Raw genomic sequence first — 144,179 nt, 5'->3', positions numbered from 1 at the left:
CATTCTGTTTGTGCGACTGTCGTTAGAGAGTGATAATTTCAGATTGAATCGCTCTGTTTGTGTGACTGTCTGTGGAGAGTGATAATATCAGATTGTATCATTCTGTTTGTGTGACTGCCTGTGGAGTGTGATAATTTCAGATTGTATCGTTCTGTTTGTGTGACTGTCATTAAAGAGTGATAATTTCAGGTTGTATCGTTCTGTTTGTGTGACTGTCTGTGGAGAGTGATAATTTCAGATTGTATCGTTCTGTTTGTGCGACTGTCGTTAGAGATTGATAATTTCAGATTGTATCATTCTGTTTGTGCGACTGTCGTTAGAGAGTGATAATTTCAGATTGTATCATTCTGTTTGTGTGACTGCCTGTGGAGAGTGATAATTTCAGACTGTATTGTTCTGTTTGTGTGACTGTCATTAAAGAGTAATAATTTGAGATTGTATCGTTCTGTTTGTGCGACTGTCGTTAGAGAGTGATATTTTCAGATTGTGTCGTTCTGTTTGTGTGACTTTCTGCGGAGAGTGATAATTTCAGATTGTATCATTCTGTTTGTGTGACTGCCTGTGGAGAGTGATAATTTCAGACTGTATTGTTCTGTTTGTGTGACTGTCATTAAAGAGTGATAATTTGAGATTGTATCGTTCTGTTTGTGCGACTGTCGTTAGAGAGTGATATTTTCAGATTGTGTCGTTCTGTTTGTGTGACTGTCATTAAAGAGTGATAATTTGAGATTGTATCGTTCTGTTTGTGCGACTGTCGTTAGAGAGTGATATTTTCAGATTGTGTCGTTCTGTTTGTGTGACTTTCTGTGGAGAGTGATAATTTCAGATTGTATCATTCTGTTTGTGTGACTGCCTGTGGAGAGTGATAATTTCAGACTGTATTGTTCTGTTTGTGTGACTGTCATTAAAGAGTGATAATTTGAGATTGTATCGTTCTGTTTGAGCGACTGTCGTTAGAGAGTGATATTTTCAGATTGTGTCGTTCAGTTTGTGTGACTGTCATTAAAGAGTGATAATTTCAGATTGTATCATTCTGTTTGTGCGACTGTCGTTAGAGAGTGATAATTTCAGATTGTATCATTCTGTTTGTGTGACTGCCTGTGCAGAGTGATAATTTCAGACTGTATTGTTCTGTTTGTGTGACTGTCATTAAAGACTGATAATTTGAGATTGTATCGTTCTGTTTGTGTGACTGTCTGTGGAGGGTGATAATTTCAGATTGAATCACTCTGTTTGTGTGACTGTCTGTGGAGAGTGATAATTTCAGATTGTATCGTTCTGTTTGTGTGACTGTATGTGGAGAGTGATAATTTCAGGTTTTATCATTCGGTTTGTGTGACTGTCTGTGGAGAGTGATAATTTCAGATTGTATCATTCTGTTTGTGTGATACCTGTGGAGTGTGATAATTTCAGATTGTATCGTTCTGTTTGTGTGACTGTCATTAAAGAGTGATAATTTCAGGTTGTATCGTTCTGTTTGTGTGACTGTCTGTGGAGAGTGATAATTTGTGATTCTATCGTTCAGTTTGTGTGACTGTCTGTGGAGAGTGATAATTTCAGATTGTATCTTTCTGTTTGTGTGACTGTCTGTAGAGAATGATAATTTCAGATTGTATCTTTGTTAGTGTGACTGTCTCTGGAGAGTGATAATTTCAGATTGTATTGTACTGTTTCTATGACTGTCTGTGGAGAGTGATAATTTCAGACTGTATCGTTCTGTTTCTGTGACTGTCTGTGGAGCATAACAATTTCAGATTGTATCGTTCTGTTTGTGCGAATGTTAGAGAGTGATAATTTCAGATTGTATCATTCTGTTTGTGTGACTGTCTGTGGAGAGTGATAATTTGAGATTGTATCGTTCTGTTTGTGCGACTGTCGTTAGAGAGTTATAATTTCAGATTGAATCGCTCTGTTTGTGTGACTGTCTGTGGAGAGTGATAATTTCAGATTGTATCATTCTGTTTGTGTGACTGCCTGTGGAGTGTGATAATTTCAGATTGTATCGTTCTGTTTGTGTGACTGTCATTAAAGAGTGATAATTTCAGGTTGTATCGTTCTGTTTGTGTGACTGTATGTGGAGAGTGATAATTTCAGGTTTTACCATTCGGTTTGTGTGACTTTCTGTGGAGAGTGATAATTTCAGATTGTATCGTTCTGTTTGTGCGACTGTCGTTAGAGAGTGATAATTTCAGATTGTATCATTCTGTTTGTGCGACTGTCGTTAGAGAGTGATAATTTCAGATTGTATCATTCTGTTTGTGTGACTGCCTGTGGAGAGTGATAATTTCAGACTGTATTGTTCTGTTTGTGTGACTGTCATTAAAGAGTGATAATTTGAGATTGCATCGTTCTGTTTCTGCGACTGTCGTTAGAGAGTGATATTTTCAGATTGTGTCGTTCTGTTTGTGTGACTGTCTGTAGAGAATGATAATTTCAGATTGTATCTTTCTGTTAGTGTGACTGTCTCTGGAGAGTGATAATTTCAGATTGTATTGTACTGTTTGTATGACTGTCTGTGGAGAGTGATAATTTCAGACTGTATCGTTCTGTTTCTGTGACTGTCTGTGGAGCATAACAATTTCAGATTGTATCGTTCTGCTTGTGCGAATGTTAGCGAGTGATAATTTCAGATTGTATCATTCTGTTTGTGCGACTGTCGTTAGAGAGTGATAATTTCAGATTGTATCATTCTGTTTGTGTGACTGCCTGTGGAGAGTGATAATTTGTGATTCTATCGTTCTGTTTGTGCGACTGTCGTTAGAGAGTGATAATTTCAGACTGTATCATTCTGTTTGTGTGACTGCCTGTGGAGAGTGATAATTTGTGATTGTATCGTTCTGTTTGTGCGACTGTCGTTAGAGAGTGATATTTTCAGATTGTGTCGTTCTGTTTGTGTGACATTAATTAAAGAGTGATAATTTGAGATTGTATCGTTCTGTTTGTGCGACTGTCGTTAGAGAGTGATATTTTCAGATTGTGTCGTTCTGTTTGTGTGACTGTCATTAAAGAGTGATAATTTGAGATTCTATCGTTCTGTTTGTGCGACTGTCGTTAGAGTGTGATATTTTCAGATTGTGTCGTTCTGTTTGTGTGACTTTCTGTGGAGAGTGATAATTTCAGATGGTATCATTCTGTTTGTGTGACTGCCTGTGGAGAGTGATAATTTCAGACTGTATTGTTCTGTTTGTGTGACTGTCATTAAAGAGTGATAATTTGAGATTGTATCGTTCTGTTTGTGCGACTGTCGTTAGAGAGTGATAATTTCAGATTGTATCGTTCTGTTTGTGTGACTGTCATTAAAGAGTGATAATTTGAGATTCTATCGTTCTGTTTGTGCGGCTGTCGTTAGAGAGTGATAATTTCAGATTGAATCTCTCTGTTTGTGTGACTGTCTGTGGAGAGTGATAATTTCAGATTGTATCGTTCTGTTTGTGTGACTGTATGTGGAGAGTGATAATTTCAGGTTTTATCATTCGGTTTGTGTGACTTTCTGTGGAGAGTGATAATTTCAGATTGTATCGTTCTGTTTGTGCGACTGTCGTTAGAGAGTGATATTTTCAGATTGTGTCGTTCTGTTTGTGTGACTGTCATTAAAGAGTGATAATTTGAGATTGTATCGTTCTGTTTGTGCGACTGTCGTTAGAGAGTGATATTTTCAGATTGTGTCGTTCTGTTTGTGTGACTGTCATTAAAGAGTGATAATTTGAGATTCTATCGTTCTGTTTGTGCGACTGTCGTTAGAAAGTGATATTTTCAGATTGTGTCGTTCTGTTTGTGTGACTTTCTGTGGAGAGTGATAATTTCAGATTGTATCATTCTGTTTGTGTGACTGCCTGTGGAGAGTGATAATTTCAGACTGTATTGTTCTGTTTGTGTGACTGTCATTAAAGAGTGATAATTTGAGATTGTATCGTTCTGTTTGTGCGACTGTCGTTAGAGAGTGATATTTTCAGATCGTGTCGTTCTGTTTGTGTGACTTTCTGCGGAGAGTGATAATTTCAGATTGTATCGTTCAGTTTGTGTGACTGTCTGTGGGGAGAGATAATTTCAGATTGTATCGTTCTGTTTGTGCGACTGTCGTTAGAGAGTGATAATTTCAGATTGTATCATTCTGTTTGTGCGACTGTCGTTAGAGAGTGATAATTTCAGATTGTATCATTCTGTTTGTGTGACTGCCTGTGGAGAGTGATAATTTCAGACTGTATTGTTCTGTTTGTGTGACTGTCATTAAAGAGTGATAATTTGAGATTGTATCGTTCTGTTTGTGCGACTGTCGTTAGAGAGTGATATTTTCAGATTGTGTCGTTCTGTTTGTGTGACTGTCATTAAAGAGTGATAATTTGAGATTGTATCGTTCTGTTTGTGCGACTGTCGTTAGAGAGTGATATTTTCAGATTGTGTCGTTCTGTTTGTGTGACTTTCTGTGGAGAGTGATAATTTCAGATTGTATCATTCTGTTTGTGTGACTGCCTGTGGAGAGTGATAATTTCAGACTGTATTGTTCTGTTTGTGTGACTGTCATTAAAGAGTGATAATTTGAGATTGTATCGTTCTGTTTGAGCGACTGTCGTTAGAGAGTGATATTTTCAGATTGTGTCGTTTAGTTTGTGTGACTGTCATTAAAGAGTGATAATTTCAGATTGTATCATTCTGTTTGTGCGACTGTCGTTAGAGTGTGATATTTTCAGATTGTGTCGTTCTGTTTGTGTGACTGTCATTAAAGAGTGATAATTTGAGATTCTATCGTTCTGTTTGTGCGACTGTCGTTAGAGTGTGATATTTTCAGATTGTGTCGTTCTGTTTGTGTGACTTTCTGTGGAGAGTGATAATTTCAGATGGTATCATTCTGTTTGTGTGACTGCCTGTGGAGAGTGATAATTTCAGACTGTATTGTTCTGTTTGTGTGACTGTCATTAAAGAGTGATAATTTGAGATTGTATCGTTCTGTTTGTGCGACTGTCGTTAGAGAGTGATAATTTCAGATTGTATCGTTCTGTTTGTGTGACTGTCATTAAAGAGTGATAATTTGAGATTCTATCGTTCTGTTTGTGCGGCTGTCGTTAGAGAGTGATAATTTCAGATTGAATCTCTCTGTTTGTGTGACTGTCTGTGGAGAGTGATAATTTCAGATTGTATCGTTCTGTTTGTGTGACTGTATGTGGAGAGTGATAATTTCAGGTTTTATCATTCGGTTTGTGTGACTTTCTGTGGAGAGTGATAATTTCAGATTGTATCGTTCTGTTTGTGCGACTGTCGTTAGAGAGTGATATTTTCAGATTGTGTCGTTCTGTTTGTGTGACTGTCATTAAAGAGTGATAATTTGAGATTGTATCGTTCTGTTTGTGCGACTGTCGTTAGAGAGTGATATTTTCAGATTGTGTCGTTCTGTTTGTGTGACTGTCATTAAAGAGTGATAATTTGAGATTCTATCGTTCTGTTTGTGCGACTGTCGTTAGAGAGTGATATTTTCAGATTGTGTCGTTCTGTTTGTGTGACTTTCTGTGGAGAGTGATAATTTCAGATTGTATCATTCTGTTTGTGTGACTGCCTGTGGAGAGTGATAATTTCAGACTGTATTGTTCTGTTTGTGCGACTGTCATTAAAGAGTGATAATTTGAGATTGTATCGTTCTGTTTGTGCGACTGTCGTTAGAGAGTGATATTTTCAGATCGTGTCGTTCTGTTTGTGTGACTTTCTGCGGAGAGTGATAATTTCAGATTGTATCGTTCTGTTTGTGCGACTGTCGTTAGAGAGTGATAATTTCAGATTGTATCATTCTGTTTGTGCGACTGTCGTTAGAGAGTGATAATTTCAGATTGTATCATTCTGTTTGTGTGACTGCCTGTGGAGAGTGATAATTTCAGACTGTATTGTTCTGTTTGTGTGACTGTCATTAAAGAGTGATAATTTGAGATTGCATCGTTCTGTTTGTGCGACTGTCGTTAGAGAGTGATATTTTCAGATTGTGTCGTTCTGTTTGTGTGACTGTCATTAAAGAGTGATAATTTGAGATTGTATCGTTCTGTTTGTGCGACTGTCGTTAGAGAGTGATATTTTCAGATTGTGTCGTTCTGTTTGTGTGACTTTCTGTGGAGAGTGATAATTTCAGATTGTATCATTCTGTTTGTGTGACTGCCTGTGGAGAGTGATAATTTCAGACTGTATTGTTCTGTTTGTGTGACTGTCATTAAAGAGTGATAATTTGAGATTGTATCGTTCTGTTTGAGCGACTGTCGTTAGAGAGTGATATTTTCAGATTGTGTCGTTCAGTTTGTGTGACTGTCATTAAAGAGTGATAATTTCAGATTGTATCATTCTGTTTGTGCGACTGTCGTTAGAGAGTGATAATTTCAGATTGTATCATTCTGTTTGTGTGACTGCCTGTGCAGAGTGATAATTTCAGACTGTATTGTTCTGTTTGTGTGACTGTCATTAAAGACTGATAATTTGAGATTGTATCGTTCTGTTTGTGTGACTGTCTGTGGAGGGTGATAATTTCAGATTGAATCACTCTGTTTGTGTGACTGTCTGTGGAGAGTGATAATTTCAGATTGTATCGTTCTGTTTGTGTGACTGTATGTGGAGAGTGATAATTTCAGGTTTTATCATTCGGTTTGTGTGACTGTCTGTGGAGAGTGATAATTTCAGATTGTATCATTCTGTTTGTGTGATACCTGTGGAGTGTGATAATTTCAGATTGTATCGTTCTGTTTGTGTGACTGTCATTAAAGAGTGATAATTTCAGGTTGTATCGTTCTGTTTGTGTGACTGTCTGTGGAGAGTGATAATTTGTGATTCTATCGTTCAGTTTGTGTGACTGTCTGTGGAGAGTGATAATTTCAGATTGTATCTTTCTGTTTGTGTGACTGTCTGTAGAGAATGATAATTTCAGATTGTATCTTTGTTAGTGTGACTGTCTCTGGAGAGTGATAATTTCAGATTGTATTGTACTGTTTGTATGACTGTCTGTGGAGAGTGATAATTTCAGACTGTATCGTTCTGTTTCTGTGACTGTCTGTGGAGCATAACAATTTCAGATTGTATCGTTCTGTTTGTGCGAATGTTAGAGAGTGATAATTTCAGATTGTATCATTCTGTTTGTGTGACTGTCTGTGGAGAGTGATAATTTGAGATTGTATCGTTATGTTTGTGCGACTGTCGTTAGAGAGTTATAATTTCAGATTGAATCGCTCTGTTTGTGTGACTGTGGAGAGTGATAATTTCAGATTGTATCATTCTGTTTGTGTGACTGCCTGTGGAGTGTGATAATTTCAGATTGTATCGTTCTGTTTGTGTGACTGTCATTAAAGAGTGATAATTTCAGGTTGTATCGTTCTGTTTGTGTGACTGTATGTGGAGAGTGATAATTTCAGGTTTTACCATTCGGTTTGTGTGACTTTCTGTGGAGAGTGATAATTTCAGATTGTATCGTTCTGTTTGTGCGACTGTCGTTAGAGAGTGATAATTTCAGATTGTATCATTCTGTTTGTGCGACTGTCGTTAGAGAGTGATAATTTCAGATTGTATCATTCTGTTTGTGTGACTGCCTGTGGAGAGTGATAATTTCAGACTGTATTGTTCTGTTTGTGTGACTGTCATTAAAGAGTGATAATTTGAGATTGCATCGTTCTGTTTCTGCGACTGTCGTTAGAGAGTGATATTTTCAGATTGTGTCGTTCTGTTTGTGTGACTGTCTGTAGAGAATGATAATTTCAGATTGTATCTTTCTGTTAGTGTGACTGTCTCTGGAGAGTGATAATTTCAGATTGTATTGTACTGTTTGTATGACTGTCTGTGGAGAGTGATAATTTCAGACTGTATCGTTCTGTTTCTGTGACTGTCTGTGGAGCATAACAATTTCAGATTGTATCGTTCTGCTTGTGCGAATGTTAGCGAGTGATAATTTCAGATTGTATCATTCTGTTTGTGCGACTGTCGTTAGAGAGTGATAATTTCAGATTGTATCATTCTGTTTGTGTGACTGCCTGTGGAGAGTGATAATTTGTGATTCTATCGTTCTGTTTGTGCGACTGTCGTTAGAGAGTGATAATTTCAGACTGTATCATTCTGTTTGTGTGACTGCCTGTGGAGAGTGATAATTTGTGATTGTATCGTTCTGTTTGTGCGACTGTCGTTAGAGAGTGATATTTTCAGATTGTGTCGTTCTGTTTGTGTGACTGTCATTAAAGAGTGATAATTTGAGATTGTATCGTTCTGTTTGTGCGACTGTCGTTAGAGAGTGATATTTTCAGATTGTGTCGTTCTGTTTGTGTGACTGTCATTAAAGAGTGATAATTTGAGATTCTATCGTTCTGTTTGTGCGACTGTCGTTAGAGTGTGATATTTTCAGATTGTGTCGTTCTGTTTGTGTGACTTTCTGTGGAGAGTGATAATTTCAGATGGTATCATTCTGTTTGTGTGACTGCCTGTGGAGAGTGATAATTTCAGACTGTATTGTTCTGTTTGTGTGACTGTCATTAAAGAGTGATAATTTGAGATTGTATCGTTCTGTTTGTGCGACTGTCGTTAGAGAGTGATAATTTCAGATTGTATCGTTCTGTTTGTGTGACTGTCATTAAAGAGTGATAATTTGAGATTCTATCGTTCTGTTTGTGCGGCTGTCGTTAGAGAGTGATAATTTCAGATTGAATCTCTCTGTTTGTGTGACTGTCTGTGGAGAGTGATAATTTCAGATTGTATCGTTCTGTTTGTGTGACTGTATGTGGAGAGTGATAATTTCAGGTTTTATCATTCGGTTTGTGTGACTTTCTGTGGAGAGTGATAATTTCAGATTGTATCGTTCTGTTTGTGCGACTGTCGTTAGAGAGTGATATTTTCAGATTGTGTCGTTCTGTTTGTGTGACTGTCATTAAAGAGTGATAATTTGAGATTGTATCGTTCTGTTTGTGCGACTGTCGTTAGAGAGTGATATTTTCAGATTGTGTCGTTCTGTTTGTGTGACTGTCATTAAAGAGTGATAATTTGAGATTCTATCGTTCTGTTTGTGCGACTGTCGTTAGAGAGTGATATTTTCAGATTGTGTCGTTCTGTTTGTGTGACTTTCTGTGGAGAGTGATAATTTCAGATTGTATCATTCTGTTTGTGTGACTGCCTGTGGAGAGTGATAATTTCAGACTGTATTGTTCTGTTTGTGTGACTGTCATTAAAGAGTGATAATTTGAGATTGTATCGTTCTGTTTGTGCGACTGTCGTTAGAGAGTGATATTTTCAGATCGTGTCGTTCTGTTTGTGTGACTTTCTGCGGAGAGTGATAATTTCAGATTGTATCGTTCAGTTTGTGTGACTGTCTGTGGGGAGAGATAATTTCAGATTGTATCGTTCTGTTTGTGCGACTGTCGTTAGAGAGTGATAATTTCAGATTGTATCATTCTGTTTGTGCGACTGTCGTTAGAGAGTGATAATTTCAGATTGTATCATTCTGTTTGTGTGACTGCCTGTGGAGAGTGATAATTTCAGACTGTATTGTTCTGTTTGTGTGACTGTCATTAAAGAGTGATAATTTGAGATTGTATCGTTCTGTTTGTGCGACTGTCGTTAGAGAGTGATATTTTCAGATTGTGTCGTTCTGTTTGTGTGACTGTCATTAAAGAGTGATAATTTGAGATTGTATCGTTCTGTTTGTGCGACTGTCGTTAGAGAGTGATATTTTCAGATTGTGTCGTTCTGTTTGTGTGACTTTCTGTGGAGAGTGATAATTTCAGATTGTATCATTCTGTTTGTGTGACTGCCTGTGGAGAGTTATAATTTCAGACTGTATTGTTCTGTTTGTGTGACTGTCATTAAAGAGTGATAATTTGAGATTGTATCGTTCTGTTTGTGCGACTGTCGTTAGAGAGTGATATTTTCAGATTGTGTCGTTCTGTTTGTGTGACTGTCATTAAAGAGTGATAATTTGAGATTGTATCGTTCTGTTTGTGCGACTGTCGTTAGAGAGTGATATTTTCAGATTGTGTCGTTCTGTTTGTGTGACTTTCTGTGGAGAGTGATAATTTCCGATTGTATCATTCTGTTTGTGTGACTGCCTGTGGAGAGTGATAATTTCAGACTGTATTGTTCTGTTTGTGTGACTGTCATTAAAGAGTGATAATTTGAGATTGTATCGTTCTGTTTGTGCGGCTGTCGTTAGAGAGTGATATTTTCAGATTGTGTCGTTCTGTTTGTGTGTCTGTCATTAAAGAGTGATAATTTCAGATTGTATCATTCTGTTTGTGCGACTGTCGTTAGAGAGTGATAATTTCAGATTGAATCGCTCTGTTTGTGTGACTGTCTGTGGAGAGTGATAATTTCAGATTGTATCATTCTGTTTGTGTGACTGCCTGTGGAGAGTGATAATTTCAGATTGTATCGTTCTGTTTGTGTGACTGTCATTAAAGAGTGATAATTTCAGGTTGTATCGTTCTGTTTGTTTGACTGCCTGTGGAGAGTGATAATTTCAGACTGTATTATTCTGTTTGTGCGACTGTCGTTAGAGAGTGATAATTTCAGATTGAATCACTCTGTTTGTGGGACTGTCTGTGGAGAGTGATAATTTCAGATTGTATCGTTCAGTTTGTGTGACTGTCTGTGGGGAGAGATAATTTCAGATTGTATCGTTCTGTTTGTGCGACTGTCGTTAGAGAGTGATAATTTCAGATTGTATCATTCTGTTTGTGCGACTGTCGTTAGAGAGTGATAATTTCAGATTGTATCATTCTGTTTGTGTGACTGCCTGTGGAGAGTGATAATTTCAGACTGTATTGTTCTGTTTGTGTGACTGTATGTGGAGAGTGATAATTTCAGGTTTTATCATTCGGTTTGTGTGACTTTCTGTGGAGAGTGATAATTTCAGATTGTATCGTTCTGTTTGTCTGACTGTCTGTGGGGAGAGATAATTTCAGATTGTATCGTTCTGTTTGTGCGACTGTCGTTAGAGATTGATAATTTCAGATTGTATCATTCTGTTTGTGCGACTGTCGTTAGAGAGTGATAATTTCAGATTGTATCATTCTGTTTGTGTGACTGCCTGTGGAGTGTGATAATTTCAGATTGTATCGTTCTGTTTGTGTGACTGTCATTAAAGAGTGATAATTTCAGGTTGTATCGTTCTGTTTGTGTGACTGTCTGTGGAGAGTGATAATTTGTGATTCTATCGTTCGGTTTGTGTGACTGTCTGTGGGGAGAAATAATTTCAGATTGTATCGTTCTGTTTGTGCGACTGTCGTTAGAGAGTGATAATTTCAGATTGTATCGTTCTGTTTGTGCGACTGTCGTTAGAGTGTGATAATTTCAGATTGTATCATTCTGTTTGTGTGACTGCCTGTGGAGAGTGATAATTTGTGATTCTATCGTTCTGTTTGTGCGACTGTCGTTAGCGAGTGATAATTTCAGATTGTATCATTCTCTTTGTGTGACTGCCTGTGGAGAGTGATAATTTCAGACTGTATTGTTCTGTTTGTGTGACTGTCATTAAAGAGTGATAATTTCAGATTGTATCATTCTGTTTGTGCGACTGTCGTTAGAGAGTGATAATTTCAGATTGTATCATTCTGTTTGTGTGACTGCCTGTGGAGAGTGATAATTTGTGATTCTATCGTTCTGTTTGTGCGACTGTCGTTAGAGAGTGATAATTTCAGATTGTATCATTCTGTTTGTGTGACTGCCTGTGGAGAGTGATAATTTCAGACTGTATTGTTCTGTTTGTGTGACTGTCATTAAAGAGTGATAATTTGTGATTGCATCGTTCTGTTTGTGCGACTGTCGTTAGAGAGTGATATTTTCAGATTGTGTCGTTCTGTTTGTGTGACTGTCATTAAAGAGTGATAATTTGAGATTGTATCGTTCTGTTTGTGCGACTGTCGTTAGAGAGTGATATTTTCAGATTGTGTCGTTCTGTTTGTGTGACTTTCTGTGGAGAGTGATAATTTCAGATTGTATCATTCTGTTTGTGTGACTGCCTGTGGAGAGTGATAATTTCAGACTGTATTGTTCTGTTTGTGTGACTGTCATTAAAGAGTGATAATTTGAGATTGTATCGTTCTGTTTGTGCGACTGTCGTTATGAGTGATATTTTCAGATTGTGTCGTTCTGTTTGTGTGACGTTCTGCGGAGAGTGATAATTTCAGATTGTATCGTTCAGTTTGTGTGACTGTCTGTGGGGAGAGATAATTTCAGACTGTATTGTTCTGTTTGTGTGACTGTCATTAAAGAGTGATAATTTCAGATTGTATCGTTCTGTTTGTGCGACTGTCGTTAGAGAGAGATATTTTCAGATTGTGTCGTTCTGTTTGTGTGACTGTCATTAAAGAGTGATAATTTGAGATTGTATCGTTCTGTTTGTGCGACTGTCGTTAGAGAGTGATATTTTCAGATTGTGTCGTTCTGTTTGTGTGACTGTCATTAAAGAGTGATAATTTGAGATTGTATCGTTCTCTTTGTGCGACTGTCGTTAGAGAGTGATATTTTCAGATTGTGTCGTTCTGTTTGTGTGACTTTCTGTGGAGAGTGATAATTTCAGATTGTATCATTCTGTTTGTGCGACTGTCGTTAGAGAGTGATAATTTCAGATTGAATCACTCTGTTTGTGTGACTGTCTGTGGAGAGTGATAATTTCAGATTGTATCGTTCAGTTTGTGTGACTGTCTGTGGGGAGAGATAATTTCAGATTGTATCGTTCTGTTTGTGCGACTGTCGTTAGAGAGTGATAATTTCAGATTGTATCATTCTGTTTGTGCGACTGTCGTTAGAGAGTGATAATTTCAGATTGTATCATTCTGTTTGTGTGACTGCCTGTGGAGAGTGATAATTTCAGACTGTATTGTTCTGTTTGTGTGACTGTCATTAAAGAGTGATAATTTGAGATTGTATCGTTCTGTTTGTGCGACTGTCGTTAGAGAGTGATAATTTCAGATTGTATCGTTCTGTTTGTGTGACTGTATGTGGAGAGTGATAATTTCAGGTTTTATCATTCGGTTTGTGTGACTTTCTGTGGAGAGTGATAATTTCAGATTGTATCGTTCTGTTTGTCTGACTGTCTGTGGGGAGAGATAATTTCAGATTGTATCGTTCTGTTTGTGCGACTGTCGTTAGAGATTGATAATTTCAGATTGTATCATTCTGTTTGTGCTACTGTCGTTAGAGAGTGATAATTTCAGATTGTATCATTCTGTTTGTGTGACTGCCTGTGGAGAGTGATAATTTCAGACTGTATTGTTCTGTTTGTGTGACTGTCATTAAAGAGTGATAATTTGAGATTGTATCGTTCTGTTTGTGTGACTGTCTGTGGAGGGTGATAATTTCAGATTGAATCACTCTGTGTGACTGTCTGTGGAGAGTGATAATTTCAGATTGTATCGTTCTGTTTGTGTGACTGTATGTGGAGAGTGATAATTTCAGGTTTTATCATTCGGTTTGTGTGACTGCCTGTGGAGAGTGATAATTTCAGACTGTATTGTTCTGTTCGTGTGATTGTCATTAAAGAGTGATAATTTGAGATTGTATCGTTCTGTTTGTGCGACTGTCGTTAGAGAGTGATATTTTCAGATTGTGTCTTTCTGTTTGTGTGACTGTCATTAAAGAGTGATAATTTGAGATTGTATCGTTCTGTTTGTGCGTCTGTCGTTAGAGAGTGATATTTTCAGATTGTGTCGTTCTGTTTGTGTGACTTTCTGTGGAGAGTGATAATTTCAGATTGTATCATTCTGTTTGTGTGACTGCCTGTGGAGAGTTATAATTTCAGACTGTATTGTTCTGTTTGTGTGACTGTCATTAAAGAGTGATAATTTGAGATTGTATCGTTCTGTTTGTGCGACTGTCGTTAGAGAGTGATATTTTCAGATTGTGTCGTTCTGTTTGTGTGACTTTCTGCGGAGAGTGATAATTTCAGATTTTATCATTCTGTTTGTGTGACTGCCTGTGGAGAGTGATAATTTCAGACTGTGTTGTTCTGTTTGTGTGACTGTCATTAAAGAGTGATAATTTGAGATTGTATCGTTCTGTTTGTGCGACTGTCGTTAGAGAGTGATATTTTCAGATTGTGTCGTTCTTTTTGGTGACTGTCATTAAAGAGTGATAATTTCAGATTGTATCATTCTGTTTGTGCGACTGTCGTTAGAGAGTGATAATTTCAGATTGAATCGCTCTGTTTGTGTGACTGTCTGTGGAGAGTGATAATTTCAGATTGTATCATTCTGTTTGTGTGACTGCCTGTGGAGAGTGATAATTTCAGATTGTATCGTTCTGTTTGTGTGACTGTCATTAAAGAGTGATAATTTCAGGTTGTATCGTTCTGTTTGTTTGACTGCCTGTGGAGAGTGATAATTTCAGACTGTATTGTTCTGTTTGTGCGACTGTCGTTAGAGAGTGATAATTTCAGATTGAATCACTCTGTTTCTGTGACTGTCTGTGGAGAGTGATAATTTCAGATTGTATCGTTCAGTTTGTGTGACTGTCTGTGGGGAGAGATAATTTCAGATTGTATCGTTCTGTTTGTGCGACTGTCGTTAGAGAGTGATAATTTCAGATTGTATCATTCTGTTTGTGTGACTGCCTGTGGAGAGTGATAATTTGTGATTCTATCGTTCTGTTTGTGCGACTGTCATTAAAGAGTGATAATTTCAGATTGTATCATTCTGTTTGTGCGACTGTCGTTAGAGAGTGATAATTTCAGACTGTATCATTCTGTTTGTGTGACTGCCTGTGGAGAGTGATAATTTGTGATTCTATCGTTCTGTTTGTGCGACTGTCGTTAGAGAGTGATAATTTCAGATTGTATCATTCTGTTTGTGTGACTGCCTGTGGAGAGTGATAATTTCAGACTGTATTGTTCAGTTTGTGTGACTGTCATTAAAGAGTGATAATTTGTGATTGTATCGTTCTGTTTGTGCGACTGTCGTTAGAGAGTGATATTTTCAGATTGTGTCGTTCTGTTTGTGTGACTGTCATTAAAGAGTGATAATTTGAGATTGTATCGTTCTGTTTGTGCGACTGTCGTTAGAGAGTGATATTTTCAGATTGTGTCGTTCTGTTTGTGTGACTTTCTGTGGAGAGTGATAATTTCAGATTGTATCATTCTGTTTGTGTGACTGCCTGTGGAGAGTGATAATTTCAGACTGTATTGTTCTGTTTGTGTGACTGTCATTAAAGAGTGATAATTTGAGATTGTATCGTTCTGTTTGTGCGACTGTCGTTAGAGAGTGATATTTTCAGATTGTGTCGTTCTGTTTGTGTGACTTTCTGCGGAGAGTGATAATTTCAGATTGTATCGTTCAGTTTGTGTGACTGTCTGTGGGGAGAGATAATTTCAGACTGTATTGTTCTGTTTGTGTGACTGTCATTAAAGAGTGATAATTTCAGATTGTATCGTTCTGTTTGTGCGACTGTCGTTAGAGAGTGATAATTTCAGATTGTATCATTCTGTTTGTGCGACTGTCGTTAGAGAGTGATAATTTCAGATTGTATCATTCTGTTTGTGTGACTGCCTGTGGAGAGTGATAATTTCAGACTGTATTGTTCTGTTTGTGTGATTGTCATTAAAGAGTGATAATTTGAGATTGTATCGTTCTGTTTGTGCGACTGTCGTTAGAGAGTGATATTTTCAGATTGTGTCGTTCTGTTTGTGTGACTGTCATTAAAGAGTGATAATTTCAGATTGTATCATTCTGTTTGTGCGACTGTCGTTAGAGAGTGATAATTTCAGATTGTATCGTTCTGTTTGTGTGACTGTATGTGGAGAGTGATAATTTCAGGTTTTATCATTCGGTTTGTGTGACTTTCTGTGGAGAGTGATAATTTCAGATTGTATCATTCTGTTTGTCTGACTGTCTGTGGGGAGAGATAATTTCAGATTGTATCGTTCTGTTTGTGCGACTGTCGTTAGAGATTGATAATTTCAGATTGTATCGTTCTGTTTGTGCGACTGTCGTTAGAGAGTGATAATTTCAGATTGTATCATTCTGTTTGTGCGACTGTCGTTAGAGAGTGATAATTTCAGATTGTATCATTCTGTTTGTGTGACTGCCTGTGGAGAGTTATAATTTCAGACTGTATTGTTCTGTTTGTGTGACTGTCATTAAAGAGTGATAATTTGAGATTGTATCGTTCTGTTTGTGCGACTGTCGTTAGAGAGTGATATTTTCAGATTGTGTCGTTCTGTTTGTGTGACTTTCTGCGGAGAGTGATAATTTCAGATTTTATCATTCTGTTTGTGTGACTGCCTGTGGAGAGTGATAATTTCAGACTGTGTTGTTCTGTTTGTGTGACTGTCATTAAAGAGTGATAATTTGAGATTGTATCGTTCTGTTTGTGCGACTGTCGTTAGAGAGTGATATTTTCAGATTGTGTCGTTCTTTTTGGTGACTGTCATTAAAGAGTGATAATTTCAGATTGTATCATTCTGTTTGTGCGACTGTCGTTAGAGAGTGATAATTTCAGATTGAATCGCTCTGTTTGTGTGACTGTCTGTGGAGAGTGATAATTTCAGATTGTATCATTCTGTTTGTGTGACTGCCTGTGGAGAGTGATAATTTCAGATTGTATCGTTCTGTTTGTGTGACTGTCATTAAAGAGTGATAATTTCAGGTTGTATCGTTCTGTTTGTTTGACTGCCTGTGGAGAGTGATAATTTCAGACTGTATTGTTCTGTTTGTGCGACTGTCGTTAGAGAGTGATAATTTCAGATTGAATCACTCTGTTTCTGTGACTGTCTGTGGAGAGTGATAATTTCAGATTGTATCGTTCAGTTTGTGTGACTGTCTGTGGGGAGAGATAATTTCAGATTGTATCGTTCTGTTTGTGCGACTGTCGTTAGAGAGTGATAATTTCAGATTGTATCATTCTGTTTGTGTGACTGCCTGTGGAGAGTGATAATTTGTGATTCTATCGTTCTGTTTGTGCGACTGTCATTAAAGAGTGATAATTTCAGATTGTATCATTCTGTTTGTGCGACTGTCGTTAGAGAGTGATAATTTCAGACTGTATCATTCTGTTTGTGTGACTGCCTGTGGAGAGTGATAATTTCAGATTGTATCGTTCAGTTTGTGTGACTGTCTGTGGGGAGAGATAATTTCAGACTGTATTGTTCTGTTTGTGTGACTGTCATTAAAGAGTGATAATTTCAGATTGTATCGTTCTGTTTGTGCGACTGTCGTTAGAGAGTGATAATTTCAGATTGTATCATTCTGTTTGTGCGACTGTCGTTAGAGAGTGATAATTTCAGATTGTATCATTCTGTTTGTGTGACTGCCTGTGGAGAGTGATAATTTCAGACTGTATTGTTCTGTTTGTGTGATTGTCATTAAAGAGTGATAATTTGAGATTGTATCGTTCTGTTTGTGCGACTGTCGTTAGAGAGTGATATTTTCAGATTGTGTCGTTCTGTTTGTGTGACTGTCATTAAAGAGTGATAATTTCAGATTGTATCATTCTGTTTGTGCGACTGTCGTTAGAGAGTGATAATTTCAGATTGTATCGTTCTGTTTGTGTGACTGTATGTGGAGAGTGATAATTTCAGGTTTTATCATTCGGTTTGTGTGACTTTCTGTGGAGAGTGATAATTTCAGATTGTATCATTCTGTTTGTCTGACTGTCTGTGGGGAGAGATAATTTCAGATTGTATCGTTCTGTTTGTGCGACTGTCGTTAGAGATTGATAATTTCAGATTGTATCATTCTGTTTGTGCTACGGTCGTTAGAGAGTGATAATTTCAGATTGTATCATTCTGTTTGTGTGACTGCCTGTGGAGAGTGATAATTTCAGACTGTATTGTTCTGTTTGTGTGACTGTCATTAAAGAGTGATAATTTGAGATTGTATCGTTCTGTTTGTGTGACTGTCTGTGGAGGGTGATAATTTCAGATTGAATCACTCTGTGTGACTGTCTGTGGAGAGTGATAATTTCAGATTGTATCGTTCTGTTTGTGTGACTGTATGTGGAGAGTGATAATTTCAGGTTTTATCATTCGGTTTGTGTGACTGCCTGTGGAGAGTGATAATTTCAGACTGTATTGTTCTGTTTGTGTGATTGTCATTAAAGAGTGATAATTTGAGATTGTATCGTTCTGTTTGTGCGACTGTCGTTAGAGAGTGATATTTTCAGATTGTGTCGTTCTGTTTGTGTGACTTTCTGCGGAGAGTGATAATTTCAGATTGTATCATTCTGTTTGTGTGACTGCCTGTGGAGAGTGATAATTTCAGACTGTATTGTTCAGTTTGTGTGACTGTCATTAAAGAGTGATAATTTGAGATTGTATCGTTCTGTTTGTGCGACTGTCGTTAGAGAGTGATATTTTCAGATTGTGTCGTTCTGTTTGTGTGACTGTCATTAAAGAGTGATAATTTCAGATTGTATCATTCTGTTTGTGCGACTGTCGTTAGAGAGTGATAATTTCAGGTTGTATCGTTCTGTTTGTTTGACTGCCTGTGGAGAGTGATAATTTCAGACTGTATTGTTCTGTTTGTGCGACTGTCGTTAGAGAGTGATAATTTCAGATTGAATCACTCTGTTTGTGTGACTGTCTGTGGAGAGTGATAATTTCAGATTGTATCGTTCAGTTTGTGTGACTGTCTGTGGGGAGAGATAATTTCAGATTGTATCGTTCTGTTTGTGCGACTGTCGTTAGAGAGTGATAATTTCAGATTGTATCATTCTGTTTGTGTGACTGCCTGTGGAGAGTGATAATTTGTGATTCTATCGTTCTGTTTGTGCGACTGTCGTTAGAGAGTGATAATTTCAGATTGTATCATTCTGTTTGTGTGACTGCCTGTGGAGAGTGATAATTTCAGACTGTATTGTTCTGTTTGTGTGACTGTCATTAAAGAGTGATAATTTCAGGTTGTATCATTCTGTTTGTGCGACTGTCGTTAGAGAGTGATAATTTCAGATTGTATCATTCTGTTTGTGTGACTGCCTGTGGAGAGTGATAATTTGTGATTCTATCGTTCTGTTTGTGCGACTGTCGTTAGAGAGTGATAATTTCAGATTGTATCATTCTGTTTGTGTGACTGCCTGTGGAGAGTGATAATTTCAGACTGTATTGTTCTGTTTGTGTGACTGTCATTAAAGAGTGATAATTTGTGATTGTATCGTTCTGTTTGTGCGACTGTCGTTAGAGAGTGATATTTTCAGATTGTGTCGTTCTGTTTGTGTGACTGTCATTAAAGAGTGATAATTTGAGATTGTATCGTTCTGTTTGTGCGACTGTCGTTAGAGAGTGATATTTTCAGATTGTGTCGTTCTGTTTGTGTGACTTTCTGTGGAGAGTGATAATTTCAGATTGTATCATTCTGTTTGTGTGACTGCCTGTGGAGAGTGATAATTTCAGACTGTATTGTTCTGTTTGTGTGACTGTCATTAAAGAGTGATAATTTGAGATTGTATCGTTCTGTTTGTGCGACTGTCGTTAGAGAGTGATATTTTCAGATTGTGTCGTTCTGTTTGTGTGACTTTCTGCGGAGAGTGATAATTTCAGATTGTATCGTTCAGTTTGTGTGACTGTCTGTGGGGAGAGATAATTTCAGACTGTATTGTTCTGTTTGTGTGACTGTCATAAAAGAGTGATAATTTCAGATTGTATCGTTCTGTTTGTGCGACTGTCGTTAGAGAGTGATAATTTCAGATTGTATCATTCTGTTTGTGCGACTGTCGTTAGAGAGTGATAATTTCAGATTGTATCATTCTGTTTGTGTGACTGCCTGTGGAGAGTGATAATTTCAGACTGTATTGTTCTGTTTGTGTGATTGTCATTAAAGAGTGATAATTTGAGATTGTATCGTTCTGTTTGTGCGACTGTCGTTAGAGAGTGATATTTTCAGATTGTGTCGTTCTGTTTGTGTGACTGTCATTAAAGAGTGATAATTTGAGATGGTATCGTTCTGTTTGTGCGACTGTCGTTAGAGAGTGATATTTTCAGATTGTGTCGTTCTGTTTGTGTGACTGTCATTAAAGAGTGATAATATGAGATTTTATCGTTCTGTTTGTGCGACTGTCGTTAGAGAGTGATATTTTCAGATTGTGTCGTTCTGTTTGTGTGACTTTCTGTGGAGAGTGATAATTTCAGATTGTATCATTCTGTTTGTGTGACTGCCTGTGGAGAGTGATAATTTCAGACTGTATTGTTCTGTTTGTGTGACTGTCATTAAAGAGTGATAATTTGAGATTGTATCGTTCTGTTTGTGCGACTGTCGTTAGAGAGTGATATTTTCAGATTGTGTCGTTCTGTTTGTGTGACTTTCTGCGGAGAGTGATAATTTCAGATTGTATCATTCTGTTTGTGTGACTGCCTGTGGAGAGTGATAATTTCAGACTGTATTGTTCTGTTTGTGTGACTGTCATTAAAGAGTGATAATTTGAGATTGTATCGTTCTGTTTGTGCGACTGTCGTTAGAGAGTGATATTTTCAGATTGTGTCGTTCTGTTTGTGTGACTGTCATTAAAGAGTGATAATTTCAGATTGTATCATTCTGTTTGTGCGACTGTCGTTAGAGAGTGATAATTTCAGATTGAATCGCTCTGTTTGTGTGACTGTCTGTGGAGATTGATAATTTCAGATTGTATCATTCTGTTTGTGTGACTGCCTGTGGAGAGTGATAATTTCAGATTGTATCGTTCTGTTTGTGTGACTGTCATTAAAGAGTGATAATTTCAGGTTGTATCGTTCTGTTTGTTTGACTGCCGGTGGAGAGTGATAATTTCAGACTGTATTGTTCTGTTTGTGCGACTGTCGTTAGAGAGTGATAATTTCAGATTGAATCACTCTGTTTGTGTGACTGTCTGTGGAGAGTGATAATTTCAGATTGTATCGTTCAGTTTGTGTGACTGTCTGTGGGGAGAGATAATTTCAGATTGTATCGTTCTGTTTGTGCGACTGTCGTTAGAGAGTGATAATTTCAGATTGTATCATTCTGTTTGTGCGACTGTCGTTAGAGAGTGATAATTTCAGATTGTATCATTCTGTTTGTGTGACTGCCTGTGGAGAGTGATAATTTCAGACTGTATTGTTCTGTTTGTGTGACTGTCATTAAAGAGTGATAATTTGAGATTGTATCGTTCTGTTTGTGCGACTGTCGTTAGAGAGTGATAATTTCAGATTGTATCGTTCTGTTTGTGTGACTGTATGTGGAGAGTGATAATTTCAGGTTTTATCATTCGGTTTGTGTGACTTTCTGTGGAGAGTGATAATTTCAGATTGTATCGTTCTGTTTGTCTGACTGTCTGTGGGGAGAGATAATTTCAGATTGTATCGTTCTGTTTGTGCGACTGTCGTTAGAGATTGATAATTTCAGATTGTATCATTCTGTTTGTGCGACTGTCGTTAGAGAGTGATAATTTCAGATTGTATCATTCTGTTTGTGTGACTGCCTGTGGAGAGTGATAATTTCAGACTGTATTGTTCTGTTTGTGTGACTGTCATTAAAGAGTGATAATTTGAGATTGTATCGTTCTGTTTGTGTGACTGTCTGTGGAGGGTGATAATTTCAGATTGAATCACTCTGTGTGACTGTCTGTGGAGAGTGATAATTTCAGATTGTATCGTTCTGTTTGTGTGACTGTATATGGAGAGTGATAATTTCAGGTTTTATCATTCGGTTTGTGTGACTGCCTGTGGAGAGTGATAATTTCAGACTCTATTGTTCTGTTTGTGTGATTGTCATTAAAGAGTGATAATTTGAGATTGTATCGTTCTGTTTGTGCGACTGTCGTTAGAGAGTGATATTTTCAGATTGTGTCGTTCTGTTTGTGTGACTTTCTGTGGAGAGTGATAATTTCAGATTGTATCATTCTGTTTGTGTGACTGCCTGTGGAGAGTTATAATTTCAGACTGTATTGTTCTGTTTGTGTGACTGTCATTAAAGAGTGATAATTTGAGATTGTATCGTTCTGTTTGTGCGACTGTCGTTAGAGAGTGATATTTTCAGATTGTGTCGTTCAGTTTGTGTGACTGTCATTAAAGAGTGATAATTTGAGATTGTATCGTTCTGTTTGTGCGACTGTCGTTAGAGAGTGATATTTTCAGATTGTGTCGTTCTGTTTGTGTGACTTTCTGTGGAGAGTGATAATTTCAGATTGTATCATTCTGTTTGTGTGACTGCCTGTGGAGAGTGATAATTTCAGACTGTATTGTTCTGTTTGTGTGACTGTCATTAAAGAGTGATAATTTGAGATTGTATCGTTCTGTTTGTGCGACTGTCGTTAGAGAGTGATATTTTCAGATTGTGTCGTTCTGTTTGTGTGACTTTCTGCGGAGAGTGATAATTTCAGATTGTATCATTCTGTTTGTGTGACTGCCTGTGGAGAGTGATAATTTCAGACTGTATTGTTCTGTTTGTGTGACTGTCATTAAAGAGTGATAATTTGAGATTGTATCGTTCTGTTTGTGCGACTGTCGTTAGAGAGTGATATTTTCAGATTGTGTCGTTCTGTTTGTGTGACTGTCATTAAAGAGTGATAATTTCAGATTGTATCATTCTGTTTGTGCGACTGTCGTTAGAGAGTGATAATTTCAGATTGAATCGCTCTGTTTGTGTGACTGTCTGTGGAGAGTGATACTTTCAGATTGTATCATTCTGTTTGTGTGACTACCTGTGGAGAGTGATAATTTCAGATTGTATCGTTCTGTTTGTGTGACTGTCATTAAAGAGTGATAATTTCAGGTTGTATCGTTATGTTTGTTTGACTGCCTGTGGAGAGTGATAATTTCAGACTGTATTGTTCTGTTTGTGCGACTGTCGTTAGAGAGTGATAATTTCAGATTGAATCACTCTGTTTGTGTGACTGTCTGTGAAGAGTGATAATTTCAGATTGTATCGTTCAGTTTGTGTGACTGTCTGTGGGGAGAGATAATTTCAGATTGTATCGTTCTGTTTGTGCGACTGTCGTTAGAGAGTGATAATTTCAGATTGTATCATTCTGTTTGTGCGACTGTCGTTAGAGAGTGATAATTTCAGATTGTATCATTCTGTTTGTGTGACTGCCTGTGGAGAGTGATAATTTCAGACTGTATTGTTCTGTTTGTGTGACTGTCATTAAAGAGTGATAATTTGAGATTGTATCGTTCTGTTTGTGCGACTGTCGTTAGAGAGTGATAATTTCAGATTGTATCGTTCTGTTTGTGTGACTGTATGTGGAGAGTGATAATTTCAGGTTTTATCATTCGGTTTGTGTGACTTTCTGTGGAGAGTGATAATTTCAGATTGTATCGTTCTGTTTGTCTGACTGTCTGTGGGGAGAGATAATTTCAGATTGTATCGTTCTGTTTGTGCGACTGTCGTTAGAGATTGATAATTTCAGATTGTATCATTCTGTTTGTGCGACTGTCGTTAGAGAGTGATAATTTCAGATTGTATCATTCTGTTTGTGTGACTGCCTGTGGAGAGTGATAATTTCAGACTGTATTGTTCTGTTTGTGTGACTGTCATTAAAGAGTGATAATTTGAGATTGTATTGTTCTGTTTGTGTGACTGTCTGTGGAGGGTGATAATTTCAGATTGAATCACTCTGTTTGTGTGACTGTCTGTGGAGAGTGATTATTTCAGATTGTGTCGTTCTGTTTGTGTGACTGTATGTGGAGAGTGATAATTTCAGGTTTTATCATTCGGTTTGTGTGACTGTCTGTGGAGAGTGATAATTTCAGATTGTATCATTCTGTTTGTGTGACTGCCTGTGGAGTGTGATAATTTCAGATTGTATCGTTCTGTTTGTGTGACTGTCATTAAAGAGTGATAATTTCAGGTTGTATCGTTCTGTTTGTGTGACTGTCTGTGGAGAGTGATAATTTGTGATTCTATCGTTCAGTTTGTGTGACTGTCTGTGGGGAGAGATAATTTCAGATTGTATCGTTCTGTTTGTGCGACTGTCGTTAGAGAGTGATAATTTCAGATTGTATCGTTCTGTTTGTGCGACTGTCGTTAGAGAGTGATAATTTCAGATTGTATCATTCTGTTTGTGTGACTGCCTGTGGAGAGTGATAATTTGTGATTCTATCGTTCTGTTTGTGCGACTGTCGTTAGAGAGTGATAATTTCAGATTGTATCATTCTCTTTGTGTGACTGCCTGTGGAGAGTGATAATTTCAGACTGTATTGTTCTGTTTGTGTGACTGTCATTAAAGAGTGATAATTTGAGATTGTATCGTTCTGTTTGTGCGACTGTCGTTAGAGAGTGATATTTTCAGATTGTGTCGTTCTGTTTGTGTGACTGTCATTAAAGAGTGATCATTTGAGATTGTATCGTTCTGTTTGTGCGACTGTCGTTAGAGAGTGATATTTTCAGATTGTGTCGTTCTGTTTGTGTGACTTTCTGTGGAGAGTGATAATTTCAGATTCTATCATTCTGTTTTTGTGACTGCCTGTGGAGAGTGATATTTTCAGACTGTATTGTTCTGTTTGTGTGACTGTCATTAAAGAGTGATAATTTGAGATTGTATCGTTCTGTTTGTGCGACTGTCGTTAGAGAGTGATATTTTCAGATTGTGTCGTTCTGTTTGTGTGACTGTCATTAAAGAGTGATAATTTGAGATTGTATCGTTCTGTTTGTGCGACTGTCGTTAGAGAGTGATATTTTCAGATTGTGTCGTTCTGTTTGTGTGACTTTCTTGTGGAGAGTGATAACTTCAGATTGTATCATTCTGTTTGTGTGACTGTCTGTGGGGAGAGATAATTTCTGATTGTATCGTTCTGTTTGTGCGACTGTCGTTAGAGAGTGATAATTTCAGATTGTATCATTCTGTTTGTGCGACTGTCGTTAGAGAGTGATAATTTCAGATTGTATCATTCTGTTTGTGTGACTGCCTGTGGAGAGTGATAATTTCAGACTGTATTGTTCTGTTTGTGTGACTGTCATTAAAGAGTGATAATTTGAGATTGTATCGTTCTGTTTGTGTGACTGTCTGTGGAGGGTGATAATTTCAGATTGAATCACTCTGTTTGTGTGACTGTCTGTGGAGAGTGATAATTTCAGATTGTATCGTTCTGTTTGTGTGACTGTATGTGGAGAGTGATAATTTCAGGTTTTATCATTCGGTTTGTGTGACTGTCTGTGGAGAGTGATAATTTCAGATTGTATCATTCTGTTTGTGTGACTGCCTGTGGAGTGTGATAATTTCAGATTGTATCGTTCTGTTTGTGTGACTGTCATTAAAGAGTGATAATTTCAGGTTGTATCGTTCTGTTTGTGTGACTGTCTGTGGAGAGTGATAATTTGTGATTCTATCGTTCAGTTTGTGTGACTGTCTGTGGGGAGAGATAATTTCAGATTGTATCGTTCTGTTTGTGCGACTGTCGTTAGAGAGTGATAATTTCAGATTGTATCGTTCTGTTTGTGCGACTGTCGTTAGAGAGTGATAATTTCAGATTGTATCATTCTGTTTGTGTGACTGCCTGTGGAGAGTGATAATTTGTGATTCTATCGTTCTGTTTGTGCGACTGTCGTTAGAGAGTGATATTTTCAGATTGTGTCGTTCTGTTTGTGTGACTGTCATTAAAGAGTGATAATTTCAGATTGTATCATTCTGTTTGTGCGACTGTCGTTAGAGAGTGATAATTTCAGATTGAATCGCTCTGTTTGTGTTACTGTCTGTGGAGAGTGATAATTTCAGACTGTATTGTTCTGTTTGTGTGACTGTCATTAAAGAGTGATAATTTGAGATTGTATCGTTCTGTTTGTGCGACTGTCGTTAGAGAGTGATATTTTCAGATTGTGTCGTTCTGTTTGTGTGACTGTCATTAAAGAGTGATAATTTCAGATTGTATCATTCTGTTTGTGCGACTGTCGTTAGAGAGTGATAATTTCAGGTTGTATCGTTCTGTTTGTTTGACTGCCTGTGGAGAGTGATAATTTCAGACTGTATTGTTCTGTTTGTGCGACTGTCGTTAGAGAGTGATAATTTCAGATTGAATCACTCTGTTTGTGTGACTGTCTGTGGAGAGTGATAATTTCAGATTGTATCGTTCAGTTTGTGTGACTGTCTGTGGGGAGAGATAATTTCAGATTGTATCGTTCTGTTTGTGCGACTGTCGTTAGAGAGTGATAATTTCAGATTGTATCATTCTGTTTGTGTGACTGCCTGTGGAGAGTGATAATTTGTGATTCTATCGTTCTGTTTGTGCGACTGTCGTTAGAGAGTGATAATTTCAGATTGTATCATTCTGTTTGTGTGACTGCCTGTGGAGAGTGATAATTTCAGACTGTATTGTTCTGTTTGTGTGACTGTCATTAAAGAGTGATAATTTCAGGTTGTATCATTCTGTTTGTGCGACTGTCGTTAGAGAGTGATAATTTCAGATTGTATCATTCTGTTTGTGTGACTGCCTGTGGAGAGTGATAATTTGTGATTCTATCGTTCTGTTTGTGCGACTGTCGTTAGAGAGTGATAATTTCAGATTGTATCATTCTGTTTGTGTGACTGCCTGTGGAGAGTGATAATTTCAGACTGTATTGTTCTGTTTGTGTGACTGTCATTAAAGAGTGATAATTTGTGATTGTATCGTTCTGTTTGTGCGACTGTCGTTAGAGAGTGATATTTTCAGATTGTGTCGTTCTGTTTGTGTGACTGTCATTAAAGAGTGATAATTTGAGATTGTATCGTTCTGTTTGTGCGACTGTCGTTAGAGAGTGATATTTTCAGATTGTGTCGTTCTGTTTGTGTGACTTTCTGTGGAGAGTGATAATTTCAGATTGTATCATTCTGTTTGTGTGACTGCCTGTGGAGAGTGATAATTTCAGACTGTATTGTTCTGTTTGTGTGACTGTCATTAAAGAGTGATAATTTGAGATTGTATCGTTCTGTTTGTGCGACTGTCGTTAGAGAGTGATATTTTCAGATTGTGTCGTTCTGTTTGTGTGACTTTCTGCGGAGAGTGATAATTTCAGATTGTATCGTTCAGTTTGTGTGACTGTCTGTGGGGAGAGATAATTTCAGACTGTATTGTTCTGTTTGTGTGACTGTCATGAAAGAGTGATAATTTCAGATTGTATCGTTCTGTTTGTGCGACTGTCGTTAGAGAGTGATAATTTCAGATTGTATCATTCTGTTTGTGCGACTGTCGTTAGAGAGTGATAATTTCAGATTGTATCATTCTGTTTGTGTGACTGCCTGTGGAGAGTGATAATTTCAGACTGTATTGTTCTGTTTGTGTGATTGTCATTAAAGAGTGATAATTTGAGATTGTATCGTTCTGTTTGTGCGACTGTCGTTAGAGAGTGATATTTTCAGATTGTGTCGTTCTGTTTGTGTGACTGTCATTAAAGAGTGATAATTTGAGATGGTATCGTTCTGTTTGTGCGACTGTCGTTAGAGAGTGATATTTTCAGATTGTGTCGTTCTGTTTGTGTGACTGTCATTAAAGAGTGATAATATGAGATTGTATCGTTCTGTTTGTGCGACTGTCGTTAGAGAGTGATATTTTCAGATTGTGTCGTTCTGTTTGTGTGACTTTCTGTGGAGAGTGATAATTTCAGATTGTATCATTCTGTTTGTGTGACTGCCTGTGGAGAGTGATAATTTCAGACTGTATTGTTCTGTTTGTGTGACTGTCATTAAAGAGTGATAATTTGAGATTGTATCGTTCTGTTTGTGCGACTGTCGTTAGAGAGTGATATTTTCAGATTGTGTCGTTCTGTTTGTGTGACTTTCTGCGGAGAGTGATAATTTCAGATTGTATCATTCTGTTTGTGTGACTGCCTGTGGAGAGTGATAATTTCAGACTGTATTGTTCTGTTTGTGTGACTGTCATTAAAGAGTGATAATTTGAGATTGTATCGTTCTGTTTGTGCGACTGTCGTTAGAGAGTGATATTTTCAGATTGTGTCGTTCTGTTTGTGTGACTGTCATTAAAGAGTGATAATTTCAGATTGTATCATTCTGTTTGTGCGACTGTCGTTAGAGAGTGATAATTTCAGATTGAATCGCTCTGTTTGTGTGACTGTCTGTGGAGATTGATAATTTCAGATTGTATCATTCTGTTTGTGTGACTGCCTGTGGAGAGTGATAATTTCAGATTGTATCGTTCTGTTTGTGTGACTGTCATTAAAGAGTGATAATTTCAGGTTGTATCGTTCTGTTTGTTTGACTGCCGGTGGAGAGTGATAATTTCAGACTGTATTGTTCTGTTTGTGCGACTGTCGTTAGAGAGTGATAATTTCAGATTGAATCACTCTGTTTGTGTGACTGTCTGTGGAGAGTGATAATTTCAGATTGTATCGTTCAGTTTGTGTGACTGTCTGTGGGGAGAGATAATTTCAGATTGTATCGTTCTGTTTGTGCGACTGTCGTTAGAGAGTGATAATTTCAGATTGTATCATTCTGTTTGTGCGACTGTCGTTAGAGAGTGATAATTTCAGATTGTATCATTCTGTTTGTGTGACTGCCTGTGGAGAGTGATAATTTCAGACTGTATTGTTCTGTTTGTGTGACTGTCATTAAAGAGTGATAATTTGAGATTGTATCGTTCTGTTTGTGCGACTGTCGTTAGAGAGTGATAATTTCAGATTGTATCGTTCTGTTTGTGTGACTGTATGTGGAGAGTGATAATTTCAGGTTTTATCATTCGGTTTGTGTGACTTTCTGTGGAGAGTGATAATTTCAGATTGTATCGTTCTGTTTGTCTGACTGTCTGTGGGGAGAGATAATTTCAGATTGTATCGTTCTGTTTGTGCGACTGTCGTTAGAGATTGATAATTTCAGATTGTATCATTCTGTTTGTGCGACTGTCGTTAGAGAGTGATAATTTCAGATTGTATCATTCTGTTTGTGTGACTGCCTGTGGAGAGTGATAATTTCAGACTGTATTGTTCTGTTTGTGTGACTGTCATTAAAGAGTGATAATTTGAGATTGTATCGTTCTGTTTGTGTGACTGTCTGTGGAGGGTGATAATTTCAGATTGAATCACTCTGTGTGACTGTCTGTGGAGAGTGATAATTTCAGATTGTATCGTTCTGTTTGTGTGACTGTATATGGAGAGTGATAATTTCAGGTTTTATCATTCGGTTTGTGTGACTGCCTGTGGAGAGTGATAATTTCAGACTCTATTGTTCTGTTTGTGTGATTGTCATTAAAGAGTGATAATTTGAGATTGTATCGTTCTGTTTGTGCGACTGTCGTTAGAGAGTGATATTTTCAGATTGTGTCGTTCTGTTTGTGTGACTTTCTGTGGAGAGTGATAATTTCAGATTGTATCATTCTGTTTGTGTGACTGCCTGTGGAGAGTTATAATTTCAGACTGTATTGTTCTGTTTGTGTGACTGTCATTAAAGAGTGATAATTTGAGATTGTATCGTTCTGTTTGTGCGACTGTCGTTAGAGAGTGATATTTTCAGATTGTGTCGTTCAGTTTGTGTGACTGTCATTAAAGAGTGATAATTTGAGATTGTATCGTTCTGTTTGTGCGACTGTCGTTAGAGAGTGATATTTTCAGATTGTGTCGTTCTGTTTGTGTGACTTTCTGTGGAGAGTGATAATTTCAGATTGTATCATTCTGTTTGTGTGACTGCCTGTGGAGAGTGATAATTTCAGACTGTATTGTTCTGTTTGTGTGACTGTCATTAAAGAGTGATAATTTGAGATTGTATCGTTCTGTTTGTGCGACTGTCGTTAGAGAGTGATATTTTCAGATTGTGTCGTTCTGTTTGTGTGACTTTCTGCGGAGAGTGATAATTTCAGATTGTATCATTCTGTTTGTGTGACTGCCTGTGGAGAGTGATAATTTCAGACTGTATTGTTCTGTTTGTGTGACTGTCATTAAAGAGTGATAATTTGAGATTGTATCGTTCTGTTTGTGCGACTGTCGTTAGAGAGTGATATTTTCAGATTGTGTCGTTCTGTTTGTGTGACTGTCATTAAAGAGTGATAATTTCAGATTGTATCATTCTGTTTGTGCGACTGTCGTTAGAGAGTGATAATTTCAGATTGAATCGCTCTGTTTGTGTGACTGTCTGTGGAGAGTGATACTTTCAGATTGTATCATTCTGTTTGTGTGACTACCTGTGGAGAGTGATAATTTCAGATTGTATCGTTCTGTTTGTGTGACTGTCATTAAAGAGTGATAATTTCAGGTTGTATCGTTATGTTTGTTTGACTGCCTGTGGAGAGTGATAATTTCAGACTGTATTGTTCTGTTTGTGCGACTGTCGTTAGAGAGTGATAATTTCAGATTGAATCACTCTGTTTGTGTGACTGTCTGTGAAGAGTGATAATTTCAGATTGTATCGTTCAGTTTGTGTGACTGTCTGTGGGGAGAGATAATTTCAGATTGTATCGTTCTGTTTGTGCGACTGTCGTTAGAGAGTGATAATTTCAGATTGTATCATTCTGTTTGTGCGACTGTCGTTAGAGAGTGATAATTTCAGATTGTATCATTCTGTTTGTGTGACTGCCTGTGGAGAGTGATAATTTCAGACTGTATTGTTCTGTTTGTGTGACTGTCATTAAAGAGTGATAATTTGAGATTGTATCGTTCTGTTTGTGCGACTGTCGTTAGAGAGTGATAATTTCAGATTGTATCGTTCTGTTTGTGTGACTGTATGTGGAGACTGATAATTTCAGGTTTTATCATTCGGTTTGTGTGACTTTCTGTGGAGAGTGATAATTTCAGATTGTATCGTTCTGTTTGTCTGACTGTCTGTGGGGAGAGATAATTTCAGATTGTATCGTTCTGTTTGTGCGACTGTCGTTAGAGATTGATAATTTCAGATTGTATCATTCTGTTTGTGCGACTGTCGTTAGAGAGTGATAATTTCAGATTGTATCATTCTGTTTGTGTGACTGCCTGTGGAGAGTGATAATTTCAGACTGTATTGTTCTGTTTGTGTGACTGTCATTAAAGAGTGATAATTTGAGATTGTATTGTTCTGTTTGTGTGACTGTCTGTGGAGGGTGATAATTTCAGATTGAATCACTCTGTTTGTGTGACTGTCTGTGGAGAGTGATTATTTCAGATTGTGTCGTTCTGTTTGTGTGACTGTATGTGGAGAGTGATAATTTCAGGTTTTATCATTCGGTTTGTGTGACTGTCTGTGGAGAGTGATAATTTCAGATTGTATCATTCTGTTTGTGTGACTGCCTGTGGAGTGTGATAATTTCAGATTGTATCGTTCTGTTTGTGTGACTGTCATTAAAGAGTGATAATTTCAGGTTGTATCGTTCTGTTTGTGTGACTGTCTGTGGAGAGTGATAATTTGTGATTCTATCGTTCAGTTTGTGTGACTGTCTGTGGGGAGAGATAATTTCAGATTGTATCGTTCTGTTTGTGCGACTGTCGTTAGAGAGTGATAATTTCAGATTGTATCGTTCTGTTTGTGCGACTGTCGTTAGAGAGTGATAATTTCAGATTGTATCATTCTGTTTGTGTGACTGCCTGTGGAGAGTGATAATTTGTGATTCTATCGTTCTGTTTGTGCGACTGTCGTTAGAGAGTGATAATTTCAGATTGTATCATTCTCTTTGTGTGACTGCCTGTGGAGAGTGATAATTTCAGACTGTATTGTTCTGTTTGTGTGACTGTCATTAAAGAGTGATAATTTGAGATTGTATCGTTCTGTTTGTGCGACTGTCGTTAGAGAGTGATATTTTCAGATTGTGTCGTTCTGTTTGTGTGACTGTCATTAAAGAGTGATCATTTGAGATTGTATCGTTCTGTTTGTGCGACTGTCGTTAGAGAGTGATATTTTCAGATTGTGTCGTTCTGTTTGTGTGACTTTCTGTGGAGAGTGATAATTTCAGATTCTATCATTCTGTTTTTGTGACTGCCTGTGGAGAGTGATATTTTCAGACTGTATTGTTCTGTTTGTGTGACTGTCATTAAAGAGTGATAATTTGAGATTGTATCGTTCTGTTTGTGCGACTGTCGTTAGAGAGTGATATTTTCAGATTGTGTCGTTCTGTTTGTGTGACTGTCATTAAAGAGTGATAATTTGAGATTGTATCGTTCTGTTTGTGCGACTGTCGTTAGAGAGTGATATTTTCAGATTGTGTCGTTCTGTTTGTGTGACTTTCTTGTGGAGAGTGATAACTTCAGATTGTATCATTCTGTTTGTGTGACTGTCTGTGGGGAGAGATAATTTCTGATTGTATCGTTCTGTTTGTGCGACTGTCGTTAGAGAGTGATAATTTCAGATTGTATCATTCTGTTTGTGCGACTGTCGTTAGAGAGTGATAATTTCAGATTGTATCATTCTGTTTGTGTGACTGCCTGTGGAGAGTGATAATTTCAGACTGTATTGTTCTGTTTGTGTGACTGTCATTAAAGAGTGATAATTTGAGATTGTATCGTTCTGTTTGTGTGACTGTCTGTGGAGGGTGATAATTTCAGATTGAATCACTCTGTTTGTGTGACTGTCTGTGGAGAGTGATAATTTCAGATTGTATCGTTCTGTTTGTGTGACTGTATGTGGAGAGTGATAATTTCAGGTTTTATCATTCGGTTTGTGTGACTGTCTGTGGAGAGTGATAATTTCAGATTGTATCATTCTGTTTGTGTGACTGCCTGTGGAGTGTGATAATTTCAGATTGTATCGTTCTGTTTGTGTGACTGTCATTAAAGAGTGATAATTTCAGGTTGTATCGTTCTGTTTGTGTGACTGTCTGTGGAGAGTGATAATTTGTGATTCTATCGTTCAGTTTGTGTGACTGTCTGTGGGGAGAGATAATTTCAGATTGTATCGTTCTGTTTGTGCGACTGTCGTTAGAGAGTGATAATTTCAGATTGTATCGTTCTGTTTGTGCGACTGTCGTTAGAGAGTGATAATTTCAGATTGTATCATTCTGTTTGTGTGACTGCCTGTGGAGAGTGATAATTTGTGATTCTATCGTTCTGTTTGTGCGACTGTCGTTAGAGAGTGATATTTTCAGATTGTGTCGTTCTGTTTGTGTGACTGTCATTAAAGAGTGATAATTTCAGATTGTATCATTCTGTTTGTGCGACTGTCGTTAGAGAGTGATAATTTCAGATTGAATCGCTCTGTTTGTGTTACTGTCTGTGGAGAGTGATAATTTCAGACTGTATTGTTCTGTTTGTGTGACTGTCATTAAAGAGTGATAATTTGAGATTGTATCGTTCTGTTTGTGCGACTGTCGTTAGAGAGTGATATTTTCAGATTGTGTCGTTCTGTTTGTGTGACTGTCATTAAAGAGTGATAATTTCAGATTGTATCATTCTGTTTGTGCGACTGTCGTTAGAGAGTGATAATTTCAGATTGAATCGCTCCGTTTGTGTGACTGTCTGTGGAGAGTGATAATTTCAGATTGTATCATTCTGTTTGTGTGACTGCCTGTGGAGAGTGATAATTTCAGATTGTATCGTTCTGTTTGTGTGACTGTCATTAAAGAGTGATAATTTCAGGTTGTATCGTTCTGTTTGTTTGACTGCCTGTGGAGAGTGATAATTTCAGACTGTATTGTTCTGTTTGTGCGACTGTCGTTAGAGAGTGATAATTTCAGATTGTATCATTCTGTTTGTGCGACTGTCGTTAGAGAGTGATAATTTCAGATTGTATCATTCTGTTTGTGTGACTGCCTGTGGGGAGAGATAATTTCAGACTGTATTGTTCTGTTTGTGTGACTGTCATTAAAGAGTGATAATTTGAGATTGTATCGTTCTGTTTGTGCGACTGTCGTTAGAGAGTGATAATTTCAGATTGTATCGTTCTGTTTGTGTGACTGTATGTGGAGAGTGATAATTTCAGGTTTTATCATTCGGTTTGTGTGACTTTCTGTGGAGAGTGATAATTTCAGATTGTATCGTTCTGTTTGTCTGACTGTCTGTGGGGAGAGATAATTTCAGATTGTATCGTTCTGTTTGTGCGACTGTCGTTAGAGAGTGATAATTTCAGATTGTATCATTCTGTTTGTGTGACTGCCTGTGGAGAGTGATAATTTCAGACTGTATTGTTCTGTTTGTGTGACTGTCATTAAAGAGTGATAATTTGAGATTGTATCGTTCTGTTTGTGTGACTGTCTGTGGAGGGTGATAATTTCAGATTGAATCACTCTGTTTGTGTGACTGTCTGTGGAGAGTGATAATTTCAGATTGTATCGTTCTGTTTGTGTGACTGTATGTGGAGAGTGATAATTTCAGGTTTTATCATTCGGTTTGTGTGACTGTCTGTGGAGAGTGATAATTTCAGATTGTATCATTCTGTTTGTGTGACTGCCTGTGGAGTGTGATAATTTCAGATTGTATCGTTCTGTTTGTGTGACTGTCATTAAAGAGTGATAATTTCAGGTTGTATCGTTCTGTTTGTGTGACTGTCTGTGGAGAGTGATAATTTGTGATTCTATCGTTCAGTTTGTGTGACTGTCTGTGGGGAGAGATAATTTCAGATTGTATCGTTCTGTTTGTGCGACTGTCGTTAGAGAGTGATAATTTCAGATTGTATCGTTCTGTTTGTGCGACTGTCGTTAGAGAGTGATAATTTCAGATTGTATCATTCTGTTTGTGTGACTGCCTGTGGAGAGTGATAATTTGTGATTCTATCGTTCTGTTTGTGCGACTGTCGTTAGAGAGTGATATTTTCAGATTGTGTCGTTCTGTTTGTGTGACTGTCATTAAAGAGTGATAATTTCAGATTGTATCATTCTGTTTGTGCGACTGTCGTTAGAGAGTGATAATTTCAGATTGAATCGCTCTGTTTGTGTTACTGTCTGTGGAGAGTGATAATTTCAGACTGTATTGTTCTGTTTGTGTGACTGTCATTAAAGAGTGATAATTTGAGATTGTATCGTTCTGTTTGTGCGACTGTCGTTAGAGAGTGATATTTTCAGATTGTGTCGTTCTGTTTGTGTGACTGTCATTAAAGAGTGATAATTTCAGATTGTATCATTCTGTTTGTGCGACTGTCGTTAGAGAGTGATAATTTCAGATTGAATCGCTCCGTTTGTGTGACTGTCTGTGGAGAGTGATAATTTCAGATTGTATCATTCTGTTTGTGTGACTGCCTGTGGAGAGTGATAATTTCAGATTGTATCGTTCTGTTTGTGTGACTGTCATTAAAGAGTGATAATTTCAGGTTGTATCGTTCTGTTTGTTTGACTGCCTGTGGAGAGTGATAATTTCAGACTGTATTGTTCTGTTTGTGCGACTGTCGTTAGAGAGTGATAATTTCAGATTGTATCATTCTGTTTGTGCGACTGTCGTTAGAGAGTGATAATTTCAGATTGTATCATTCTGTTTGTGTGACTGCCTGTGGGGAGAGATAATTTCAGACTGTATTGTTCTGTTTGTGTGACTGTCATTAAAGAGTGATAATTTGAGATTGTATCGTTCTGTTTGTGCGACTGTCGTTAGAGAGTGATAATTTCAGATTGTATCGTTCTGTTTGTGTGACTGTATGTGGAGAGTGATAATTTCAGGTTTTATCATTCGGTTTGTGTGACTTTCTGTGGAGAGTGATAATTTCAGATTGTATCGTTCTGTTTGTCTGACTGTCTGTGGGGAGAGATAATTTCAGATTGTATCGTTCTGTTTGTGCGACTGTCGTTAGAGATTGATAATTTCAGATTGTATCATTCTGTTTGTGCGACTGTCGTTAGAGAGTGATAATTTCAGATTGTATCATTCTGTTTGTGTGACTGCCTGTGGAGAGTGATAATTTCAGACTGTATTGTTCTGTTTGTGTGACTGTCATTAAAGAGTGATAATTTGAGATTGTATCGTTCTGTTTGTGTGACTGTCTGTGGAGGGTGATAATTTCAGATTGAATCACTCTGTTTGTGTGACTGTCTGTGGAGAGTGATAATTTCAGATTGTATCGTTCTGTTTGTGTGACTGTATGTGGAGAGTGATAATTTCAGGTTTTATCATTCGGTTTGTGTGACTGTCTGTGGAGAGTGATAATTTCAGATTGTATCATTCTGTTTGTGTGACTGCCTGTGGAGTGTGATAATTTCAGATTGTATCGTTCTGTTTGTGTGACTGTCATTAAAGAGTGATAATTTCAGGTTGTATCGTTCTGTTTGTGTGACTGTCTGTGGAGAGTGATAATTTGTGATTCTATCGTTCAGTTTGTGTGACTGTCTGTGGGGAGAGATAATTTCAGATTGTATCGTTCTGTTTGTGCGACTGTCGTTAGAGAGTGATAATTTCAGATTGTATCGTTCTGTTTGTGCGACTGTCGTTAGAGAGTGATAATTTCAGATTGTATCATTCTGTTTGTGTGACTGCCTGTGGAGAGTGATAATTTGTGATTCTATCGTTCTGTTTGTGCGACTGTCGTTAGAGAGTGATAATTTCAGATTGTATCATTCTCTTTGTGTGACTGCCTGTGGAGAGTGATAATTTCAGACTGTATTGTTCTGTTTGTGTGACTGTCATTAAAGAGTGATAATTTGAGATTGTATCGTTCTGTTTGTGCGACTGTCGTTAGAGAGTGATATTTTCAGATTGTGTCGTTCTGTTTGTGTGACTGTCATTAAAGAGTGATCATTTGAGATTGTATCGTTCTGTTTGTGCGACTGTCGTTAGAGAGTGATATTTTCAGATTGTGTCGTTCTGTTTGTGTGACTTTCTGTGGAGAGTGATAATTTCAGATTGTATCATTCTGTTTTTGTGACTGCCTGTGGAGAGTGATATTTTCAGACTGTATTGTTCTGTTTGTGTGACTGTCATTAAAGAGTGATAATTTGAGATTGTATCGTTCTGTTTGTGCGACTGTCGTTAGAGAGTGATATTTTCAGATTGTGTCGTTCTGTTTGTGTGACTGTCATTAAAGAGTGATAATTTGAGATTGTATCGTTCTGTTTGTGCGACTGTCGTTAGAGAGTGATATTTTCAGATTGTGTCGTTCTGTTTGTGTGACTTTCTTGTGGAGAGTGATAATTTCAGATTGTATCATTCTGTTTGTGTGACTGTCTGTGGGGAGAGATAATTTCTGATTGTATCGTTCTGTTTGTGCGACTGTCGTTAGAGAGTGATAATTTCAGATTGTATCATTCTGTTTGTGCGACTGTCGTTAGAGAGTGATAATTTCAGATTGTACCATTCTGTTTGTGTGACTGCCTGTGGAGAGTGATAATTTGTGATTCTATCGTTCTGTTTGTGCGACTGTCGTTAGAGAGTGATAATTTCAGATTGAATCACTCTGTTTGTGTGACTGTCTGTGGAGAGTGATAATTTCAGATTGTATCGTTCAGTTTGTGTGACTGTGTGGGGAGAGATAATTTCAGATTGTATCGTTCTGTTTGTGCGACTGTCGTTAGAGAGTGATAATTTCAGATTGTATCATTCTGTTTGTGCGACTGTCGTTAGAGAGTGATAATTTCAGATTGTATCATTCTGTTTGTGTGACTGCCTGTGGAGAGTGATAATTTCAGACTGTATTGTTCTGTTTGTGTGACTGTCATTAAAGAGTGATAATTTGAGATTGTATCGTTCTGTTTGTGTGACTGTCTGTGGAGGGTGATAATTTCAGATTGAATCACTCTGTTTGTGTGACTGTCTGTGGAGAGTGATAATTTCAGATTGTATCGTTCTGTTTGTGTGACTGTATGTGGAGAGTGATAATTTCAGGTTTTATCATTCGGTTTGTGTGACTGTCTGTGGAGAGTGATAATTTCAGATTGTATCATTCTGTTTGTGTGACTGCCTGTGGAGTGTGATAATTTCAGATTGTATCGTTCTGTTTGTGTGACTGTCATTAAAGAGTGATAATTTCAGGTTGTATCGTTCTGTTTGTGTGACTGTCTGTGGAGAGTGATAATTTGTGATTCTATCGTTCAGTTTGTGTGACTGTCTGTGGGGAGAGATAATTTCAGATTGTATCGTTCTGTTTGTGCGACTGTCGTTAGAGAGTGATAATTTCAGATTGTATCGTTCTGTTTGTGCGACTGTCGTTAGAGAGTGATAATTTCAGATTGTATCATTCTGTTTGTGTGACTGCCTGTGGAGAGTGATAATTTGTGATTCTATCGTTCTGTTTGTGCGACTGTCGTTAGAGAGTGATAATTTCAGATTGTATCATTCTCTTTGTGTGACTGCCTGTGGAGAGTGATAATTTCAGACTGTATTGTTCTGTTTGTGTGACTGTCATTAAAGAGTGATAATTTGAGATTGTATCGTTCTGTTTGTGCGACTGTCGTTAGAGAGTGATATTTTCAGATTGTGTCGTTCTGTTTGTGTGACTTTCTTGTGGAGAGTGATAATTTCAGATTGTATCATTCTGTTTGTGTGACTGTCTGTGGGGAGAGATAATTTCTGATTGTATCGTTCTGTTTGTGCGACTGTCGTTAGAGAGTGATAATTTCAGATTGTATCATTCTGTTTGTGCGACTGTCGTTAGAGAGTGATAATTTCAGATTGTATCATTCTGTTTGTGTGACTGCCTGTGGAGAGTGATAATTTGTGATTCTATCGTTCTGTTTGTGCGACTGTCGTTAGAGAGTGATAATTTCAGATTGAATCACTCTGTTTGTGTGACTGTCTGTGGAGAGTGATAATTTCAGATTGTATCGTTCAGTTTGTGTGACTGTGTGGGGAGAGATAATTTCAGATTGTATCGTTCTGTTTGTGCGACTGTCGTTAGAGAGTGATAATTTCAGATTGTATCATTCTGTTTGTGCGACTGTCGTTAGAGAGTGATAATTTCAGATTGTATCATTCTGTTTGTGTGACTGCCTGTGGAGAGTGATAATTTCAGACTGTATTGTTCTGTTTGTGTGACTGTCATTAAAGAGTGATAATTTGAGATTGTATCGTTCTGTTTGTGTGACTGTCTGTGGAGGGTGATAATTTCAGATTGAATCACTCTGTTTGTGTGACTGTCTGTGGAGAGTGATAATTTCAGATTGTATCGTTCTGTTTGTGTGACTGTATGTGGAGAGTGATAATTTCAGGTTTTATCATTCGGTTTGTGTGACTGTCTGTGGAGAGTGATGATTTCAGATTGTATCATTCTGTTTGTGTGACTGCCTGTGGAGTGTGATAATTTCAGATTGTATCGTTCTGTTTGTGTGACTGTCATTAAAGAGTGATAATTTCAGGTTGTATCGTTCTGTTTGTGTGACTGTCTGTGGAGAGTGATAATTTGTGATTCTATCGTTCAGTTTGTGTGACTGTCTGTGGGGAGAGATAATTTCAGATTGTATCGTTCTGTTTGTGCGACTGTCGTTAGAGAGTGATAATTTCAGATTGTATCGTTCTGTTTGTGCGACTGTCGTTAGAGAGTGATAATTTCAGATTGTATCATTCTGTTTGTGTGACTGCCTGTGGAGAGTGATAATTTGTGATTCTATCGTTCTGTTTGTGCGACTGTCGTTAGAGAGTGATAATTTCAGATTGTATCATTCTCTTTGTGTGACTGCCTGTGGAGAGTGATAATTTCAGACTGTATTGTTCTGTTTGTGTGACTGTCATTAAAGAGTGATAATTTGAGATTGTATCGTTCTGTTTGTGCGACTGTCATTAGAGAGTGATATTTTCAGATTGTGTCGTTCTGTTTGTGTGACTGTCATTAAAGAGTGATCATTTGAGATTGTATCGTTCTGTTTGTGCGACTGTCGTTAGAGAGTGATATTTTCAGATTGTGTCGTTCTGTTTGTGTGACTTTCTGTGGAGAGTGATAATTTCAGATTGTATCATTCTGTTTGTGTGACTGTCTGTGGGGAGAGATAATTTCTGATTGTATCGTTCTGTTTGTGCGACTGTCGTTAGAGATTGATAATTTCAGATTGTATCATTCTGTTTGTGCGACTGTCGTTAGAGAGTGATAATTTCAGATTGAATCACTCTGTTTGTGTGACTGCCTGTGGAGAGTGATAATTTCAGACTGTATTGTTCTTTGTGTGACTGTCATTAAAGAGTGATAATTTGAGATTGTATCGTTCTGTTTGTGCGACTGTCGTTAGAGAGTGATATTTTCAGATTGTGTCGTTCTGTTTGTGTGACTGTCATTAAAGAGTGATCATTTGAGATTGTATCGTTCTGTTTGTGCGACTGTCGTTAGAGAGTGATATTTTCAGATTGTGTCGTTCTGTTTGTGTGACTTTCTGTGGAGAGTGATAATTTCAGATTGTATCATTCTGTTTTTGTGACTGCCTGTGGAGAGTGATATTTTCAGACTGTATTGTTCTGTTTGTGTGACTGTCATTAAAGAGTGATAATTTGAGATTGTATCGTTCTGTTTGTGCGACTGTCGTTAGAGAGTGATATTTTCAGATTGTGTCGTTCTGTTTGTGTGACTGTCATTAAAGAGTGATAATTTGAGATTGTATCGTTCTGTTTGTGCGACTGTCGTTAGAGAGTGATATTTTCAGATTGTGTCGTTCTGTTTGTGTGACTTTCTTGTGGAGAGTGATAATTTCAGATTGTATCATTCTGTTTGTGTGACTGTCTGTGGGGAGAGACAATTTCTGATTGTATCGTTCTGTTTGTGCGACTGTCGTTAGAGAGTGATAATTTCAGATTGTATCATTCTGTTTGTGCGACTGTCGTTAGAGAGTGATAATTTCAGATTGTATCATTCTGTTTGTGTGACTGCCTGTGGAGAGTGATAATTTGTGATTCTATCGTTCTGTTTGTGCGACTGTCGTTAGAGAGTGATAATTTCAGATTGAATCACTCTGTTTGTGTGACTGTCTGTGGAGAGTGATAATTTCAGATTGTATCGTTCAGTTTGTGTGACTGTGTGGGGAGAGATAATTTCAGATTGTATCGTTCTGTTTGTGCGACTGTCGTTAGAGAGTGATAATTTCAGATTGTATCATTCTGTTTGTGCGACTGTCGTTAGAGAGTGATAATTTCAGATTGTATCATTCTGTTTGTGTGACTGCCTGTGGAGAGTGATAATTTCAGACTGTATTGTTCTGTTTGTGTGACTGTCATTAAAGAGTGATAATTTGAGATTGTATCGTTCTGTTTGTGTGACTGTCTGTGGAGAGTGATAATTTCAGATTGTATCGTTCTGTTTGTGTGACTGTATGTGGAGAGTGATAATTTCAGGTTTTATCATTCGATTTGTGTGACTGTCTGTGGAGAGTGATAATTTCAGATTGTATCATTCTGTTTGTGTGACTGCCTGTGGAGTGTGATAATTTCAGATTGTATCGTTCTGTTTGTGTGACTGTCATTAAAGAGTGATAATTTCAGGTTGTATCGTTCTGTTTGTGTGACTGTCTGTGGAGAGTGATAATTTGTGATTCTATCGTTCAGTTTGTGTGACTGTCTGTGGGGAGAGATAATTTCAGATTGTATCGTTCTGTTTGTGCGACTGTCGTTAGAGAGTGATAATTTCAGATTGTATCGTTCCGTTTGTGCGACTGTCGTTAGAGAGTGATAATTTCAGATTGTATCATTCTGTTTGTGTGACTGCCTGTGGAGAGTGATAATTTGTGATTCTATCGTTCTGTTTGTGCGACTGTCGTTAGAGAGTGATAATTTCAGATTGTATCATTCTCTTTGTGTGACTGCCTGTGGAGAGTGATAATTTCAGACTGTATTGTTCTGTTTGTGTGACTGTCATTAAAGAGTGATAATTTGAGATTGTATCGTTCTGTTTGTGCGACTGTCGTTAGAGAGTGATATTTTCAGATTGTGTCGTTCTGTTTGTGTGACTGTCATTAAAGAGTGATAATTTGAGATTGTATCGTTCTGTTTGTGCGACTGTCGTTAGAGAGTGATATTTTCAGATTGTGTCGTTCTGTTTGTGTGACTTTCTTGTGGAGAGTGATAATTTCAGATTGTATCATTCTGTTTGTGTGACTGTCTGTGGGGAGAGACAATTTCTGATTGTATCGTTCTGTTTGTGCGACTGTCGTTAGAGAGTGATAATTTCAGATTGTATCATTCTGTTTGTGCGACTGTCGTTAGAGAGTGATAATTTCAGATTGTATCATTCTGTTTGTGTGACTGCCTGTGGAGAGTGATAATTTGTGATTCTATCGTTCTGTTTGTGCGACTGTCGTTAGAGAGTGATAATTTCAGATTGAATCACTCTGTTTGTGTGACTGTCTGTGGAGAGTGATAATTTCAGATTGTATCGTTCAGTTTGTGTGACTGTGTGGGGAGAGATAATTTCAGATTGTATCGTTCTGTTTGTGCGACTGTCGTTAGAGAGTGATAATTTCAGATTGTATCATTCTGTTTGTGCGACTGTCGTTAGAGAGTGATAATTTCAGATTGTATCATTCTGTTTGTGTGACTGCCTGTGGAGAGTGATAATTTCAGACTGTATTGTTCTGTTTGTGTGACTGTCATTAAAGAGTGATAATTTGAGATTGTATCGTTCTGTTTGTGTGACTGTCTGTGGAGGGTGATAATTTCAGATTGAATCACTCTGTTTGTGTGACTGTCTGTGGAGAGTGATAATTTCAGATTGTATCGTTCTGTTTGTGTGACTGTATGTGGAGAGTGATAATTTCAGGTTTTATCATTCGATTTGTGTGACTGTCTGTGGAGAGTGATAATTTCAGATTGTATCATTCTGTTTGTGTGACTGCCTGTGGAGTGTGATAATTTCAGATTGTATCGTTCTGTTTGTGTGACTGTCATTAAAGAGTGATAATTTCAGGTTGTATCGTTCTGTTTGTGTGACTGTCTGTGGAGAGTGATAATTTGTGATTCTATCGTTCAGTTTGTGTGACTGTCTGTGGGGAGAGATAATTTCAGATTGTATCGTTCTGTTTGTGCGACTGTCGTTAGAGAGTGATAATTTCAGATTGTATCGTTCTGTTTGTGCGACTGTCGTTAGAGAGTGATAATTTCAGATTGTATCATTCTGTTTGTGTGACTGCCTGTGGAGAGTGATAATTTGTGATTCTATCGTTCTGTTTGTGCGACTGTCGTTAGAGAGTGATAATTTCAGATTGTATCATTCTCTTTGTGTGACTGCCTGTGGAGAGTGATAATTTCAGACTGTATTGTTCTGTTTGTGTGACTGTCATTAAAGAGTGATAATTTGAGATTGTATCGTTCTGTTTGTGCGACTGTCGTTAGAGAGTGATATTTTCAGATTGTGTCGTTCTGTTTGTGTGACTGTCATTAAAGAGTGATCATTTGAGATTGTATCGTTCTGTTTGTGCGACTGTCGTTAGAGAGTGATATTTTCAGATTGTGTCGTTCTGTTTGTGTGACTTTCTGTGGAGAGTGATAATTTCAGATTGTATCATTCTGTTTTTGTGACTGCCTGTGGAGAGTGATATTTTCAGACTGTATTGTTCTGTTTGTGTGACTGTCATTAAAGAGTGATAATTTGAGATTGTATCGTTCTGTTTGTGCGACTGTCGTTAGAGAGTGATATTTTCAGATTGTGTCGTTCTGTTTGTGTGACTGTCATTAAAGAGTGATAATTTGAGATTGTATCGTTCTGTTTGTGCGACTGTCGTTAGAGAGTGATATTTTCAGATTGTGTCGTTCTGTTTGTGTGACTTTCTTGTGGAGAGTGATAATTTCAGATTGTATCATTCTGTTTGTGTGACTGTCTGTGGGGAGAGATAATTTCTGATTGTATCGTTCTGTTTGTGCGACTGTCGTTAGAGAGTGATAATTTCAGATTGTATCATTCTGTTTGTGCGACTGTCGTTAGAGAGTGATAATTTCAGATTGTATCGTTCTGTTTGTGTGACTGTCATTAAAGAGTGATAATTTGAGATTGTATCGTTCTGTTTGTGCGACTGTCGTTAGAGAGTGATAATTTCAGATTGAATCACTCTGTTTGTGTGACTGTCTGTGGAGAGTGATAATTTCAGATTGTATCGTTCAGTTTGTGTGACTGTGTGGGGAGAGATAATTTCAGATTGTATCGTTCTGTTTGTGCGACTGTCGTTAGAGAGTGATAATTTCAGATTGTATCATTCTGTTTGTGCGACTGTCGTTAGAGAGTGAAAATTTCAGATTGTATCATTCTGTTTGTGTGACTGCCTGTGGAGAGTGATAATTTCAGACTGTATTGTTCTGTTTGTGTGACTGTCATTAAAGAGTGATAATTTGAGATTGTATCGTTCTGTTTGTGCGACTGTCGTTAGAGAGTGATATTTTCAGATTGTATCGTTCTGTTTGTGTGACTTTCTGTGGAGAGTGATAATTTCAGATTGTATCATTCTGTTTGTGTGACTGCCTGTGGAGAGTGATAATTTCAGACTGTATTGTTCTGTTTGTGTGACTGTCATTAAAGAGTGATAATTTGAGATTGTATCGTTCTGTTTGTGCGACTGTCGTTAGAGAGTGATATTTTCAGATTGTGTCGTTCTGTTTGTGTGACTTTCTGTGGAGAGTGATAATTTCAGATTGTATCATTCTGTTTGTGTGACTGCCTGTGGAGAGTGATAATTTCAGACTGTATTGTTCTGTTTGTGTGACTGTCATTAAAGAGTGATAATTTCAGGTTGTATCGTTCTGTTTGTGTGACTGTCTGTGAAGAGTGATAATTTGTGATTCTATCGTTCAGTTTGTGTGACTGTCTGTGGGGAGAGATAATTTCAGATTGTATCGTTCTGTTTGTGTGACTGCCTGTGGAGAGTGATAATTTGTGATTCTATCGTTCAGTTTGTGTGACTGTCTGTGGGGAGAGATAATTTCAGACTGTATTGTTCTGTTTGTGTGACTGTCATTAAAGAGTGATAATTTGAGATTGTATCGTTCTGTTTGTGCGACTGTCGTTAGAGAGTGATATTTTCAGATTGTGTCGTTCTGTTTGTGCGACTGTCGTTAGAGAGTGATAATTTCAGATTGTATCATTCTGTTTGTGTGACTGCCTGTGGAGAGTGATAATTTCAGACTGTATTGTTCTGTTTGTGTGACTGTCATTAAAGAGTGATAATTTGAGATTGTATCGTTCTGTTTGTGTGACTGTCTGTGGAGGATGATAATTTCAGATTGAATCACTCTGTGTGACTGTCTGTGGAGAGTGATAATTTCAGATTGTATCGTTCTGTTTGTGTGACTGTATGTGGAGAGTGATAATTTCAGGTTTTATCATTCGGTTTGTGTGACTGTCTGTGGAGAGTGATAATTTCAGATTGTATCATTCTGTTTGTGTGACTGCCTGTGGAGTGTGATAATTTCAGATTGTATCGTTCTGATTGTGCGACTGTCGTTAGAGAGTGATAATTTCAGATTGTATCATTCTGTTAGTGCGACTGTCGTTAGAGAGTGATAATTTCAGATTGTATCATTCTGTTTGTGTGACTGCCTGTGGAGAGTGATAATTTCAGACTGTATTGTTCTGTTTGTGTGACTGTCATTAAAGAGTGATAATTTGAGATTGTATCGTTCTGTTTGTGCGACTGTCGTTAGAGAGTGATATTTTCAGATTGTGTCGTTCTGTTTGTGTGACTTTCTGTGGAGAGTGATAATTTCAGATTGTATCATTCTGTTTGTGCGACTGTCGTTAGAGAGTGATAATTTCAGATTGTATCATTCTGTTTGTGTGACTGCCTGTGGAGAGTGATAATTTGTGATTCTATCGTTCTGTTTGTGCGACTGTCGTTAGAGAGTGATAATTTCAGATTGAATCACTCTGTTTGTGTGACTGTCTGTGGAGAGTGATAATTTCAGATTGTATCGTTCAGTTTGTGTGACTGTGTGGGGAGAGATAATTTCAGATTGTATCGTTCTGATTGTGCGACTGTCGTTAGAGAGTGATAATTTCAGATTGTATCATTCTGTTTTTGCGACTGTCGTTAGAGAGTGATAATTTCAGATTGTATCATTCTGTTTGTGCGACTGTCGTTAGAGAGTGATAATTTCAGACTGTATTGTTCTGTTTGTGTGACTGTCATTAAAGAGTGATAATTTGAGATTGTATCGTTCTGTTTGTGCGACTGTCGTTAGAGAGTGATATTTTCAGATTGTGTCGTTCTGTTTGTGTGACTTTCTGTGGAGAGTGATAATTTCAGATTGTATCATTCTGTTTGTGTGACTGCCTGTCGAGAGTGATAATTTCAGACTGTATTGTTCTGTTTGTGTGACTGTCATTAAAGAGTGATAATTTGAGATTGTATCGTTCTGTTTGTGCGACTGTCGTTAGAGAGTGATATTTTCAGATTGTGTCGTTCTGTTTGTGTGACTTTCTGTGGAGAGTGATAATTTCAGATTGTATAATTCTGTTTGTGTGACTGCCTGTGGAGAGTGATAATTTCAGACTGTATTGTTCTGTTTGTGTGACTGTCATTAAAGAGTGATAATTTGAGATTGTATCGTTCTGTTTGTGCGACTGTCGTTAGAGAGTGATATTTTCAGATTGTGTCGTTCTGTTTGTGTGACTGTCATTAAAGAGTGATAATTTGAGATTGTATCGTTCTGTTAGTGCGACTGTCGTTAGAGAGTGATATTTTCAGATTGTGTCGTTCTGTTTGTGTGACTTTCTGTGGAGAGTGATAATTTCAGATTGTATCATTCTGTTTGTGTGACTGCCTGTGGAGAGTGATAATTTCAGACTGTATTGTTCTGTTTGTGTGACTGTCATTAAAGAGTGATAATTTGAGATTGTATCGTTCTGTTTGTGCGACTGTCGTTAGAGAGTGATATTTTCAGATTGTGTCGTTCTGTTTGTGTGACTTTCTTGTGGAGAGTGATAATTTCAGATTGTATCATTCTGTTTGTGTGACTGTCTGTGGGGAGAGATAATTTCTGATTGTATCGTTCTGTTTGTGCGACTGTCGTTAGAGAGTGATAATTTCAGATTGTATCATTCTGTTTGTGCGACTGTCGTTAGAGAGTGATAATTTCAGATTGTATCGTTCTGTTTGTGTGACTGTCATTAAAGAGTGATAATTTGAGATTGTATCGTTCTGTTTGTGCGACTGTCGTTAGAGAGTGATAATTTCAGATTGAATCACTCTGTTTGTGTGACTGTCTGTGGAGAGTGATAATTTCAGATTGTATCGTTCAGTTTGTGTGACTGTGTGGGGAGAGATAATTTCAGATTGTATCGTTCTGTTTGTGCGACTGTCGTTAGAGAGTGATAATTTCAGATTGTATCATTCTGTTTGTGCGACTGTCGTTAGAGAGTGAAAATTTCAGATTGTATCATTCTGTTTGTGTGACTGCCTGTGGAGAGTGATAATTTCAGACTGTATTGTTCTGTTTGTGTGACTGTCATTAAAGAGTGATAATTTGAGATTGTATCGTTCTGTTTGTGCGACTGTCGTTAGAGAGTGATATTTTCAGATTGTATCGTTCTGTTTGTGTGACTTTCTGTGGAGAGTGATAATTTCAGATTGTATCATTCTGTTTGTGTGACTGCCTGTGGGGAGTGATAATTTCAGACTGTATTGTTCTGTTTGTGTGACTGTCATTAAAGAGTGATAATTTGAGATTGTATCGTTCTGTTTGTGCGACTGTCGTTAGAGAGTGATATTTTCAGATTGTGTCGTTCTGTTTGTGTGACTTTCTGTGGAGAGTGATAATTTCAGATTGTATCATTCTGTTTGTGTGACTGCCTGTGGAGAGTGATAATTTCAGACTGTATTGTTCTGTTTGTGTGACTGTCATTAAAGAGTGATAATTTCAGGTTGTATCGTTCTGTTTGTGTGACTGTCTGTGAAGAGTGATAATTTGTGATTCTATCGTTCAGTTTGTGTGACTGTCTGTGGGGAGAGATAATTTCAGATTGTATCGTTCTGTTTGTGTGACTGCCTGTGGAGAGTGATAATTTGTGATTCTATCGTTCAGTTTGTGTGACTGTCTGTGGGGAGAGATAATTTCAGACTGTATTGTTCTGTTTGTGTGACTGTCATTAAAGAGTGATAATTTGAGATTGTATCGTTCTGTTTGTGCGACTGTCGTTAGAGAGTGATATTTTCAGATTGTGTCGTTCTGTTTGTGCGACTGTCGTTAGAGAGTGATAATTTCAGATTGTATCATTCTGTTTGTGTGACTGCCTGTGGAGAGTGATAATTTCAGACTGTATTGTTCTGTTTGTGTGACTGTCATTAAAGAGTGATAATTTGAGATTGTATCGTTCTGTTTGTGTGACTGTCTGTGGAGGATGATAATTTCAGATTGAATCACTCTGTGTGACTGTCTGTGGAGAGTGATAATTTCAGATTGTATCGTTCTGTTTGTGTGACTGTATGTGGAGAGTGATAATTTCAGGTTTTATCAATCGGTTTGTGTGACTGTCTGTGGAGAGTGATAATTTCAGATTGTATCATTCTGTTTGTGTGACTGCCTGTGGAGTGTGATAATTTCAGATTGTATCGTTCTGTTTGTGTGACTGTCATTAAAGAGTGATAATTTCAGGTTGTATCGTTCTGTTTGTGTGACTGTCTGTGGAGAGTGATAATTTGTGATTCTATCGTTCAGTTTGTGTGACTGTCTGTGGGGAGAGATAATTTCAGATTGTATCGTTCTGTTTGTGCGACTGTCGTTAGAGAGTGATAATTTCAGATTGTATCGTTCTGTTTGTGCGACTGTCGTTAGAGAGTGATAATTTCAGATTGTATCATTCTGTTTGTGTGACTGCCTGTGGAGAGTGATAATTTCAGACTGTATTGTTCTGTTTGTGTGACTGTCATTAAAGAGTGATAATTTGAGATTGTATCGTTCTGTTTGTGCGACTGTCGTTAGAGAGTGATATTTTCAGATTGTGTCGTTCTGTTTGTGTGACTGTCATTAAAGAGTGATAATTTGAGATTGTATCGTTCTGTTTGTGCGACTGTCGTTAGAGAGTGATATTTTCAGATTGTGTCGTTCTGTTTGTGTGACTTTCTTGTGGAGTGTGATAATTTCAGATTGTATCATTCTGTTTGTGTGACTGTCTGTGGGGAGAGATAATTTCAGATTGTATCGTTCTGTTTGTGCGACTGTCGTTAGAGTGTGATAATTTCAGATTGTATCATTCTGTTTGTGCGACTGTCGTTAGAGAGTGATAATTTCAGATTGTATCATTCTGTTTGTGTGACTGCCTGTGGAGAGTGATAATTTGTGATTCTATCGTTCTGTTTGTGCGACTGTCGTTAGAGAGTGATAATTTCAGATTGAATCACTCTGTTTGTGTGACTGTCTGTGGAGAGTGATAATTTCAGATTGTATCGTTCAGTTTGTGTGACTGTGTGGGGAGAGATAATTTCAGATTGTATCGTTCTGATTGTGCGACTGTCGTTAGAGAGTGATAATTTCAGATTGTATCATTCTGTTTGTGCGACTGTCGTTAGAGAGTGATAATTTCAGATTGTATCATTCTGTTTGTGTGACTGCCTGTGGAGAGTGATAATTTCAGACTGTATTGTTCTGTTTGTGTGACTGTCATTAAAGAGTGATAATTTGAGATTGTATCGTTCTGTTTGTGCGACTGTCGTTAGAGAGTGATATTTTCAGATTGTGTCGTTCTGTTTGTGTGACTTTCTGTGGAGAGTGATAATTTCAGATTGTATCATTCTGTTTGTGCGACTGTCGTTAGAGAGTGATAATTTCAGATTGTATCATTCTGTTTGTGTGACTGCCTGTGGAGAGTGATAATTTCAGACTGTATTGTTCTGTTTGTGTGACTGTCATTAAAGAGTGATAATTTGAGATTGTATCGTTCTGTTTGTGCGACTGTCGTTAGAGAGTGATATTTTCAGATTGTGTCGTTCTGTTTGTGTGACTGTCATTAAAGAGTGATAATTTGAGATTGTATCGTTCTGTTTGTGCGACTGTCGTTAGAGAGTGATATTTTCAGATTGTGTCGTTCTGTTTGTGTGACTTTCTTGTGGAGAGTGATAATTTCAGATTGTATCATTCTGTTTGTGTGACTGTCTGTGGGGAGAGACAATTTCTGATTGTATCGTTCTGTTTGTGCGACTGTCGTTAGAGAGTGATAATTTCAGATTGTATCATTCTGTTTGTGCGACTGTCGTTAGAGAGTGATAATTTCAGATTGTATCATTCTGTTTGTGTGACTGCCTGTGGAGAGTGATAATTTGTGATTCTATCGTTCTGTTTGTGCGACTGTCGTTAGAGAGTGATAATTTCAGATTGAATCACTCTGTTTGTGTGACTGTCTGTGGAGAGTGATAATTTCAGATTGTATCGTTCAGTTTGTGTGACTGTGTGGGGAGAGATAATTTCAGATTGTATCGTTCTGTTTGTGCGACTGTCGTTAGAGAGTGATAATTTCAGATTGTATCATTCTGTTTGTGCGACTGTCGTTAGAGAGTGATAATTTCAGATTGTATCATTCTGTTTGTGTGACTGCCTGTGGAGAGTGATAATTTCAGACTGTATTGTTCTGTTTGTGTGACTGTCATTAAAGAGTGATAATTTGAGATTGTATCGTTCTGTTTGTGTGACTGTCTGTGGAGGGTGATAATTTCAGATTGAATCACTCTGTTTGTGTGACTGTCTGTGGAGAGTGATAATTTCAGATTGTATCGTTCTGTTTGTGTGACTGTATGTGGAGAGTGATAATTTCAGGTTTTATCATTCGATTTGTGTGACTGTCTGTGGAGAGTGATAATTTCAGATTGTATCATTCTGTTTGTGTGACTGCCTGTGGAGTGTGATAATTTCAGATTGTATCGTTCTGTTTGTGTGACTGTCATTAAAGAGTGATAATTTCAGGTTGTATCGTTCTGTTTGTGTGACTGTCTGTGGAGAGTGATAATTTGTGATTCTATCGTTCAGTTTGTGTGACTGTCTGTGGGGAGAGATAATTTCAGATTGTATCGTTCTGTTTGTGCGACTGTCGTTAGAGAGTGATAATTTCAGATTGTATCGTTCTGTTTGTGCGACTGTCGTTAGAGAGTGATAATTTCAGATTGTATCATTCTGTTTGTGTGACTGCCTGTGGAGAGTGATAATTTGTGATTCTATCGTTCTGTTTGTGCGACTGTCGTTAGAGAGTGATAATTTCAGATTGTATCATTCTCTTTGTGTGACTGCCTGTGGAGAGTGATAATTTCAGACTGTATTGTTCTGTTTGTGTGACTGTCATTAAAGAGTGATAATTTGAGATTGTATCGTTCTGTTTGTGCGACTGTCGTTAGAGAGTGATATTTTCAGATTGTGTCGTTCTGTTTGTGTGACTGTCATTAAAGAGTGATCATTTGAGATTGTATCGTTCTGTTTGTGCGACTGTCGTTAGAGAGTGATATTTTCAGATTGTGTCGTTCTGTTTGTGTGACTTTCTGTGGAGAGTGATAATTTCAGATTGTATCATTCTGTTTTTGTGACTGCCTGTGGAGAGTGATATTTTCAGACTGTATTGTTCTGTTTGTGTGACTGTCATTAAAGAGTGATAATTTGAGATTGTATCGTTCTGTTTGTGCGACTGTCGTTAGAGAGTGATATTTTCAGATTGTGTCGTTCTGTTTGTGTGACTGTCATTAAAGAGTGATAATTTGAGATTGTATCGTTCTGTTTGTGCGACTGTCGTTAGAGAGTGATATTTTCAGATTGTGTCGTTCTGTTTGTGTGACTTTCTTGTGGAGAGTGATAATTTCAGATTGTATCATTCTGTTTGTGTGACTGTCTGTGGGGAGAGATAATTTCTGATTGTATCGTTCTGTTTGTGCGACTGTCGTTAGAGAGTGATAATTTCAGATTGTATCATTCTGTTTGTGCGACTGTCGTTAGAGAGTGATAATTTCAGATTGTATCGTTCTGTTTGTGTGACTGTCATTAAAGAGTGATAATTTGAGATTGTATCGTTCTGTTTGTGCGACTGTCGTTAGAGAGTGATAATTTCAGATTGAATCACTCTGTTTGTGTGACTGTCTGTGGAGAGTGATAATTTCAGATTGTATCGTTCAGTTTGTGTGACTGTGTGGGGAGAGATAATTTCAGATTGTATCGTTCTGTTTGTGCGACTGTCGTTAGAGAGTGATAATTTCAGATTGTATCATTCTGTTTGTGCGACTGTCGTTAGAGAGTGAAAATTTCAGATTGTATCATTCTGTTTGTGTGACTGCCTGTGGAGAGTGATAATTTCAGACTGTATTGTTCTGTTTGTGTGACTGTCATTAAAGAGTGATAATTTGAGATTGTATCGTTCTGTTTGTGCGACTGTCGTTAGAGAGTGATATTTTCAGATTGTATCGTTCTGTTTGTGTGACTTTCTGTGGAGAGTGATAATTTCAGATTGTATCATTCTGTTTGTGTGACTGCCTGTGGAGAGTGATAATTTCAGACTGTATTGTTCTGTTTGTGTGACTGTCATTAAAGAGTGATAATTTGAGATTGTATCGTTCTGTTTGTGCGACTGTCGTTAGAGAGTGATATTTTCAGATTGTGTCGTTCTGTTTGTGTGACTGTCATTAAAGAGTGATAATTTGAGATTGTATCGTTCTGTTTGTGCGACTGTCGTTAGAGAGTGATATTTTCAGATTGTGTCGTTCTGTTTGTGTGACTTTCTTGTGGAGAGTGATAATTTCAGATTGTATCATTCTGTTTGTGTGACTGTCTGTGGGGAGAGACAATTTCTGATTGTATCGTTCTGTTTGTGCGACTGTCGTTAGAGAGTGATAATTTCAGATTGTATCATTCTGTTTGTGCGACTGTCGTTAGAGAGTGATAATTTCAGATTGTATCATTCTGTTTGTGTGACTGCCTGTGGAGAGTGATAATTTGTGATTCTATCGTTCTGTTTGTGCGACTGTCGTTAGAGAGTGATAATTTCAGATTGAATCACTCTGTTTGTGTGACTGTCTGTGGAGAGTGATAATTTCAGATTGTATCGTTCAGTTTGTGTGACTGTGTGGGGAGAGATAATTTCAGATTGTATCGTTCTGTTTGTGCGACTGTCGTTAGAGAGTGATAATTTCAGATTGTATCATTCTGTTTGTGCGACTGTCGTTAGAGAGTGATAATTTCAGATTGTATCATTCTGTTTGTGTGACTGCCTGTGGAGAGTGATAATTTCAGACTGTATTGTTCTGTTTGTGTGACTGTCATTAAAGAGTGATAATTTGAGATTGTATCGTTCTGTTTGTGTGACTGTCTGTGGAGGGTGATAATTTCAGATTGAATCACTCTGTTTGTGTGACTGTCTGTGGAGAGTGATAATTTCAGATTGTATCGTTCTGTTTGTGTGACTGTATGTGGAGAGTGATAATTTCAGGTTTTATCATTCGATTTGTGTGACTGTCTGTGGAGAGTGATAATTTCAGATTGTATCATTCTGTTTGTGTGACTGCCTGTGGAGTGTGATAATTTCAGATTGTATCGTTCTGTTTGTGTGACTGTCATTAAAGAGTGATAATTTCAGGTTGTATCGTTCTGTTTGTGTGACTGTCTGTGGAGAGTGATAATTTGTGATTCTATCGTTCAGTTTGTGTGACTGTCTGTGGGGAGAGATAATTTCAGATTGTATCGTTCTGTTTGTGCGACTGTCGTTAGAGAGTGATAATTTCAGATTGTATCGTTCTGTTTGTGCGACTGTCGTTAGAGAGTGATAATTTCAGATTGTATCATTCTGTTTGTGTGACTGCCTGTGGAGAGTGATAATTTGTGATTCTATCGTTCTGTTTGTGCGACTGTCGTTAGAGAGTGATAATTTCAGATTGTATCATTCTCTTTGTGTGACTGCCTGTGGAGAGTGATAATTTCAGACTGTATTGTTCTGTTTGTGTGACTGTCATTAAAGAGTGATAATTTGAGATTGTATCGTTCTGTTTGTGCGACTGTCGTTAGAGAGTGATATTTTCAGATTGTGTCGTTCTGTTTGTGTGACTGTCATTAAAGAGTGATCATTTGAGATTGTATCGTTCTGTTTGTGCGACTGTCGTTAGAGAGTGATATTTTCAGATTGTGTCGTTCTGTTTGTGTGACTTTCTGTGGAGAGTGATAATTTCAGATTGTATCATTCTGTTTTTGTGACTGCCTGTGGAGAGTGATATTTTCAGACTGTATTGTTCTGTTTGTGTGACTGTCATTAAAGAGTGATAATTTGAGATTGTATCGTTCTGTTTGTGCGACTGTCGTTAGAGAGTGATATTTTCAGATTGTGTCGTTCTGTTTGTGTGACTGTCATTAAAGAGTGATAATTTGAGATTGTATCGTTCTGTTTGTGCGACTGTCGTTAGAGAGTGATATTTTCAGATTGTGTCGTTCTGTTTGTGTGACTTTCTTGTGGAGAGTGATAATTTCAGATTGTATCATTCTGTTTGTGTGACTGTCTGTGGGGAGAGATAATTTCTGATTGTATCGTTCTGTTTGTGCGACTGTCGTTAGAGAGTGATAATTTCAGATTGTATCATTCTGTTTGTGCGACTGTCGTTAGAGAGTGATAATTTCAGATTGTATCGTTCTGTTTGTGTGACTGTCATTAAAGAGTGATAATTTGAGATTGTATCGTTCTGTTTGTGCGACTGTCGTTAGAGAGTGATAATTTCAGATTGAATCACTCTGTTTGTGTGACTGTCTGTGGAGAGTGATAATTTCAGATTGTATCGTTCAGTTTGTGTGACTGTGTGGGGAGAGATAATTTCAGATTGTATCGTTCTGTTTGTGCGACTGTCGTTAGAGAGTGATAATTTCAGATTGTATCATTCTGTTTGTGCGACTGTCGTTAGAGAGTGAAAATTTCAGATTGTATCATTCTGTTTGTGTGACTGCCTGTGGAGAGTGATAATTTCAGACTGTATTGTTCTGTTTGTGTGACTGTCATTAAAGAGTGATAATTTGAGATTGTATCGTTCTGTTTGTGCGACTGTCGTTAGAGAGTGATATTTTCAGATTGTATCGTTCTGTTTGTGTGACTTTCTGTGGAGAGTGATAATTTCAGATTGTATCATTCTGTTTGTGTGACTGCCTGTGGAGAGTGATAATTTCAGACTGTATTGTTCTGTTTGTGTGACTGTCATTAAAGAGTGATAATTTGAGATTGTATCGTTCTGTTTGTGCGACTGTCGTTAGAGAGTGATATTTTCAGATTGTGTCGTTCTGTTTGTGTGACTTTCTGTGGAGAGTGATAATTTCAGATTGTATCATTCTGTTTGTGTGACTGCCTGTGGAGAGTGATAATTTCAGACTGTATTGTTCTGTTTGTGTGACTGTCATTAAAGAGTGATAATTTCAGGTTGTATCGTTCTGTTTGTGTGACTGTCTGTGAAGAGTGATAATTTGTGATTCTATCGTTCAGTTTGTGTGACTGTCTGTGGGGAGAGATAATTTCAGATTGTATCGTTCTGTTTGTGTGACTGCCTGTGGAGAGTGATAATTTGTGATTCTATCGTTCAGTTTGTGTGACTGTCTGTGGGGAGAGATAATTTCAGACTGTATTGTTCTGTTTGTGTGACTGTCATTAAAGAGTGATAATTTGAGATTGTATCGTTCTGTTTGTGCGACTGTCGTTAGAGAGTGATATTTTCAGATTGTGTCGTTCTGTTTGTGCGACTGTCGTTAGAGAGTGATAATTTCAGATTGTATCATTCTGTTTGTGTGACTGCCTGTGGAGAGTGATAATTTCAGACTGTATTGTTCTGTTTGTGTGACTGTCATTAAAGAGTGATAATTTGAGATTGTATCGTTCTGTTTGTGTGACTGTCTGTGGAGGATGATAATTTCAGATTGAATCACTCTGTGTGACTGTCTGTGGAGAGTGATAATTTCAGATTGTATCGTTCTGTTTGTGTGACTGTATGTGGAGAGTGATAATTTCAGGTTTTATCATTCGGTTTGTGTGACTGTCTGTGGAGAGTGATAATTTCAGATTGTATCATTCTGTTTGTGTGACTGCCTGTGGAGTGTGATAATTTCAGATTGTATCGTTCTGATTGTGCGACTGTCGTTAGAGAGTGATAATTTCAGATTGTATCATTCTGTTTGTGCGACTGTCGTTAGAGAGTGATAATTTCAGATTGTATCATTCTGTTTGTGTGACTGCCTGTGGAGAGTGATAATTTCAGACTGTATTGTTCTGTTTGTGTGACTGTCATTAAAGAGTGATAATTTGAGATTGTATCGTTCTGTTTGTGCGACTGTCGTTAGAGAGTGATATTTTCAGATTGTGTCGTTCTGTTTGTGTGACTTTCTGTGGAGAGTGATAATTTCAGATTGTATCATTCTGTTTGTGCGACTGTCGTTAGAGAGTGATAATTTCAGATTGTATCATTCTGTTTGTGTGACTGCCTGTGGAGAGTGATAATTTGTGATTCTATCGTTCTGTTTGTGCGACTGTCGTTAGAGAGTGATAATTTCAGATTGAATCACTCTGTTTGTGTGACTGTCTGTGGAGAGTGATAATTTCAGATTGTATCGTTCAGTTTGTGTGACTGTGTGGGGAGAGATAATTTCAGATTGTATCGTTCTGATTGTGCGACTGTCGTTAGAGAGTGATAATTTCAGATTGTATCATTCTGTTTTTGCGACTGTCGTTAGAGAGTGATAATTTCAGATTGTATCATTCTGTTTGTGCGACTGTCGTTAGAGAGTGATAATTTCAGACTGTATTGTTCTGTTTGTGTGACTGTCATTAAAGAGTGATAATTTGAGATTGTATCGTTCTGTTTGTGCGACTGTCGTTAGAGAGTGATATTTTCAGATTGTGTCGTTCTGTTTGTGTGACTTTCTGTGGAGAGTGATAATTTCAGATTGTATCATTCTGTTTGTGTGACTGCCTGTCGAGAGTGATAATTTCAGACTGTATTGTTCTGTTTGTGTGACTGTCATTAAAGAGTGATAATTTGAGATTGTATCGTTCTGTTTGTGCGACTGTCGTTAGAGAGTGATATTTTCAGATTGTGTCGTTCTGTTTGTGTGACTTTCTGTGGAGAGTGATAATTTCAGATTGTATAATTCTGTTTGTGTGACTGCCTGTGGAGAGTGATAATTTCAGACTGTATTGTTCTGTTTGTGTGACTGTCATTAAAGAGTGATAATTTGAGATTGTATCGTTCTGTTTGTGCGACTGTCGTTAGAGAGTGATATTTTCAGATTGTGTCGTTCTGTTTGTGTGACTGTCATTAAAGAGTGATAATTTGAGATTGTATCGTTCTGTTAGTGCGACTGTCGTTAGAGAGTGATATTTTCAGATTGTGTCGTTCTGTTTGTGTGACTTTCTGTGGAGAGTGATAATTTCAGATTGTATCATTCTGTTTGTGTGACTGCCTGTGGAGAGTGATAATTTCAGACTGTATTGTTCTGTTTGTGTGACTGTCATTAAAGAGTGATAATTTGAGATTGTATCGTTCTGTTTGTGCGACTGTCGTTAGAGAGTGATATTTTCAGATTGTGTCGTTCTGTTTGTGTGACTTTCTTGTGGAGAGTGATAATTTCAGATTGTATCATTCTGTTTGTGTGACTGTCTGTGGGGAGAGATAATTTCTGATTGTATCGTTCTGTTTGTGCGACTGTCGTTAGAGAGTGATAATTTCAGATTGTATCATTCTGTTTGTGCGACTGTCGTTAGAGAGTGATAATTTCAGATTGTATCGTTCTGTTTGTGTGACTGTCATTAAAGAGTGATAATTTGAGATTGTATCGTACTGTTTGTGCGACTGTCGTTAGAGAGTGATAATTTCAGATTGAATCACTCTGTTTGTGTGACTGTCTGTGGAGAGTGATAATTTCAGATTGTATCGTTCAGTTTGTGTGACTGTGTGGGGAGAGATAATTTCAGATTGTATCGTTCTGTTTGTGCGACTGTCGTTAGAGAGTGATAATTTCAGATTGTATCATTCTGTTTGTGCGACTGTCGTTAGAGAGTGAAAATTTCAGATTGTATCATTCTGTTTGTGTGACTGCCTGTGGAGAGTGATAATTTCAGACTGTATTGTTCTGTTTGTGTGACTGTCATTAAAGAGTGATAATTTGAGATTGTATCGTTCTGTTTGTGCGACTGTCGTTAGAGAGTGATATTTTCAGATTGTATCGTTCTGTTTGTGTGACTTTCTGTGGAGAGTGATAATTTCAGATTGTATCATTCTGTTTGTGTGACTGCCTGTGGGGAGTGATAATTTCAGACTGTATTGTTCTGTTTGTGTGACTGTCATTAAAGAGTGATAATTTGAGATTGTATCGTTCTGTTTGTGCGACTGTCGTTAGAGAGTGATATTTTCAGATTGTGTCGTTCTGTTTGTGTGACTTTCTGTGGAGAGTGATAATTTCAGATTGTATCATTCTGTTTGTGTGACTGCCTGTGGAGAGTGATAATTTCAGACTGTATTGTTCTGTTTGTGTGACTGTCATTAAAGAGTGATAATTTCAGGTTGTATCGTTCTGTTTGTGTGACTGTCTGTGAAGAGTGATAATTTGTGATTCTATCGTTCAGTTTGTGTGACTGTCTGTGGGGAGAGATAATTTCAGATTGTATCGTTCTGTTTGTGTGACTGCCTGTGGAGAGTGATAATTTGTGATTCTATCGTTCAGTTTGTGTGACTGTCTGTGGGGAGAGATAATTTCAGACTGTATTGTTCTGTTTGTGTGACTGTCATTAAAGAGTGATAATTTGAGATTGTATCGTTCTGTTTGTGCGACTGTCGTTAGAGAGTGATATTTTCAGATTGTGTCGTTCTGTTTGTGCGACTGTCGTTAGAGAGTGATAATTTCAGATTGTATCATTCTGTTTGTGTGACTGCCTGTGGAGAGTGATAATTTCAGACTGTATTGTTCTGTTTGTGTGACTGTCATTAAAGAGTGATAATTTGAGATTGTATCGTTCTGTTTGTGTGACTGTCTGTGGAGGATGATAATTTCAGATTGAATCACTCTGTGTGACTGTCTGTGGAGAGTGATAATTTCAGATTGTATCGTTCTGTTTGTGTGACTGTATGTGGAGAGTGATAATTTCAGGTTTTATCAATCGGTTTGTGTGACTGTCTGTGGAGAGTGATAATTTCAGATTGTATCATTCTGTTTGTGTGACTGCCTGTGGAGTGTGATAATTTCAGATTGTATCGTTCTGTTTGTGTGACTGTCATTAAAGAGTGATAATTTCAGGTTGTATCGTTCTGTTTGTGTGACTGTCTGTGGAGAGTGATAATTTGTGATTCTATCGTTCAGTTTGTGTGACTGTCTGTGGGGAGAGATAATTTCAGATTGTATCGTTCTGTTTGTGCGACTGTCGTTAGAGAGTGATAATTTCAGATTGTATCGTTCTGTTTGTGCGACTGTCGTTAGAGAGTGATAATTTCAGATTGTATCATTCTGTTTGTGTGACTGCCTGTGGAGAGTGATAATTTCAGACTGTATTGTTCTGTTTGTGTGACTGTCATTAAAGAGTGATAATTTGAGATTGTATCGTTCTGTTTGTGCGACTGTCGTTAGAGAGTGATATTTTCAGATTGTGTCGTTCTGTTTGTGTGACTGTCATTAAAGAGTGATAATTTGAGATTGTATCGTTCTGTTTGTGCGACTGTCGTTAGAGAGTGATATTTTCAGATTGTGTCGTTCTGTTTGTGTGACTTTCTTGTGGAGTGTGATAATTTCAGATTGTATCATTCTGTTTGTGTGACTGTCTGTGGGGAGAGATAATTTCAGATTGTATCGTTCTGTTTGTGCGACTGTCGTTAGAGTGTGATAATTTCAGATTGTATCATTCTGTTTGTGCGACTGTCGTTAGAGAGTGATAATTTCAGATTGTATCATTCTGTTTGTGTGACTGCCTGTGGAGAGTGATAATTTGTGATTCTATCGTTCTGTTTGTGCGACTGTCGTTAGAGAGTGATAATTTCAGATTGAATCACTCTGTTTGTGTGACTGTCTGTGGAGAGTGATAATTTCAGATTGTATCGTTCAGTTTGTGTGACTGTGTGGGGAGAGATAATTTCAGATTGTATCGTTCTGATTGTGCGACTGTCGTTAGAGAGTGATAATTTCAGATTGTATCATTCTGTTTGTGCGACTGTCGTTAGAGAGTGATAATTTCAGATTGTATCATTCTGTTTGTGTGACTGCCTGTGGAGAGTGATAATTTCAGACTGTATTGTTCTGTTTGTGTGACTGTCATTAAAGAGTGATAATTTGAGATTGTATCGTTCTGTTTGTGCGACTGTCGTTAGAGAGTGATATTTTCAGATTGTGTCGTTCTGTTTGTGTGACTTTCTGTGGAGAGTGATAATTTCAGATTGTATCATTCTGTTTGTGCGACTGTCGTTAGAGAGTGATAATTTCAGATTGTATCATTCTGTTTGTGTGACTGCCTGTGGAGAGTGATAATTTGTGATTCTATCGTTCTGTTTGTGCGACTGTCGTTAGAGAGTGATAATTTCAGATTGAATCACTCTGTTTGTGTGACTGTCTGTGGAGAGTGATAATTTCAGATTGTATCGTTCAGTTTGTGTGACTGTGTGGGGAGAGATAATTTCAGATTGTATCGTTCTGATTGTGCGACTGTCGTTAGAGAGTGATAATTTCAGATTGTATCATTCTGTTTGTGCGACTGTCGTTAGAGAGTGATAATTTCAGATTGTATCATTCTGTTTGTGCGACTGTCGTTAGAGAGTGATAATTTCAGACTGTATTGTTCTGTTTGTGTGACTGTCATTAAAGAGTGATAATTTGAGATTGTATCGTTCTGTTTGTGCGACTGTCGTTAGAGAGTGATATTTTCAGATTGTGTCGTTCTGTTTGTGTGACTTTCTGTGGAGAGTGATAATTTCAGATTGTATCATTCTGTTTGTGTGACTGCCTGTCGAGAGTGATAATTTCAGACTGTATTGTTCTGTTTGTGTGACTGTCATTAAAGAGTGATAATTTGAGATTGTATCGTTCTGTTTGTGCGACTGTCGTTAGAGAGTGATATTTTCAGATTGTGTCGTTCTGTTTGTGTGACTTTCTGTGGAGAGTGATAATTTCAGATTGTATCATTCTGTTTGTGTGACTGCCTGTGGAGAGTGATAATTTCAGACTGTATTGTTCTGTTTGTGTGACTGTCATTAAAGAGTGATAATTTGAGATTGTATCGTTCTGTTTGTGCGACTGTCGTTAGAGAGTGATATTTTCAGATTGTGTCGTTCTGTTTGTGTGACTGTCATTAAAGAGTGATAATTTGAGATTGTATCGTTCTGTTAGTGCGACTGTCGTTAGAGAGTGATATTTTCAGATTGTGTCGTTCTGTTTGTGTGACTTTCTGTGGAGAGTGATAATTTCAGATTGTATCATTCTGTTTGTGTGACTGCCTGTGGAGAGTGATAATTTCAGACTGTATTGTTCTGTTTGTGTGACTGTCATTAAAGAGTGATAATTTGAGATTGTATCGTTCTGTTTGTGCGACTGTCGTTAGAGAGTGATATTTTCAGATTGTGTCGTTCTGTTTGTGTGACTTTCTGCGGAGAGTGATAATTTCAGATTGTATCGTTCAGTTTGTGTGACTGTCTGTGGGGAGAGATAATTTCAGATTGTATCGTTCTGTTTGTGCGACTGTCGTTAGAGAGTGATAATTTCAGATTGTATCATTCTGTTTGTGCGACTGTCGTTAGAGAGTGATAATTTCAGATTGTATCATTCTGTTTGTGTGACTGCCTGTGGAGAGTGATAATTTCAGACTGTATTGTTCTGCTTGTGTGACTGTCATTAAAGAGTGATAATTTGAGATTGTATCGTTCTGTTTGTGCGACTGTCGTTAGAGAGTGATATTTTCAGATTGTGTCGTTCTGTTTGTGTGACTGTCATTAAAGAGTGATAATTTGAGATTGTATCGTTCTGTTTGTGCGACTGTCGTTAGAGAGTGATATTTTCAGATTGTGTCGTTCTGTTTGTGTGACTTTCTGTGGAGAGTGATAATTTCAGATTGTATCATTCTGTTTGTGTGACTGCCTGTGGAGAGTTATAATTTCAGACTGTATTGTTCTGTTTGTGTGACTGTCATTAAAGAGTGATAATTTCAGATTGTATCGTTCTGTTTGTGCGACTGTCGTTAGAGAGTGATATTTTCAGATTGTGTCGTTCTGTTTGTGTGACTGTCATTAAAGAGTGATAATTTGAGATTGTATCGTTCTGTTTGTGCGACTGTCGTTAGAGAGTGATATTTTCAGATTGTGTCGTTCTGTTTGTGTGACTTTCTGTGGAGAGTGATAATTTCAGATTGTATCATTCTGTTTGTGTGACTGCCTGTGGAGAGTGATAATTTCAGACTGTATTGTTCTGTTTGTGTGACTGTCATTAAAGAGTGATAATTTGAGATTGTATCGTTCTGTTTGTGCGACTGTCATTAGAGAGTGATATTTTCAGATTGTGTCGTTCTGTTTGTGTGACTTTCTGCGGAGAGTGATAATTTCAGATTGTATCATTCTGTTTGTGTGACTGCCTGTGGAGAGTGATAATTTCAGACTGTATTGTTCTGTTTGTGTGACTGTCATTAAAGAGTGATAATTTGAGATTGTATCGTTCTGTTTGTGCGACTGTCGTTAGAGAGTGATATTTTCAGATTGTGTCGTTCTGTTTGTGTGACTTTCTGTGGAGAGTGATAATTTCTGATTGTATCATTCTGTTTGTGTGACTGCCTGTGGAGAGTTATAATTTCAGACTGTATTGTTCTGTTTGTGTGACTGTCATTAAAGAGTGATAATTTGAGATTGTATCGTTCTGTTTGTGCGACTGTCGTTAGAGAGTGATATTTTCAGATTGTGTCGTTCTGTTTGTGTGACTGTCATTAAAGAGTGATAATTTGAGATTGTATCGTTCTGTTTGTGTGACTGCCTGTGGAGAGTGATAATTTCAGACTGTATTGTTCTGTTTGTGTGACTGTCATTAAAGAGTGATAATTTGAGATTGTATCGTTCTGTTTGTGCGACTGTCGTTAGAGAGTGATATTTTCAGATTGTGTCGTTCTGTTTGTGTGACTTTCTGTGGAGAGTGATAATTTCTGATTGTATCATTCTGTTTGTGTGACTGCCTGTGGAGAGTTATAATTTCAGACTGTATTGTTCTGTTTGTGTGACTGTCATTAAAGAGTGATAATTTGAGATTGTATCGTTCTGTTTGTGCGACTGTCGTTAGAGAGTGATATTTTCAGATTGTGTCGTTCTGTTTGTGTGACTGTCATTAAAGAGTGATAATTTGAGATTGTATCGTTCTGTTTGTGTGACTGCCTGTGGAGAGTGATAATTTCAGACTGTATTGTTCTGTTTGTGTGACTGTCATTAAAGAGTGATAATTTGAGATTGTATCGTTCTGTTTGTGCGACTGTCGTTAGAGAGTGATATTTTCAGATTGTGTCGTTCTGTTTGTGTGACTGTCATTAAAGAGTGATAATTTGAGATTGTATCGTTCTGTTTGTGTGACTGCCTGTGGAGAGTGATAATTTCAGACTGTATTGTTCTGTTTGTGTGACTGTCATTAAAGAGTGATAATTTGAGATTGTATCGTTCTGTTTGTGCGACTGTCGTTAGAGAGTGATATTTTCAGATTGTGTCGTTCTGTTTGTGTGACTGTCATTAAAGAGTGATAATTTGAGATTGTATCGTTCTGTTTGTGCGACTGTCGTTAGAGAGTGATATTTTCAGATTGTGTCGTTCTGTTTGTGTGACTTTCTTGTGGAGTGTGATAATTTCAGATTGTATCATTCTGTTTGTGTGACTGTCTGTGGGGAGAGATAATTTCAGATTGTATCGTTCTGTTTGTGCGACTGTCGTTAGAGAGTGATAATTTCAGATTGTATCATTCTGTTTGTGCGACTGTCGTTAGAGAGTGATAATTTCAGATTGTATCATTCTGTTTGTGTGACTGCCTGTGGAGAGTGATAATTTGTGATTCTATCGTTCTGTTTGTGCGACTGTCGTTAGAGAGTGATAATTTCAGATTGAATCACTCTGTTTGTGTGACTGTCTGTGGAGAGTGATAATTTCAGATTGTATCGTTCAGTTTGTGTGACTGTGTGGGGAGAGATAATTTCAGATTGTATCGTTCTGATTGTGCGACTGTCGTTAGAGAGTGATAATTTCAGATTGTATCATTCTGTTTGTGCGACTGTCGTTAGAGAGTGATAATTTCAGATTGTATCATTCTGTTTGTGTGACTGCCTGTGGAGAGTGATAATTTCAGACTGTATTGTTCTGTTTGTGTGACTGTCATTAAAGAGTGATAATTTGAGATTGTATCGTTCTGTTTGTGCGACTGTCGTTAGAGAGTGATATTTTCAGTTTGTGTCGTTCTGTTTGTGTGACTTTCTGTGGAGAGTGATAATTTCAGATTGTATCATTCTGTTTGTGCGACTGTCGTTAGAGAGTGATAATTTCAGATTGTATCATTCTGTTTGTGTGACTGCCTGTGGAGAGTGATAATTTGTGATTCTATCGTTCTGTTTGTGCGACTGTCGTTAGAGAGTGATAATTTCAGATTGAATCACTCTGTTTGTGTGACTGTCTGTGGAGAGTGATAATTTCAGATTGTATCGTTCAGTTTGTGTGACTGTGTGGGGAGAGATAATTTCAGATTGTATCGTTCTGATTGTGCGACTGTCGTTAGAGAGTGATAATTTCAGATTGTATCATTCTGTTTGTGCGACTGTCGTTAGAGAGTGATAATTTCAGATTGTATCATTCTGTTTGTGTGACTGCCTGTGGAGAGTGATAATTTCAGACTGTATTATTCTGTTTGTGTGACTGTCATTAAAGAGTGATAATTTGAGATTGTATCGTTCTGTTTGTGCGACTGTCGTTAGAGAGTGATATTTTCAGATTGTGTCGTTCTGTTTGTGTGACTTTCTGTGGAGAGTGATAATTTCAGATTGTATCATTCTGTTTGTGTGACTGCCTGTCGAGAGTGATAATTTCAGACTGTATTGTTCTGTTTGTGTGACTGTCATTAAAGAGTGATAATTTGAGATTGTATCGTTCTGTTTGTGCGACTGTCGTTAGAGAGTGATATTTTCAGATTGTGTCGTTCTGTTTGTGTGACTGTCATTAAAGAGTGATAATTTGAGATTGTATCGTTCTGTTAGTGCGACTGTCGTTAGAGAGTGATATTTTCAGATTGTGTCGTTCTGTTTGTGTGACTTTCTGTGGAGAGTGATAATTTCAGATTGTATCATTCTGTTTGTGTGACTGCCTGTGGAGAGTGATAATTTCAGACTGTATTGTTCTGTTTGTGTGACTGTCATTAAAGAGTGATAATTTGAGATTGTATCGTTCTGTTTGTGCGACTGTCGTTAGAGAGTGATATTTTCAGATTGTGTCGTTCTGTTTGTGTGACTTTCTGCGGAGAGTGATAATTTCAGATTGTATCGTTCAGTTTGTGTGACTGTCTGTGGGGAGAGATAATTTCAGATTGTATCGTTCTGTTTGTGCGACTGTCGTTAGAGAGTGATAATTTCAGATTGTATCATTCTGTTTGTGCGACTGTCGTTAGAGAGTGATAATTTCAGATTGTATCATTCTGTTTGTGTGACTGCCTGTGGAGAGTGATAATTTCAGACTGTATTGTTCTGTTTGTGTGACTGTCATTAAAGAGTGATAATTTGAGATTGTATCGTTCTGTTTGTGCGACTGTCGTTAGAGAGTGATATTTTCAGATTGTGTCGTTCTGTTTGTGTGACTGTCATTAAAGAGTGATAATTTGAGATTGTATCGTTCTGTTTGTGCGACTGTCGTTAGAGAGTGATATTTTCAGATTGTGTCGTTCTGTTTGTGTGACTTTCTGTGGAGAGTGATAATTTCAGATTGTATCATTCTGTTTGTGTGACTGCCTGTGGAGAGTTATAATTTCAGACTGTATTGTTCTGTTTGTGTGACTGTCATTAAAGAGTGATAATTTCAGATTGTATCGTTCTGTTTGTGCGACTGTCGTTAGAGAGTGATATTTTCAGATTGTGTCGTTCTGTTTGTGTGACTGTCATTAAAGAGTGATAATTTGAGATTGTATCGTTCTGTTTGTGCGACTGTCGTTAGAGAGTGATATTTTCAGATTGTGTCGTTCTGTTTGTGTGACTTTCTGTGGAGAGTGATAATTTCAGATTGTATCATTCTGTTTGTGTGACTGCCTGTGGAGAGTGATAATTTCAGACTGTATTGTTCTGTTTGTGTGACTGTCATTAAAGAGTGATAATTTGAGATTGTATCGTTCTGTTTGTGCGACTGTCATTAGAGAGTGATATTTTCAGATTGTGTCGTTCTGTTTGTGTGACTTTCTGCGGAGAGTGATAATTTCAGATTGTATCATTCTGTTTGTGTGACTGCCTGTGGAGAGTGATAATTTCAGACTGTATTGTTCTGTTTGTGTGACTGTCATTAAAGAGTGATAATTTGAGATTGTATCGTTCTGTTTGTGCGACTGTCGTTAGAGAGTGATATTTTCAGATTGTGTCGTTCTGTTTGTGTGACTGTCATTAAAGAGTGATAATTTCAGATTGTATCGTTCTGTTTGTGCGACTGTCGTTAGAGAGTGATATTTTCAGATTGTGTCGTTCTGTTTGTGTGACTTTCTGTGGAGAGTGATAATTTCTGATTGTATCATTCTGTTTGTGTGACTGCCTGTGGAGAGTTATAATTTCAGACTGTATTGTTCTGTTTGTGTGACTGTCATTAAAGAGTGATAATTTGAGATTGTATCGTTCTGTTTGTGCGACTGTCGTTAGAGAGTGATATTTTCAGATTGTGTCGTTCTGTTTGTGTGACTGTCATTAAAGAGTGATAATTTGAGATTGTATCGTTCTGTTTGTGCGACTGTCGTTAGAGAGTGATATTTTCAGATTGTGTCGTTCTGTTTGTGTGACTTTCTGTGGAGAGTGATAATTTCAGATTGTATCATTCTGTTTGTGTGACTCCCTGTGGAGAGTGATAATTTCAGACTGTATTGTTCTGTTTGTGTGACTGTCATTAAAGAGTGATAATTTGAGATTGTATCGTTCTGTTTGTGCGACTGTCGTTAGAGAGTGATATTGTCAGATTGTGTCGTTGTGTTTGTGTGACTTTCTGCGGAGAGTGATAATTTCAGATTGTATCATTCTGTTTGTGTGACTGCCTGTGGAGAGTGATAATTTCAGACTGTATTGTTCTGATTGTGTGACTGTCATTAAAGAGTGATAATTTGAGATTGTATCGTTCTGTTTGTGCGACTGTCGTTAGAGAGTGATATTTTCAGATTGTGTCGTTCTGTTTGTGTGACTGTCATTAAAGAGTGATAATTTCAGATTGTATCATTCTGTTTGTGCGACTGTCGTCAGAGAGTGATAATTTCAGATTGAATCGCTCTGTTTGTGTGACTGTCTGTGGAGAGTGATAATTTCAGATTGTATCATTCTGTTTGTGTGACTGCCTGTGGAGAGTGATAATTTCAGATTGTATCGTTCTGTTTGTGTGACTGTCATTAAAGAGTGATAATTTCAGGTTGTATCGTTCTGTTTGTTTGACTGCCTGTGGAGAGTGATAATTTCAGACTGTATTGTTCTGTTTGTGCGACTGTCGTTAGAGAGTGATAATTTCAGATTGAATCACTGTTTGTGTGACTGTCTGTGGAGAGTGATAATTTCAGATTGTATCGTTCAGTTTGTGTGACTGTCTGTGGGGAGAGATAATTTCAGATTGTATCGTTCTGTTTGTGCGACTGTCGTTAGAGAGTGATAATTTCAGATTGTATCATTCTGTTTGTGCGACTGTCGTTAGAGAGTGATAATTTCAGATTGTATCATTCTGTTTGTGTGACTGCCTGTGGAGAGTGATAATTTCAGACTGTATTGTTCTGTTTGTGTGACTGTCATTAAAGAGTGATAATTTGAGATTGTATCGTTCTGTTTGTGCGACTGTCGTTAGAGAGTGATAATTTCAGATTGTATCGTTCTGTTTGTGTGACTGTATGTGGAGAGTGATAATTTCAGGTTTTATCATTCGGTTTGTGGGACTTTCTGTGGAGAGTGATAATTTCAGATTGTATCGTTCTGTTTGTCTGACTGTCTGTGGGGAGAGATAATTTCAGATTGTATCGTTCTGTTTGTGCGACTGTCGTTAGAGATTGATAATTTCAGATTGTATCATTCTGTTTGTGCGACTGTCGTTAGAGAGTGATAATTTCAGATTGTATCATTCTGTTTGTGTGACTGCCTGTGGAGAGTGATAATTTCAGACTGTATTGTTCTGTTTGTGTGACTGTCATTAAAGAGTGATAATTTGAGATTGTATCGTTCTGTTTGTGTGACTGTCTGTGGAGGGTGATAATTTCAGATTGAATCACTCTGTGTGACTGTCTGTGGAGAGTGATAATTTCAGATTGTATCGTTCTGTTTGTGTGACTGTATGTGGAGAGTGATAATTTCAGGTTTTATCATTCGGTTTGTGTGACTGTCTGTGGAGAGTGGTAATTTCAGATTGTATCATTCTGTTTGTGTGACTGCCTGTGGAGTGTGATAATTTCAGATTGTATCGTTCTGTTTGTGTGACTGTCATTAAAGAGTGATAATTTGAGATTGTATCGTTCTGTTTGTGCGACTGTCGTTAGAGAGTGATATTTTCAGATTGTGTCGTTCTGTTTGTGTGACTGTCATTAAAGAGTGATAATTTCAGATTGTATCATTCTGTTTGTGCGACTGTCGTCAGAGAGTGATAATTTCAGATTGAATCGCTCTGTTTGTGTGACTGTCTGTGGAGAGTGATAATTTCAGATTGTATCATTCTGTTTGTGTGACTGCCTGTGGAGAGTGATAATTTCAGATTGTATCGTTCTGTTTGTGTGACTGTCATTAAAGAGTGATAATTTCAGGTTGTATCGTTCTGTTTGTTTGACTGCCTGTGGAGAGTGATAATTTCAGACTGTATTGTTCTGTTTGTGCGACTGTCGTTAGAGAGTGATAATTTCAGATTGAATCACTGTTTGTGTGACTGTCTGTGGAGAGTGATAATTTCAGATTGTATCGTTCAGTTTGTGTGACTGTCTGTGGGGAGAGATAATTTCAGATTGTATCGTTCTGTTTGTGCGACTGTCGTTAGAGAGTGATAATTTCAGATTGTATCATTCTGTTTGTGCGACTGTCGTTAGAGAGTGATAATTTCAGATTGTATCATTCTGTTTGTGTGACTGCCTGTGGAGAGTGATAATTTCAGACTGTATTGTTCTGTTTGTGTGACTGTCATTAAAGAGTGATAATTTGAGATTGTATCGTTCTGTTTGTGCGACTGTCGTTAGAGAGTGATAATTTCAGATTGTATCGTTCTGTTTGTGTGACTGTATGTGGAGAGTGATAATTTCAGGTTTTATCATTCGGTTTGTGGGACTTTCTGTGGAGAGTGATAATTTCAGATTGTATCGTTCTGTTTGTCTGACTGTCTGTGGGGAGAGATAATTTCAGATTGTATCGTTCTGTTTGTGCGACTGTCGTTAGAGATTGATAATTTCAGATTGTATCATTCTGTTTGTGCGACTGTCGTTAGAGAGTGATAATTTCAGATTGTATCATTCTGTTTGTGTGACTGCCTGTGGAGAGTGATAATTTCAGACTGTATTGTTCTGTTTGTGTGACTGTCATTAAAGAGTGATAATTTGAGATTGTATCGTTCTGTTTGTGTGACTGTCTGTGGAGGGTGATAATTTCAGATTGAATCACTCTGTGTGACTGTCTGTGGAGAGTGATAATTTCAGATTGTATCGTTCTGTTTGTGTGACTGTATGTGGAGAGTGATAATTTCAGGTTTTATCATTCGGTTTGTGTGACTGTCTGTGGAGAGTGGTAATTTCAGATTGTATCATTCTGTTTGTGTGACTGCCTGTGGAGTGTGATAATTTCAGATTGTATCGTTCTGTTTGTGTGACTGTCATTAAAGAGTGATAATTTGAGATTGTATCGTTCTGTTTGTGCGACTGTCGTTAGAGAGTGATATTTTCAGATTGTGTCGTTCTGTTTGTGTGACTGTCATTAAAGAGTGATAATTTGAGATTGTATCGTTCTGTTTGTCTGACTGTCTGTGGGGAGAGATAATTTCAGATTGTATCGTTCTGTTTGTGCGACTGTCGTTAGAGATTGATAATTTCAGATTGTATCATTCTGTTTGTGCGACTGTCGTTAGAGAGTGATAATTTCAGATTGTATCATTCTGTTTGTGTGACTGCCTGTGGAGAGTGATAATTTCAGACTGTATTGTTCTGTTTGTGTGACTGTCATTAAAGAGTGATAATTTGAGATTGTATCGTTCTGTTTGTGTGACTGTCTGTGGAGGGTGATAATTTCAGATTGAATCACTCTGTGTGACTGTCTGTGGAGAGTGATAATTTCAGATTGTATCGTTCTGTTTGTGTGACTGTATGTGGAGAGTGATAATTTCAGGTTTTATCATTCGGTTTGTGTGACTGTCTGTGGAGAGTGGTAATTTCAGATTGTATCATTCTGTTTGTGTGACTGCCTGTGGAGTGTGATAATTTCAGATTGTATCGTTCTGTTTGTGTGACTGTCATTAAAGAGTGATAATTTGAGATTGTATCGTTCTGTTTGTGCGACTGTCGTTAGAGAGTGATATTTTCAGATTGTGTCGTTCTGTTTGTGTGACTGTCATTAAAGAGTGATAATTTGAGATTGTATCGTTCTGTTTGTCTGACTGTCTGTGGGGAGAGATAATTTCAGATTGTATCGTTCTGTTTGTGCGACTGTCGTTAGAGATTGATAATTTCAGATTGTATCATTCTGTTTGTGTGACTGCCTGTGGAGAGTGATAATTTCAGACTGTATTGTTCTGTTTGTGTGACTGTCATTAAAGAGTGATAATTTGAGATTGTATCGTTCTGTTTGTGTGACTGTCTGTGGAGGGTGATAATTTCAGATTGAATCACTCTGTGTGACTGTCTGTGGAGAGTGATAATTTCAGATTGTATCGTTCTGTTTGTGTGACTGTATGTGGAGAGTGATAATTTCAGGTTTTATCATTCGGTTTGTGTGACTGTCTGTGGAGAGTGGTAATTTCAGATTGTATCATTCTGTTTGTGTGACTGCCTGTGGAGTGTGATAATTTCAGATTGTATCGTTCTGTTTGTGTGACTGTCATTAAAGAGTGATAATTTGAGATTGTATCGTTCTGTTTGTGCGACTGTCGTTAGAGAGTGATATTTTCAGATTGTGTCGTTCTGTTTGTGTGACTGTCATTAAAGAGTGATAATTTCAGATTGTATCATTCTGTTTGTGCGACTGTCGTCAGAGAGTGATAATTTCAGATTGAATCGCTCTGTTTGTGTGACTGTCTGTGGAGAGTGATAATTTCAGATTGTATCATTCTGTTTGTGTGACTGCCTGTGGAGAGTGATAATTTCAGATTGTATCGTTCTGTTTGTGTGACTGTCATTAAAGAGTGATAATTTCAGGTTGTATCGTTCTGTTTGTTTGACTGCCTGTGGAGAGTGATAATTTCAGACTGTATTGTTCTGTTTGTGCGACTGTCGTTAGAGAGTGATAATTTCAGATTGAATCACTGTTTGTGTGACTGTCTGTGGAGAGTGATAATTTCAGATTGTATCGTTCAGTTTGTGTGACTGTCTGTGGGGAGAGATAATTTCAGATTGTATCGTTCTGTTTGTGCGACTGTCGTTAGAGAGTGATAATTTCAGATTGTATCATTCTGTTTGTGCGACTGTCGTTAGAGAGTGATAATTTCAGATTGTATCATTCTGTTTGTGTGACTGCCTGTGGAGAGTGATAATTTCAGACTGTATTGTTCTGTTTGTGTGACTGTCATTAAAGAGTGATAATTTGAGATTGTATCGTTCTGTTTGTGCGACTGTCGTTAGAGAGTGATAATTTCAGATTGTATCGTTCTGTTTGTGTGACTGTATGTGGAGAGTGATAATTTCAGGTTTTATCATTCGGTTTGTGGGACTTTCTGTGGAGAGTGATAATTTCAGATTGTATCGTTCTGTTTGTCTGACTGTCTGTGGGGAGAGATAATTTCAGATTGTATCGTTCTGTTTGTGCGACTGTCGTTAGAGATTGATAATTTCAGATTGTATCATTCTGTTTGTGCGACTGTCGTTAGAGAGTGATAATTTCAGATTGTATCATTCTGTTTGTGTGACTGCCTGTGGAGAGTGATAATTTCAGACTGTATTGTTCTGTTTGTGTGACTGTCATTAAAGAGTGATAATTTGAGATTGTATCGTTCTGTTTGTGTGACTGTCTGTGGAGGGTGATAATTTCAGATTGAATCACTCTGTGTGACTGTCTGTGGAGAGTGATAATTTCAGATTGTATCGTTCTGTTTGTGTGACTGTATGTGGAGAGTGATAATTTCAGGTTTTATCATTCGGTTTGTGTGACTGTCTGTGGAGAGTGGTAATTTCAGATTGTATCATTCTGTTTGTGTGACTGCCTGTGGAGTGTGATAATTTCAGATTGTATCGTTCTGTTTGTGTGACTGTCATTAAAGAGTGATAATTTGAGATTGTATCGTTCTGTTAGTGCGACTGTCGTTAGAGAGTGATATTTTCAGATTGTGTCGTTCGGTTTGTGTGACTGTCTGTGGAGAGTGGTAATTTCAGATTGTATCATTCTGTTTGTGTGACTGCCTGTGGAGTGTGATAATTTCAGATTGTATCGTTCTGTTTGTGTGACTGTCATTAAAGAGTGATAATTTGAGATTGTATCGTTCTGTTAGTGCGACTGTCGTTAGAGAGTGATATTTTCAGATTGTGTCGTTCTGTTTGTGTGACTTTCTGTGGAGAGTGGTAATTTCAGATTGTATCATTCTGTTTGTGTGACTGCCTGTGGAGTGTGATAATTTCAGATTGTATCGTTCTGTTTGTGTGACTGTCATTAAAGAGTGATAATTTGAGATTGTATCGTTCTGTTAGTGCGACTGTCGTTAGAGAGTGATATTTTCAGATTGTGTCGTTCTGTTTGTGTGACTTTCTGTGGAGAGTGATAATTTCAGATTGTATCATTCTGTTTGTGTGACTGCCTGTGGAGTGTGATAATTTCAGATTGTATCGTTCTGTTTGTGTGACTGTCATTAAAGAGTGATAATTTGAGATTGTATCGTTCTGTTTGTGCGACTGTCGTTAGAGAGTGATATTTTCAGATTGTGTCGTTCTGTTTGTGTGACTGTCATTAAAGAGTGATAATTTGAGATTGTATCGTTCTGTTTGTGCGACTGTCGTTAGAGAGTGATATTTTCAGATTGTGTCGTTCTGTTTGTGTGACTTTCTGTGGAGAGTGATAATTTCAGATTGTATCATTCTGTTTGTGTGACTCCCTGTGGAGAGTGATAATTTCAGACTGTATTGTTCTGTTTGTGTGACTGTCATTAAAGAGTGATAATTTGAGATTGTATCGTTCTGTTTGTGCGACTGTCGTTAGAGAGTGATATTTTCAGATTGTGTCGTTCTGTTTGTGTGACTTTCTGCGGAGAGTGATAATTTCAGATTGTATCATTCTGTTTGTGTGACTGCCTGTGGAGAGTGATAATTTCAGACTGTATTGTTCTGTTTGTGTGACTGTCATTAAAGAGTGATAATTTGAGATTGTATCGTTCTGTTTGTGCGACTGTCGTTAGAGAGTGATATTTTCAGATTGTGTCGTTCTGTTTGTGTGACTGTCATTAAAGAGTGATAATTTCAGATTGTATCATTCTGTTCGTGCGACTGTCGTTAGAGAGTGATAATTTCAGATTGAATCGCTCTGTTTGTGTGACTGTCTGTGGAGAGTGATAATTTCAGATTGTATCATTCTGTTTGTGTGACTGCCTGTGGAGAGTGATAATTTCAGATTGTATCGTTCTGTTTGTGTGACTGTCATTAAAGAGTGATAATTTCAGGTTGTATCGTTCTGTTTGTTTGACTGCTTGTGGAGAGTGATAATTTCAGACTGTATTGTTCTGTTTGTGCGACTGTCGTTAGAGAGTGATAATTTCAGATTGAATCACTCTGTTTGTGTGACTGTCTGTGGAGAGTGATAATTTCAGATTGTATCGTTCAGTTTGTGTGACTGTCTGTGGGGAGAGATAATTTCAGATTGTATCGTTCTGTTTGTGCGACTGTCGTTAGAGAGTGATAATTTCAGATTGTATCATTCTGTTTGTGCGACTGTCGTTAGAGAGTGATAATTTCAGATTGTATCATTCTGTTTGTGTGACTGCCTGTGGAGAGTGATAATTTCAGACTGTATTGTTCTGTTTGTGTGACTGTCATTAAAGAGTGATAATTTGAGATTGTATCGTTCTGTTTGTGCGACTGTCGTTAGAGAGTGATAATTTCAGATTGTATCGTTCTGTTTGTGTGACTGTATGTGGAGAGTGATAATTTCAGGTTTTATCATTCGGTTTGTGGGACTTTCTGTGGAGAGTGATAATTTCAGATTGTATCGTTCTGTTTGTCTGACTGTCTGTGGGGAGAGATAATTTCAGATTGTATCGTTCTGTTTGTGCGACTGTCGTTAGAGATTGATAATTTCAGATTGTATCATTCTGTTTGTGCGACTGTCGTTAGAGAGTGATAATTTCAGATTGTATCATTCTGTTTGTGTGACTGCCTGTGGAGAGTGATAATTTCAGACTGTATTGTTCTGTTTGTGTGACTGTCATTAAAGAGTGATAATTTGAGATTGTATCGTTCTGTTTGTGTGACTGTCTGTGGAGGGTGATAATTTCAGATTGAATCACTCTGTGTGACTGTCTGTGGAGAGTGATAATTTCAGATTGTATCGTTCTGTTTGTGTGACTGTATGTGGAGAGTGATAATTTCAGGTTTTATCATTCGGTTTGTGTGACTGTCTGTGGAGAGTGGTAATTTCAGATTGTATCATTCTGTTTGTGTGACTGCCTGTGGAGTGTGATAATTTCAGATTGTATCGTTCTGTTTCTGTGACTGTCATTAAAGAGTGATAATTTCAGGTTGTATCGTTCTGTTTGTGTGACTGTCTGTGGAGAGTGATAATTTGTGATTCTATCGTTCAGTTTGTGTGACTGTCTGTGGGGAGAGATAATTTCAGATTGTATCGTTCTGTTTGTGCGACTGTCGTTAGAGAGTGATAATTTCAGATTGTATCGTTCTGTTTGTGCGACTGTCGTTAGAGAGTGATAATTTCAGATTGTATCATTCTGTTTGTGTGACTGCCTGTGGAGAGTGATAATTTGTGATTCTATCGTTCTGTTTGTGCGACTGTCGTTAGAGAGTGATAATTTCAGATTGTATCATTCTCTTTGTGTGACTGCCTGTGGAGAGTGATAATTTCAGACTGTATTGTTCTGTTTGTGTGACTGTCATTAAAGAGTGATAATTTGAGATTGTATCGTTCTGTTTGTGCGACTATCGTTAGAGAGTGATATTTTCAGATTGTGTCGTTCTGTTTGTGTGACTGTCATTAAAGAGTGATCATTTGAGATTGTATCGTTCTGTTTGTGCGACTGTCGTTAGAGAGTGATATTTTCAGATTGTGTCGTTCTGTTTGTGTGACTTTCTGTGGAGAGTGATAATTTCAGATTGTATCATTCTGTTTTTGTGACTGCCTGTGGAGAGTGATAATTTCAGACTGTAATGTTCTGTTTGTGTGACTGTCATTAAAGAGTGATAATTTGAGATTGTATCGTTCTGTTTGTGCGACTGTCGTTAGAGAGTGATATTTTCAGATTGTGTCGTTCTGTTTGTGTGACTGTCATTAAAGAGTGATAATTTGAGATTGTATCGTTCTGTTTGTGCGACTGTCGTTAGAGAGTGATATTTCCAGATTGTGTCGTTCTGTTTGTGTGACTTTCTTGTGGAGAGTGATAATTTCAGATTGTATCATTCTGTTTGTGTGACTGTCTGTGGGGAGAGATAATTTCAGATTGTATCGTTCTGTTTGTGCGACTGTCGTTAGAGAGTGATAATTTCAGATTGTATCATTCTGTTTGTGCGACTGTCGTTAGAGAGTGATAATTTCAGATTGTATCATTCTGTTTGTGTGACTGCCTGTGGAGAGTGATAATTTCAGACTGTATTGTTCTGTTTGTGTGACTGTCATTAAAGAGTGATAATTTGAGATTGTATCGTTCTGTTTGTGTGACTGTCTGTGGAGGGTGATAATTTCAGATTGAATCACTCTGTGTGACTGTCTGTGGAGAGTGATAATTTCAGATTGTATCGTTCTGTTTGTGTGACTGTATGTGGAGAGTGATAATTTCAGGTTTTATCATTCGGTTTGTGTGACTGTCTGTGGAGAGTGGTAATTTCAGATTGTATCATTCTGTTTGTGTGACTGCCTGTGGAGTGTGATAATTTCAGATTGTATCGTTCTGTTTGTGTGACTGTCATTAAAGAGTGATAATTTGAGATTGTATCGTTCTGTTTGTGCGACTGTCGTTAGAGAGTGATATTTTCAGATTGTGTCGTTCTGTTTGTGTGACTTTCTGTGGAGAGTGATAATTTCTGATTGTATCATTCTGTTTGTGTGACTGCCTGTGGAGAGTTATAATTTCAGACTGTATTGTTCTGTTTGTGTGACTGTCATTAAAGAGTGATAATTTGAGATTGCATCGTTCTGTTTGTGCGACTGTCGTTAGAGAGTGATATTTTCAGATTGTGTCGTTCTGTTTGTGTGACTGTCATTAAAGAGTGATAATTTGAGATTGTATCGTTCTGTTTGTGCGACTGTCGTTAGAGAGTGATATTTTCAGATTGTGTCGTTCTGTTTGTGTGACTTTCTGTGGAGAGTGATAATTTCAGATTGTATCATTCTGTTTGTGTGACTCCCTGTGGAGAGTGATAATTTCAGACTGTATTGTTCTGTTTGTGTGACTGTCATTAAAGAGTGATAATTTGAGATTGTATCGTTCTGTTTGTGCGACTGTCGTTAGAGAGTGATATTTTCAGATTGTGTCGTTCTGTTTGTGTGACTTTCTGCGGAGAGTGATAATTTCAGATTGTATCATTCTGTTTGTGTGACTGCCTGTGGAGAGTGATAATTTCAGACTGTATTGTTCTGTTTGTGTGACTGTCATTAAAGAGTGATAATTTGAGATTGTATCGTTCTGTTTGTGCGACTGTCGTTAGAGAGTGATATTTTCAGATTGTGTCGTTCTGTTTGTGTGACTGTCATTAAAGAGTGATAATTTCAGATTGTATCATTCTGTTCGTGCGACTGTCGTTAGAGAGTGATAATTTCAGATTGAATCGCTCTGTTTGTGTGACTGTCTGTGGAGAGTGATAATTTCAGATTGTATCATTCTGTTTGTGTGACTGCCTGTGGAGAGTGATAATTTCAGATTGTATCGTTCTGTTTGTGTGACTGTCATTAAAGAGTGATAATTTCAGGTTGTATCGTTCTGTTTGTTTGACTGCCTGTGGAGAGTGATAATTTCAGACTGTATTGTTCTGTTTGTGCGACTGTCGTTAGAGAGTGATAATTTCAGATTGAATCACTCTGTTTGTGTGACTGTCTGTGGAGAGTGATAATTTCAGATTGTATCGTTCAGTTTGTGTGACTGTCTGTGGGGAGAGATAATTTCAGATTGTATCGTTCTGTTTGTGCGACTGTCGTTAGAGAGTGATAATTTCAGATTGTATCATTCTGTTTGTGCGACTGTCGTTAGAGAGTGATAATTTCAGATTGTATCATTCTGTTTGTGTGACTGCCTGTGGAGAGTGATAATTTCAGACTGTATTGTTCTGTTTGTGTGACTGTCATTAAAGAGTGATAATTTGAGATTGTATCGTTCTGTTTGTGCGACTGTCGTTAGAGAGTGATAATTTCAGATTGTATCGTTCTGTTTGTGTGACTGTATGTGGAGAGTGATAATTTCAGGTTTTATCATTCGGTTTGTGGGACTTTCTGTGGAGAGTGATAATTTCAGATTGTATCGTTCTGTTTGTCTGACTGTCTGTGGGGAGAGATAATTTCAGATTGTATCGTTCTGTTTGTGCGACTGTCGTTAGAGATTGATAATTTCAGATTGTATCATTCTGTTTGTGCGACTGTCGTTAGAGAGTGATAATTTCAGATTGTATCATTCTGTTTGTGTGACTGCCTGTGGAGAGTGATAATTTCAGACTGTATTGTTCTGTTTGTGTGACTGTCATTAAAGAGTGATAATTTGAGATTGTATCGTTCTGTTTGTGTGACTGTCTGTGGAGGGTGATAATTTCAGATTGAATCACTCTGTGTGACTGTCTGTGGAGAGTGATAATTTCAGATTGTATCGTTCTGTTTGTGTGACTGTATGTGGAGAGTGATAATTTCAGGTTTTATCATTCGGTTTGTGTGACTGTCTGTGGAGAGTGGTAATTTCAGATTGTATCATTCTGTTTGTGTGACTGCCTGTGGAGTGTGATAATTTCAGATTGTATCGTTCTGTTTGTGTGACTGTCATTAAAGAGTGATAATTTCAGGTTGTATCGTTCTGTTTGTGTGACTGTCTGTGGAGAGTGATAATTTGTGATTCTATCGTTCAGTTTGTGTGACTCTGTGGGGAGAGATAATTTCAGATTGTATCGTTCTGTTTGTGCGACTGTCGTTAGAGAGTGATAATTTCAGATTGTATCGTTCTGTTTGTGCGACTGTCGTTAGAGAGTGATAATTTCAGATTGTATCATTCTGTTTGTGTGACTGCCTGTGGAGAGTGATAATTTGTGATTCTATCGTTCTGTTTGTGCGACTGTCGTTAGAGAGTGATAATTTCAGATTGTATCATTCTCTTTGTGTGACTGCCTGTGGAGAGTGATAATTTCAGACTGTATTGTTCTGTTTGTGTGACTGTCATTAAAGAGTGATAATTTGAGATTGTATCGTTCTGTTTGTGCGACTATCGTTAGAGAGTGATATTTTCAGATTGTGTCGTTCTGTTTGTGTGACTGTCATTAAAGAGTGATCATTTGAGATTGTATCGTTCTGTTTGTGCGACTGTCGTTAGAGAGTGATATTTTCAGATTGTGTCGTTCTGTTTGTGTGACTTTCTGTGGAGAGTGATAATTTCAGATTGTATCATTCTGTTTTTGTGACTGCCTGTGGAGAGTGATAATTTCAGACTGTATTGTTCTGTTTGTGTGACTGTCATTAAAGAGTGATAATTTGAGATTGTATCGTTCTGTTTGTGCGACTGTCGTTAGAGAGTGATATTTTCAGATTGTGTCGTTCTGTTTGTGTGACTGTCATTAAAGAGTGATAATTTGAGATTGTATCGTTCTGTTTGTGCGACTGTCGTTAGAGAGTGATATTTCCAGATTGTGTCGTTCTGTTTGTGTGACTTTCTTGTGGAGAGTGATAATTTCAGATTGTATCATTCTGTTTGTGTGACTGTCTGTGGGGAGAGATAATTTCAGATTGTATCGTTCTGTTTGTGCGACTGTCGTTAGAGAGTGATAATTTCAGATTGTATCATTCTGTTTGTGCGACTGTCGTTAGAGAGTGATAATTTCAGATTGTATCATTCTGTTTGTGTGACTGCCTGTGGAGAGTGATAATTTGTGATTCTATCGTTCTGTTTGTGCGACTGTCGTTAGAGAGTGATAATTTCAGATTGAATCACTCTGTTTGTGTGACTGTCTGTTGAGAGTGATAATTTCAGATTGTATCGTTCAGTTTGTGTGACTGTGTGGGGAGAGATAATTTCAGATTGTATCGTTCTGTTTGTGCGACTGTCGTTAGAGAGTGATAATTTCAGATTGTATCATTCTGTTTGTGCGACTGTCGTTAGAGAGTGATAATTTCAGATTGTATCATTCTGTTTGTGTGACTGCCTGTGGAGAGTGATAATTTCAGACTGTATTGTTCTGTTTGTGTGACTGTATGTGGAGAGTGATAATTTCAGGTTTTATCATTCGGTTTGTGGGACTTTCTGTGGAGAGTGATAATTTCAGATTGTATCGTTCTGTTTGTCTGACTGTCTGTGGGGAGAGATAATTTCAGATTGTATCGTTCTGTTTGTGCGACTGTCGTTAGAGATTGATAATTTCAGATTGTATCATTCTGTTTGTGCGACTGTCGTTAGAGAGTGATAATTTCAGATTGTATCATTCTGTTTGTGTGACTGCCTGTGGAGAGTGATAATTTCAGACTGTATTGTTCTGTTTGTGTGACTGTCATTAAAGAGTGATAATTTGAGATTGTATCGTTCTGTTTGTGTGACTGTCTGTGGAGGGTGATAATTTCAGATTGAATCACTCTGTGTGACTGTCTGTGGAGAGTGATAATTTCAGATTGTATCGTTCTGTTTGTGTGACTGTATGTGGAGAGTGATAATTTCAGGTTTTATCATTCGGTTTGTGTGACTGTCTGTGGAGAGTGGTAATTTCAGATTGTATCATTCTGTTTGTGTGACTGCCTGTGGAGTGTGATAATTTCAGATTGTATCGTTCTGTTTGTGTGACTGTCATTAAAGAGTGATAATTTCAGGTTGTATCGTTCTGTTTGTGTGACTGTCTGTGGAGAGTGATAATTTGTGATTCTATCGTTCAGTTTGTGTGACTGTCTGTGGGGAGAGATAATTTCAGATTGTATCGTTCTGTTTGTGCGACTGTCGTTAGAGAGTGATAATTTCAGATTGTATCGTTCTGTTTGTGCGACTGTCGTTAGAGAGTGATAATTTCAGATTGTATCATTCTGTTTGTGTGACTGCCTGTGGAGAGTGATAATTTGTGATTCTATCGTTCTGTTTGTGCGACTGTCATTAGAGAGTGATAATTTCAGATTGTATCATTCTCTTTGTGTGACTGCCTGTGGAGAGTGATAATTTCAGACTGTATTGTTCTGTTTGTGTGACTGTCATTAAAAAGTGATAATTTGAGATTGTATCGTTCTGTTTGTGCGACTATCGTTAGAGAGTGATATTTTCAGATTGTGTCGTTCTGTTTGTGTGACTGTCATTAAAGAGTGATCATTTGAGATTGTATCGTTCTGTTTGTGCGACTGTCGTTAGAGAGTGATATTTTCAGATTGTGTCGTTCTGTTTGTGTGACTTTCTGTGGAGAGTGATAATTTCAGATTGTATCATTCTGTTTTTGTGACTGCCTGTGGAGAGTGATAATTTCAGACTGTATTGTTCTGTTTGTGTGACTGTCATTAAAGAGTGATAATTTGAGATTGTATCGTTCTGTTTGTGCGACTGTCGTTAGAGAGTGATATTTTCAGATTGTGTCGTTCTGTTTGTGTGACTGTCATTAAAGAGTGATAATTTGAGATTGTATCGTTCTGTTTGTGCGACTGTCGTTAGAGAGTGATATTTCCAGATTGTGTCGTTCTGTTTGTGTGACTTTCTTGTGGAGAGTGATAATTTCAGATTGTATCATTCTGTTTGTGTGACTGTCTGTGGGGAGAGATAATTTCAGATTGTATCGTTCTGTTTGTGCGACTGTCGTTAGAGAGTGATAATTTCAGATTGTATCATTCTGTTTGTGCGACTGTCGTTAGAGAGTGATAATTTCAGATTGTATCATTCTGTTTGTGTGACTGCCAGTGGAGAGTGATAATTTGTGATTCTATCGTTCTGTTTGTGCGACTGTCGTTAGAGAGTGATAATTTCAGATTGAATCACTCTGTTTGTGTGACTGTCTGTTGAGAGTGATAATTTCAGATTGTATCGTTCAGTTTGTGTGACTGTGTGGGGAGAGATAATTTCAGATTGTATCGTTCTGTTTGTGCGACTGTCGTTAGAGAGTGATAATTTCAGATTGTATCATTCTGTTTGTGCGACTGTCGTTAGAGAGTGATAATTTCAGATTGTATCATTCTGTTTGTGTGACTGCCTGTGGAGAGTGATAATTTCAGACTGTATTGTTCTGTTTGTGTGACTGTCATTAAAGAGTGATAATTTGAGATTGTATCGTTCTGTTTGTGCGACTGTCGTTAGTGATATTTTCAGATTGTGTCGTTCTGTTTGTGTGACTGTCATTAAAGAGTGATAATTTCAGATTGTATCATTCTGTTTGTGCGACTGTCGTTAGAGAGTGATAATTTCAGATTGAATCGCTCTGTTTGTGTGACTGTCTGTGGAGAGTGATAATATCAGATTGTATCATTCTGTTTGTGTGACTGCCTGTGGAGTGTGATAATTTCAGATTGTATCGTTCTGTTTGTGTGACTGTCATTAAAGAGTGATAATTTCAGGTTGTATCGTTCTGTTTGTGTGACTGTCTGTGGAGAGTGATAATTTCAGATTGTATCGTTCTGTTTGTGCGACTGTCGTTAGAGATTGATAATTTCAGATTGTATCATTCTGTTTGTGCGACTGTCGTTAGAGAGTGATAATTTCAGATTGTATCATTCTGTTTGTGTGACTGCCTGTGGAGAGTGATAATTTCAGACTGTATTGTTCTGTTTGTGTGACTGTCATTAAAGAGTGATAATTTGAGATTGTATCGTTCTGTTTGTGCGACTGTCGTTAGAGAGTGATATTTTCAGATTGTGTCGTTCTGTTTGTGTGACTTTCTGTGGAGAGTGATCATTTCAGATTGTATCATTCTGTTTGTGTGACTGCCTGTGGAGAGTGATAATTTCAGACTGTATTGTTCTGTTTGTGTGACTGCCATTAAGGAGTGATAATTTGAGATTGTATCGTTCTGTTTGTGCGACTGTCGTTAGAGAGTGATATTTTCAGATTGTGTCGTTCTGTTTGTGTGACTGTCATTAAAGAGTGATAATTTGAGATTGTATCGTTCTGTTTGTGCGACTGTCGTTAGAGAGTGATATTTTCAGATTGTGTCGTTCTGTTTGTGTGACTTTCTGTGGAGAGTGATCATTTCAGATTGTATCATTCTGTTTGTGTGACTGCCTGTGGAGAGTGATAATTTCAGAATGTATTGTTCTGTTTGTGTGACTGTCATTAAAGAGTGATAATTTGAGATTGTATCGTTCTGTTTGTGCGACTGTCGTTAGAGAGTGATATTTTCAGATTGTGTCTTTCTGTTTGTGTGACTGTCATTAAAGAGTGATAATTTGAGATTGTATCGTTCTGTTTGTGCGACTGTCGTTAGAGAGTGATATTTTCAGATTGTGTCGTTCTGTTTGTGTGACTTTCTGTGGAGAGTGATAATTTCAGATTGTATCATTCTGTTTGTGTGACTGCCTGTGGAGAGTGATAATTTCAGACTGTATTGTTCTGTTTGTGTGACTGTCATTAAAGAGTGATAATTTGAGATTGTATCGTTCTGTTTGTGCGACTGTCGTTAGAGAGTGATATTTTCAGATTGTGTCGTTCTGTTTGAGTGACTGTCATTAAAGAGTGATAATTTGAGATTGTATCGTTCTGTTTGTGCGACTGTCGTTAGAGAGTGATATTTTCAGATTGTGTCGTTCTGTTTGTGTGACTTTCTCTGGAGAGTGATAATTTCAGATTGTATCGTTCTGTTTGTGTGACTGTATGTGGAGAGTGATAATTTCAGGTTTTATCATTCGGTTTGTGTGACTTTCTGTGGAGAGTGATAATTTCAGATTGTATCGTTCTGTTTGTGTGACTGTCTGTGGGGAGAGATAATTTCAGATTGTATCGTTCTGTTTGTGCGACTGTCGTTAGAGATTGATAATTTCAGATTGTATCATTCTGTTTGTGCGACTGTCGTTAGAGAGTGATAATTTCAGATTGTATCATTCTGTTTGTGTGACTGCCTCTGGAGAGTGATAATTTCAGACTGTATTGTTCTGTTTGTGTGACTGTCATTAAAGAGTGATAATTTGAGATTGTATCGTTCTGTTTGTGTGACTGTCTGTGGAGGGTGATAAATTCAGATTGAATCACTCTGTTTGTGTGACTGTCTGTGGAGAGTGATAATTTCAGATTGTATCGTTCTGTTTGTGTGACTGTATGTGGAGAGTGATAATTTCAGGTTTTATCATTCGGTTTGTGTGACTGTCTGTGGAGAGTGGTAATTTCAGATTGTATCATTCTGTTTGTGTGACTGCCTGTGGAGTGTGATAATTTCAGATTGTATCGTTCTGTTTGTGTGACTGTCATTAAAGAGTGATAATTTCAGGTTGTATCGTTCTGTTTGTGTGACTGTCTGTGGAGAGTGATAATTTGTGATTCTATCGTTCAGTTTGTGTGACTGTCTGTGGGGAGAGATAATTTCAGATTGTATCGTTCTGTTTGTGCGACTGTCGTTAGAGAGTGATAATTTCAGATTGTATCATTCTGTTTGTGTGACTGCCTGTGGAGAGTGATAATTTGTGATTCTATCGTTCTGTTTGTGCGACTGTCGTTAGAGAGTGATAATTTCAGATTGTATCATTCTCTTTGTGTGACTGCCTGTGGAGAGTGATAATTTCAGACTGTATTGTTCTGTTTGTGTGACTGTCATTAAAGAGTGATAATTTGAGATTGTATCGTTCTGTTTGTGCGACTATCGTTAGAGAGTGATATTTTCAGATTGTGTCGTTCTGTTTGTGTGACTGTCATTAAAGAGTGATCATTTGAGATTGTATCGTTCAGTTTGTGCGACTGTCGTTAGAGAGTGATATTTTCAGATTGTGTCGTTCTGTTTGTGTGACTTTCTGTGGAGAGTGATAATTTCAGATTGTATCATTCTGTTTTTGTGACTGCCTGTGGAGAGTGATAATTTCAGACTGTATTGTTCTGTTTGTGTGACTGTCATTAAAGAGTGATAATTTGAGATTGTATCGTTCTGTTTGTGCGACTGTCGTTAGAGAGTGATATTTTCAGATTGTGTCGTTCTGTTTGTGTGACTGTCATTAAAGAGTGATAATTTGAGATTGTATCGTTCTGTTTGTGCGACTGTCGTTAGAGAGTGATATTTCCAGATTGTGTCGTTCTGTTTGTGTGACTTTCTTGTGGAGAGTGATAATATCAGATTGTATCATTCTGTTTGTGTGACTGTCTGTGGGGAGAGATAATTTCAGATTGTATCGTTCTGTTTGTGCGACTGTCGTTAGAGAGTGATAATTTCAGATTGTATCATTCTGTTTGTGCGACTGTCGTTAGAGAGTGATAATTTCAGATTGTATCATTCTGTTTGTGTGACTGCCTGTGGAGAGTGATAATTTGTGATTCTATCGTTCTGTTTGTGCGACTGTCGTTAGAGAGTGATAATTTCAGATTGAATCACTCTGTTTGTGTGACTGTCTGTTGAGAGTGATAATTTCAGATTGTATCGTTCAGTTTGTGTGACTGTGTGGGGAGAGATAATTTCAGATTGTATCGTTCTGTTTGTGCGACTGTCGTTAGAGAGTGATAATTTCAGATTGTATCATTCTGTTTGTGCGACTGTCGTTAGAGAGTGATAATTTCAGATTGTATCATTCTGTTTGTGTGACTGCCTGTGGAGAGTGATAATTTCAGACTGTATTGTTCTGTTTGTGTGACTGTCATTAAAGAGTGATAATTTGAGATTTTATCGTTCTGTTTGTGCGACTGTCGTTAGAGAGTGATATTTTCAGATTGTGTCGTTCTGTTTGTGTGACTTTCTGTGGAGAGTGATAATTTCAGATTGTATCATTCTGTTTGTGTGACTGCCTGTGGAGAGTGATAATTTCAGACTGTATTGTTCTGTTTGTGTGACTGTCATTAAAGAGTGATAATTTGAGATTGTATCGTTCTGTTTGTGCGACTGTCGTTAGAGAGTGATATTTTCAGATTGTGTCGTTCTGTTTGTGTGACTTTCTCTGGAGAGTGATAATTTCAGATTGTATCGTTCTGTTTGTGTGACTGTATGTGGAGAGTGATAATTTCAGGTTTTATCATTCGGTTTGTGTGACTTTCTGTGGAGAGTGATAATTTCAGATTGTATCGTTCTGTTTGTGTGACTGTCTGTGGGGAGAGATAATTTCAGATTGTATCGTTCTGTTTGTGCGACTGTCGTTAGAGATTGATAATTTCAGATTGTATCATTCTGTTTGTGCGACTGTCGTTAGAGAGTGATAATTTCAGATTGTATCATTCTGTTTGTGTGACTGCCTGTGGAGAGTGATAATTTCAGACTGTATTGTTCTGTTTGTGTGACTGTCATTAAAGAGTGATAATTTGAGATTGTATCGTTCTGTTTGTGTGACTGTCTGTGGAGGGTGATAAATTCAGATTGAATCACTCTGTTTGTGTGACTGTCTGTGGAGAGTGATAATTTCAGATTGTATCGTTCTGTTTGTGTGACTGTATGTGGAGAGTGATAATTTCAGGTTTTATCATTCGGTTTGTGTGACTGTCTGTGGAGAGTGGTAATTTCAGATTGTATCATTCTGTTTGTGTGACTGCCTGTGGAGTGTGATAATTTCAGATTGTATCGTTCTGTTTGTGTGACTGTCATTAAAGAGTGATAATTTCAGGTTGTATCGTTCTGTTTGTGTGACTGTCTGTGGAGAGTGATAATTTGTGATTCTATCGTTCAGTTTGTGTGACTGTCTGTGGGGAGAGATAATTTCAGATTGTATCGTTCTGTTTGTGCGACTGTCGTTAGAGAGTGATAATTTCAGATTGTATCATTCTGTTTGTGTGACTGCCTGTGGAGAGTGATAATTTGTGATTCTATCGTTCTGTTTGTGCGACTGTCGTTAGAGAGTGATAATTTCAGATTGTATCATTCTCTTTGTGTGACTGCCTGTGGAGAGTGATAATTTCAGACTGTATTGTTCTGTTTGTGTGACTGTCATTAAAGAGTGATAATTTGAGATTGTATCGTTCTGTTTGTGCGACTATCGTTAGAGAGTGATATTTTCAGATTGTGTCGTTCTGTTTGTGTGACTGTCATTAAAGAGTGATCATTTGAGATTGTATCGTTCAGTTTGTGCGACTGTCGATAGAGAGTGATATTTTCAGATTGTGTCGTTCTGTTTGTGTGACTTTCTGTGGAGAGTGATAATTTCAGATTGTATCATTCTGTTTTTGTCACTGCCTGTGGAGAGTGATAATTTCAGATTGTATCATTCTGTTTGTGTGACTGCCAGTGGAGAGTGATAATTTGTGATTCTATCGTTCTGTTTGTGCGACTGTCGTTAGAGAGTGATAATTTCAGATTGAATCACTCTGTTTGTGTGACTGTCTGTTGAGAGTGATAATTTCAGATTGTATCGTTCAGTTTGTGTGACTGTGTGGGGAGAGATAATTTCAGATTGTATCGTTCTGTTTGTGCGACTGTCGTTAGAGAGTGATAATTTCAGATTGTATCATTCTGTTTGTGCGACTGTCGTTAGAGAGTGATAATTTCAGATTGTATCATTCTGTTTGTGTGACTGCCTGTGGAGAGTGATAATTTCAGACTGTATTGTTCTGTTTGTGTGACTGTCATTAAAGAGTGATAATTTGAGATTGTATCGTTCTGTTTGTGCGACTGTCGTTAGTGATATTTTCAGATTGTGTCGTTCTGTTTGTGTGACTGTCATTAAAGAGTGATAATTTCAGATTGTATCATTCTGTTTGTGCGACTGTCGTTAGAGAGTGATAATTTCAGATTGAATCGCTCTGTTTGTGTGACTGTCTGTGGAGAGTGATAATATCAGATTGTATCATTCTGTTTGTGTGACTGCCTGTGGAGTGTGATAATTTCAGATTGTATCGTTCTGTTTGTGTGACTGTCATTAAAGAGTGATAATTTCAGGTTGTATCGTTCTGTTTGTGTGACTGTCTGTGGAGAGTGATAATTTCAGATTGTATCGTTCTGTTTGTGCGACTGTCGTTAGAGATTGATAATTTCAGATTGTATCATTCTGTTTGTGCGACTGTCGTTAGAGAGTGATAATTTCAGATTGTATCATTCTGTTTGTGTGACTGCCTGTGGAGAGTGATAATTTCAGACTGTATTGTTCTGTTTGTGTGACTGTCATTAAAGAGTGATAATTTGAGATTGTATCGTTCTGTTTGTGCGACTGTCGTTAGAGAGTGATATTTTCAGATTGTGTCGTTCTGTTTGTGTGACTTTCTGTGGAGAGTGATCATTTCAGATTGTATCATTCTGTTTGTGTGACTGCCTGTGGAGAGTGATAATTTCAGACTGTATTGTTCTGTTTGTGTGACTGCCATTAAAGAGTGATAATTTGAGATTGTATCGTTCTGTTTGTGCGACTGTCGTTAGAGAGTGATATTTTCAGATTGTGTCGTTCTGTTTGTGTGACTGTCATTAAAGAGTGATAATTTGAGATTGTATCGTTCTGTTTGTGCGACTGTCGTTAGAGAGTGATATTTTCAGATTGTGTCGTTCTGTTTGTGTGACTTTCTGTGGAGAGTGATCATTTCAGATTGTATCATTCTGTTTGTGTGACTGCCTGTGGAGAGTGATAATTTCAGACTGTATTGTTCTGTTTGTGTGACTGTCATTAAAGAGTGATAATTTGAGATTGTATCGTTCTGTTTGTGCGACTGTCGTTAGAGAGTGATATTTTCAGATTGTGTCTTTCTGTTTGTGTGACTGTCATTAAAGAGTGATAATTTGAGATTGTATCGTTCTGTTTGTGCGACTGTCGTTAGAGAGTGATATTTTCAGATTGTGTCGTTCTGTTTGTGTGACTTTCTGTGGAGAGTGATAATTTCAGATTGTATCATTCTGTTTGTGTGACTGCCTGTGGAGAGTGATAATTTCAGACTGTATTGTTCTGTTTGTGTGACTGTCATTAAAGAGTGATAATTTGAGATTGTATCGTTCTGTTTGTGCGACTGTCGTTAGAGAGTGATATTTTCAGATTGTGTCGTTCTGTTTGAGTGACTGTCATTAAAGAGTGATAATTTGAGATTGTATCGTTCTGTTTGTGCGACTGTCGTTAGAGAGTGATATTTTCAGATTGTGTCGTTCTGTTTGTGTGACTTTCTCTGGAGAGTGATAATTTCAGATTGTATCGTTCTGTTTGTGTGACTGTATGTGGAGAGTGATAATTTCAGGTTTTATCATTCGGTTTGTGTGACTTTCTGTGGAGAGTGATAATTTCAGATTGTATCGTTCTGTTTGTGTGACTGTCTGTGGGGAGAGATAATTTCAGATTGTATCGTTCTGTTTGTGCGACTGTCGTTAGAGATTGATAATTTCAGATTGTATCATTCTGTTTGTGCGACTGTCGTTAGAGAGTGATAATTTCAGATTGTATCATTCTGTTTGTGTGACTGCCTGTGGAGAGTGATAATTTCAGACTGTATTGTTCTGTTTGTGTGACTGTCATTAAAGAGTGATAATTTGAGATTGTATCGTTCTGTTTGTGTGACTGTCTGTGGAGGGTGATAAATTCAGATTGAATCACTCTGTTTGTGTGACTGTCTGTGGAGAGTGATAATTTCAGATTGTATCGTTCTGTTTGTGTGACTGTATGTGGAGAGTGATAATTTCAGGTTTTATCATTCGGTTTGTGTGACTGTCTGTGGAGAGTGGTAATTTCAGATTGTATCATTCTGTTTGTGTGACTGCCTGTGGAGTGTGATAATTTCAGATTGTATCGTTCTGTTTGTGTGACTGTCATTAAAGAGTGATAATTTCAGGTTGTATCGTTCTGTTTGTGTGACTGTCTGTGGAGAGTGATAATTTGTGATTCTATCGTTCAGTTTGTGTGACTGTCTGTGGGGAGAGATAATTTCAGATTGTATCGTTCTGTTTGTGCGACTGTCGTTAGAGAGTGATAATTTCAGATTGTATCATTCTGTTTGTGTGACTGCCTGTGGAGAGTGATAATTTGTGATTCTATCGTTCTGTTTGTGCGACTGTCGTTAGAGAGTGATAATTTCAGATTGTATCATTCTCTTTGTGTGACTGCCTGTGGAGAGTGATAATTTCAGACTGTATTGTTCTGTTTGTGTGACTGTCATTAAAGAGTGATAATTTGAGATTGTATCGTTCTGTTTGTGCGACTATCGTTAGAGAGTGATATTTTCAGATTGTGTCGTTCTGTTTGTGTGACTGTCATTAAAGAGTGATCATTTGAGATTGTATCGTTCAGTTTGTGCGACTGTCGTTAGAGAGTGATATTTTCAGATTGTGTCGTTCTGTTTGTGTGACTTTCTGTGGAGAGTGATAATTTCAGATTGTATCATTCTGTTTTTGTGACTGCCTGTGGAGAGTGATAATTTCAGACTGTATTGTTCTGTTTGTGTGACTGTCATTAAAGAGTGATAATTTGAGATTGTATCGTTCTGTTTGTGCGACTGTCGTTAGAGAGTGATATTTTCAGATTGTGTCGTTCTGTTTGTGTGACTGTCATTAAAGAGTGATAATTTGAGATTGTATCGTTCTGTTTGTGCGACTGTCGTTAGAGAGTGATATTTCCAGATTGTGTCGTTCTGTTTGTGTGACTTTCTTGTGGAGAGTGATAATATCAGATTGTATCATTCTGTTTGTGTGACTGTCTGTGGGGAGAGATAATTTCAGATTGTATCGTTCTGTTTGTGCGACTGTCGTTAGAGAGTGATAATTTCAGATTGTATCATTCTGTTTGTGCGACTGTCGTTAGAGAGTGATAATTTCAGATTGTATCATTCTGTTTGTGTGACTGCCTGTGGAGAGTGATAATTTGTGATTCTATCGTTCTGTTTGTGCGACTGTCGTTAGAGAGTGATAATTTCAGATTGAATCACTCTGTTTGTGTGACTGTCTGTTGAGAGTGATAATTTCAGATTGTATCGTTCAGTTTGTGTGACTGTGTGGGGAGAGATAATTTCAGATTGTATCGTTCTGTTTGTGCGACTGTCGTTAGAGAGTGATAATTTCAGATTGTATCATTCTGTTTGTGCGACTGCCGTTAGAGAGTGATAATTTCAGATTGTATCATTCTGTTTGTGTGACTGCCTGTGGAGAGTGATAATTTCAGACTGTATTGTTCTGTTTGTGTGACTGTCATTAAAGAGTGATAATTTGAGATTTTATCGTTCTGTTTGTGCGACTGTCGTTAGAGAGTGATATTTTCAGATTGTGTCGTTCTGTTTGTGTGACTTTCTGTGGAGAGTGATAATTTCAGATTGTATCATTCTGTTTGTGTGACTGCCTGTGGAGAGTGATAATTTCAGACTGTATTGTTCTGTTTGTGTGACTGTCATTAAAGAGTGATAATTTGAGATTGTATCGTTCTGTTTGTGCGACTGTCGTTAGAGAGTGATATTTTCAGATTGTGTCGTTCTGTTTGTGTGACTTTCTCCGGAGAGTGATAATTTCAGATTGTATCGTTCTGTTTGTGTGACTGTATGTGGAGAGTGATAATTTCAGGTTTTATCATTCGGTTTGTGTGACTTTCTGTGGAGAGTGATAATTTCAGATTGTATCGTTCTGTTTGTGTGACTGTCTGTGGGGAGAGATAATTTCAGATTGTATCGTTCTGTTTGTGCGACTGTCGTTAGAGATTGATAATTTCAGATTGTATCATTCTGTTTGTGCGACTGTCGTTAGAGAGTGATAATTTCAGATTGTATCATTCTGTTTGTGTGACTGCCTGTGGAGAGTGATAATTTCAGACTGTATTGTTCTGTTTGTGTGACTGTCATTAAAGAGTGATAATTTGAGATTGTATCGTTCTGTTTGTGTGACTGTCTGTGGAGGGTGATAAATTCAGATTGAATCACTCTGTTTGTGTGACTGTCTGTGGAGAGTGATAATTTCAGATTGTATCGTTCTGTTTGTGTGACTGTATGTGGAGAGTGATAATTTCAGGTTTTATCATTCGGTTTGTGTGACTGTCTGTGGAGAGTGGTAATTTCAGATTGTATCATTCTGTTTGTGTGACTGCCTGTGGAGTGTGATAATTTCAGATTGTATCGTTCTGTTTGTGTGACTGTCATTAAAGAGTGATAATTTCAGGTTGTATCGTTCTGTTTGTGTGACTGTCTGTGGAGAGTGATAATTTGTGATTCTATCGTTCAGTTTGTGTGACTGTCTGTGGGGAGAGATAATTTCAGATTGTATCGTTCTGTTTGTGCGACTGTCGTTAGAGAGTGATAATTTCAGATTGTATCATTCTGTTTGTGTGACTGCCTGTGGAGAGTGATAATTTGTGATTCTATCGTTCTGTTTGTGCGACTGTCGTTAGAGAGTGATAATTTCAGATTGTATCATTCTCTTTGTGTGACTGCCTGTGGAGAGTGATAATTTCAGACTGTATTGTTCTGTTTGTGTGACTGTCATTAAAGAGTGATAATTTGAGATTGTATCGTTCTGTTTGTGCGACTATCGTTAGAGAGTGATATTTTCAGATTGTGTCGTTCTGTTTGTGTGACTGTCATTAAAGAGTGATCATTTGAGATTGTATCGTTCAGTTTGTGCGACTGTCGATAGAGAGTGATATTTTCAGATTGTGTCGTTCTGTTTGTGTGACTTTCTGTGGAGAGTGATAATTTCAGATTGTATCATTCTGTTTTTGTCACTGCCTGTGGAGAGTGATAATTTCAGACTGTATTGTTCTGTTTGTGTGACTGTCATTAAAGAGTGATAATTTGAGATTGTATCGTTCTGTTTGTGCGACTGTCGTTAGAGAGTGATATTTTCAGATTGTGTCGTTCTGTTTGTGTGACTGTCATTAAAGAGTGATAATTTGAGATTGTATCGTTCTGTTTGTGCGACTGTCGTTAGAGAGTGATATTTCCAGATTGTGTCGTTCTGTTTGTGTGACTTTCTTGTGGAGAGTGATAATATCAGATTGTATCATTCTGTTTGTGTGACTGTCTGTGGGGAGAGATAATTTCAGATTGTATCGTTCTGTTTGTGCGACTGTCGTTAGAGAGTGATAATTTCAGATTGTATCATTCTGTTTGTGCGACTGTCGTTAGAGAGTGATAATTTCAGATTGTATCATTCTGTTTGTGTGACTGCCTGTGGAGAGTGATAATTTGTGATTCTATCGTTCTGTTTGTGCGACTGTCGTTAGAGAGTGATAATTTCAGATTGAATCACTCTGTTTGTGTGACTGTCTGTTGAGAGTGATAATTTCAGATTGTATCGTTCAGTTTGTGTGACTGTGTGGGGAGAGATAATTTCAGATTGTATCGTTCTGTTTGTGCGACTGTCGTTAGAGAGTGATAATTTCAGATTGTATCATTCTGTTTGTGCGACTGTCGTTAGAGAGTGATAATTTCAGATTGTATCATTCTGTTTGTGTGACTGCCTGTGGAGAGTGATAATTTCAGACTGTATTGTTCTGTTTGTGTGACTGTCATTAAAGAGTGATAATTTGAGATTGTATCGTTCTGTTTGTGCGACTGTCGTTAGAGAGTGATATTTTCAGATTGTGTCGTTCTGTTTGTGTGACTGTCATTAAAGAGTGATAATTTCAGATTGTATCATTCTGTTTGTGCGACTGTCGTTAGAGAGTGATAATTTCAGATTGAATCGCTCTGTTTGTGTGACTGTCTGTGGAGAGTGATAATATCAGATTGTATCATTCTGTTTGTGTGACTGCCTGTGGAGTGTGATAATTTCAGATTGTATCGTTCTGTTTGTGTGACTGTCATTAAAGAGTGATAATTTCAGGTTGTATCGTTCTGTTTGTGTGACTGTCTGTGGAGAGTGATAATTTCAGATTGTATCGTTCTGTTTGTGCGACTGTCGTTAGAGAGTGATAATTTCAGATTGTATCATTCTGTTTGTGTGACTGCCTGTGGAGAGTGATAATTTCAGACTGTATTGTTCTGTTTGTGTGACTGTCATTAAAGAGTGATAATTTGAGATTGTATCGTTCTGTTTGTGCGACTGTCGTTAGAGAGTGATATTTTCAGATTGTGTCGTTCTGTTTGTGTGACTTTCTGCGGAGAGTGATAATTTCAGATTGTATCATTCTGTTTGTGTGACTGCCTGTGGAGAGTGATAATTTCAGACTGTATTGTTCTGTTTGTGTGACTGTCATTAAAGAGTGATAATTTGAGATTGTATCGTTCTGTTTGTGCGACTGTCGTTAGAGAGTGATATTTTCAGATTGTGTCGTTCTGTTTGTGTGACTGTCATTAAAGAGTGATAATTTGAGATTGTATCGTTCTGTTTGTGCGACTGTCGTTAGAGAGTGATATTTTCAGATTGTGTCGTTCTGTTTGTGTGACTTTCTGTGGAGAGTGATCATTTCAGATTGTATCATTCTGTTTGTGTGACTGCCTGTGGAGAGTGATAATTTCAGACTGTATTGTTCTGTTTGTGTGACTGTCATTAAAGAGTGATAATTTGAGATTGTATCGTTCTGTTTGTGCGACTGTCGTTAGAGAGTGATATTTTCAGATTGTGTCGTTCTGTTTGTGTGACTGTCATTAAAGAGTGATAATTTGAGATTTTATCGTTCTGTTTGTGCGACTGTCGTTAGAGAGTGATATTTTCAGATTGTGTCGTTCTGTTTGTGTGACTTTCTGTGGAGAGTGATAATTTCAGATTGTATCATTCTGTTTGTGTGACTGCCTGTGGAGAGTGATAATTTCAGACTGTATTGTTCTGTTTGTGTGACTGTCATTAAAGAGTGATAATTTGAGATTGTATCGTTCTGTTTGTGCGACTGTCGTTAGAGAGTGATATTTTCAGATTGTGTCGTTCTGTTTGTGTGACTTTCTCTGGAGAGTGATAATTTCAGATTGTATCGTTCTGTTTGTGTGACTGTATGTGGAGAGTGATAATTTCAGGTTTTATCATTCGGTTTGTGTGACTTTCTGTGGAGAGTGATAATTTCAGATTGTATCGTTCTGTTTGTGTGACTGTCTGTGGGGAGAGATAATTTCAGATTGTATCGTTCTGTTTGTGCGACTGTCGTTAGAGATTGATAATTTCAGATTGTATCATTCTGCTTGTGCGACTGTCGTTAGAGAGTGATAATTTCAGATTGTATCATTCTGTTTGTGTGACTGCCTGTGGAGAGTGATAATTTCAGACTGTATTGTTCTGTTTGTGTGACTGTCATTAAAGAGTGATAATTTGAGATTGTATCGTTCTGTTTGTGTGACTGTCTGTGGAGGGTGATAAATTCAGATTGAATCACTCTGTTTGTGTGACTGTCTGTGGAGAGTGATAATTTCAGATTGTATCGTTCTGTTTGTGTGACTGTATGTGGAGAGTGATAATTTCAGGTTTTATCATTCGGTTTGTGTGACTGTCTGTGGAGAGTGATAATTTCAGATTGTATCATTCTGTTTGTGTGACTGCCTGTGGAGTGTGATAATTTCAGATTGTATCGTTCTGTTTGGGTGACTGTCATTAAAGAGTGATAATTTCAGGTTGTATCGTTCTGTTTGTGTGACTGTCTGTGGAGAGTGATAATTTGTGATACTATCGTTCAGTTTGTGTGACTGTCTGTGGGGAGAGATAATTTCAGATTGTATCGTTCTGTTTGTGCGACTGTCGTTAGAGAGTGATAATTTCAGATTGTATCATTCTGTTTGTGCGACTGTCGTTAGAGAGTGATAATTTCAGATTGTATCATTCTGTTTGTGTGACTGCCTGTGGAGAGTGATAATTTGTGATTCTATCGTTCTGTTTGTGCGACTGTCGTTAGAGAGTGATAATTTCAGATTGTATCATTCTGTTTGTGTGACTGCCTGTGGAGAGTGATAATTTCAGACTGTATTGTTCTGTTTGTGTGACTGTCATTAAAGAGTGATAATTTGAGATTGTATCGTTCTGTTTGTGCGACTGTCGTTAGAGAGTGATATTTTCAGATTGTGTCGTTCTGTTTGTGTGACTGTCATTAAAGAGTGATAATTTGAGATTGTATCGTTCTGTTTGTGCGACTGTCGTTAGAGAGTGATATTTCCAGATTGTGTCGTTCTGTTTGTGTGACTTTCTTGTGGAGAGTGATAATATCAGATTGTATCATTCTGTTTGTGTGACTGTCTGTGGGGAGAGATAATTTCAGATTGTATCGTTCTGTTTGTGCGACTGTCGTTAGAGAGTGATAATTTCAGATTGTATCATTCTGTTTGTGCGACTGTCGTTAGAGAGTGATAATTTCAGATTGTATCATTCTGTTTGTGTGACTGCCTGTGGAGAGTGATAATTTGTGATTCTATCGTTCTGTTTGTGCGACTGTCGTTAGAGAGTGATAATTTCAGATTGAATCACTCTGTTTGTGTGACTGTCTGTTGAGAGTGATAATTTCAGATTGTATCGTTCAGTTTGTGTGACTGTGTGGGGAGAGATAATTTCAGATTGTATCGTTCTGTTTGTGCGACTGTCGTTAGAGAGTGATAATTTCAGATTGTATCATTCTGTTTGTGCGACTGTCGTTAGAGAGTGATAATTTCAGATTGTATCATTCTGTTTGTGTGACTGCCTGTGGAGAGTGATAATTTCAGACTGTATTGTTCTGTTTGTGTGACTGTCATTAAAGAGTGATAATTTGAGATTGTATCGTTCTGTTTGTGCGACTGTCGTTAGAGAGTGATATTTTCAGATTGTGTCGTTCTGTTTGTGTGACTGTCATTAAAGAGTGATAATTTCAGATTGTATCATTCTGTTTGTGCGACTGTCGTTAGAGAGTGATAATTTCAGATTGAATCGCTCTGTTTGTGTGACTGTCTGTGGAGAGTGATAATATCAGATTGTATCATTCTGTTTGTGTGACTGCCTGTGGAGTGTGATAATTTCAGATTGTATCGTTCTGTTTGTGTGACTGTCATTAAAGAGTGATAATTTCAGGTTGTATCGTTCTGTTTGTGTGACTGTCTGTGGAGAGTGATAATTTCAGATTGTATCGTTCTGTTTGTGCGACTGTCGTTAGAGAGTGATAATTTCAGATTGTATCATTCTGTTTGTGTGACTGCCTGTGGAGAGTGATAATTTCAGACTGTATTGTTCTGTTTGTGTGACTGTCATTAAAGAGTGATAATTTGAGATTGTATCGTTCTGTTTGTGCGACTGTCGTTAGAGAGTGATATTTTCAGATTGTGTCGTTCTGTTTGTGTGACTTTCTGCGGAGAGTGATAATTTCAGATTGTATCATTCTGTTTGTGTGACTGCCTGTGGAGAGTGATAATTTCAGACTGTATTGTTCTGTTTGTGTGACTGTCATTAAAGAGTGATAATTTGAGATTGTATCGTTCTGTTTGTGCGACTGTCGTTAGAGAGTGATATTTTCAGATTGTGTCGTTCTGTTTGTGTGACTGTCATTAAAGAGTGATAATTTGAGATTGTATCGTTCTGTTTGTGCGACTGTCGTTAGAGAGTGATATTTTCAGATTGTGTCGTTCTGTTTGTGTGACTTTCTGTGGAGAGTGATCATTTCAGATTGTATCATTCTGTTTGTGTGACTGCCTGTGGAGAGTGATAATTTCAGACTGTATTGTTCTGTTTGTGTGACTGTCATTAAAGAGTGATAATTTGAGATTGTATCGTTCTGTTTGTGCGACTGTCGTTAGAGAGTGATATTTTCAGATTGTGTCGTTCTGTTTGTGTGACTGTCATTAAAGAGTGATAATTTGAGATTTTATCGTTCTGTTTGTGCGACTGTCGTTAGAGAGTGATATTTTCAGATTGTGTCGTTCTGTTTGTGTGACTTTCTGTGGAGAGTGATAATTTCAGATTGTATCATTCTGTTTGTGTGACTGCCTGTGGAGAGTGATAATTTCAGACTGTATTGTTCTGTTTGTGTGACTGTCATTAAAGAGTGATAATTTGAGATTGTATCGTTCTGTTTGTGCGACTGTCGTTAGAGAGTGATATTTTCAGATTGTGTCGTTCTGTTTGTGTGACTTTCTCTGGAGAGTGATAATTTCAGATTGTATCGTTCTGTTTGTGTGACTGTATGTGGAGAGTGATAATTTCAGGTTTTATCATTCGGTTTGTGTGACTTTCTGTGGAGAGTGATAATTTCAGATTGTATCGTTCTGTTTGTGTGACTGTCTGTGGGGAGAGATAATTTCAGATTGTATCGTTCTGTTTGTGCGACTGTCGTTAGAGATTGATAATTTCAGATTGTATCATTCTGCTTGTGCGACTGTCGTTAGAGAGTGATAATTTCAGATTGTATCATTCTGTTTGTGTGACTGCCTGTGGAGAGTGATAATTTCAGACTGTATTGTTCTGTTTGTGTGACTGTCATTAAAGAGTGATAATTTGAGATTGTATCGTTCTGTTTGTGTGACTGTCTGTGGAGGGTGATAAATTCAGATTGAATCACTCTGTTTGTGTGACTGTCTGTGGAGAGTGATAATTTCAGATTGTATCGTTCTGTTTGTGTGACTGTATGTGGAGAGTGATAATTTCAGGTTTTATCATTCGGTTTGTGTGACTGTCTGTGGAGAGTGATAATTTCAGATTGTATCATTCTGTTTGTGTGACTGCCTGTGGAGTGTGATAATTTCAGATTGTATCGTTCTGTTTGGGTGACTGTCATTAAAGAGTGATAATTTCAGGTTGTATCGTTCTGTTTGTGTGACTGTCTGTGGAGAGTGATAATTTGTGATACTATCGTTCAGTTTGTGTGACTGTCTGTGGGGAGAGATAATTTCAGATTGTATCGTTCTGTTTGTGCGACTGTCGTTAGAGAGTGATAATTTCAGATTGTATCATTCTGTTTGTGCGACTGTCGTTAGAGAGTGATAATTTCAGATTGTATCATTCTGTTTGTGTGACTGCCTGTGGAGAGTGATAATTTGTGATTCTATCGTTCTGTTTGTGCGACTGTCGTTAGAGAGTGATAATTTCAGATTGTATCATTCTGTTTGTGTGACTGCCTGTGGAGAGTGATAATTTCAGACTGTATTGTTCTGTTTGTGTGACTGTCATTAAAGAGTGATAATTTGAGATTGTATCGTTCTGTTTGTGCGACTGTCGTTAGAGAGTGATATTTTCAGATTGTGTCGTTCTGTTTGTGTGACTGTCATTAAAGAGTGATAATTTGAGATTGTATCGGTCTGTTTGTGCGACTGTCGTTAGAGAGTGATATTTTCAGATTGTGTCGTTCTGTTTGTGTGACTTTCTGTGGAGAGTGATAATTTGAGATTGAATCACTCTGTTTGTGTGACTGTCGTTAGAGAGTGATAATTTCAGATTGTATCATTCTGTTTGTGTGACTGTGTGGGGAGAGATAATTTCAGATTGTATCGTTCAGTTTGTGTGACTGTGTGGGGAGAGATAATTTCAGATTGTATCGTTCTGTTTGTGCGACTGTCGTTAGAGAGTGATAATTTCAGATTGTATCATTCTGTTTGTGCGACTGTCGTTAGAGAGTGATAATTTCAGATTGTATCATTCTGTTTGTGTGACTGCCTGTGGAGAGTGATAATTTCAGACTGTATTGTTCTGTTTGTGCGACTGTCATTAAAGAGTGATAATTTGAGATTGTATCGTTCTGTTTGTGCGACTGTCGTTAGAGAGTGATAATTTCAGATTGTGTCGTTCTGTTTGTGTGACTTTCTGTGGAGAGTGATAATTTCAGATTGTATCATTCTGTTTGTGTGACTGCCTGTGGAGAGTGATAATTTCAGACTGTATTGTTCTTTTTGTGTGACTGTCATTAAAGAGTGATAATTTGAGATTGTATCGTTCTGTTTGTGCGACTGTCGTTAGAGAGTGATATTTTCAGATTGTGTCGTTCTGTTTGTGTGACTTTCTGCGGAGAGTGATAATTTCAGATTGTATCATTCTGTTTGTGTGACTGCCTGTGGAGAGTGATAATTTCAGACTGTATTGTTCTGTTTGTGTGACTGTCATTAAAGAGTGATAATTTGAGATTGTATCGTTCTGTTTGTGCGACTGTCGTTAGAGAGTGATATTTTCAGATTGTGTCGTTCTGTTTGTGTGACTGTCATTAAAGAGTGATAATTTCAGATTGTATCATTCTGTTTGTGCGACTGTCGTTAGAGAGTGATAATTTCAGATTGAATCGCTCTGTTTGTGTGACTGTCTGTGGAGAGTGATAATATCAGATTGTATCATTCTGTTTGTGTGACTGCCTGTGGAGTGTGATAATTTCAGATTGTATCGTTCTGTTTGTGTGACTGTCATTAAAGAGTGATAATTTCAGGTTGTATCGTTCTGTTTGTGTGACTGTCTGTGGAGAGTGATAATATCAGATTGTATCATTCTGTTTGTGTGACTGCCTGTGGAGTGTGATAATTTCAGATTGTATCGTTCTGTTTGTGTGACTGTCATTAAAGAGTGATAATTTCAGGTTGTATCGTTCTGTTTGTGTGACTGTCTGTGGAGAGTGATAATTTCAGATTGTATCGTTCTGTTTGTGCGACTGTCGTTAGAGATTGATAATTTCAGATTGTATCATTCTGTTTGTGCGACTGTCGTTTGAGAGTGATAATTTCAGATTGTATCATTCTGTTTGTGTGACTGCCTGTGGAGAGTGATAATTTCAGACTGTATTGTTCTGTTTGTGTGACTGTCATTAAAGAGTGATAATTTGAGATTGTATCGTTCTGTTTGTGCGACTGTCGTTAGAGAGTGATATTTTCAGATTGTGTCGTTCTGTTTGTGTGACTTTCTGTGGAGAGTGATAATTTCAGATTGTATCATTCTGTTTGTGTGACTGCCTGTGGAGAGTGATAATTTCAGACTGTATTGTTCTGTTTGTGTGACTGTCATTAAAGAGTGATAATTTGAGATTGTATCGTTCAGTTTGTGCGACTGTCGTTAGAGAGTGATATTTTCAGATTGTGTCGTTCTGTTTGTGTGACTGTCATTAAAGAGTGATAATTTGAGATTGTATCGTTCTGTTTGTGCGACTGTCGTTAGAGAGTGATATTTTCAGATTGTGTCGTTCTGTTTGTGTGACTTTCTGTGGAGAGTGATAATTTCAGATTGTATCATTCTGTTTGTGTGACTGCCTGTGGAGAGTGATAATTTCAGACTGTATTGTTCTGTTTGTGTGACTGTCATTAAAGAGTGATAATTTGAGATTGTATCGTTCTGTTTGTGCGACTGTCGTTAGAGAGTGATATTTTCAGATTGTGTCGTTCTGTTTGTGTGACTTTCTGTGGAGAGTGATAATTTCAGATTGTATCATTCTGTTTGTGTGACTGCCTGTGGAGAGTGATAATTTCAGACTGTATTGTTCTGTTTGTGTGACTGTCATTAAAGAGTGATAATTTGAGATTGTATCGTTCTGTTTGTGCGACTGTCGTTAGAGAGTGATATTTTCAGATTGTGTCGTTCTGTTTGAGTGACTGTCATTAAAGAGTGATAATTTGAGATTGTATCGTTCTGTTTGTGCGACTGTCGTTAGAGAGTGATATTTTCAGATTGTGTCGTTCTGTTTGTGTGACTTTCTGTGGAGAGTGATAATTTCAGATTGTATCGTTCTGTTTGTGTGACTGTATGTGGAGAGTGATAATTTCAGGTTTTATCATTCGGTTTGTGTGACTTTCTGTGGAGAGTGATAATTTCAGATTGTATCGTTCTGTTTGTGTGACTGTCTGTGGGGAGAGATAATTTCAGATTGTATCGTTCTGTTTGTGCGACTGTCGTTAGAGATTGATAATTTCAGATTGTATCATTCTGTTTGTGCGACTGTCGTTAGAGAGTGATAATTTCAGATTGTATCATTCTGTTTGTGTGACTGCCTGTGGAGAGTGATAATTTCAGACTGTATTGTTCTGTTTGTGTGACTGTCATTAAAGAGTGATAATTTGAGATTGTATCGTTCTGTTTGTGTGACTGTCTGTGGAGGGTGATAAATTCAGATGGAATCACTCTGTTTGTGTGACTGTCTGTGGAGAGTGATAATTTCAGATTGTATCGTTCTGTTTGTGTGACTGTATGTGGAGAGTGATAATTTCAGGTTTTATCATTCGGTTTGTGTGACTGTCTGTGGAGAGTGATAATTTCAGATTGTATCATTCTGTTTGTGTGACTGCCTGTGGAGTGTGATAATTTCAGATTGTATCGTTCTGTTTGTGTGACTGTCATTAAAGAGTGATAATTTCAGGTTGTATCGTTCTGTTTGTGTGACTGTCTGTGGAGAGTGATAATTTGTGATTCTATCGTTCAGTTTGTGTGACTGTCTGTGGGGAGAGATAATTTCAGATTGTATCGTTCTGTTTGTGCGACTGTCGTTAGAGAGTGATAATTTCAGATTGTATCATTCTGTTTGTGCGACTGTCGTTAGAGAGTGATAATTTCAGATTGTATAATTCTGTTTGTGTGACTGCCTGTGGAGAGTGATAATTTGTGATTCTATCGTTCTGTTTGTGCGACTGTCGTTAGAGAGTGATAATTTCAGATTGTATCATTCTGTTTGTGTGACTGCCTGTGGAGAGTGATAATTTCAGACTGTATTGTTCTGTTTGTGTGACTGTCATTAAAGAGTGATAATTTGAGATTGTATCGTTCTGTTTGTGCGACTGTCGTTAGAGAGTGATATTTTCAGATTGTGTCGTTCTGTTTGTGTGACTGTCATTAAAGAGTGATAATTTGAGATTGTATCGGTCTGTTTGTGCGACTGTCGTTAGAGAGTGATATTTTCAGATTGTGTCGTTCTGTTTGTGTGACTTTCTGTGGAGAGTGATAATTTCAGATTGAATCACTCTGTTTGTGTGACTGTCTGTTGAGAGTGATAATTTCAGATTGTATCATTCTGTTTGTGTGACTGGCTGTGGAGAGTGATAATTTCAGACTGTATTGTTCTGTTTGTGTGACTGTCATTAAGGAGTGATAATTTGAGATTGTATCGTTCTGTTTGTGCGACTGTCGTTAGAGAGTGATAATTTCAGATTGTGTCGTTCTGTTTGTGTGACTTTCTGTGGAGAGTGATAATTTTAGATTGTATCATTCTGTTTGTGTGACTGCCTGTGGAGAGTGATAATTTCAGACTGTATTGTTCTTTTTGTGTGACTGTCATTAAAGAGTGATAATTTGAGATTGTATCGTTCTGTTTGTGCGACTGTCGTTAGAGAGTGATATTTTCAGATTGTGTCGTTCTGTTTGTGTGACTTTCTGCGGAGAGTGATAATTTCAGATTGTATCATTCTGTTTGTGTGACTGCCTGTGGAGAGTGATAATTTCAGACTGTATTGTTCTGTTTGTGTGACTGTCATTAAAGAGTGATAATTTGAGATTGTATCGTTCTGTTTGTGCGACTGTCGTTAGAGAGTGATATTTTCAGATTGTGTCGTTCTGTTTGTGTGACTGTCATTAAAGAGTGATAATTTCAGATTGTATCATTCTGTTTGTGCGACTGTCGTTAGAGAGTGATAATTTCAGATTGAATCGCTCTGTTTGTGTGACTGTCTGTGGAGAGTGATAATATCAGATTGTATCATTCTGTTTGTGTGACTGCCTGTGGAGTGTGATAATTTCAGATTGTATCGTTCTGTTTGTGTGACTGTCATTAAAGAGTGATAATTTCAGGTTGTATCGTTCTGTTTGTGTGACTGTCTGTGGAGAGTGATAATTTCAGATTGTATCGTTCTGTTTGTGTGACTGCCTGTGGAGAGTGATAATTTCAGACTGTATTGTTCTGTTTGTGTGACTGTCATTAAAGAGTGATAATTTGAGATTGTATCGTTCTGTTTGTGTGACTGTCTGTGGAGGGTGATAAATTCAGATTGAATCACTCTGTTTGTGTGACTGTCTGTGGAGAGTGATAATTTCAGATTGTATCGTTCTGTTTGTGTGACTGTATGTGGAGAGTGATAATTTCAGGTTTTATCATTCGGTTTGTGTGACTGTCTGTGGAGAGTGATAATTTCAGATTGTATCATTCTGTTTGTGTGACTGCCTGTGGAGTGTGATAATTTCAGATTGTATCGTTCTGTTTGTGTGACTGTCATTAAAGAGTGATAATTTCAGGTTGTATCGTTCTGTTTGTGTGACTGTCTGTGGAGAGTGATAATTTGTGATTCTATCGTTCAGTTTGTGTGACTGTCTGTGGGGAGAGATAATTTCAGATTGTATCGTTCTGTTTGTGCGACTGTCGTTAGAGAGTGATAATTTCAGATTGTATCATTCTGTTTGTGCGACTGTCGTTAGAGAGTGATAATTTCAGATTGTATAATTCTGTTTGTGTGACTGCCTGTGGAGAGTGATAATTTGTGATTCTATCGTTCTGTTTGTGCGACTGTCGTTAGAGAGTGATAATTTCAGATTGTATCATTCTGTTTGTGTGACTGCCTGTGGAGAGTGATAATTTCAGACTGTATTGTTCTGTTTGTGTGACTGTCATTAAAGAGTGATAATTTGAGATTGTATCGTTCTGTTTGTGCGACTGTCGTTAGAGAGTGATATTTTCAGATTGTGTCGTTCTGTTTGTGTGACTGTCATTAAAGAGTGATAATTTGAGATTGTATCGGTCTGTTTGTGCGACTGTCGTTAGAGAGTGATATTTTCAGATTGTGTCGTTCTGTTTGTGTGACTTTCTGTGGAGAGTGATAATTTCAGATTGAATCACTCTGTTTGTGTGACTGTCTGTTGAGAGTGATAATTTCAGATTGTATCATTCTGTTTGTGTGACTGGCTGTGGAGAGTGATAATTTCAGACTGTATTGTTCTGTTTGTGTGACTGTCATTAAGGAGTGATAATTTGAGATTGTATCGTTCTGTTTGTGCGACTGTCGTTAGAGAGTGATAATTTCAGATTGTGTCGTTCTGTTTGTGTGACTTTCTGTGGAGAGTGATAATTTTAGATTGTATCATTCTGTTTGTGTGACTGCCTGTGGAGAGTGATAATTTCAGACTGTATTGTTCTTTTTGTGTGACTGTCATTAAAGAGTGATAATTTGAGATTGTATCGTTCTGTTTGTGCGACTGTCGTTAGAGAGTGATATTTTCAGATTGTGTCGTTCTGTTTGTGTGACTTTCTGCGGAGAGTGATAATTTCAGATTGTATCATTCTGTTTGTGTGACTGCCTGTGGAGAGTGATAATTTCAGACTGTATTGTTCTGTTTGTGTGACTGTCATTAAAGAGTGATAATTTGAGATTGTATCGTTCTGTTTGTGCGACTGTCGTTAGAGAGTGATATTTTCAGATTGTGTCGTTCTGTTTGTGTGACTGTCATTAAAGAGTGATAATTTCAGATTGTATCATTCTGTTTGTGCGACTGTCGTTAGAGAGTGATAATTTCAGATTGAATCGCTCTGTTTGTGTGACTGTCTGTGGAGAGTGATAATATCAGATTGTATCATTCTGTTTGTGTGACTGCCTGTGGAGTGTGATAATTTCAGATTGTATCGTTCTGTTTGTGTGACTGTCATTAAAGAGTGATAATTTCAGGTTGTATCGTTCTGTTTGTGTGACTGTCTGTGGAGAGTGATAATTTCAGATTGTATCGTTCTGTTTGTGCGACTGTCGTTAGAGATTGATAATTTCAGATTGTATCATTCTGTTTGTGCGACTGTCGTTAGAGAGTGATAATTTCAGATTGTATCATTCTGTTTGTGTGACTGCCTGTGGAGAGTGATAATTTCAGACTGTATTGTTCTGTTTGTGTGACTGCCTGTGGAGAGTGATAATTTGAGATTGTATCGTTCTGTTTGTGCGACTGTCGTTAGAGAGTGATATTTTCAGATTGTGTCGTTCTGTTTGTGTGACTTTCTGCGGAGAGTGATAATTTCAGATTGTATCATTCTGTTTGTGTGACTGTCTGTGGAGAGTGATAATTTCAGATTGTATCGTTCTGTTTGTGTGACTGTATGTGGATAGTGATAATTTCAGTTTTTATCATTCTGTTTGTGTGACTTTCTGTGGAGAGTGATAATTTCAGATTGTATCGTTCTGTTTGTGTGACTCTGTGGAGAGTGATAATTTCAGATTGTATCGTTCTGTTTGTGTGACTGTATGTGGAGAGTGATAATTTCAGTTTTTATCATTCTGTTTGTGTGACTTTCTGTGGAGAGTGATAATTTCAGGTTTTATCATTCTGTTTGTTCGACTGTCGTTAGAGAGTGATAATTTCAGATTGTATCATTCTGTTTGTGTGACTGCCTGTGGAGAGTGATAATTTCAGACTGTATTGTTCTGTTTGTGTGACTGTCATTAAAGAGTGATAATTTGAGATTGTATCGTTCTGTTTGTGCGACTGTCGTTAGAGAGTGATATTTTCAGATTGTGTCGTTCTGTTTGTGTGACTTTCTGCGGAGAGTGATAATTTCAGATTGTATCATTCTGTTTGTGTGACTGCCTGTGGAGAGTGATAATTTCAGACTGTATTGTTCTGTTTGTGTGACTGTCATTAAAGAGTGATAATTTGAGATTGTATCGTTCTGTTTGTGCGACTGTCGTTAGAGAGTGATATTTTCAGATTGTGTCGTTCTGTTTGTGTGACTGTCATTAAAGAGTGATAATTTCAGATTGTATCATTCTGTTTGTGCGACTGTCGTTAGAGAGTGATAATTTCAGATTGTATCATTCTGTTTGTGTGACTGCCTGTGGAGAGTGATAATTTCAGACTGTATTGTTCTGTTTGTGTGACTGTCATTAAAGAGTGATAATTTGAGATTGTATCGTTCTGTTTGTGTGACTGTCTTTTGTGGGTGATAATTTCAGATTGAATCACTCTGTGTGACTGTCTGTGGAGAGTGATAATTTCAGATTGTATCGTTCTGTTTGTGTGACTGTATGTGGAGAGTGATAATTTCAGGTTTTATCATTCGGTTTGTGTGACTGTCTGTGGAGAGTGATAATTTCAGATTGTATCATTCTGTTTGTGTGACTGCCTGTGGAGTGTGATAATTTCAGATTGTATCGTTCTGTTTGTGTGACTGTCATTAAAGAGTGATAATTTCAGGTTGTATCGTTCTGTTTGTGTGACTGTCTGTGGAGAGTGATAATTTGTTATTCTATCGTTCGGTTTGTGTGACTGTCTGTGGGGAGAAATAATTTCAGATTGTATCGTTCTGTTTGTGCGACTGTCGTTAGAGAGTGATAATTTCAGATTGTATCGTTCTGTTTGTGCGACTGTCGTTAGAGAGTGATAATTTCAGATTGTATCATTCTGTTTGTGTGACTGCCTGTGGAGAGTGATAATTTGTGATTCTATCGTTCTGTTTGTGCGACTGTCGTTAGCGAGTGATAATTTCAGATTGTATCATTCTCTTTGTGTGACTGCCTGTGGAGAGTGATAATTTCAGACTGTATTGTTCTGTTTGTGTGACTGTCATTAAAGAGTGATAATTTCAGATTGTATCATTCTGTTTGTGCGACTGTCGTTAGAGAGTGATAATTTCAGATTGTATCATTCTGTTTGTGTGACTGCCTGTGGAGAGTGATAATTTGTGATTCTATCGTTCTGTTTGTGCGACTGTCGTTAGAGAGTGATAATTTCAGATTGTATCATTCTGTTTGTGTGACTGCCTGTGGAGAGTGATAATTTCAGACTGTATTGTTCTGTTTGTGTGACTGTCATTAAAGAGTGATAATTTGTGATTGTATCGTTCTGTTTGTGCGACTGTCGTTAGAGAGTGATATTTTCAGATTGTGTCGTTCTGTTTGTGTGACTGTCATTAAAGAGTGATAATTTGAGATTGTATCGTTCTGTTTGTGCGACTGTCGTTAGAGAGTGATATTTTCAGATTGTGTCGTTCTGTTTGTGTGACTTTCTGTGGAGAGTGATAATTTCAGATTGTATCGTTCTGTTTGTGTGACTGTCATTAAAGAGTGATAATTTCAGGTTGTATCGTTCTGTTTGTGTGACTGTCTGTGGAGAGTGATAATTTGTGATTCTATCGTTCAGTTTGTGTGACTGTCTGTGGGGAGAGATAATTTCAGATTGTATCGTTCTGTTTGTGCGACTGTCGTTAGAGAGTGATAATTTCAGATTGTATCATTCTGTTTGTGCGACTGTCGTTAGAGAGTGATAATTTCAGATTGTATAATTCTGTTTGTGTGACTGCCTGTGGAGAGTGATAATTTGTGATTCTATCGTTCTGTTTGTGCGACTGTCGTTAGAGAGTGATAATTTCAGATTGTATCATTCTGTTTGTGTGACTGCCTGTGGAGAGTGATAATTTCAGACTGTATTGTTCTGTTTGTGTGACTGTCATTAAAGAGTGATAATTTGAGATTGTATCGTTCTGTTTGTGCGACTGTCGTTAGAGAGTGATATTTTCAGATTGTGTCGTTCTGTTTGTGTGACTGTCATTAAAGAGTGATAATTTGAGATTGTATCGGTCTGTTTGTGCGACTGTCGTTAGAGAGTGATATTTTCAGATTGTGTCGTTCTGTTTGTGTGACTTTCTGTGGAGAGTGATAATTTCAGATTGAATCACTCTGTTTGTGTGACTGTCTGTTGAGAGTGATAATTTCAGATTGTATCATTCTGTTTGTGTGACTGGCTGTGGAGAGTGATAATTTCAGACTGTATTGTTCTGTTTGTGTGACTGTCATTAAGGAGTGATAATTTGAGATTGTATCGTTCTGTTTGTGCGACTGTCGTTAGAGAGTGATAATTTCAGATTGTGTCGTTCTGTTTGTGTGACTTTCTGTGGAGAGTGATAATTTTAGATTGTATCATTCTGTTTGTGTGACTGCCTGTGGAGAGTGATAATTTCAGACTGTATTGTTCTTTTTGTGTGACTGTCATTAAAGAGTGATAATTTGAGATTGTATCGTTCTGTTTGTGCGACTGTCGTTAGAGAGTGATATTTTCAGATTGTGTCGTTCTGTTTGTGTGACTTTCTGCGGAGAGTGATAATTTCAGATTGTATCATTCTGTTTGTGTGACTGCCTGTGGAGAGTGATAATTTCAGACTGTATTGTTCTGTTTGTGTGACTGTCATTAAAGAGTGATAATTTGAGATTGTATCGTTCTGTTTGTGCGACTGTCGTTAGAGAGTGATATTTTCAGATTGTGTCGTTCTGTTTGTGTGACTGTCATTAAAGAGTGATAATTTCAGATTGTATCATTCTGTTTGTGCGACTGTCGTTAGAGAGTGATAATTTCAGATTGAATCGCTCTGTTTGTGTGACTGTCTGTGGAGAGTGATAATATCAGATTGTATCATTCTGTTTGTGTGACTGCCTGTGGAGTGTGATAATTTCAGATTGTATCGTTCTGTTTGTGTGACTGTCATTAAAGAGTGATAATTTCAGGTTGTATCGTTCTGTTTGTGTGACTGTCTGTGGAGAGTGATAATTTCAGATTGTATCGTTCTGTTTGTGCGACTGTCGTTAGAGATTGATAATATCAGATTGTATCATTCTGTTTGTGCGACTGTCGTTAGAGAGTGATAATTTCAGATTGTATCATTCTGTTTGTGTGACTGCCTGTGGAGAGTGATAATTTCAGACTGTATTGTTCTGTTTGTGTGACTGCCTGTGGAGAGTGATAATTTGAGATTGTATCGTTCTGTTTGTGCGACTGTCGTTAGAGAGTGATATTTTCAGATTGTGTCGTTCTGTTTGTGTGACTTTCTGCGGAGAGTGATAATTTCAGATTGTATCATTCTGTTTGTGTGACTGTCTGTGGAGAGTGATAATTTCAGATTGTATCGTTCTGTTTGTGTGACTGTATGTGGATAGTGATAATTTCAGTTTTTATCATTCTGTTTGTGTGACTTTCTGTGGAGAGTGATAATTTCAGATTGTATCGTTCTGTTTGTGTGACTCTGTGGAGAGTGATAATTTCAGATTGTATCGTTCTGTTTGTGTGACTGTATGTGGAGAGTGATAATTTCAGTTTTTATCATTCTGTTTGTGTGACTTTCTGTGGAGAGTGATAATTTCAGGTTTTATCATTCTGTTTGTTCGACTGTCGTTAGAGAGTGATAATTTCAGATTGTATCATTCTGTTTGTGTGACTGCCTGTGGAGAGTGATAATTTCAGACTGTATTGTTCTGTTTGTGTGACTGTCATTAAAGAGTGATAATTTCAGGTTGTATCGTTCTGTTTGTGTGACTGTCTGTGGGGAGAGATAATTTCTGATTGTATCGTTCTGTTTGTGCGACTGTCGTTAGAGAGTGATAATTTCAGATTGTATCATTCTGTTTGTGTGACTGCCTGTGGAGAGTGATAATTTCAGACTGTATTGTTCTGTTTGTGTGACTGTCATTAAAGAGTGATAATTTGAGATTGTATCGTTCTGTTTGTGCGACTGTCGTTAGAGAGTGATATTTTCAGATTGTGTCGTTCTGTTTGTGTGACTGTCATTAAAGAGTGATAATTTGAGATTGTATCGTTTTGTTTGTGCGACTGTCGTTAGAGAGTGATAATTTAAGACTGTATCATTCTGTTTGTGCGACTGTCGTTAGACAGTGATAATTTCAGATTGTATAATTCTGTTTGTGTGACTGCCTGTGGAGAGTGATTATTTCAGACTGTATTGTTCTGTTTGTGTGACTGTCATTAAAGAGTGATAATTTGAGATTGTATCGTTCTGTTTGTGTGACTGTCTGTGGAGAGTGATAATTTCACACTGTATTGTTCTGTTTGTGTGACTGTCATTAAAGAGTGATAATTTGAGATTGTATCGTTCTGTTTCTGTGACTGTCTGTGGAGCATAACAATTTCAGATTGTATCGTTCTGTTTGTGCGAATGTTAGAGAGTGATAATTTCAGTGTATCATTCTGTTTGTGTGACTGTCTGTGGAGTGATAATTTGAGATTGTATCGTTCTGTTTGTATGACTGTCTGTGGAGAGTGATAATTTCAGACTGTATCGTTCTGTTTGTGCGACTGTCGTTGGAGAGTTATAATTTCAGATTGTATCATTCTGTTTGTGCGACTGTCGTTAGAGAGTGATAATTTCAGATTGAATCGCTCTGTTTGTGTGACTGTCTGTGGAGAGTGATAATTTCAGATTGTATCATTCTGTTTGTGTGACTGCCTGTGGAGTGTGATAATTTCAGATTGTATCGTTCTGTTTGTGTGACTGTCATTAAACAGTGATAATTTCAGGTTGTATCGTTCTGTTTGTGTGACTGTCTGTGGAGAGTGATAATTTGTGATTCTATCGTTCTGTTTGTGCGACTGTCGTTAGAGAGTGATAATTTAGAATTGAATCACTCTGTTTGTGTGACTGTCTGTGGAGAGTGATAATTTGAGATTGTATCGTTCTGCTTGTGCGACTGTCGTTAGAGAGTGATAATTTCAGATTGAATCACTCTGTTTGTGTGACTGTGTGTGGAGAGTGATAATTTCAGATTGTATCATTCTGTTTGTGTGACTGCCTGTGGAGAGTGATAATTTCAGACTGTATTGTTCTGTTTGTGTGACTGTCATTAAAGAGTGATAATTTGAGATTGTATCGTTCTGTTTGTGCGACTGTCGTTAGAGAGTGATATTTTCAGATTGTGTCGTTCTGTTTGTTGACTTTCTGTGGAGAGTGATAATTTCAGATTGTATCATTCTGTTTGTGTGACTGCCTGTGGAGAGTGATAATTTCAGACTGTATTGTTCTGTTTGTGTGACTGTCATTAAAGAGTGATAATTTCAGGTTGTATCGTTCTGTTTGTGTGACTGTCTGTGGGGAGAGATAATTTCAGACTGTATCGTTCTGTTTGTGCGACTGTCGTTAGAGAGTGATAATTTCAGATTGTATCATTCTGTTTGTGCGACTGTCGTTAGACAGTGATAATTTCAGATTGTATCAATCTGTTTGTGTGACTGTCTGTGGAGAGTGATAATTTCAGATTGTATCGTTCTGTTTGTGTGACTGTATGTGGATAGTGATAATTTCAGTTTTTATCATTCTGTTTGTGTGACTTTCTGTGGAGAGTGATAATTTCAGGTTTTATCATTCTGTTTGTTCGACTGTCGTTAGAGTGATAATTTCAGATTGTATCGTTCTGTTTGTGCGAATGTTAGAGAGTGATAATTTCAGTGTATCATTCTGTTTGTGTGACTGTCTGTGGAGTGATAATTTGAGATTGTATCGTTCTGTTTGTATGACTGTCTGTGGAGAGTGATAATTTCAGACTGTATCGTTCTGTTTGTGCGACTGTCGTTGGAGAGTTATAATTTCAGATTGTATCATTCTGTTTGTGCGACTGTCGTTAGAGAGTGATAATTTCAGATTGAATCGTTCTGTTTGTGCGACTGTCGTTAGAGAGAGATATTTTCAGATTGTGTCGTTCTGTTTGTGTGACTGTCATTAAAGAGTGATAATTTGAGATTGTATCGTTCTGTTTGTGCGACTGTCGCTAGAGAGTGATATTTTCAGATTGTGTCGTTCTGTTTGTGTGACTGTCATTAAAGAGTGATAATTTGAGATTGTATCGTTCTCTTTGTGCGACTGTCGTTAGAGAGTGATATTTTCAGATTGTGTCGTTCTGTTTGTGTGACTTTCTGTGGAGAGTGATAATTTCAGATTGTATCATTCTGTTTGTGTGACTGCCTGTGGAGAGTGATAATTTCAGACTGTATTGTTCTGTTTGTGTGACTGTCATTAAAGAGTGATAATTTGAGATTGTATCGTTCTGTTTGTGCGACTGTCGTTAGAGAGTGATATTTTCAGATTGTGTCGTTCTGTTTGTGTGACTTTCTGCGGAGAGTGATAATTTCAGATTGTATCATTCTGTTTGTGTGACTGCCTGTGGAGAGTGATAATTTCAGACTGTATTGTTCTGTTTGTGTGACTGTCATTAAAGAGTGATAATTTGAGATTGTATCGTTCTGTTTGTGCGACTGTCGTTAGAGAGTGATATTTTCAGATTGTGTCGTTCTGTTTGTGTGACTGTCATTAAAGAGTGATAATTTCAGATTGTATCATTCTGTTTGTGCGACTGTCGTTAGAGAGTGATAATTTCAGATTGTATCATTCTGTTTGTGTGACTGCCTGTGGAGAGTGATAATTTCAGACTGTATTGTTCTGTTTGTGTGACTGTCATTAAAGAGTGATAATTTGAGATTGTATCGTTCTGTTTGTGTGACTGTCTTTTGTGGGTGATAATTTCAGATTGAATCACTCTGTGTGACTGTCTGTGGAGAGTGATAATTTCAGATTGTATCGTTCTGTTTGTGTGACTGTATGTGGAGAGTGATAATTTCAGGTTTTATCATTCGGTTTGTGTGACTGTCTGTGGAGAGTGATAATTTCAGATTGTATCATTCTGTTTGTGTGACTGCCTGTGGAGTGTGATAATTTCAGATTGTATCGTTCTGTTTGTGTGACTGTCATTAAAGAGTGATAATTTCAGGTTGTATCGTTCTGTTTGTGTGACTGTCTGTGGAGAGTGATAATTTGTTATTCTATCGTTCGGTTTGTGTGACTGTCTGTGGGGAGAAATAATTTCAGATTGTATCGTTCTGTTTGTGCGACTGTCGTTAGAGAGTGATAATTTCAGATTGTATCGTTCTGTTTGTGTGACTGCCTGTGGAGAGTTATAATTTCAGACTGTATTGTTCTGTTTGTGTGACTGTCATTAAAGAGTGATAATTTCAGATTGTATCATTCTGTTTGTGCGACTGTCGTTAGAGAGTGATAATTTCAGATTGTATCATTCTGTTTGTGTGACTGCCTGTGGAGAGTGATAATTTGTGATTCTATCGTTCTGTTTGTGCGACTGTCGTTAGAGAGTGATAATTTCAGATTGTATCATTCTGTTTGTGTGACTGCCTGTGGAGAGTGATAATTTCAGACTGTATTGTTCTGTTTGTGTGACTGTCATTAAAGAGTGATAATTTGTGATTGTATCGTTCTGTTTGTGCGACTGTCGTTAGAGAGTGATATTTTCAGATTGTGTCGTTCTGTTTGTGTGACTGTCATTAAAGAGTGATAATTTGAGATTGTATCGTTCTGTTTGTGCGACTGTCGTTAGAGAGTGATATTTTCAGATTGTGTCGTTCTGTTTGTGTGACTTTCTGTGGAGAGTGATAATTTCAGATTGTATCATTCTGTTTGTGTGACTGCCTGTGGAGAGTGATAATTTCAGACTGTATTGTTCTGTTTGTGTGACTGTCATTAAAGAGTGATAATTTGAGATTGTATCGTTCTGTTTGTGCGACTGTCGTTATGTGATATTTTCAGATTGTGTCGTTCTGTTTGTGTGACGTTCTGCGGAGAGTGATAATTTCAGATTGTATCGTTCAGTTTGTGTGACTGTCTGTGGGGAGAGATAATTTCAGACTGTATTGTTCTGTTTGTGTGACTGTCATTAAAGAGTGATAATTTCAGATTGTATCGTTCTGTTTGTGCGACTGTCGTTAGAGAGAGATATTTTCAGATTGTGTCGTTCTGTTTGTGTGACTGTCATTAAAGAGTGATAATTTGAGATTGTATCGTTCTGTTTGTGCGACTGTCGTTAGAGAGTGATATTTTCAGATTGTGTCGTTCTGTTTGTGTGACTGTCATTAAAGAGTGATAATTTGAGATTGTATCGTTCTCTTTGTGCGACTGTCGTTAGAGAGTGATATTTTCAGATTGTGTCGTTCTGTTTGTGTGACTTTCTGTGGAGAGTGATAATTTCAGATTGTATCATTCTGTTTGTGTGACTGCCTGTGGAGAGTGATAATTTCAGACTGTATTGTTCTGTTTGTGTGACTGTCATTAAAGAGTGATAATTTGAGATTGTATCGTTCTGTTTGTGCGACTGTCGTTAGAGAATGATATTTTCAGATTGTGTCGTTCTGTTTGTGTGACTTTCTGCGGAGAGTGATAATTTCAGATTGTATCATTCTGTTTGTGTGACTGCCTGTGGAGAGTGATAATTTCAGACTGTATTGTTCTGTTTGTGTGACTGTCATTAAAGAGTGATAATTTGAGATTGTATCGTTCTGTTTGTGCGACTGTCGTTAGAGAGTGATATTTTCAGATTGTGTCGTTCTGTTTGTGTGACTGTCATTAAAGAGTGATTATTTCAGATTGTATCATTCTGTTTGTGCGACTGTCGTTAGAGAGTGATAATTTCAGATTGAATCGCTCTGTTTGTGTGACTGTCTGTGGAGATTGATAATTTCAGATAGTATCATTCTGTTTGTGTGACTGCCTGTGGAGAGTGATAATTTCAGATTGTATCGTTCTGTTTGTGTGACTGTCATTAAAGAGTGATAATTTCAGGTTGTATCGTTCTGTTTGTTTGACTGCCTGTGGAGAGTGATAATTTCAGACTGTATTGTTCTGTTTGTGCGACTGTCGTTAGAGAGTGATAATTTCAGATTGAATCACTCTGTTTGTGTGACTGTCTGTGGAGAGTGATAATTTCAGATTGTATCGTTCAGTTTGTGTGACTGTCTGTGGGGAGAGATAATTTCAGATTGTATCGTTCTGTTTGTGCGACTGTCGTTAGAGAGTGATAATTTCAGATTGTATCATTCTGTTTGTGCGACTGTCGTTAGAGAGTGATAATTTCAGATTGTATCATTCTGTTTGTGTGACTGCCTGTGGAGAGTGATAATTTCAGACTGTATTGTTCTGTTTGTGTGACTGTCATTAAAGAGTGATAATTTGAGATTGTATCGTTCTGTTTGTGCGACTGTCGTTAGAGAGTGATAATTTCAGATTGTATCGTTCTGTTTGTGTGACTGTATGTGGAGAGTGATAATTTCAGGTTTTATCATTCGGTTTGTGTGACTTTCTGTGGAGAGTGATAATTTCAGATTGTATCGTTCTGTTTGTCTGACTGTCTGTGGGGAGAGATAATTTCAGATTGTATCGTTCTGTTTGTGCGACTGTCGTTAGAGATTGATAATTTCAGATTGTATCATTCTGTTTGTGCTACTGTCGTTAGAGAGTGATAATTTCAGATTGTATCATTCTGTTTGTGTGACTGCCTGTGGAGAGTGATAATTTCAGACTGTATTGTTCTGTTTGTGTGACTGTCATTAAAGAGTGATAATTTGAGATTGTATCGTTCTGTTTGTGTGACTGTCTGTGGAGGGTGATAATTTCAGATTGAATCACTCTGTGTGACTGTCTGTGGAGAGTGATAATTTCAGATTGTATCGTTCTGTTTGTGTGACTGTATGTGGAGAGTGATAATTTCAGGTTTTATCATTCGGTTTGTGTGACTGCCTGTGGAGAGTGATAATTTCAGACTGTATTGTTCTGTTTGTGTGATTGTCATTAAAGAGTGATAATTTGAGATTGTATCGTTCTGTTTGTGCGACTGTCGTTAGAGAGTGATATTTTCAGATTGTGTCTTTCTGTTTGTGTGACTGTCATTAAAGAGTGATAATTTGAGATTGTATCGTTCTGTTTGTGCGTCTGTCGTTAGAGAGTGATATTTTCAGATTGTGTCGTTCTGTTTGTGTGACTTTCTGTGGAGAGTGATAATTTCAGATTGTATCATTCTGTTTGTGTGACTGCCTGTGGAGAGTTATAATTTCAGACTGTATTGTTCTGTTTGTGTGACTGTCATTAAAGAGTGATAATTTGAGATTGTATCGTTCTGTTTGTGCGACTGTCGTTAGAGAGTGATATTTTCAGATTGTGTCGTTCTGTTTGTGTGACTTTCTGCGGAGAGTGATAATTTCAGATTGTATCATTCTGTTTGTGTGACTGCCTGTGGAGAGTGATAATTTCAGACTGTATTGTTCTGTTTGTGTGACTGTCATTAAAGAGTGATAATTTGAGATTGTATCGTTCTGTTTGTGCGACTGTCGTTAGAGAGTGATATTTTCAGATTGTGTCGTTCTGTTTGTGTGACTGTCATTAAAGAGTGATAATTTCAGATTGTATCATTCTGTTTGTGCGACTGTCGTTAGAGAGTGATAATTTCAGATTGAATCGCTCTGTTTGTGTGACTGTCTGTGGAGAGTGATAATTTCAGATTGTATCATTCTGTTTGTGTGACTGCCTGTGGAGAGTGATAATTTCAGATTGTATCGTTCTGTTTGTGTGACTGTCATTAAAGAGTGATAATTTCAGGTTGTATCGTTCTGTTTGTTTGACTGCCTGTGGAGAGTGATAATTTCAGACTGTATTGTTCTGTTTGTGCGACTGTCGTTAGAGAGTGATAATTTCAGATTGAATCACTCTGTTTGTGTGACTGTCTGTGGAGAGTGATAATTTCAGATTGTATCGTTCAGTTTGTGTGACTGTCTGTGGGGAGAGATAATTTCAGATTGTATCGTTCTGTTTGTGCGACTGTCGTTAGAGAGTGATAATTTCAGATTGTATCATTCTGTTTGTGTGACTGCCTGTGGAGAGTGATAATTTGTGATTCTATCGTTCTGTTTGTGCGACTGTCATTAAAGAGTGATAATTTCAGATTGTATCATTCTGTTTGTGCGACTGTCGTTAGAGAGTGATAATTTCAGACTGTATCATTCTGTTTGTGTGACTGCCTGTGGAGAGTGATAATTTGTGATTCTATCGTTCTGTTTGTGCGACTGTCGTTAGAGAGTGATAATTTCAGATTGTATCATTCTGTTTGTGTGACTGCCTGTGGAGAGTGATAATTTCAGACTGTATTGTTCTGTTTGTGTGACTGTCATTAAAGAGTGATAATTTGTGATTGTATCGTTCTGTTTGTGCGACTGTCGTTAGAGAGTGATATTTTCAGATTGTGTCGTTCTGTTTGTGTGACTGTCATTAAAGAGTGATAATTTGAGATTGTATCGTTCTGTTTGTGCGACTGTCGTTAGAGAGTGATATTTTCAGATTGTGTCGTTCTGTTTGTGTGACTTTCTGTGGAGAGTAATAATTTCAGATTGTATCATTCTGTTTGTGTGACTGCCTGTGGAGAGTGATAATTTCAGACTGTATTGTTCTGTTTGTGTGACTGTCATTAAAGAGTGATAATTTGAGATTGTATCGTTCTGTTTGTGCGACTGTCGTTAGAGAGTGATATTTTCAGATTGTGTCGTTCTGTTTGTGTGACTTTCTGCGGAGAGTGATAATTTCAGATTGTATCGTTCAGTTTGTGTGACTGTCTGTGGGGAGAGATAATTTCAGACTGTATTGTTCTGTTTGTGTGACTGTCATTAAAGAGTGATAATTTCAGATTGTATCGTTCTGTTTGTGCGACTGTCGTTAGAGAGTGATAATTTCAGATTGTATCATTCTGTTTGTGCGACTGTCGTTAGAGAGTGATAATTTCAGATTGTATCATTCTGTTTGTGTGACTGCCTGTGGAGAGTGATAATTTCAGACTGTATTGTTCTGTTTGTGTGATTGTCATTAAAGAGTGATAATTTGAGATTGTATCGTTCTGTTTGTGCGACTGTCGTTAGAGAGTGATAATTTCAGATTGTATCATTCTGTTTGTGCGACTGTCGTTAGAGAGTGATAATTTCAGATTGTATCATTCTGTTTGTGTGACTGCCTGTGGAGAGTGATAATTTCAGACTGTATTGTTCTGTTTGTGTGATTGTCATTAAAGAGTGATAATTTGAGATTGTATCGTTCTGTTTGTGCGACTGTCGTTAGAGAGTGATATTTTCAGATTGTGTCGTTCTGTTTGTGTGACTGTCATTAAAGAGTGATAATTTCAGATTGTATCATTCTGTTTGTGCGACTGTCGTTAGAGAGTGATAATTTCAGATTGTATCGTTCTGTTTGTGTGACTGTATGTGGAGAGTGATAATTTCAGGTTTTATCATTCGGTTTGTGTGACTTTCTGTGGAGAGTGATAATTTCAGATTGTATCGTTCTGTTTGTCTGACTGTCTGTGGGGAGAGATAATTTCAGATTGTATCGTTCTGTTTGTGCGACTGTCGTTAGAGATTGATAATTTCAGATTGTATCATTCTGTTTGTGCTACTGTCGTTAGAGAGTGATAATTTCAGATTGTATCATTCTGTTTGTGTGACTGCCTGTGGAGAGTGATAATTTCAGACTGTATTGTTCTGTTTGTGTGACTGTCATTAAAGAGTGATAATTTGAGATTGTATCGTTCTGTTTGTGTGACTGTCTGTGGAGGGTGATAATTTCAGATTGAATCACTCTGTGTGACTGTCTGTGGAGAGTGATAATTTCAGATTGTATCGTTCTGTTTGTGTGACTGTATGTGGAGAGTGATAATTTCAGGTTTTATCATTCGGTTTGTGTGACTGCCTGTGGAGAGTGATAATTTCAGACTGTATTGTTCTGTTTGTGTGATTGTCATTAAAGAGTGATAATTTGAGATTGTATCGTTCTGTTTGTGCGACTGTCGTTAGAGAGTGATATTTTCAGATTGTGTCTTTCTGTTTGTGTGACTGTCATTAAAGAGTGATAATTTGAGATTGTATCGTTCTGTTTGTGCGTCTGTCGTTAGAGAGTGATATTTTCAGATTGTGTCGTTCTGTTTGTGTGACTTTCTGTGGAGAGTGATAATTTCAGATTGTATCATTCTGTTTGTGTGACTGCCTGTGGAGAGTTATAATTTCAGACTGTATTGTTCTGTTTGTGTGACTGTCATTAAAGAGTGATAATTTGAGATTGTATCGTTCTGTTTTAGCGACTGTCGTTAGAGAGTGATATTTTCAGATTGTGTCGTTCTGTTTGTGTGACTGTCATTAAAGAGTGATAATTTGAGATTGTATCGTTCTGTTTGTGCGACTGTCGTTAGAGAGTGATATTTTCAGATTGTGTCGTTCTGTTTGTGTGACTTTCTGTGGAGAGTGATAATTTCAGATTGTATCATTCTGTTTGTGTGACTGCCTGTGGAGAGTGATAATTTCAGACTGTATTGTTCTGTTTGTGTGACTGTCATTAAAGAGTGATAATTTGAGATTGTATCGTTCTGTTTGTGCGACTGTCGTTAGAGAGTGATATTTTCAGATTGTGTCGTTCTGTTTGTGTGACTTTCTGCGGAGAGTGATAATTTCAGATTGTATCATTCTGTTTGTGTGACTGCCTGTGGAGAGTGATAATTTCAGACTGTATTGTTCTGTTTGTGTGACTGTCATTAAAGAGTGATAATTTGAGATTGTATCGTTCTGTTTGTGCGACTGTCGTTAGAGAGTGATATTTTCAGATTGTGTCGTTCTGTTTGTGTGACTGTCATTAAAGAGTGATAATTTCAGATTGTATCATTCTGTTTGTGCGACTGTCGTTAGAGAGTGATAATTTCAGATTGAATCATTCTGTTTGTGTGACTGCCTGTGGAGAGTGATAATTTCAGATTGTATCGTTCTGTTTGTGTGACTGTCATTAAAGAGTGATAATTTCAGGTTGTATCGTTCTGTTTGTTTGACTGCCTGTGGAGAGTGATAATTTCAGACTGTATTGTTCTGTTTGTGCGACTGTCGTTAGAGAGTGATAATTTCAGATTGAATCACTCTGTTTGTGTGACTGTCTGTGGAGAGTGATAATTTCAGATTGTATCGTTCAGTTTGTGTGACTGTCTGTGGGGAGAGATAATTTCAGATTGTATCGTTCTGTTTGTGCGACTGTCGTTAGAGAGTGATAATTTCAGATTGTATCATTCTGTTTGTGTGACTGCCTGTGGAGAGTGATAATTTGTGATTCTATCGTTCTGTTTGTGCGACTGTCGTTAGAGAGTGATAATTTCAGATTGTATCATTCTGTTTGTGTGACTGCCTGTGGAGAGTGATAATTTCAGACTGTATTGTTCTGTTTGTGTGACTGTCATTAAAGAGTGATAATTTCAGATTGTATCATTCTGTTTGTGCGACTGTCGTTAGAGAGTGATAATTTCAGATTGTATCATTCTGTTTGTGTGACTGCCTGTGGAGAGTGATAATTTCAGACTGTATTGTTCTGTTTGTGTGACTGTCATTAAAGAGTGATAATTTGAGATTGTATCGTTCTGTTTGTGCGACTGTCGTTAGAGAGTGATATTTTCAGATTGTGTCGTTCTGTTTGTGTGACTTTCTGCGGAGAGTGATAATTTCAGACTGTATCATTCTGTTTGTGTGACTGCCTGTGGAGAGTGATAATTTGTGATTCTATCGTTCTGTTTGTGCGACTGTCGTTAGAGAGTGATAATTTCAGATTGTATCATTCTGTTTGTGTGACTGCCTGTGGAGAGTGATAATTTCAGACTGTATTGTTCTGTTTGTGTGACTGTCATTAAAGAGTGATAATTTGTGATTGTATCGTTCTGTTTGTGCGACTGTCGTTAGAGAGTGATATTTTCAGATTGTGTCGTTCTGTTTGTGTGACTGTCATTAAAGAGTGATAATTTGAGATTGTATCGTTCTGTTTGTGCGACTGTCGTTAGAGAGTGATATTTTCAGATTGTGTCGTTCTGTTTGTGTGACTTTCTGTGGAGAGTAATAATTTCAGATTGTATCATTCTGTTTGTGTGACTGCCTGTGGAGAGTGATAATTTCAGACTGTATTGTTCTGTTTGTGTGACTGTCATTAAAGAGTGATAATTTGAGATTGTATCGTTCTGTTTGTGCGACTGTCGTTAGAGAGTGATATTTTCAGATTGTGTCGTTCTGTTTGTGTGACTTTCTGCGGAGAGTGATAATTTCAGATTGTATCGTTCAGTTTGTGTGACTGTCTGTGGGGAGAGATAATTTCAGACTGTATTGTTCTGTTTGTGTGACTGTCATTAAAGAGTGATAATTTCAGATTGTATCGTTCTGTTTGTGCGACTGTCGTTAGAGAGTGATAATTTCAGATTGTATCATTCTGTTTGTGCGACTGTCGTTAGAGAGTGATAATTTCAGATTGTATCATTCTGTTTGTGTGACTGCCTGTGGAGAGTGATAATTTCAGACTGTATTGTTCTGTTTGTGTGATTGTCATTAAAGAGTGATAATTTGAGATTGTATCGTTCTGTTTGTGCGACTGTCGTTAGAGAGTGATAATTTCAGATTGTATCATTCTGTTTGTGCGACTGTCGTTAGAGAGTGATAATTTCAGATTGTATCATTCTGTTTGTGTGACTGCCTGTGGAGAGTGATAATTTCAGACTGTATTGTTCTGTTTGTGTGATTGTCATTAAAGAGTGATAATTTGAGATTGTATCGTTCTGTTTGTGCGACTGTCGTTAGAGAGTGATATTTTCAGATTGTGTCGTTCTGTTTGTGTGACTGTCATTAAAGAGTGATAATTTCAGATTGTATCATTCTGTTTGTGCGACTGTCGTTAGAGAGTGATAATTTCAGATTGTATCGTTCTGTTTGTGTGACTGTATGTGGAGAGTGATAATTTCAGGTTTTATCATTCGGTTTGTGTGACTTTCTGTGGAGAGTGATAATTTCAGATTGTATCGTTCTGTTTGTCTGACTGTCTGTGGGGAGAGATAATTTCAGATTGTATCGTTCTGTTTGTGCGACTGTCGTTAGAGATTGATAATTTCAGATTGTATCATTCTGTTTGTGCTACTGTCGTTAGAGAGTGATAATTTCAGATTGTATCATTCTGTTTGTGTGACTGCCTGTGGAGAGTGATAATTTCAGACTGTATTGTTCTGTTTGTGTGACTGTCATTAAAGAGTGATAATTTGAGATTGTATCGTTCTGTTTGTGTGACTGTCTGTGGAGGGTGATAATTTCAGATTGAATCACTCTGTGTGACTGTCTGTGGAGAGTGATAATTTCAGATTGTATCGTTCTGTTTGTGTGACTGTATGTGGAGAGTGATAATTTCAGGTTTTATCATTCGGTTTGTGTGACTGCCTGTGGAGAGTGATAATTTCAGACTGTATTGTTCTGTTTGTGTGATTGTCATTAAAGAGTGATAATTTGAGATTGTATCGTTCTGTTTGTGCGACTGTCGTTAGAGAGTGATATTTTCAGATTGTGTCTTTCTGTTTGTGTGACTGTCATTAAAGAGTGATAATTTGAGATTGTATCGTTCTGTTTGTGCGTCTGTCGTTAGAGAGTGATATTTTCAGATTGTGTCGTTCTGTTTGTGTGACTTTCTGTGGAGAGTGATAATTTCAGATTGTATCATTCTGTTTGTGTGACTGCCTGTGGAGAGTTATAATTTCAGACTGTATTGTTCTGTTTGTGTGACTGTCATTAAAGAGTGATAATTTGAGATTGTATCGTTCTGTTTTAGCGACTGTCGTTAGAGAGTGATATTTTCAGATTGTGTCGTTCTGTTTGTGTGACTGTCATTAAAGAGTGATAATTTGAGATTGTATCGTTCTGTTTGTGCGACTGTCGTTAGAGAGTGATATTTTCAGATTGTGTCGTTCTGTTTGTGTGACTTTCTGTGGAGAGTGATAATTTCAGATTGTATCATTCTGTTTGTGTGACTGCCTGTGGAGAGTGATAATTTCAGACTGTATTGTTCTGTTTGTGTGACTGTCATTAAAGAGTGATAATTTGAGATTGTATCGTTCTGTTTGTGCGACTGTCGTTAGAGAGTGATATTTTCAGATTGTGTCGTTCTGTTTGTGTGACTTTCTGCGGAGAGTGATAATTTCAGATTGTATCATTCTGTTTGTGTGACTGCCTGTGGAGAGTGATAATTTCAGACTGTATTGTTCTGTTTGTGTGACTGTCATTAAAGAGTGATAATTTGAGATTGTATCGTTCTGTTTGTGCGACTGTCGTTAGAGAGTGATATTTTCAGATTGTGTCGTTCTGTTTGTGTGACTGTCATTAAAGAGTGATAATTTCAGATTGTATCATTCTGTTTGTGCGACTGTCGTTAGAGAGTGATAATTTCAGATTGAATCATTCTGTTTGTGTGACTGCCTGTGGAGAGTGATAATTTCAGATTGTATCGTTCTGTTTGTGTGACTGTCATTAAAGAGTGATAATTTCAGGTTGTATCGTTCTGTTTGTTTGACTGCCTGTGGAGAGTGATAATTTCAGACTGTATTGTTCTGTTTGTGCGACTGTCGTTAGAGAGTGATAATTTCAGATTGAATCACTCTGTTTGTGTGACTGTCTGTGGAGAGTGATAATTTCAGATTGTATCGTTCAGTTTGTGTGACTGTCTGTGGGGAGAGATAATTTCAGATTGTATCGTTCTGTTTGTGCGACTGTCGTTAGAGAGTGATAATTTCAGATTGTATCATTCTGTTTGTGTGACTGCCTGTGGAGAGTGATAATTTGTGATTCTATCGTTCTGTTTGTGCGACTGTCGTTAGAGAGTGATAATTTCAGATTGTATCATTCTGTTTGTGTGACTGCCTGTGGAGAGTGATAATTTCAGACTGTATTGTTCTGTTTGTGTGACTGTCATTAAAGAGTGATAATTTCAGATTGTATCATTCTGTTTGTGCGACTGTCGTTAGAGAGTGATAATTTCAGATTGTATCATTCTGTTTGTGTGACTGCCTGTGGAGAGTGATAATTTCAGACTGTATTGTTCTGTTTGTGTGACTGTCATTAAAGAGTGATAATTTGAGATTGTATCGTTCTGTTTGTGCGACTGTCGTTAGAGAGTGATATTTTCAGATTGTGTCGTTCTGTTTGTGTGACTTTCTGCGGAGAGTGATAATTTCAGATTGTATCGTTCAGTTTGTGTGACTGTCTGTGGGGAGAGATAATTTCAGACTGTATTGTTCTGTTTGTGTGACTGTCATTAAAGAGTGATAATTTCAGATTGTATCGTTCTGTTTGTGCGACTGTCGTTAGAGAGTGATAATTTCAGATTGTATCATTCTGTTTGTGCGACTGTCGTTAGAGAGTGATAATTTCAGATTGTATCATTCTGTTTGTGTGACTGCCTGTGGAGAGTGCTAATTTCAGACTGTATTGTTCTGTTTGTGTGATTGTCATTAAAGAGTGATAATTTGAGATTGTATCGTTCTGTTTGTGCGACTGTCGTTAGAGAGTGATAATTCCAGATTGTATCATTCTGTTTGTGCGACTGTCGTTAGAGAGTGATAATTTCAGATTGTATCATTCTGTTTGTGTGACTGCCTGTGGAGAGTGATAATTTCAGACTGTATTGTTCTGTTTGTGTGATTGTCATTAAAGAGTGATAATTTGAGATTGTATCGTTCTGTTTGTGCGACTGTCGTTAGAGAGTGATATTTTCAGATTGTGTCGTTCTGTTTGTGTGACTGTCATTAAAGAGTGATAATTTCAGATTGTATCATTCTGTTTGTGCGACTGTCGTTAGAGAGTGATAATTTCAGATTGTATCGTTCTGTTTGTGTGACTGTATGTGGAGAGTGATAATTTCAGGTTTTATCATTCGGTTTGTGTGACTTTCTGTGGAGAGTGATAATTTCAGATTGTATCGTTCTGTTTGTCTGACTGTCTGTGGGGAGAGATAATTTCAGATTGTATCGTTCTGTTTGTGCGACTGTCGTTAGAGATTGATAATTTCAGATTGTATCATTCTGTTTGTGCTACTGTCGTTAGAGAGTGATAATTTCAGATTGTATCATTCTGTTTGTGTGACTGCCTGTGGAGAGTGATAATTTCAGACTGTATTGTTCTGTTTGTGTGACTGTCATTAAAGAGTGATAATTTGAGATTGTATCGTTCTGTTTGTGTGACTGTCTGTGGAGGGTGATAATTTCAGATTGAATCACTCTGTGTGACTGTCTGTGGAGAGTGATAATTTCATATTGTATCGTTCTGTTTGTGTGACTGTATGTGGAGAGTGATAATTTCAGGTTTTATCATTCGGTTTGTGTGACTGCCTGTGGAGAGTTATAATTTCAGACTGTATTGTTCTGTTTGTGTGACTGTCATTAAAGAGTGATAATTTGAGATTGTATCGTTCTGTTTTAGCGACTGTCGTTAGAGAGTGATATTTTCAGATTGTGTCGTTCTGTTTGTGTGACTGTCATTAAAGAGTGATAATTTGAGATTGTATCGTTCTGTTTGTGCGACTGTCGTTAGAGAGTGATATTTTCAGATTGTGTCGTTCTGTTTGTGTGACTTTCTGTGGAGAGTGATAATTTCAGATTGTATCATTCTGTTTGTGTGACTGCCTGTGGAGAGTGATAATTTCAGACTGTATTGTTCTGTTTGTGTGACTGTCATTAAAGAGTGATAATTTGAGATTGTATCGTTCTGTTTTAGCGACTGTCGTTAGAGAGTGATATTTTCAGATTGTGTCGTTCTGTTTGTGTGACTGTCATTAAAGAGTGATAATTTGAGATTGTATCGTTCTGTTTGTGCGACTGTCGTTAGAGAGTGATATTTTCAGATTGTGTCGTTCTGTTTGTGTGACTTTCTGTGGAGAGTGATAATTTCAGATTGTATCATTCTGTTTGTGTGACTGCCTGTGGAGAGTGATAATTTCAGACTGTATTGTTCTGTTTGTGTGACTGTCATTAAAGAGTGATAATTTGAGATTGTATCGTTCTGTTTGTGCGACTGTCGTTAGAGAGTGATATTTTCAGATTGTGTCGTTCTGTTTGTGTGACTTTCTGCGGAGAGTGATAATTTCAGATTGTATCATTCTGTTTGTGTGACTGCCTGTGGAGAGTGATAATTTCAGACTGTTTTGTTCTGTTTGTGTGACTGTCATTAAAGAGTGATAATTTGAGATTGTATCGTTCTGTTTGTGCGACTGTCGTTAGAGAGTGATATTTTCAGATTGTGTCGTTCTGTTTGTGTGACTGTCATTAAAGAGTGATAATTTCAGATTGTATCATTCTGTTTGTGCGACTGTCGTTAGAGAGTGATAATTTCAGATTGAATCATTCTGTTTGTGTGACTGCCTGTGGAGAGTGATAATTTCAGATTGTATCGTTCTGTTTGTGTGACTGTCATTAAAGAGTGATAATTTCAGGTTGTATCGTTCTGTTTGTTTGACTGCCTGTGGAGAGTGATAATTTCAGACTGTATTGTTCTGTTTGTGCGACTGTCGTTAGAGAGTGATAATTTCAGATTGAATCACTCTGTTTGTGTGACTGTCTGTGGAGAGTGATAATTTCAGATTGTATCGTTCAGTTTGTGTGACTGTCTGTGGGGAGAGATAATTTCAGATTGTATCGTTCTGTTTGTGCGACTGTCGTTAGAGAGTGATAATTTCAGATTGTATCATTCTGTTTGTGTGACTGCCTGTGGAGAGTGATAATTTGTGATTCTATCGTTCTGTTTGTGCGACTGTCGTTAGAGAGTGATAATTTCAGATTGTATCATTCTGTTTGTGTGACTGCCTGTGGAGAGTGATAATTTCAGACTGTATTGTTCTGTTTGTGTGACTGTCATTAAAGAGTGATAATTTCAGATTGTATCATTCTGTTTGTGCGACTGTCGTTAGAGAGTGATAATTTCAGATTGTATCATTCTGTTTGTGTGACTGCCTGTGGAGAGTGATAATTTGTGATTCTATCGTTCTGTTTGTGCGACTGTCGTTAGAGAGTGATAATTTCAGATTGTATCATTCTGTTTGTGTGACTGCCTGTGGAGAGTGATAATTTCAGACTGTATTGTTCTGTTTGTGTGACTGTCATTAAAGAGTGATAATTTGTGATTGTATCGTTCTGTTTGTGCGACTGTCGTTAGAGAGTGATATTTTCAGATTGTGTCGTTCTGTTTGTGTGACTGTCATTAAAGAGTGATAATTTGAGATTGTATCGTTCTGTTTGTGCGACTGTCGTTAGAGAGTGATATTTTCAGATTGTGTCGTTCTGTTTGTGTGACTTTCTGTGGAGAGTGATAATTTCAGATTGTATCATTCTGTTTGTGTGACTGCCTGTGGAGAGTGATAATTTCAGACTGTATTGTTCTGTTTGTGTGACTGTCATTAAAGAGTGATAATTTGAGATTGTATCGTTCTGTTTGTGCGACTGTCGTTAGAGAGTGATATTTTCAGATTGTGTCGTTCTGTTTGTGTGACTTTCTGCGGAGAGTGATAATTTCAGATTGTATCGTTCAGTTTGTGTGACTGTCTGTGGGGAGAGATAATTTCAGACTGTATTGTTCTGTTTGTGTGACTGTCATTAAAGAGTGATAATTTCAGATTGTATCGTTCTGTTTGTGCGACTGTCGTTAGAGAGTGATAATTTCAGATTGTATCATTCTGTTTGTGCGACTGTCGTTAGAGAGTGATAATTTCAGATTGTATCATTCTGTTTGTGTGACTGCCTGTGGAGAGTGATAATTTCAGACTGTATTGTTCTGTTTGTGTGATTGTCATTAAAGAGTGATAATTTGAGATTGTATCGTTCTGTTTGTGCGACTGTCGTTAGAGAGTGATATTTTCAGATTGTGTCGTTCTGTTTGTGTGACTGTCATTAAAGAGTGATAATATGAGATTGTATCGTTCTGTTTGTGCGACTGTCGTTAGAGAGTGATATTTTCAGATTGTGTCGTTCTGTTTGTGTGACTTTCTGTGGAGAGTGATAATTTCAGATTGTATCATTCTGTTTGTGTGACTGCCTGTGGAGAGTGATAATTTCAGACTGTATTGTTCTGTTTGTGTGACTGTCATTAAAGAGTGATAATTTGAGATTGTATCGTTCTGTTTGTGCGACTGTCGTTAGAGAGTGATATTTTCAGATTGTGTCGTTCTGTTTGTGTGACTTTCTGCGGAGAGTGATAATTTCAGATTGTATCATTCTGTTTGTGTGACTGCCTGTGGAGAGTGATAATTTCAGACTGTATTGTTCTGTTTGTGTGACTGTCATTAAAGAGTGATAATTTGAGATTGTATCGTTCTGTTTGTGCGACTGTCGTTAGAGAGTGATATTTTCAGATTGTGTCGTTCTGTTTGTGTGACTGTCATTAAAGAGTGATAATTTCAGATTGTATCATTCTGTTTGTGCGACTGTCGTTAGAGAGTGATAATTTCAGATTGAATCGCTCTGTTTGTGTGACTGTCTGTGGAGATTGATAATTTCAGATTGTATCATTCTGTTTGTGTGACTGCCTGTGGAGAGTGATAATTTCAGATTGTATCGTTCTGTTTGTGTGACTGTCATTAAAGAGTGATAATTTCAGATTGTATCGTTCTGTTTGTTTGACTGCCGGTGGAGAGTGATAATTTCAGACTGTATTGTTCTGTTTGTGCGACTGTCGTTAGAGAGTGATAATTTCAGATTGAATCACTCTGTTTGTGTGACTGTCTGTGGAGAGTGATAATTTCAGATTGTATCGTTCAGTTTGTGTGACTGTCTGTGGGGAGAGATAATTTCAGATTGTATCGTTCTGTTTGTGCGACTGTCGTTAGAGAGTGATAATTTCAGATTGTATCATTCTGTTTGTGCGACTGTCGTTAGAGAGTGATAATTTCAGATTGTATCATTCTGTTTGTGTGACTGCCTGTGGAGAGTGATAATTTCAGACTGTATTGTTCTGTTTGTGTGACTGTCATTAAAGAGTGATAATTTGAGATTGTATCGTTCTGTTTGTGCGACTGTCGTTAGAGAGTGATAATTTCAGATTGTATCGTTCTGTTTGTGTGACTGTATGTGGAGAGTGATAATTTCAGGTTTTATCATTCGGTTTGTGTGACTTTCTGTGGAGAGTGATAATTTCAGATTGTATCGTTCTGTTTGTCTGACTGTCTGTGGGGAGAGATAATTTCAGATTGTATCGTTCTGTTTGTGCGACTGTCGTTAGAGATTGATAATTTCAGATTGTATCATTCTGTTTGTGCGACTGTCGTTAGAGAGTGATAATTTCAGATTGTATCATTCTGTTTGTGTGACTGCCTGTGGAGAGTGATAATTTCAGACTGTATTGTTCTGTTTGTGTGACTGTCATTAAAGAGTGATAATTTGAGATTGTATCGTTCTGTTTGTGTGACTGTCTGTGGAGGGTGATAATTTCAGATTGAATCACTCTGTGTGACTGTCTGTGGAGAGTGATAATTTCAGATTGTATCGTTCTGTTTGTGTGACTGTATATGGAGAGTGATAATTTCAGGTTTTATCATTCGGTTTGTGTGACTGCCTGTGGAGAGTGATAATTTCAGACTCTATTGTTCTGTTTGTGTGATTGTCATTAAAGAGTGATAATTTGAGATTGTATCGTTCTGTTTGTGCGACTGTCGTTAGAGAGTGATATTTTCAGATTGTGTCGTTCAGTTTGTGTGACTGTCATTAAAGAGTGATAATTTGAGATTGTATCGTTCTGTTTGTGCGACTGTCGTTAGAGAGTGATATTTTCAGATTGTGTCGTTCTGTTTGTGTGACTTTCTGTGGAGAGTGATAATTTCAGATTGTATCATTCTGTTTGTGTGACTGCCTGTGGAGAGTGATAATTTCAGACTGTATTGTTCTGTTTGTGTGACTGTCATTAAAGAGTGATAATTTGAGATTGTATCGTTCTGTTTGTGCGACTGTCGTTAGAGAGTGATATTTTCAGATTGTGTCGTTCTGTTTGTGTGACTTTCTGCGGAGAGTGATAATTTCAGATTGTATCATTCTGTTTGTGTGACTGCCTGTGGAGAGTGATAATTTCAGACTGTATTGTTCTGTTTGTGTGACTGTCATTAAAGAGTGATAATTTGAGATTGTATCGTTCTGTTTGTGCGACTGTCGTTAGAGAGTGATATTTTCAGATTGTGTCGTTCTGTTTGTGTGACTGTCATTAAAGAGTGATAATTTCAGATTGTATCATTCTGTTTGTGCGACTGTCGTTAGAGAGTGATAATTTCAGATTGAATCGCTCTGTTTGTGTGACTGTCTGTGGAGAGTGATACTTTCAGATTGTATCATTCTGTTTGTGTGACTACCTGTGGAGAGTGATAATTTCAGATTGTATCGTTCTGTTTGTGTGACTGTCATTAAAGAGTGATAATTTCAGGTTGTATCGTTCTGTTTGTTTGACTGCCTGTGGAGAGTGATAATTTCAGACTGTATTGTTCTGTTTGTGCGACTGTCGTTAGAGAGTGATAATTTCAGATTGAATCACTCTGTTTGTGTGACTGTCTGTGGAGAGTGATAATTTCAGATTGTATCGTTCAGTTTGTGTGACTGTCTGTGGGGAGAGATAATTTCAGATTGTATCGTTCTGTTTGTGCGACTGTCGTTAGAGAGTGATAATTTCAGATTGTATCATTCTGTTTGTGCGACTGTCGTTAGAGAGTGATAATTTCAGATTGTATCATTCTGTTTGTGTGACTGCCTGTGGAGAGTGATAATTTCAGACTGTATTGTTCTGTTTGTGTGACTGTCATTAAAGAGTGATAATTTGAGATTGTATCGTTCTGTTTGTGCGACTGTCGTTAGAGAGTGATAATTTCAGATTGTATCGTTCTGTTTGTGTGACTGTATGTGGAGAGTGATAATTTCAGGTTTTATCATTCGGTTTGTGTGACTTTCTGTGGAGAGTGATAATTTCAGATTGTATCGTTCTGTTTGTCTGACTGTCTGTGGGGAGAGATAATTTCAGATTGTATCGTTCTGTTTGTGCGACTGTCGTTAGAGATTGATAATTTCAGATTGTATCATTCTGTTTGTGCGACTGTCGTTAGAGAGTGATAATTTCAGATTGTATCATTCTGTTTGTGTGACTGCCTGTGGAGAGTGATAATTTCAGACTGTATTGTTCTGTTTGTGTGACTGTCATTAAAGAGTGATAATTTGAGATTGTATTGTGCTGTTTGTGTGACTGTCTGTGGAGGGTGATAATTTCAGATTGAATCACTGTTTGTGTGACTGTCTGTGGAGAGTGATTATTTCAGATTGTGTCGTTCTGTTTGTGTGACTGTATGTGGAGAGTGATAATTTCAGGTTTTATCATTCGGTTTGTGTGACTGTCTGTGGAGAGTGATAATTTCAGATTGTATCATTCTGTTTGTGTGACTGCCTGTGGAGTGTGATAATTTCAGATTGTATCGTTCTGTTTGTGTGACTGTCATTAAAGAGTGATAATTTCAGGTTGTATCGTTCTGTTTGTGTGACTGTCTGTGGAGAGTGATAATTTGTGATTCTATCGTTCAGTTTGTGTGACTGCCTGTGGAGAGTGATAATTTGTGATTCTATCGTTCTGTTTGTGCGACTGTCGTTAGAGAGTGATAATTTCAGATTGTATCATTCTCTTTGTGTGACTGCCTGTGGAGAGTGATAATTTCAGACTGTATTGTTCTGTTTGTGTGACTGTCATTAAAGAGTGATAATTTGAGATTGTATCGTTCTGTTTGTGCGACTGTCGTTAGAGAGTGATATTTTCAGATTGTGTCGTTCTGTTTGTGTGACTGTCATTAAAGAGTGATCATTTGAGATTGTATCGTTCTGTTTGTGCGACTGTCGTTAGAGAGTGATATTTTCAGATTGTGTCGTTCTGTTTGTGTGACTTTCTGTGGAGAGTGATAATTTCAGATTCTATCATTCTGTTTTTGTGACTGCCTGTGGAGAGTGATATTTTCAGACTGTATTGTTCTGTTTGTGTGACTGTCATTAAAGAGTGATAATTTGAGATTGTATCGTTCTGTTTGTGCGACTGTCGTTAGAGAGTGATATTTTCAGATTGTGTCGTTCTGTTTGTGTGACTGTCATTAAAGAGTGATAATTTGAGATTGTATCGTTCTGTTTGTGCGACTGTCGTTAGAGAGTGATATTTTCAGATTGTGTCGTTCTGTTTGTGTGACTTTCTTGTGGAGAGTGATAATTTCAGATTGTATCATTCTGTTTGTGTGACTGTCTGTGGGGAGAGATAATTTCTGATTGTATCGTTCTGTTTGTGCGACTGTCGTTAGAGAGTGATAATTTCAGATTGTATCATTCTGTTTGTGCGACTGTCGTTAGAGAGTGATAATTTCAGATTGTATCATTCTGTTTGTGTGACTGCCTGTGGAGAGTGATAATTTCAGACTGTATTGTTCTGTTTGTGTGACTGTCATTAAAGAGTGATAATTTGAGATTGTATCGTTCTGTTTGTGTGACTGTCTGTGGAGGGTGATAATTTCAGATTGAATCACTCTGTTTGTGTGACTGTCTGTGGAGAGTGATAATTTCAGATTGTATCGTTCTGTTTGTGTGACTGTATGTGGAGAGTGATAATTTCAGGTTTTATCATTCGGTTTGTGTGACTGTCTGTGGAGAGTGATAATTTCAGACTGTATCATTCTGTTTGTGTGACTGCCTGTGGAGTGTGATAATTTCAGATTGTATCGTTCTGTTTGTGTGACTGTCATTAAAGAGTGATAATTTCAGGTTGTATCGTTCTGTTTGTGTGACTGTCTGTGGAGAGTGATAATTTGTGATTCTATCGTTCAGTTTGTGTGACTGTCTGTGGGGAGAGATAATTTCAGATTGTATCGTTCTGTTTGTGCGACTGTCGTTAGAGAGTGATAATTTCAGATTGTATCGTTCTGTTTGTGCGACTGTCGTTAGAGAGTGATAATTTCAGATTGTATCATTCTGTTTGTGTGACTGCCTGTGGAGAGTGATAATTTGTGATTCTATCGTTCTGTTTGTGCGACTGTCGTTAGAGAGTGATATTTTCAGATTGTGTCGTTCTGTTTGTGTGACTGTCATTAAAGAGTGATAATTTCAGATTGTATCATTCTGTTTGTGCGACTGTCGTTAGAGAGTGATAATTTCAGATTGAATCGCTCTGTTTGTGTTACTGTCTGTGGAGAGTGATAATTTCAGACTGTATTGTTCTGTTTGTGTGACTGTCATTAAAGAGTGATAATTTGAGATTGTATCGTTCTGTTTGTGCGACTGTCGTTAGAGAGTGATATTTTCAGATTGTGTCGTTCTGTTTGTGTGACTGTCATTAAAGAGTGATAATTTCAGATTGTATCATTCTGTTTGTGCGACTGTCGTTAGAGAGTGATAATTTCAGATTGAATCGCTCCGTTTGTGTGACTGTCTGTGGAGAGTGATAATTTCAGATTGTATCATTCTGTTTGTGTGACTGCCTGTGGAGAGTGATAATTTCAGATTGTATCGTTCTGTTTGTGTGACTGTCATTAAAGAGTGATAATTTCAGGTTGTATCGTTCTGTTTGTTTGACTGCCTGTGGAGAGTGATAATTTCAGACTGTATTGTTCTGTTTGTGCGACTGTCGTTAGAGAGTGATAATTTCAGATTGTATCATTCTGTTTGTGCGACTGTCGTTAGAGAGTGATAATTTCAGATTGTATCATTCTGTTTGTGTGACTGCCTGTGGGGAGAGATAATTTCAGACTGTATTGTTCTGTTTGTGTGACTGTCATTAAAGAGTGATAATTTGAGATTGTATCGTTCTGTTTGTGCGACTGTCGTTAGAGAGTGATAATTTCAGATTGTATCGTTCTGTTTGTGTGACTGTATGTGGAGAGTGATAATTTCAGGTTTTATCATTCGGTTTGTGTGACTTTCTGTGGAGAGTGATAATTTCAGATTGTATCGTTCTGTTTGTCTGACTGTCTGTGGGGAGAGATAATTTCAGATTGTATCGTTCTGTTTGTGCGACTGTCGTTAGAGAGTGATAATTTCAGATTGTATCATTCTGTTTGTGCGACTGTCGTTAGAGAGTGATAATTTCAGATTGTATCATTCTGTTTGTGTGACTGCCTGTGGAGAGTGATAATTTCAGACTGTATTGTTCTGTTTGTGTGACTGTCATTAAAGAGTGATAATTTGAGATTGTATCGTTCTGTTTGTGTGACTGTCTGTGGAGGGTGATAATTTCAGATTGAATCACTCTGTTTGTGTGACTGTCTGTGGAGAGTGATAATTTCAGATTGTATCGTTCTGTTTGTGTGACTGTATGTGGAGAGTGATAATTTCAGGTTTTATCATTCGGTTTGTGTGACTGTCTGTGGAGAGTGATAATTTCAGATTGTATCATTCTGTTTGTGTGACTGCCTGTGGAGTGTGATAATTTCAGATTGTATCGTTCTGTTTGTGTGACTGTCATTAAAGAGTGATAATTTCAGGTTGTATCGTTCTGTTTGTGTGACTGTCTGTGGAGAGTGATAATTTGTGATTCTATCGTTCAGTTTGTGTGACTGTCTGTGGGGAGAGATAATTTCAGATTGTATCGTTCTGTTTGTGCGACTGTCGTTAGAGAGTGATAATTTCAGATTGTATCGTTCTGTTTGTGCGACTGTCGTTAGAGAGTGATAATTTCAGATTGTATCATTCTGTTTGTGTGACTGCCTGTGGAGAGTGATAATTTGTGATTCTATCGTTCTGTTTGTGCGACTGTCGTTAGAGAGTGATATTTTCAGATTGTGTCGTTCTGTTTGTGTGACTGTCATTAAAGAGTGATAATTTCAGATTGTATCATTCTGTTTGTGCGACTGTCGTTAGAGAGTGATAATTTCAGATTGAATCGCTCTGTTTGTGTTACTGTCTGTGGAGAGTGATAATTTCAGACTGTATTGTTCTGTTTGTGTGACTGTCATTAAAGAGTGATAATTTGAGATTGTATCGTTCTGTTTGTGCGACTGTCGTTAGAGAGTGATATTTTCAGATTGTGTCGTTCTGTTTGTGTGACTGTCATTAAAGAGTGATAATTTCAGATTGTATCATTCTGTTTGTGCGACTGTCGTTAGAGAGTGATAATTTCAGATTGAATCGCTCCGTTTGTGTGACTGTCTGTGGAGAGTGATAATTTCAGATTGTATCATTCTGTTTGTGTGACTGCCTGTGGAGAGTGATAATTTCAGATTGTATCGTTCTGTTTGTGTGACTGTCATTAAAGAGTGATAATTTCAGGTTGTATCGTTCTGTTTGTTTGACTGCCTGTGGAGAGTGATAATTTCAGACTGTATTGTTCTGTTTGTGCGACTGTCGTTAGAGAGTGATAATTTCAGATTGTATCATTCTGTTTGTGCGACTGTCGTTAGAGAGTGATAATTTCAGATTGTATCATTCTGTTTGTGTGACTGCCTGTGGGGAGAGATAATTTCAGACTGTATTGTTCTGTTTGTGTGACTGTCATTAAAGAGTGATAATTTGAGATTGTATCGTTCTGTTTGTGCGACTGTCGTTAGAGAGTGATAATTTCAGATTGTATCGTTCTGTTTGTGTGACTGTATGTGGAGAGTGATAATTTCAGGTTTTATCATTCGGTTTGTGTGACTTTCTGTGGAGAGTGATAATTTCAGATTGTATCGTTCTGTTTGTCTGACTGTCTGTGGGGAGAGATAATTTCAGATTGTATCGTTCTGTTTGTGCGACTGTCGTTAGAGATTGATAATTTCAGATTGTATCATTCTGTTTGTGCGACTGTCGTTAGAGAGTGATAATTTCAGATTGTATCATTCTGTTTGTGTGACTGCCTGTGGAGAGTGATAATTTCAGACTGTATTGTTCTGTTTGTGTGACTGTCATTAAAGAGTGATAATTTGAGATTGTATCGTTCTGTTTGTGTGACTGTCTGTGGAGGGTGATAATTTCAGATTGAATCACTCTGTTTGTGTGACTGTCTGTGGAGAGTGATAATTTCAGATTGTATCGTTCTGTTTGTGTGACTGTATGTGGAGAGTGATAATTTCAGGTTTTATCATTCGGTTTGTGTGACTGTCTGTGGAGAGTGATAATTTCAGATTGTATCATTCTGTTTGTGTGACTGCCTGTGGAGTGTGATAATTTCAGATTGTATCGTTCTGTTTGTGTGACTGTCATTAAAGAGTGATAATTTCAGGTTGTATCGTTCTGTTTGTGTGACTGTCTGTGGAGAGTGATAATTTGTGATTCTATCGTTCAGTTTGTGTGACTGTCTGTGGGGAGAGATAATTTCAGATTGTATCGTTCTGTTTGTGCGACTGTCGTTAGAGAGTGATAATTTCAGATTGTATCGTTCTGTTTGTGCGACTGTCGTTAGAGAGTGATAATTTCAGATTGTATCATTCTGTTTGTGTGACTGCCTGTGGAGAGTGATAATTTGTGATTCTATCGTTCTGTTTGTGCGACTGTCGTTAGAGAGTGATAATTTCAGATTGTATCATTCTCTTTGTGTGACTGCCTGTGGAGAGTGATAATTTCAGACTGTATTGTTCTGTTTGTGTGACTGTCATTAAAGAGTGATAATTTGAGATTGTATCGTTCTGTTTGTGCGACTGTCGTTAGAGAGTGATATTTTCAGATTGTGTCGTTCTGTTTGTGTGACTGTCATTAAAGAGTGATCATTTGAGATTGTATCGTTCTGTTTGTGCGACTGTCGTTAGAGAGTGATATTTTCAGATTGTGTCGTTCTGTTTGTGTGACTTTCTGCGGAGAGTGATAATTTCAGATTGTATCATTCTGTTTGTGTGACTGCCTGTGGAGAGTGATAATTTCAGACTGTATTGTTCTGTTTGTGTGACTGTCATTAAAGAGTGATAATTTGAGATTGTATCGTTCTGTTTGTGCGACTGTCGTTAGAGAGTGATATTTTCAGATTGTGTCGTTCTGTTTGTGTGACTGTCATTAAAGAGTGATAATTTGAGATTGTATCGTTCTGTTTGTGCGACTGTCGTTAGAGAGTGATATTTTCAGATTGTGTCGTTCTGTTTGTGTGACTTTCTTGTGGAGAGTGATAATTTCAGATTGTATCATTCTGTTTGTGTGACTGTCTGTGGGGAGAGATAATTTCTGATTGTATCGTTCTGTTTGTGCGACTGTCGTTAGAGAGTGATAATTTCAGATTGTATCATTCTGTTTGTGCGACTGTGGTTAGAGAGTGATAATTTCAGATTGTACCATTCTGTTTGTGTGACTGCCTGTGGAGAGTGATAATTTGTGATTCTATCGTTCTGTTTGTGCGACTGTCGTTAGAGAGTGATAATTTCAGATTGAATCACTCTGTTTGTGTGACTGTCTGTGGAGAGTGATAATTTCAGATTGTATCGTTCAGTTTGTGTGACTGTGTGGGGAGAGATAATTTCAGATTGTATCGTTCTGTTTGTGCGACTGTCGTTAGAGAGTGATAATTTCAGATTGTATCATTCTGTTTGTGCGACTGTCGTTAGAGAGTGATAATTTCAGATTGTATCATTCTGTTTGTGTGACTGCCTGTGGAGAGTGATAATTTCAGACTGTATTGTTCTGTTTGTGTGACTGTCATTAAAGAGTGATAATTTGAGATTGTATCGTTCTGTTTGTGTGACTGTCTGTGGAGGGTGATAATTTCAGATTGAATCACTCTGTTTGTGTGACTGTCTGTGGAGAGTGATAATTTCAGATTGTATCGTTCTGTTTGTGTGACTGTATGTGGAGAGTGATAATTTCAGGTTTTATCATTCGGTTTGTGTGACTGTCTGTGGAGAGTGATAATTTCAGATTGTATCATTCTGTTTGTGTGACTGCCTGTGGAGTGTGATAATTTCAGATTGTATCGTTCTGTTAGTGTGACTGTCATTAAAGAGTGATAATTTCAGGTTGTATCGTTCTGTTTGTGTGACTGTCTGTGGAGAGTGATAATTTGTGATTCTATCGTTCAGTTTGTGTGACTGTCTGTGGGGAGAGATAATTTCAGATTGTATCGTTCTGTTTGTGCGACTGTCGTTAGAGAGTGATAATTTCAGATTGTATCGTTCTGTTTGTGCGACTGTCGTTAGAGAGTGATAATTTCAGATTGTATCATTCTGTTTGTGTGACTGCCTGTGGAGAGTGATAATTTGTGATTCTATCGTTCTGTTTGTGCGACTGTCGTTAGAGAGTGATAATTTCAGATTGTATCATTCTCTTTGTGTGACTGCCTGTGGAGAGTGATAATTTCAGACTGTATTGTTCTGTTTGTGTGACTGTCATTAAAGAGTGATAATTTGAGATTGTATCGTTCTGTTTGTGCGACTGTCGTTAGAGAGTGATATTTTCAGATTGTGTCGTTCTGTTTGTGTGACTGTCATTAAAGAGTGATCATTTGAGATTGTATCGTTCTGTTTGTGCGACTGTCGTTAGAGAGTGATATTTTCAGATTGTGTCGTTCTGTTTGTGTGACTTTCTGTGGAGAGTGGTAATTTCAGATTGTATCATTCTGTTTTTGTGACTGCCTGTGGAGAGTGATATTTTCAGACTGTATTGTTCTGTTTGTGTGACTGTCATTAAAGAGTGATAATTTGAGATTGTATCGTTCTGTTTGTGCGACTGTCGTTAGAGAGTGATATTTTCAGATTGTGTCGTTCTGTTTGTGTGACTGTCATTAAAGAGTGATAATTTGAGATTGTATCGTTCTGTTTGTGCGACTGTCGTTAGAGAGTGATATTTTCAGATTGTGTCGTTCTGTTTGTGTGACTTTCTTGTGGAGAGTGATAATTTCAGATTGTATCATTCTGTTTGTGTGACTGTCTGTGGGGAGAGATAATTTCTGATTGTATCGTTCTGTTTGTGCGACTGTCGTTAGAGAGTGATAATTTCAGATTGTATCATTCTGTTTGTGCGACTGTCGTTAGAGAGTGATAATTTCAGATTGTACCATTCTGTTTGTGTGACTGCCTGTGGAGAGTGATAATTTGTGATTCTATCGTTCTGTTTGTGCGACTGTCGTTAGAGAGTGATAATTTCAGATTGAATCACTCTGTTTGTGTGACTGTCTGTGGAGAGTGATAATTTCAGATTGTATCGTTCAGTTTGTGTGACTGTGTGGGGAGAGATAATTTCAGATTGTATCGTTCTGTTTGTGCGACTGTCGTTAGAGAGTGATAATTTCAGATTGTATCATTCTGTTTGTGCGACTGTCGTTAGAGAGTGATAATTTCAGATTGTATCATTCTGTTTGTGTGACTGCCTGTGGAGAGTGATAATTTCAGACTGTATTGTTCTGTTTGTGTGACTGTCATTAAAGAGTGATAATTTGAGATTGTATCGTTCTGTTTGTGTGACTGTCTGTGGAGGGTGATAATTTCAGATTGAATCACTCTGTTTGTGTGACTGTCTGTGGAGAGTGATAATTTCAGATTGTATCGTTCTGTTTGTGTGACTGTATGTGGAGAGTGATAATTTCAGGTTTTATCATTCGGTTTGTGTGACTGTCTGTGGAGAGTGATAATTTCAGATTGTATCATTCTGTTTGTGTGACTGCCTGTGGAGTGTGATAATTTCAGATTGTATCGTTCTGTTTGTGTGACTGTCATTAAAGAGTGATAATTTCAGGTTGTATCGTTCTGTTTGTGTGACTGTCTGTGGAGAGTGATAATTTGTGATTCTATCGTTCAGTTTGTGTGACTGTCTGTGGGGAGAGATAATTTCAGATTGTATCGTTCTGTTTGTGCGACTGTCGTTAGAGAGTGATAATTTCAGATTGTATCGTTCTGTTTGTGCGACTGTCGTTAGAGAGTGATAATTTCAGATTGTATCATTCTGTTTGTGTGACTGCCTGTGGAGAGTGATAATTTGTGATTCTATCGTTCTGTTTGTGCGACTGTCGTTAGAGAGTGATAATTTCAGATTGTATCATTCTCTTTGTGTGACTGCCTGTGGAGAGTGATAATTTCAGACTGTATTGTTCTGTTTGTGTGACTGTCATTAAAGAGTGATAATTTGAGATTGTATCGTTCTGTTTGTGCGACTGTCGTTAGAGAGTGATATTTTCAGATTGTGTCGTTCTGTTTGTGTGACTTTCTTGTGGAGAGTGATAATTTCAGATTGTATCATTCTGTTTGTGTGACTGTCTGTGGGGAGAGATAATTTCTGATTGTATCGTTCTGTTTGTGCGACTGTCGTTAGAGAGTGATAATTTCAGATTGTATCATTCTGTTTGTGCGACTGTCGTTAGAGAGTGATAATTTCAGATTGTATCATTCTGTTTGTGTGACTGCCTGTGGAGAGTGATAATTTGTGATTCTATCGTTCTGTTTGTGCGACTGTCGTTAGAGAGTGATAATTTCAGATTGAATCACTCTGTTTGTGTGACTGTCTGTGGAGAGTGATAATTTCAGATTGTATCGTTCAGTTTGTGTGACTGTGTGGGGAGAGATAATTTCAGATTGTATCGTTCTGTTTGTGCGACTGTCGTTAGAGAGTGATAATTTCAGATTGTATCATTCTGTTTGTGCGACTGTCGTTAGAGAGTGATAATTTCAGATTGTATCATTCTGTTTGTGTGACTGCCTGTGGAGAGGGATAATTTCAGACTGTATTGTTCTGTTTGTGTGACTGTCATTAAAGAGTGATAATTTGAGATTGTATCGTTCTGTTTGTGTGACTGTCTGTGGAGGGTGATAATTTCAGATTGAATCACTCTGTTTGTGTGACTGTCTGTGGAGAGTGATAATTTCAGATTGTATCGTTCTGTTTGTGTGACTGTATGTGGAGAGTGATAATTTCAGGTTTTATCATTCGGTTTGTGTGACTGTCTGTGGAGAGTGATGATTTCAGATTGTATCATTCTGTTTGTGTGACTGCCTGTGGAGTGTGATAATTTCAGATTGTATCGTTCTGTTTGTGTGACTGTCATTAAAGAGTGATAATTTCAGGTTGTATCGTTCTGTTTGTGTGACTGTCTGTGGAGAGTGATAATTTGTGATTCTATCGTTCAGTTTGTGTGACTGTCTGTGGGGAGAGATAATTTCAGATTGTATCGTTCTGTTTGTGCGACTGTCGTTAGAGAGTGATAATTTCAGATTGTATCGTTCTGTTTGTGCGACTGTCGTTAGAGAGTGATAATTTCAGATTGTATCATTCTGTTTGTGTGACTGCCTGTGGAGAGTGATAATTTGTGATTCTATCGTTCTGTTTGTGCGACTGTCGTTAGAGAGTGATAATTTCAGATTGTATCATTCTCTTTGTGTGACTGCCTGTGGAGAGTGATAATTTCAGACTGTATTGTTCTGTTTGTGTGACTGTCATTAAAGAGTGATAATTTGAGATTGTATCGTTCTGTTTGTGCGACTGTCATTAGAGAGTGATATTTTCAGATTGTGTCGTTCTGTTTGTGTGACTGTCATTAAAGAGTGATCATTTGAGATTGTATCGTTCTGTTTGTGCGACTGTCGTTAGAGAGTGATATTTTCAGATTGTGTCGTTCTGTTTGTGTGACTTTCTGTGGAGAGTGATAATTTCAGATTGTATCATTCTGTTTTTGTGACTGCCTGTGGAGAGTGATATTTTCAGACTGTATTGTTCTGTTTGTGTGACTGTCATTAAAGAGTGATAATATGAGATTGTATCGTTCTGTTTGTGCGACTGTCGTTAGAGAGTGATATTTTCAGATTGTGTCGTTCTGTTTGTGTGACTGTCATTAAAGAGTGATAATTTGAGATTGTATCGTTCTGTTTGTGCGACTGTCGTTAGAGAGTGATATTTTCAGATTGTGTCGTTCTGTTTGTGTGACTTTCTTGTGGAGAGTGATAATTTCAGATTGTATCATTCTGTTTGTGTGACTGTCTGTGGGGAGAGATAATTTCTGATTGTATCGTTCTGTTTGTGCGACTGTCGTTAGAGAGTGATAATTTCAGATTGTATCATTCTGTTTGTGCGACTGTCGTTAGAGAGTGATAATTTCAGATTGAATCACTCTGTTTGTGTGACTGCCTGTGGAGAGTGATAATTTCAGACTGTATTGTTCTTTGTGTGACTGTCATTAAAGAGTGATAATTTGAGATTGTATCGTTCTGTTTGTGCGACTGTCGTTAGAGAGTGATATTTTCAGATTGTGTCGTTCTGTTTGTGTGACTGTCATTAAAGAGTGATCATTTGAGATTGTATCGTTCTGTTTGTGCGACTGTCGTTAGAGAGTGATATTTTCAGATTGTGTCGTTCTGTTTGTGTGACTTTCTGTGGAGAGTGATAATTTCAGATTGTATCATTCTGTTTTTGTGACTGCCTGTGGAGAGTGATATTTTCAGACTGTATTGTTCTGTTTGTGTGACTGTCATTAAAGAGTGATAATTTGAGATTGTATCGTTCTGTTTGTGCGACTGTCGTTAGAGAGTGATATTTTCAGATTGTGTCGTTCTGTTTGTGTGACTGTCATTAAAGAGTGATAATTTGAGATTGTATCGTTCTGTTTGTGCGACTGTCGTTAGAGAGTGATATTTTCAGATTGTGTCGTTCTGTTTGTGTGACTTTCTTGTGGAGAGTGATAATTTCAGATTGTATCATTCTGTTTGTGTGACTGTCTGTGGGGAGAGACAATTTCTGATTGTATCGTTCTGTTTGTGCGACTGTCGTTAGAGAGTGATAATTTCAGATTGTATCATTCTGTTTGTGCGACTGTCGTTAGAGAGTGATAATTTCAGATTGTATCATTCTGTTTGTGTGACTGCCTGTGGAGAGTGATAATTTGTGATTCTATCGTTCTGTTTGTGCGACTGTCGTTAGAGAGTGATAATTTCAGATTGAATCACTCTGTTTGTGTGACTGTCTGTGGAGAGTGATAATTTCAGATTGTATCGTTCAGTTTGTGTGACTGTGTGGGGAGAGATAATTTCAGATTGTATCGTTCTGTTTGTGCGACTGTCGTTAGAGAGTGATAATTTCAGATTGTATCATTCTGTTTGTGCGACTGTCGTTAGAGAGTGATAATTTCAGATTGTATCATTCTGTTTGTGTGACTGCCTGTGGAGAGTGATAATTTCAGACTGTATTGTTCTGTTTGTGTGACTGTCATTAAAGAGTGATAATTTGAGATTGTATCGTTCTGTTTGTGTGACTGTCTGTGGAGGGTGATAATTTCAGATTGAATCACTCTGTTTGTGTGACTGTCTGTGGAGAGTGATAATTTCAGATTGTATCGTTCTGTTTGTGTGACTGTATGTGGAGAGTGATAATTTCAGGTTTTATCATTCGATTTGTGTGACTGTCTGTGGAGAGTGATAATTTCAGATTGTATCATTCTGTTTGTGTGACTGCCTGTGGAGTGTGATAATTTCAGATTGTATCGTTCTGTTTGTGTGACTGTCATTAAAGAGTGATAATTTCAGGTTGTATCGTTCTGTTTGTGTGACTGTCTGTGGAGAGTGATAATTTGTGATTCTATCGTTCAGTTTGTGTGACTGTCTGTGGGGAGAGATAATTTCAGATTGTATCGTTCTGTTTGTGCGACTGTCGTTAGAGAGTGATAATTTCAGATTGTATCGTTCTGTTTGTGCGACTGTCGTTAGAGAGTGATAATTTCAGATTGTATCATTCTGTTTGTGTGACTGCCTGTGGAGAGTGATAATTTGTGATTCTATCGTTCTGTTTGTGCGACTGTCGTTAGAGAGTGATAATTTCAGATTGTATCATTCTCTTTGTGTGACTGCCTGTGGAGAGTGATAATTTCAGACTGTATTGTTCTGTTTGTGTGACTGTCATTAAAGAGTGATAATTTGAGATTGTATCGTTCTGTTTGTGCGACTGTCGTTAGAGAGTGATATTTTCAGATTGTGTCGTTCTGTTTGTGTGACTGTCATTAAAGAGTGATAATTTGAGATTGTATCGTTCTGTTTGTGCGACTGTCGTTAGAGAGTGATATTTTCAGATTGTGTCGTTCTGTTTGTGTGACTTTCTTGTGGAGAGTGATAATTTCAGATTGTATCATTCTGTTTGTGTGACTGTCTGTGGGGAGAGACAATTTCTGATTGTATCGTTCTGTTTGTGCGACTGTCGTTAGAGAGTGATAATTTCAGATTGTATCATTCTGTTTGTGCGACTGTCGTTAGAGAGTGATAATTTCAGATTGTATCATTCTGTTTGTGTGACTGCCTGTGGAGAGTGATAATTTGTGATTCTATCGTTCTGTTTGTGCGACTGTCGTTAGAGAGTGATAATTTCAGATTGAATCACTCTGTTTGTGTGACTGTCTGTGGAGAGTGATAATTTCAGATTGTATCGTTCAGTTTGTGTGACTGTGTGGGGAGAGATAATTTCAGATTGTATCGTTCTGTTTGTGCGACTGTCGTTAGAGAGTGATAATTTCAGATTGTATCATTCTGTTTGTGCGACTGTCGTTAGAGAGTGATAATTTCAGATTGTATCATTCTGTTTGTGTGACTGCCTGTGGAGAGTGATAATTTCAGACTGTATTGTTCTGTTTGTGTGACTGTCTTTAAAGAGTGATAATTTGAGATTGTATCGTTCTGTTTGTGTGACTGTCTGTGGAGGGTGATAATTTCAGATTGAATCACTCTGTTTGTGTGACTGTCTGTGGAGAGTGATAATTTCAGATTGTATCGTTCTGTTTGTGTGACTGTATGTGGAGAGTGATAATTTCAGGTTTTATCATTCGATTTGTGTGACTGTCTGTGGAGAGTGATAATTTCAGATTGTATCATTCTGTTTGTGTGACTGCCTGTGG

This window comes from Hemitrygon akajei, chromosome 26, assembly GCF_048418815.1.
Source record: "Hemitrygon akajei chromosome 26, sHemAka1.3, whole genome shotgun sequence".
Classification (NCBI taxonomy): Eukaryota; Metazoa; Chordata; class Chondrichthyes; order Myliobatiformes; family Dasyatidae; genus Hemitrygon; species Hemitrygon akajei.
Note: the sequence above shows the minus strand (reverse complement) of the source record.